The following is a 141215-nucleotide window of genomic DNA, read 5'->3' as shown; positions in this document are numbered from 1 at the left end:
AGAGACAGAGATTGGATTGGTGGTTACCAGAGGGGAAGAGGGGAGGGAGGAGGGTGAGTAATTAGTATTTGGGTGGTGAACATGATGTAATCTATGCAGAAATAGAAGTATAATGATGTACACCTGAAATTTTTACAGTGTTATAAACCAATGTTACTGCAATAAACAAAAAATTAAAAAAAAAAGAGAAGCACATGAAAAGGTGCTCAGCATCCTTAGCCATCAGGGAAAATTCACACCCACTAGGATGGCTAAAATTAAAAAGACTGACCACACTAAGTGCTGGCAAGAATGTGGAGCAACTGGAACTCTCATCCACCGTGGGTGGGAGTGTAAAATGGTGCAGCCGCTCTGGAAGATGGTGTGGCAGGTACTTAAAAAGTTAGATGTGTGCTTACCATACAACCCAGCCAGTCCACTCTTAGGTATCTATCCAAGAGAAATGAAAATATGTGTCTACACAAAGACATGTACACGAATAGCAGCTTTGTAACAGCCTCAAACTGGAAACTACAAACAAGTGTCTATCCAAAGGGGAAGGGATGAATAACCGCTCCACCCAATGGAGCAGTAAAAAGGCACCGACATAGGACCACATGAATGAGCCTCAAATGCAGCACGATGGGTGAAAAAAGCCATGCAAAAAAGAATGCATATGGTGTGATTCCATTTATATAAAATTCTAGAAAAGGCAAATTCATCTGCAGACACGCATCCCTTAGGGACAGGGATACGCTGTGAGAATGCGTCCTTAGGCAATTTTGTCCTTGTGTGAACATCACAGAGTGCACTTACACAAACCCAGACGGTCTAGCCACTACCCACCCAGGCCATGTGGTACCGATCTTATGGCACCACTGTTGTCTATGTGGTCCATCATTGACTGAAATGTCGTACCGGGAATGACTGTATAGTAACAGAAGACTGGTCAGTGGGTGCTCAGGGAGAGAAGGACGGAGGGGTAGGAGGGAGGGATGGCAAAGAAGCACAAGGAAACTTTGGGTGACAGATGTCTTCACCATCCTGATTGTGGCAATGGTTTCACAGGTCTACATACATGTCACAACTTATCAAATTGTATAGTTGAAATATGCACAGCTTACTGTATATCAATTTACCTCAAAGCTGTAAAAAATACTTCAGTAAGACGACAAAAAACAAAAAAATTGGGCAAAAGGTTTGAACAGAGAGTTCACCAAAGAGAATATGTGGAGGCAAGTAATCACATGAAATACAAATTAAAACCACAAGGAAATGCCATTGCATATCTGTTATGGGCTGAATTGTGTTCCCTCCAAAATTCGTATGTTGAAGTCCTAACCCCAAGACCTCAGAGTGTAACTGTATTTGGAGATAGGGCCTTTAAAGAGGTGATTAGGTTAAAATGAGGTCTTTAGGGTGGGCCCAAACCCAACACTTATAAGTGTCCTTATAAGAAGAGGATATGAGGACACAGACACACACAGAGGAAGGACCATGTGAGGACACGGGGAGAAGACGGCCAGCTACACGCCAAGGAGAGAGGCCTCAGAAGGAACCACATGTGGTGCCGACACTTGGGTCTCTGACTTTCAGCCACCAGAACAAAAAGAAAATTAATTCCTGTTGTTTGAGCCACCCAGTTGGTGGTGTTTTGTTATGGTAGCCCTAGCAAACTAATACAATCCTGTTTAGAATGGATAGAACAACAATGTCTAACAATGCTAGTGCTGGTAAGGACTTGGAGCAACTGGAATGCTCGCACAGTGCTGGCAGAAAACATTTGGGCAGTTTCTTACAAAAATTAAACATCACTTACCATACAATGCAGCAATTCCTGTTCCTAAATGAAACACAAACACTTTCACACAAGAAATGTTGAAAGCAGCTGTTTTTGGTAATCAGCAAAACCTGGAAACATCCCAAATGTCCATCAGCTGGTGAGTGGGGGAACGTCACACGATGATCCCTTCATGCAATGGAATACTACCCAGCTGTGAAAAGGAACGAAATTCTAACATGCACAGCACTGAGGATGAACCTCAAATGCCTTTGCTGAGATTCAGGCTACATGCTGTGTGCTTGCGCTGCAGGATGTCTCGGGAAGGCGACATTATAGGCACAGAAAACAGATCAGTGGCTGCCAGGGGCTGGGTGTGGGAGGAGAGATTGTCTTCAAAGGGTGCCATGGGACTTTGGGGGTTGGTGACGGAACTGTTCTGTATCTTGATTGTGGTGGGGAATCCACAACTGTATGTCTTTGTCAAAACTTACAGAACTGTATGCTGAGAATTCTCCCTTCATCTAAAAGAAAAGGAAAGACAGAATGGGCTCTGAAGCTCCTCAGACCTGTTCACAAACTGGCTTTTTAACAGGTGTGTGGTGTTGAGCGATAACTCTTCTCCAAGCCTCAATGTCCTCTGAGGACAACGAGCAGGAGTGTCTGGAGTTGGATTCCAAAAGCCAGCTCTGTGAGGGAGACTGGAGCTGCAGCTCAGGCTCCTCTGGCACCTGGTGGGTGTTGGCGATGAGCCGGCTCCCTGCCTTCCAGCACGAAGGTTCTGGGATCTCATTTGCTGAGAGAACGGACTGCACCAAAATAGCCTCCCAGCCTATTTTTGGAAGGGGGTGGGCAAGTGATGGGCTGGCTGGTTGGGGATAATTGGCAGGGCAGGCTGACCCTGCCGTCCCCTGTAGATGTGAGAACTCTGGGGGCCAGCTCTCAAGGCCAGGCTAATTTTAGCTGCACGAGTCACTCAGTAGCTTCTCTGGTCTTGGGTTGAGAGAAAATTTCTTTTATGATTACAATTATGATTATGATTGTGGTAAAATATACAACATAAGATTTACCATCTTAACCATTTTTAAATGTACTGTTCAGTGGTGTTAGTGCATTCACAGTGTTTTGCAACCATGACCACCATCCATCTCCAGAACTATTTTCCTCCTGCAAAACTAAAACTCTGTACATTAAACACTTAACCCTCACCCCCCTTCCCCAGCCCCTGGCACTCACCATCTACTTTCTGTCTCTATGAATCTGACTACTCTAGGGACCCCATATAAGTGAAATCATACAGTATTTGTCTTTTTGTGACTGGGTTTTTTCACTGAGCATAATGTTCTCAAGGTTCATCCATGCTGTAGCATGTGTCAGAATTTCCTTCCTTTTTAAAGGCTGAATAATATTCCATTGTATGGATGGACCACATTGTGTTTATCTATTCTTCCACCCGTGGACACTTGGGTGGCTTCCACCTTTCAGCTGTTGTGAATAAGCTGCTATAAATATGGGTGTACAAATATCTCTTCAAGACCCTGCTTTCAATTCTTTGGATATATAGAGAAGTGGAATTTCTGGATCATATGGTAATTTATACTTAATTTTTTGAGGAACTACATCCTATCGCTTACATTGTATTTGTGAGAAGCAAACTCCAAGTCCCCTCCACTCAAGGGTAGGGTTACACAAAGATGTCAGTACCAGGGGTGGGGATCCACAGAGGCCCCCTTAGAAGCTGCCTACCACCTCTCGCAAGCAAATCCAGGCCACCATTGCACCTAGAAATTTCTATTAAGCATTCACAATATGCCAAACACATAAGCAGGTATTTTACAAACGGTATGCCTTTTAGGTGGGTTGTCACCCTCATTTTATGGGGAAAATTTAGGATCAGTGGCGAAGTGACTTGACGCCAGTCACCCGGAGCTCACAGTGGGGCAGAATGAACATCCAAGCCCATCTCCTGCCAAAGTCTGTGCTCTTTCCGTTACACTTCACCTCTCTGAGTCTCTTGGGGGAAGTATAAGACCCACACGTGGGGAGAGTTCAGCAGAGTCTCCGAGGCTGAGCAGGTGTGAGGCCACCATCCAGCAGTCACCCTGACATGGGTGCTTCTAACTACGTTCACATTGCACTTTCTGGCTGGTGCCTGCCCGGAGGCACCTGGAACAAGTCCCAGCTCAATTAGTGGAGGAAACAGGCACCTAATTGAGCCCATATAAGCCAGCTGAGAGGTCAGAGGGAGGGCACAAAGCATATTGGCAGGTCTGAGCATGAGTTCTGGTTTTGCTTCTAACTTGATGTGTGATCCTGAGCGAACACCTCCACATTAAATGAAAACGTTGGACTAGGTCAAGGGCAGGTAATCTATGGCCCATGGGCTAAATCCAGCCCGCCACCTGTGTTTGTAAATAAAGTTTTATTGGCACACAGCCACACTCATCTGTTTACATGCAGATTTGAGTCATCACAATAGAGAGTGTCTGGCCCACACAGCTGAAAATATTGACTGGCCTTTTGCAGGAAGAGTTTGCCAACCCCTTGTTACAAGAGGTTCGGGGATTCGATCGGAGACGTAAAAGAAACTTTCCACTCCAAACAGATGGACTGAAGGTATATTTTATTATATAGAGGAGAGTAAAGGTGATAGTCTGCAAACAGATCCGAATAGGTCAAATAATAAGAGGGAAAAACATCAGCTCGACTGGAAAGGGAAAACATCCACATCGGCTGAAGGGAAATCACACAAATCAACCGGAAAGAGAAACACCAGGCTGACCGAAAAGAGAACACGTCAAATCAATTATTCACAGCAAATCAATTACTTCACAAGAAATCAATTACTCACAACATCCACACCCCACTGCCGGGAGAGTCCTTTCAATCGACATGGCTGGGCGGGAATCACATGTCCTGGGCAAGGCGTCCCTTCTACAGGTGGAAGTCTCACCGGGCCTCAGTCTCCAGCAGTTTTTTATAGCATCAATAATTTTCAGAGTAAGCAGTTACAGAGTTTTTTTCAGAGCAAGCATTCAGTGCTCCCAGGCACAAAATGGTTATCAGTGACATACGTGCACTGAGCCTCCTGGCTGTCATCCCAGCCTGGCAGTTGTGTACGTGCATTGTTTACCCTGGTTATTGCCCCAGCCCAGCACAGATGGCCAGTCTGCCCCAGGCTGCGGCGCCCAAAGGGCCTTGCAATTTTTACAGATTGCGACTGTCTCCATGGGAGAAGGGCCAGTTCCCACCACGCAGAAAGCAGGTTTTATATTTCTTTTTGTGTTGGTGGCTGTAGGTCAATGGAGAAGCCAAACATGGCTGTACTCATATCAAGACACCCCTAGACTGGATAATTTTTAAGACTCTTTCCAGCTCTAAAAATCTGATAATTCATAGAAGAAATGAACTGTACAATTAACTAGATAGAACCAAGACAGTGGTATCAAACTCTGTGCCACACCAGAAATGGGCATCTCACCATCCCTCAAGTGTCCACATTTCCTCAATAAAAACAGGCCTTGGGGCTGGCCCCCTGGCCGAGTAGTTAAAGTTCCGCACACTCTGCTTTGGCGGCCTAGGTTCACGGGTTCAGGTCCCAGGTGCGGACCTACTCCACTAATCAGCCATGCTGTGGAGGCATCCCACATACAAAATAGAGGAAGATTGGCATGGATGTTAGCTCAGGGCTAATCTTCCTCACCAAAAAGAAAATAACCCAGACCTTAATCAGGTGTCTTAGTCAGTTTGGGCTGCTGTATCACCATAGACTGGGTGGCTTAAAAAACAGAAACGTATTTCTCACAGTTCTGGAGGCTGGGAGTCTGAGATCAAGGTGCCGGCAGGGCCAGCATCTGGGGAGGCTCTCCTCCTTGATTGTGGGTGGCCATCTGCTCCCTGTATCCTCACATGGCAGAGGGCAGAGAGAGATCCCAGTCTTCTTTCTTTTTTTTTTTTTTTTAATTTTTTTTTTTTTATAATTTTTATTTATTTATTTTCCCCAAAGCCCCAGTAGATAGTTGTATGTCATAGTTGCACATCCTTCTAGTTGCTGTATGTGGGACGCGGCCTCAGCATGGCTGGAGAAGTGGTGCGTCGGTGCGCGCCCGGGATCCGAACCCGGGCCGCCAGCAGCAGAGCGCGCGCACTTAACCGCTAAGCCACGGGGCCGGCCCCCAGTCTTCTTTCTTTTTACAAGGTCATGGAGCCCATCATGAAGAACCCACTCTCATGATCTAATCTAACTCTAATCACCTCCCTAAGGCCCCACTTCCAAATACAATCATATTGGGATGAGGCTTTCAACACATGAATTTGTGAGGACACAAACATTGATTCTATATCATCGGAATAGACAAGAATTCATTCAACAAACACTTGCTGAGGCTTAGTATGTCTGTCCCTGTGCTGCACCCTGGGGGCATAGAGATAAAAAGGCCCGTCCATTGCTCTTAAGCAGTTCCCTGAGAGGGAAGGAAGTGCCATGGGGGCTCAGAGGGATCATGGAGGGTCAAGGAGAGCTTCCTGGAGGACAGGGATTTGTTTGGAGCCTTGAAATACACAGGGAGGATTAGAAGATGTTGGGGAGAGTATTCCAGATGGAAATCACAGCATGGACATAGACTGGGAGGTGGGAACATTTGGAAAACACATAACCAAGGAATCTCTGGTTGGTCTGGTTGAGAAGACATACATCTGCATCCCCCGCCCCCAGGTGCTGCAGATTCCTTCCTGGCTGGCCCCTCCCTCACCATGATTGTCTGGAGTTTCATGCTCATCATCATGTTTGTGGGTTGCACTAGAGTTCTCTAAAATGTGCCTCTGCTGCTGAAAATGGTAAGAAATTGTTACTAAAGACTGTGGAAATAAGGCAAAGAGACTCAGGCCAGGCATCCTGTGAGGGTCTAGACGAGGAGCAGAAAGGTTTAAGTTCTGGCACTGCTCCACTGTATCAGTCAGCTAATGCTGTGTAACAAAAAAAAATTCCCCCCAAATCATAGCAGCATAAAACCACAAACATTTTTTATCTCACATGGTTTCTGAACATCAGGAATCCGAGAGTGGCTTAGCTGGGTGGGTCTGACTCAGAGTCTCTCACAAGGTCGCAGTCAAGGTGTCAGCCAGAGAAGCAGTCACTGGAAAACCTGAGTGCAGCTGGAGAGTCAACTTCCAAGATCACTCCTGTAGCTGTTCCAGGCCTCAGCTTTTCACGGGCTGATGAATGCAGGCTTGGGTCCGTGTTACAGGAGCTTCTCTGCGGGGCTGGTCACAACGTGGCAGCTGCTTCTCCCAGAGCGAGGGATCCGAGAGGGACAGTGAGAGAATAGGCGTTCGAGAGAGTGCCCAAGATGGAAACCACAGTCTTTTATAACCTAATCTGAAAAGTGACAACCCACCACTTCTGCTGTTTTCTTTTGGTCCCCCAGACCAACCCTGGTACAGTGTGGGAGAAAGCCACAAACGGGTGTTCCCCCCTGGGAGGTGGAGACCATCGGGCCATCTTAGAGGCTGCTTACCACACCCATGAAGACTGTGTGGCTGTGGGCATCATATAACTGCTCTCAGCCTCAGTTTCCCCATCTGAAACACAATCTGTTGCTTCTTCTTATAACTGAGGGCTGCCTGGCAAAGAGCTGGGGGGTGGTCCTTTTTCTAATCCATCAGTCTGACCACCTCTAACTTTGACTTCAAACCCCTCCAGAATGTTCTAATGAGAAAACATTAGAAACAATGCAAATGTAAATAAAAAGGAGGATGAACAAATTGGTTTATAGTCAGATGACAGAATTCCATCCAGCATTGAAAATGAACAGACCATAGTATGGACAAATCTCAAGAACACGTCGAGCGTAGAAAGCAAGTTGCATAGGAATACCTACAGCGTGGTCCCTTTGTATAAAAGCCAATAACACACAAACCTAATGATGTCTTATTTCAGGATACATATTTATACAGTAAAACCATCCCACAAACCAAGAGAACGATGAACACAAGATGCAAAATCATGGCTGCCCTTTGTGGGGAGAGAGAGGGAGACACAAATGTGTGGGGTGCAGGGAGCTTTCCAGTGTTGGAAATGTTCTGTTTCTTAAGCAAGGTCAAGGTCGTCATCTGATGTTGTACCACCCGAGAGCTAGGAATGGATTTTACATTTTTTTAATGGTTGGGGAGAAAACATCAAAAGAGGAAGGCTGTTTCATGACATGTGGAAATTATATGAAATTCAAATATCAGTGTCTGGAAATAAAGTCTTACTGGCACACGTTCACGCCGATTCCTTCATGCATTGCTGATGGCTGCTTCCAAGCTACACCGACAGAGCTGAGTGTCGACTCAGAGACCATCTGATCTGTAAAGCTGAGACTGTTTGCTGGGCGGCCCCGGGGCCTAGCGGTTGAGTGCACGCGCTCCGCTGCTGGCGGCCCGGGTTCGGATCCCGGGCGTGCACCAACGCACCGCTTCTCCGGCCATGCTGAGGCCGCGTCCCACATACAGCAACTAGAAGGATGTGCAGCTATGACACACAACTATCTACTGGGGCTTTGGGGGGAAATAAATAAATAAAATAAAAAAAATGTTTACTATCTGGTCCTTTATAGAAAATGTTTGCTAGATGGTAAGCATATGGGTGTCCATTTTGTTATTCCTTATAGCTTATATCTAAATTTTATATCTTATATCTAATAATGAGCCTCACCAAACTATTTGAAGTTCTTAGAACACACCATGTTCTCTCTCATCCCTGGGCATTTGCACGCACCGTCTTCTCTAAGCGAGGATCCTTCTTCAGATCTTCCAGCTTCTGGTGGCTCCAGGGGACCCTCAGCTGGTGGCCGCATCACTCCAATCTCTGCATCCACTGTCACGTGGCCTCTCCTCTGTGTCCATGTCTTCTCCTCTTCTCTCTATTATGAGAACACTTGCCCTTGGATTTAGGGCCCATTTGGGTAATCGAGGATGATCTCATGTTGAGATCCTTAACTACATCAGCAAAGACTCTTTTTCCAAATAAGGTCGCAGTCACAGGGCCCGGGGGTTAGGATGTGGATATATCTTTTTCGGAGCCCCCATTCAACACACTCTGCTTGGTTACGTGAAACCTATTGGTCTGTCTTGCATCCTGAATTGACCTATGATGACTGTAGTGTCACGCATCGGTCATTTGGAAACTATTAGTTTACTGACTTATGCAGAGGCTGCCACGTTTCATTATTCAATACCAGAGAGTCACGCTCACTAATAGTACCCGTCTCGTCAGCCAAGCCTTTAAGCATCAGAAAGCGGTCAAGCTCGCAGTGGCAGATACAGGTTTTCCAAAATTCTGATTTTCCCTTGAAAGCTTGAATTTTATTGTTGGCAGCAAATCCTGACAGTCGTTTTCCTTGAAGTGACAGGCTCATTTTGTTCATTTCTGAGAAAACATCTGCCAGACGGCCAAGTCTGAATCATAGTTTTTCAGACATTTCAAGTAAAAATGGTGTTTCCTGAAAAAAGATGTCAGTTGGACTCTAACACTTGTTCAAATGTTTTCGTAGAGATGGCCTTGAACTCAACGCTCAGGGGGAGGGCTTTATGTATACTTCCCATTTTGTCATGCAAAATATTAAAAAGACATGGACTCGCCTGTTATGGGGTGAATTGTGTCCTCCCAAAAGATATGTTGAAGTCCTCCCCGGCTCCCATGAATATGACCTGATTTAGAGATAGGGTCTTTGCAGATGTGGTCAAGTTAAGACAAGGCCGTTAGGTGCGGCCCTAATGCAACATGACTGATGGCCTTATAGGAAGAGAAAAAGCTGAACTCACACAAAGAGGAGAAGGCCGCGTGACAATGGAGGCAGAGACTGGGGTGATGTGTCCACAAGCTGAAGAACAGCAAAGATGGACAGAAGCTGGAAGAGGCAAGGAAAGATTCTCCTCCTAGAGCCTTCAGAGGAAGCATGGCCCTGCTGACACCTTGATTTTGGACTTCTGGACTCCAGAACCATGAAAGAATAAATTTGTGGGTTTTTTTTTTTTTTTTTGTGAGGAAGATCAGCCCTGAGCTAACATCTGCCAATCCTCCTCTTTTTGCTGAGGAAGACTGGCCCTGGGCTAACATCTGAGCTCATCTTCCTCCACTTTACATGGGATGCCACCACAGCGTGGCCTGACAAAATGGTGCATCGGTGCTCGCCCGGGATCCAAACCGGCAAACCCCGGGCCGCCGCACGGGAGCACGCACTTAACTGCTTGCGCCACCGGGCCGGGCCTGTAAATTTGTGTTGTTTTAAGCCCCCCAGTTTGTAGTACTTTGTTACAGCAGCCCCAGAAAACAAATCCATCCCCCAAATATCCTGACGGACAGAGACTGGTACAGACAATGGACAAGGACACATGTACATCAAATAGATCAATTTACAAACTAAATAACAAAATAGGACACAAAGAGAATCGAGCACAGTGGTAAGCTGAGAGTGACTGGGGATGGGGGTGAGTGGGAGACCCATTTCTAAGGCCTCAGTATAGACCTGAAAGATATAGCATAAGAAGATCTGTGGTAGAGCCAACCAGGCAGATAAGAATGTCATGTGCAAAGGCCCCAGGGAAGCCCATAGTGTGTCTTTTCTTGGAGAATGGAAAGGAAGCTATGCCTGGAGCTGCATGAAGGAGGGGACGGGGCCAAGAGCTGAGCTTGCTGCAGATGGCTTTGTTTGTCAGGGTTAAGCATTTTGGATTCTAACCTAAGAGTAATAGCAAGTGTTTTGAATAGCTTAAAGCAGGGCAGTGACATGACTACGTTGACATTTTTCAAAGCTCCTTCTGGCTGTTCTTTTTTGCCCAACAGACTGGGGCAGGGGGAGGCACAGGAGTTGGCGGTGATGGCGGCAGAGGGGAGGGGACTACAGGAGTGATCAAGGTACGTTTGAAGACAGAGTGGTCTATGCGAACACCTCCTCCATTCTTCCACAGGTACTGTCCTGTCCCCTAACTTGCCAGGACAGTGCATCCTTCGGAGAGCAGCTGCCCACAGGCAATCCATCCCCTCTGTCAGGGCACAGGGGCTGCTTTCCACTCTGGCCTGGAGCAAGTGCCAGCGACAGGCTCGAGGCAGGTGGGACACTCAGGCCACAGAGATGCATCCAGTGGGAGACCAGATCAGCCCACAGGGCCCTCCCTACCACCAGGGAAGACCCAGGCTTAGAAGCAACATTCCGGAAATTTCTGCCATGCCTAGTCCCTCCTTTGGCTAAGGATGCCCGCTTGTTGAATTCTTTGGGTTTCCACGGAGGTGGCGTGTGTCCCTCACTGGGAATCCTAGACCCGGGTGGGATGTGGTGGGCAGTAGTTAAGGTTTTGTTTAATGACATGGAGGCCATAAAGAAATCCCAATGTGGAACCAAAAGGGAAACCATGCTGCCCATAGCCAAGTCCACACTTTAACAACCACCTGTGAGTAACAAGCCCACTGCAATGGGTTGAACTTCGTCCCCCACAAAGTTCATATGTTGAAGTCCTCACCTCCAGGACCTCAGAATGTGACGTCATTTGGAGATGAGGCCTTTAACAAGGTGACCTAGTTAAAATGAAGTCATAGGGTGATCCAGAAGGACTGATGTCCTTATAAAAAATGGGAATTAGGACACAGAGACACACAGAGGGAAGACGACGTGAAGACACAGGGAGAAGACGGCCAGCTACGAGCCAAGGAGAGAGGCCTAAACTGATGCTTCTGTCGTGGCCCTCGGGCGGAACCAGCCCTGCCCACACCTTGACCTTGGACTTCTGGCCTGCAGATGCACGAGACAATACATTTCTGTTGTTTATGCTACCCGGTTTGTGGTACTTTGTTATGGCAGCTTCAGCAAATGAATATGCCCACTAGACAAAGTGCTGGGAGGAACCTCTCCTGGAACCGTGACGCTGAAACGAGACGGCAGCTAGATGAGGGAGCGGGTGACAAGGGCCTGTCTGTGTGGGCACAGAGATGGCACCTGTCAGGGGCGCCACACGACGTTCCTCACGGCACATCCCACACGGGGCCTGAGGGCAAAGACTTACACCCTATAAAGGCAAAGACTTTCGTTTGTGCATCTTTCAGAAGTTTTTTTTAAAATATAAAAACAATACAGTCTGATTGTTAAGAATGCAAACTATAGAGAAGTGCTTAAAGTAAAAACAAGAAGACAGAGAGAGAGACTTACTGCCTCCCACCTACAGTCCCCCTTTCCAGAGGTCACAACTACGAACAGCCCTCTTCTTACGCACATATAAACACACATGCAGAAGAAAGCTTCTGTTTTGACCAGAGTGGAATCATACCACATGCTGCCTTTTGTCACATAGTAACATAACATGGACATCTTTTCAGCAATTCCCTGAAGATCTAGTTCATTCATTTTAACGGCTGCATAGAATTCTATTGAGTGGATGGGCTGTAATGTATTTATCCAATCTCCTATTGATGGACATTTACATGGTTTCTGATTGTCCATATTATGACTGATGTTGGGCTCTGGAACCAGAATACCTGGGTTCAAATCCCATCTCTGCCACTTACAAGTTGAGTGTATTAGTTATCCATTGCTGTGTAACAAATATCCCCCCAAACGTAATGGTTTAAAACAACAAAAACTTACTATGTCACAGTTTTCTGCAGCAGAAATTTGGGAGCTTAGGCTGTGGTTTAGGCTCCGGGTCTCTCATGAGGTGGCAATCAGATGTCGGCCAGGGCTGCAGTTGTCAAAGGCTTGACTGAGACCAGAGGCTCCATTTCCAAAACGGCTCCCTCACGTGGCTGCTGGCTAGAGACCTCAGCTCCTCGCCACTCTTCCATAGGCTGCCTGAGCATCCCCATGACGGGGCAGCTCACTGCCCCCAGAGCAAGTGATCCGACAGAGCAGAGAGGACACAGCGCCTTTTACGACCCAGTCTCTGAAGCCACACACTCACTTCTGCTCTATTCTGTGTGAAGAAGCTGGTCCTTAAGTGTGGCCCACACTCAGGGGAGGGGAATTAGGTTCTACTTTTGAAGGGAGGAGTATCAAGGAATTTAGGGACAGATTTTAAAACCACCACACTGTGCCTCTGGGCAAGTTACTTCACCTCCCCCGCCTCCATTTCTCCAGCTGAAAATGGGGATAAAAGTTAGCACCTGACTATTGCCTGGGTTAGTAAGAGTGATAGGTTAGCCTGAAGCAAGCACTAAGGAAGTGACAGCTGGTATGTGCCTGGCACACATCCTTTTTGCATGCAGATGAGTGTCTCTTTAGTAGCAAATCATGCCGCTGGTTCTTCCTCAAACAGTTGAATCTCAGAGTATTTGGCTGACTTTCAGCTTCTCATTCTGGGCTTCATTGGCGCCTCACAAATCCCGGGACAGGAATCAGAGGTTCCATGGACCCCCTGAGACCGTAGGCAGAATTATGTGCTCATGTCATTTTCTAGGAGAGGGTTCAAGGCTTGTTATTGAGGATGTTAAAGTGTGGTCTGTGACCGCAAAAAGGTTATGAACTACTGGGAAAAAATGAAGCCCATTGTTGATTTCCACTGGGTGGGCATTCTGGACCCTGCTGCGCTGGGTCCTGTGCTCAGCATCGGGAGAGGAACAAACCAGACTTGCAGGCTGGGGCACAGGTGGCTAAACGTGATCACCAGGAGAGGTTGGTGTGAGGCTTAAGTTAAACAAACCACGTAAAGTGATTAAATTGAAATACAGACGATAGAGGACCTGGTTTCAAGTACTATTCTAGCAGTTACTAGCCGTGTGACCAGGGGCCTCAACTTGCCCATCTGTAAACTGGGAATGATAATGGTGGCCACACCCGGAGGGAAGCAGGAGCAGGGCCAGGACTGCAGAGGCACTCAGCTCGGGGCCAACACTTGGTGGTGCCAAAAAGCTAGTGATCAAGATAATTTTTTTCCTATTTAACTCCATTTTTAAAATTGAGGTAAAATGCACATAACACAAAATTGACCATTTTAAAGTGTACAATTCAGGGGCATTTAGTACACTCACACCTCTGTCTAGTTCCAGAACATTCTATCACTCCAAAGGGACACCCAGTACCCATGAGCAGTCCCTCCCCATCCCCCTCCCCCAGCCCCTGGCAACCACTAATCTGCTTTCTGTCTCTATGGATTTGCCTGTTCTGGACATTTCCTGTAAATGGATCATACAACATGTGGTCTTTTGTGTCTGGCTTCTCTCACTCAGCATGATGTTTTCGAGGTTCATCCACGTCCTAGTGTGTGTCACAGCTTCATTCCTGTTTATGGCTGAGTGCTATTCCAGTGTGTGGATGGGCAATCGTTTATCTATTCGTCCACTGGTGGACACTTGGGTTGCTTCTACCTTTCGGCGATTGTGACTAGTGCTGCTGTGAACACGCATGTGCAAGGATTTGTTTGAACACCTGTTTTCAGTTCTCTTGTGTCTTTATCTAGGAGTGAAATTGCTGGGTCATGTGGTAACTCTATGTTTCACTTTTTAAGGAACTACCAAGCTGTCTTCCACAGAGGCCGCACAATTTTACATCCCCACCAGCAGTGTACAAGGGTTCCAATTCCTCCACATCCTCGCCAACACTTGTTATTTTCTACTTTTTTGATTATAGCTGTCCTAGTGGGTGTGAGGTGGTATGTCATTGCAGTTTTGATTTGCATATTAATAATATTTCAAAGCAATATTTTAAAAAATCAAAATCAGTGCAAAAAATCCATGACAAACAAAATATCAAAATCTTAATAAAAACAGGATCCACCCCTGCATTTGCATACTCACCTCACTCACCTCACTGTATTTGAAATTGTGATATTTCATGCGTTGTGGGTCTTTCTGCATTGATTCTGATTTTTTAAAATATTGCATTAAAATATTTATCCTTTTACCACAATAAAAAAGTTGAAAACAATACTATTTCTCTTCATTGCTGGGTTGTTTTTTCCTGGCGGCCCCCCGGAAATACTGGGCCCCCGCCCGCCCTGTCTCGCCTGCGTCCCGCTTCCACCCCGCCCTGGGTTCCAGCGACTTCTGTCCGCTCACGCGGCAACGCCTCCGCTGGCCTCCAGGGGGCGCTGCTTGCCCGCTCATGCTCAGCCCACGCGCCTCCTTCCAGGCTGAGAGTTTGATCCGCTTACTTAACACCCAGCCGGGATTCCTCGTCTGTAAGGTGGGAATGACAAAAGTCAGGAGTGGCGGATGGCAGAGGAGGTATGGAATCCCCCGGCCCAGTGCTCAGCGCCTCCTCAACACTTAAGATAATCATGACTGTTCCCTAAGGGTACAGATGGAAGGATATCTCAGGCTTTTACTACAGAGGATTTCAAACACACAAAAGTAGGCAGAGCGGTATAAAGATTCCCCGGCCCAGCCCTGACCACCATCACTGGCTGGCCAACCCCACCCTGCCCACCTTGCCATCTGGGATTAGTTCAAAGCAAATCCCAGTCCTTCCATAAATCTTCTCCTTCTATAATGATTTTGTATGTCTTTAAATATGTCTCCAAAAGATAAAGGCCCTTTAGAAAACCTAACCACGATGCCATTATCACACTTTAAAAACTTTACTAAGAATTCTTTAATGCCCACAGACTCCAGTGCAGCCGACAGATGTTGGGGTGTGCCTCATTTCCGCCGCTTCCTGGCCGTGGGATGGAACTTGGGCAAATCGGCAACTTCTCTGAAGCTCATTTTCACCATTGGTAAACCAGGGTGGCAAACTGAAGTCCTCAGGTTGCTGGGAGAATTGCAGACAGTGTATATATTAGCACCTGAAGCTTCAGTCTCCCTCAGAATGTAGTAACCTGATTACAGCAACATGGATATGTAACATGATAGAGCAGTGGTTCTTGAGGGGGCGGGGGGGGGGGGGGTGGGCCCGCTCCGCAATGTCGGGAGACATTTTTGGTTGTCAGTGATTGGGAGTGGCGGTCCTACTGGCCTCTGGTGGGTGGAGGCCAGGGATGCTGCTCAACACCCTGCAGTGGTCAGGACAGCCCCCCACAAAGAGTGATCTGGCCCCAGATGTCAGCAGTCCTGAGGGTGGGACACTCGTTCTAGAGACTTAGACGTCATTAGCGCTTGCTGGAATCAGAGGCTTTGCTGATTCGGTCACGTCTTGAGTGAACCTGGTTATCACGTAATTAATCATATTTCATGGGTCCTTCGCATGAGCCAGGCATGGTGCTGGGCTCACTATATACGTGCATTCATTCCCTTACCAACCCAGGAGCTTGTTGAGAAAACTCAAGCCCAGAGAGGCCAAGCGGCCCATGCAAGGAGCTCTGCCTCCCTAGACCTCACTTCCTTCATCCGTGGGACTGGGTCTCAGGGTTGTGTGGAGACTGCCGATGCCAAATGCCACCTGGCCGGCACCTCACGGACCCTCAACAAAGGGCATCTGCTGTGGTGGATGTGTTAGCCTGGCACACAATGGTTGACTGCCAAGTCTGGTGAAGTTCCCAGCTAAGCCAGGGCTGAGAACCAATTTCTTTCATTATCCCAGTTGCTGGGAGAATTGGCAGGAAGGGACCTGCGAAGTACCTAAAACAAAAGTTACTAGGATTGCTGGGGCTTGTCTTCCAGGCAGCACCAGGCCCAGAAAACTCTTCTCCAACCTACTTCCTCAGAGGATTCTAAATTGGCCCTTCCACCACCAGCGGGAGCAAGAGGAAGGCCGGAGCCCCCCAAGGAAAACCAGAAGGTGGGCACTGCAAGGGGCTTCTGTCCCTGGAGAAGTCCAGTCTTGCTTAGTTGTCTGCGGGGACAAACAAGAGTCGAGGAAGATGGATAGTTGTGGGTGAACACGTTGATGTGACACTTAGTTACTGGCACCTGCTATGTGCCAGGCATGCTGACCTTGGCAGACAAGGTCCTCACACTCATGGAAGTTTGTCCTGGGAGAGACAAACAGTAAACAAGCAGAAACAAGAAGAAACAGCTGGTGGTGAGTACCGTGCAGAGAATTAAAATAGTGTGATAGCATTGGGAGTGACTTGGGAGGTCACTGAGTAATGAGACAGTCAGGGAGAGCCTCTCAGGAGGTGGCATTTAGGCTGAAATGTGAATGACATGAAAGGACACAGGATGGAGTGTTCGGGTATGGCATGAGCAAAGACCCGGAGGCAGAAATAAGTTGGCTGTGTTAGACCAGGGCTTCTCAACCAGGCGTGATTCTGCTCCCTGGTGGACATGGGCAATGTCTGGAGATATTTTTAATTGTCACAACTTGGGGGGGTCTGCTACTGGCATCCAGTGGGTTGAGGCCAGGATGCTCCTCAACATCCTACAATGCACAGGACAGCCCCCACCGCAAAGAATAAGCCAGCCCCAAATGTCAGTCATGCTGAAATTGGAAAAGTCTGGGCTGGAGGACTAGAAAGAAACCCTAGTGTGAGTGTCAAGGTCAAAAGTCTCTGATCCTCCTGTGAACATCAGGAGATGGTAACCAAGGGAACATGGCCTTGTGCCGGGGTGGGGTCAGGTCCAAGGGGCCTTTGGGGAGCCAGGGAAATGAGGGAAGGAACAGAGATTTTGTGGGAGACAAATTCAAGTTCAGGAGACTGGTCAGGAGGGGCTGAGAGAAGGCCTAGACCAACGCTGGAGTCCAGAGCTGGTGCCTAAGTGAGGCCAGCAGGGTACGGCTAAGCCAGAGGGTCTGGGCAGATTGGGGGAAGGTGACTGGATGGCCACGCTGGCTTTGGGGGTCCTTGGAGGAGAGGAGGCCAGACCAGCACTTGCTCCCTGACTCTGCCTTTCCAGGCTAGTGAGAAAGTTCTCACCCTGAGCCTCAGTTTCTTCATCCATAAAATGGTGACAGTGAACTCTATGTCACAATACTTGTCAGGTCTGTGCAGGAAAGGATTAGCTCAGCAGGCCTGGGTTGTCCACAAGTGGCACATGAAAGGTCTGACCCTTGCCCAGCTCCCAGGAGTGTCCTTGGAAAGCCCTTGGAATGTCCTGCCTGATAAAAGGCTCTTTGTTTACTTGAGGGCCTTGGGATATACCAGATAGTCTGTGCTAACATTGTGACTTATAGTGGGGGCCTTGGGACATGTGATACCAGCTTGACCTCCGGAGGGACTGGAGACTGAGGTCAGCCATGCAGGAGGTCAGCCATGCCTATGTGACCAACACCTAGTAAAAACCCTGGACACTTAGGCTCTGGTAAGTTTCCCTGGCTGGCAGTATACCATGTGTGTTGTCACACATTGTTGCTGGGAGAATTAAAGGCTGTCCACACGACTCTGCTAGGAGGGGACAACTAGAAGCTCATGCCTGGCCTCTCCTGGATGCTGCCTCATGCACCTCTTCTCTTGGCTGATTTTAATATGTATCTGTTTTTGTATGTGTGGCTTCCTCAAAGAGGCCCTCATTAACTACCCAATCTCAAGCAGAACCTGCTTGTTAATTTTTTCATGGAACCAGTGTTGGGGAATCTTACATTTAAAGCCTTCTTTCAGCTCATTTTGTTTTAGCAATAAAACATTTACAGAAGGAAAGGGCGTCAGAGAGACGTTGAGCGCAGCTGTTTTTCTCTTATTTAGAAGAGGCTCTGAAGGACTACCAGGAATGCATCCTTTCTGTTATTTAGTAGCATTTAAAGTTGAAAATACAATATTTAACATGGTCAACCTTAAGTTGTATAAAATCTTATGTATTGAAAAGGAAGTTTCCCTTCCCATCAATGCCTCTAACCTATCTGCCCAAAGGCAGCCACTGCTAATCTGTGTCCTTTTGCTGTAATAAACCATAACCCTGAGTAGAACAGCTGTTTTGAATTCTGTGAGTTCTTCTAGCAAATCCTCCAAACGTATGGTGGTCCTGGGGACCCCTAAATGGCAGGGTCTTTCCTGGGTGGACAAGGCAGGGAAGGCAAGTAGAGGCAGAGACGGAAAAGGTATGAAAAAGCGCAGACTCTTCAGTAGAACTCACACCACTGTTTATTGAGTGCCCACATGTAGAGTGGGGACTTCATATACTTCTCTCCCAAATCCCTGTTCACGTTTTGTTCATCATGGACACTTTGGCATTCTTTTTGATTTTCAGGCACATCATGCTTCCTTAACATGTTGCTCCCGAGGTGAATGCCTTGTTCTCCTCACCCTAGCCCACCGGCAAGTGGTTCTTACTCTCATTTCGCAGATGATGCAGCTGATGCTGATGTCCCAGAAAAGAGGCCACTTGCTTAAATCCTCCAGGATGACAGTGGAGGAGCCAGCATCCCAGCCAGGCCCATGGATGCCAAGGTATACATTCTTTCTGTCTGTGGTTTGTTAATATTGAGAGGGGATGGGCAGGACTCGGATCACCAGGGCATTTTCAGTAGGGTCAGATCGTGAGACAGTCTTTCCTTGATCATGAAGCCCATGTTTTTCATTATTTTTTCCTAGCATAATGGAGATATAATTGACACTGTGTAAGTTTAAGGTATACAACGTGTTAATTTGATACATTTATGTATTGCAAAATGGTTTCCACCATAGCATAGCTAACACTTCCATCACGTTACATAATTACTATTTCTTTTTTGTGGTGAGAACATTTAAGATCTACTTTCTTGGCAACTTTCACATATATGATACAGTATCATTAGCTATAATCACCATGCTATACATTAGATCCCCAGTACTTGTTAATCTTATAACTGGAAGTTTGTACCCTTTGACCACATCTCCCCATGTCCCCTACCCTCCAGCCCCTGGTAACCACCACCTGACTCTCTGTTTCTCTGAGTTCAGCTTTTTTAGATTCCACATATAAGTGAGAGCATACAGTGTTTGTCTTTCTCTATCTGACTTATTTCACTTAGCATAATGCCCTCAAGGTCCATTCACGTTGTTGAAAGTGGCATTTTTCAATTGCTTCAGTTTGATCTGGGTAGATCCTTAACTGTCCCTGGAGACTTGCTAATCTTCCTTCTTATCAAGGAGAGCTGGCCCCAGGCTCCATGCCTTTTGTTGGCAAGGAGATCTGGCTAGAGCTGATTTAAAGCTGGCTTCTCAGTTTCTCAGCACTGCTGACATTTGGGGATGGATCATTCTCTCTGGTGGGGCCGTCCTGTGCACTGTAGGGTATTGAGCAGCATCCCTGGCCTCCATCCACTAGCTGCCAGTACCTTCCCCCTCCCCCAGTGGTGACAACCAAAATGTCTCCAGACATTGCAAGTGTCTCTTGGGGAGCAGAGTGGCCCCCGGTTGAGAACTGCTGGTTTAAATAGTACACCCGGTGCCTGGACCTCGTTAGTGGGTCAGGATGGGGTAGGGGTTCCACTAAGGGTTCATCTTTCTTGCCTTCCCTGCCGGGGCTGGGCGCAGCTGCCAGCATCCCACAGGCTCCCTTGGTACACCTGGGTCCAGGCTCAACTTTCGAGAAGTCCCAGGGGACGCAGGTGTTCGAGAGGCTGGCTGGTCCCCAGGCCCCAATGCCCACTGCCAGGAAACCACAGTTGCTGTGGCTACCACTGAGCTCTCAGGGCAAGGAGCTGGTTGGTTGAGGGGTAGAAGTTCCCGGTGCCTGTAGAGGCCACCAGCCAGGGGCCTTGGCGGGGAGGCCCCTGTCTGAGACCCGCGTCAGCACTAGCAGACCAGGCAGAGCAGTGGGGAGCAGCTGGCTCGACTCCCCAGGGACACTGGAGGTGACAAGGGCTGCAGCTCACCTTAGGGGCCTTAGAGGGTGAGACAGGTGCCCACTCCAGATGGCCCTACCCAGCTGACCTCCCAGGGAGGCTGCCAGGCCACTGGTGTGAGGTTTCTGAAACCCAGACCCTTTCCGGGGGAAGGATTGTCCAGGTGGGTGGGCAGCATGAGCATGGACACCCTCAGCCCTGGCACCCGCCGGCGGCTTCTCCAGGGTCAGGCAGGCCCCTTCCCAGCGCCTCCGTCCAGCAATGTGGCCATCTTCATCAGCTCCACGGTCTCCGGTAAGGAGCAGGGCAGGGCTTGGGGCAAAGAGGCAAGCAGGCACTCTCAGGGAGTGCCAGGGCAATGGGCATGACTCACAGGGTCCTCTAAGAGACCTGGATGTGAATGCAGCCTGGCCAGTGATCCATGTGGTAACTGGTGAGGGGGGGCTTCCCAGACTCTGGGTTTCTTCTTCAATAGGCCAGGCTGAGAGCCTGACTTCATAGAGTTGCTGTGAGTGGCAAATTATATTGCAGCTAAATTTATGATGAACATACTATGCACTAGGCTTAAAAAGTGCCAGACTCTTCCTGCAGCTGCAAGGCCCTGCGAGACTGGATCCTATCTACCTCCCCAACTTGATCTTCTGTGATCCCCTCCTCACCTGTGTGTTGTAGTCACACCAGCCTCCGGCAGGTTCTGGAGCCCTGGAAGCCCCAGGCCCCATAAGCTGTAGTTATTTAAGTTAAGACATGTCTTTGTTTAATGCCTGGCTCCTCTGACCATGCTGTAAGCTCCGTGAGGGCAAACACGACTCAGAGTGGTGTGCTGGCAAATGTTTAGTAACCTGATCTCCAAAAAACAAAAAACCCCCACACACCTGTTTTGTGCTGTCTGCCAGTTTCTGTGGTGTCAACCCTCCCACCCTGGTCGATTTCGAGCTGCTAACAGGACTTCATGAGCACGAGTCAGGCGGAGCTGTGTGGCGGCTCACCATCTGCTCCTATTTCCCTGACACAAAACCCACAGCCACATACAAACTCCAGAGCAGAGCTCACGGTCAAATGTGGTAAAGAATTTGGAAGTGATGAGTTTTGAGTATTTTCGATCTCTGCTTTTACTATAATGTATTCCGTCGTAAGTTCAGATAATTTTTCATAACGATTGTGTTGATAACCAGCTCACAAAATTCCTGAAGATTTAGCAATCAGCTCTCTGAAGGCGGGGCCGGGGGGGGCCGGCTCTGACATACAGGCACACCTCAGAGGTAGAACGGCTTCAGTTCCACACCACTGCTGTAAAGCAGATATCGCGATAAGGCGAGTCACAGGAATTGTTCAGTTTTCTGGTGCATATAAAACTTATGTTTAGGGCCGGCCCCGTGGCTTAGCAGTTAAGTGCGCGTGCTCCACTACTGGCGGCCCGGGTTCGGATCCCAGGCGCACACCCACGCACCGCTCGTCCAGCCATGCTGAGGCCGCGTCCCACACACAGCAACTAGAACGATGTGCAACTATGACATACAACTATCTACTGGGGCTTTGGGGAAAAAAAGGGAAAAAAAGGAGGAGGATTGGCAATAGATGTTAGCTCAGAGCTGGTCTTCCTCAGCAGAAAAAGAGGAGGATTACCATGGATGTTAGCTCAGGGCTGATCTCCCTCACAGGAAAAAAAAAAAAAAATTTATGTTTACACTATCCTGTAGTCTATTAAGTGTGCAATAGCATTATGTCTAAAAATAACACTGTACATACCTTAACTAAAAAGTACTTTATTGCTAAAAAATGTAACCATCATCTGAGCCTTCAGGGAGTCGTAACCTGTGTGCTGGTGGACGGTCTTGTAAAAACACGATATCTGTGATGTGCAATAAAGTGGTGCGGGCCCAAATGAGGTCTGGCTGTACTGCATCGTCTGTGTCGTGCCCTGATGCTCAGCGGTGTCTGGGCAGAAAGTAACTCTCTAGTAGATATTTTCTGGACAAATGTGAATAGCCTGTGGGATTTCCTAGGCAGGCATGGGAAGAGAAAGGGCGGGAGACAGAACTGAGATTGGTGTCAGGTCCTCCCCTGTGCCGGCCTGGGCAGCTTCTCCACGCCAGTGGCTGTGGGAGCCCTTCCACAGACACTAACGTGAGACGCGTGTTCTCTCAACACCCGCATTGTGCTCGGGGCATTTCCCCGCGAGGTTCAGAGGTTCACCGGACATTTACCGAGCACCTGTGCTGAGTGCTGAGAGATCAGCGACGATGGGCTGGCGGAGGCTCTTGACTCTGGGGGACTTGCAGCCCTGCAAAGTGGAGGCATCCCCCATTTTACAGACAGGGAAACTGAGGATAGCCTGACACTTAGCACAAGGCCACACAGTGAAGTCAGAACTGGAGAAGGTCTTAGAATCCAGGTTTTCCCTGGGTCGGGCTGCCAGATTTAGCAAAACCCAAAAACCAAAACCACAACAACAACAAAACCGGGACATCCAGCTTGATTTGCATCTCAGATAAACAACGAATAATCCTTTAGGATAAGTATATCCCAAATAGTGCATGGGACAGGGCACACTTATGCTGACAAATTATACATTGTCTATCTGAAATGAAAACAGGACTGGGTGTATCGGATATGCACATGTATCCAAATAGTGTGTCGAGTGGGACATATGCTAACCAACTATTTGTTGTGTATCTGAAATGTAAATTTATCTAAATATTGCATGGAATGGGATATACTTATGCTACCAAGTTATTCATTGTTTACCTGAAATGCAAATTCAACTGAGCAGCCTGTATTTTGTCTGGCACTCCTAACCTAGGGCGACCAATGATCCTGGTTAGCTGGGACTGAGGGCTCTCCCAGGATGTGGGATTTTTAGTGCTAAAAATCCGGGAAAATCCCAGACAATCCAGGATGGTTGATCTCCCTAGGTTTACCTCATGCCTTTTGTATCTTTTGACTTGCTGTGAAGGGCCCCAGCCTTGGTGGGGGCGAATGAGGCTAACAACAGAGCCGTGGGGCAGGGAAGAGTTCTGGGTTCTTCCGGCTAACGTCGTCCACGCTGTTCCTTGTAGATATGGATGCAGAGAGAGAAGCTCTGCAGAGCACTGCCTGCCCCGAGGTGCAGACCTTGTGCCAGAAGCATGGCCTGACGTTCGAGGTAATCATCCGCCTGCCCCTCACCGCCTCGGTTTCTTCCACCCCGAAATTAGGGGATAAGGGTGTGCCACCTGGGCGGTCACACAGGGCCCTTTGCTCAGAGGGCTCCGCGCTCGGTTTAACGCTTTGCTGTTGAGTCTTGAAATTCACAACGATTTTTGAACAAGGGTCCCACGTTTTCTTTTTGCATTGGGCCCTGCAAATTCTGTAGCTGGTCCTGGTGATGGGCCATGGAGATAAAAGTCCTCTGAAAGGGCAGGTGGAGGGATGGTGGTCACAAGCATTTCAGTTAGCACAGGTGGCGTGGCCCAGTGCGGGGGTGGATGCCTGGGGCCCGTGCCCCTTGGGCATGCCACTTCACCGCCTTTTATTGCTGTTTTCTCCTGCCCTCCTGTCCCTCCCTGCATTGGGGCAGCTTCAGGGCAAATCTAAGAGGGCTGTGGGATATTTGGGGTGTGTGTGAAAGTGGGACATGCCTTTTTCTGCAGCACCAATGGTGTACCTGCAGGGCACAGTCACCAAAGGCCCCAAACGGGGTCTCCTGTGACTCTCACGCTGATCTGGAGGGGGGATGTTGCTGCTGCACGTTTCCATGCAGAAACCAACAAGCATCTTAGGAGTCTCGGCTTCAGTCAAGGCTGCCTCCTTGCCATTTATGACAGCGACTCGTCACACGGAAGCTCCTTGATGATAAGGCGCACCGTCATTTATCTATTACTAAGAAAGAAGCAGAGCTGGGAATGCGACTCTGCTCACTATTGATCATGAGACACAGCCTAGTGGCACTGGCGCTAAAAAGAAAAACATGTGCTGAGTACCATGGTCTGTTTACCCCATGCTGCAGTTCATTGGGAATTTATGTGTCTTTCCCTGTGGGCAAAGGAACCTAGGGAGGCAGGGACTGTTCTGAGCCCCCTTCTGCCCGCCTCCTCGTCTCCGTCTTCGGTGCGGGGCCAGCTCCGCTACTAGAATGGAACTGTTCTGCCCGCCCCCTCCTCAGGCAAGCAGGCGAAAACGGACCATGGGCATGTGGTGGCCAAGCAGACTTTACCACATCCAATTTTAGCCAAACTTTAAACACCCTCCTTTGCAAACAAGTGTGGACATGTCCTTGCTTAAAAAGGAATAGTTTGAAAATGCCCAAGTTCTTTTAAAAAATTTTTAAATGTTGTTTTTAAGTAAACTTCTGATTTCAGAATTTAGATTTAAAAGAAAGTTGTGTGAGGCACAGGCTCCCCTGTGCCCTGCGCCCAGCTTTTCCCCGGTTGTGAACGTCTTACATTCTCAGGGCGCATCCGTCACAACTAAGAAACTGACATCGGTACACTGTTATTAATGACCTCCTGACATTATTCGAATGTCACCAGTGCTTCCACGTGTGTCCTCTCTCTGCTCGAGGACCCCGTCCTCACAGGGAACCCCACTTCGTTCAGTCGTCACGTCTCCCCAGTCTCCTCTGGTCTGGGACGGCTCCTCTGTCTTTCCTGTTGCTCGTGACCTTGGCAGTCTTGGGGAGGACTGGCTGGGCGTCCTGCGGGATGCCCCCGACCTGGGTCTGTCTGATGGTCTTGTCATGATTAGAACGGGCTTATAGGTTTCATTCAAGTTCTTTTATTTATTTATTTATTTTTTGTGAGGAAGGTCAGCCCTGAGCTAACATCCATGCCAATCCTCCTCTTTTTGCTGAGGAAGACTGGCCCTGAGCTAACATCCGTGCCCATCTTCCTCCACTTTATGTGGGACGCCGCCAGAGCATGGCTTGACAAGCGGTGCATCAGTGCGCACCCGGGATCCAAACCGGCGAACCCAAACCTGGGGACCCCGGGCCGCCGCAGCGGAGCACCCACTTAGCCGCCTGCGCCACCAGGCCGGCCCCTGATTCAAGTTCTTTTAATCCAGAAATCCCCCTGGGGAGAGGCCGTCAAACGTTATTGAAAAGAAGTTAATGCCTTTCCCAAAGGGAGTTGAACAAATCACGCCTCCTGCCAGCTGCCTGACAAACCGACGCTTGTAATCTCCAGGTCGTTGATCTGAGGTGGGGTGTTCGCAACACGGAAGCCACTGAGCACATGACCATGGAACTCTGCTTGGAGGAGCTCGACCGGTGTCTGCAAACATCCGTAGGGCCGGCTTTTGTTGTGAGTCTCTCCGGAGGGGTGTTAGCTCTTACTTCTTGTTCCAGCACCAGGGTATGGCCCCTGTTCCCTAGCCAAACCCGCCAATGGAGGGAGCTGGGTGGCATTTCTGCTGTTGTACCCAATCTCCATAATCACAGCACTCATTTTCTGCAGAGCTAGCTGGGACTCAGACATTAGCAGTCGAGTGCAAGTAGCAGGTGAGTTGGAGAGCGAGTGTTGAAGGCCAAAGAGATCTTAGAATTCGCTCTGGGCCTTCTCCCGGCTTTCCCGCCCATCCACTTTATGTCGTGGAACTTTGGGGTCCTGGAAAACCATAGACCAGGTGGAACCCACAGGGTAATGGGAATTTCTTTTTCCCGTGTGCCTCATGGTTTTGGGAGCAGGCTCTGTGGCTCCCTCTGGAGCCTGCCTCAGGAGCAAACTTCCTTCAACCCTAGGCAAGGCCAATTTTTCCACATTACAGTGTCTCTCTCCTTCCCTTGCAGATGCACTCCTTCTGTCACCAAAACAACCCCCAGCTCACATTGAATGGATTGGGCTGTGAGCAAATGACATTCCAGAGTCTCGATTTATTACACCACCAAGTTCCAGATACATCCAAAAACGATGACATTTTGGCTCATCGATCCTAGAGCAGGGTTTAGCAAACTACAGCCTATGGGCGAATCCGGCCCACTGCCTGTTTTTGTAAATAAAGCTTTATTGGCACTCAGCCATGCCCAGTCATTTACGTATTGCCCAGGGCTGCAGCAGAGCTGAGCAGTTGCAACAGAGACTGTATGGCCTGCAAAGCTGAAAATATTGGCTCTCTGGCCCTTAACAGAAAAAGTTTGCCAACCCCTGTCCTAGAATGTAAAGAGGGAAAAAGTCAAGAAAGTGTCTCTGCCCAACACACCTTAATCACAAAGGAGCTTTGAATGGCTCCAAATAAAAAGAAAAACTCTCCGAACCTTTCCTGGAAATAAAGGAGAATGCAGAAGAGGATGGTCCCCATTATAAAAGCTGTTTTCCGGGGAAATAAAAAGAAAAAGCCTGTTTGGCCTTAGAATTGCACTGCCCAATGCAATAGCCACTAACCCATGTGACGATTTAAATTTCAATTAATTAAAATCAAGTGGAGTTCAAATTCCAGTTCCTCAGAGCCAGCCCTAATGGCCTAGTGGTTAAAGTTAGGTGCTGTTATGGCTTTAGCAGCCCAGGTTCGTTTCCCAGTCTCAGAACCACAGCACCCATCTGTCAGTAGCCACGCTGTGGCAGCAGCTCACTTAGAACTAGAAGGACTTACAACCAGAATACACAACCATGCACTGGGGCTTTGGGGAGGAAAAAAAATCCAGTTCCTTAGTTGCACCAGCCACATTGCTATGGCCCAGTAGCCGTGTGTGGCAAGTGGCCACCGTAGTGGACAGCAGGAGTGTCACTTCTAGTGACTTCTACAGCACTTCCAGTGTGGCCTTAGAGCTTAGGCCTCCCTAAGAGAAGCCAGAACCTGGCAGAGTGTGTGAGAAGCTTTCTTTATTGTGTATTAAGTTTTACACATGCAGTCGCGTTGCATTTTCATTCTTTAGCTCCATGCTTTCCTGCGTATGTTGGCACCACTTTCCTTCTTTTTTGAGTTGTTTTGAGCTATAGCTGACATGCAGCACTGCGTGTGTTTCAGGTGCACAGCATGATGACTTGACACATATGTTGTGAAATGATTATCACAATATGTTTAGTTAACATCCATCATTTCATATAAATACAAAAAAGAAAAAGAAGAAAAATGCGTTTTTCCTTGTGATGAGAACATTTAGGATCTACTCTCTCAGCAACTTTCAAATATACCGCACAGCGGTATTCACGTGGTCCCCGCGCTGTGCCTTACATCCCAGGATTTACTTATCTTATACCTGGAAGTTTGTACCTTTTGAAACACTCTGTGCTAATTATCATTGCTTTGAAATACATCCTAATGTTTGGAAGGCTCTATGCTCCTGCTTGCGTATCTCCTTCACAATGTTTTTTCTCCCTTCTAATTTAGTTTTCCAAATGAGCCTGATGATTGATCATTTTGTTGAGTTTCAAAGAAAAAATATTTTAAAGAAAAAGGGGAGATGGAACGAAAAGGAACTCCAGGATGAATTCGATTTTGCAACCCAAATTGCAGGCAGCGAAACGCACAGGCAGCTTCCGGGTGGTGGGGGTCAGAGCACGCTCTCCCAGCCTCCCCAGGCCCCCCGGCCCGGGGGCCTGCGCCTCCTTCCAGAAGGGCTCCTTGGACACCTGCTCCCTCCTCCCACATGCTGCTGTCTTCCCGAACTGGGCATCTCCCCCTGTCGCCCAAGAGTCACAGCATCATTCTCCTTGAGTGGCTCTGGTTGGGGGCCTTTCCACGGAGCTGCGCCGGGGCCCTTGGAGACGCGTCTCTCCAGTAAATAAGTCGTTAGGCAGTGTGGCAGGGACGGTCCCCACGGCACTTCCTTTTAGAGGCTCTCAGTCTCTCGGGCCACCAGCAGCAGCAGCTCCAGCGTCTCCAGAGCTGCTCCTGGTGCCTCCTTATCTCTTTCTTTCCAGCTCTTCCTGGCCCCTTGCACTGGCCCCATAGACAGGAGGGTTTGTACCACCGGTCTCCTTCCTAAGATCTCTGGTCTGTGGTTAGCTGGGTATGCCTTTTCCATGCTCTCTCGCTCCTCCGAGGCTGTTCCTGTGGGGAAGGCCCCCGGACAGTGATGTCCTCTTCAACATCCTGTCATTACAGATTCCATTTATCCAAGTTTCCTGGAGGCCTGCCCTGGAATATTCTGGGAAAACCCAACGAAAAGGAGAAGGGCGATTGCTTCCATTTTATAATGAGGAAACTCAAGACTTTGGGCCCAATATCCTAGGCCTAATTCTCTTGAGTCCCAGTTTGGACCTTCTCCGAGCATATTGGGGCAGAAAGAGGGCCTCCTAGTGTTCTCGGTATTAAGACCAAAATTTAGGGCCTCACTATGCCCTACAAAATCTTGCCCATGGGGACGGCTTTATCTCCCTCCATTGCCCTCTCTTTGTTGGTGCTTCAGCCCGCACTGGCTTTCCTGCACTGGCCGTTTGCCACACTTCCTGCCACAGGGCTTTTGCATATGCTGTCCCCTCTGCCTGCACATGCCTGTAGTTCCTGCCACAGGGCCTTTGCACATGCTATTTCCTCTGCTTGCTAGGCACTCTGCCTGGTGCACTCCTTCTCATGTCTTATTCTGTAGCTCGATCCTCACTTCCTCAGGGGAATTTCCCCGACTCCACAGCTCACCTGTGACCCACTTTACCCTTTCTTTCTAGCACTATGGCAGCTGCACTTTGACATTGGTGCAAATTCTCAGATTGCTGCCTGCCTTTCCTGTTAAGACTCCAAGGTCCAGGAAGGTAGGGACTGAGACTGTTCTGGTTACTCTCTCAGCAGGGCTGTGCTCCCTCCTAAATTTCTCAGGGAGAATCTTTCCTTGTCTCTTCCAGCTTCTGGGGGCCCCAGGCATTCCTTGGCTTGTGGCTGCATCACTCCAGTCTCTGCCTCTGTTGTCATATCATCTTCTTCTCTTCTGCTTGTGTGAAATCTCTCTCTGCCTGTCTCTTGAGATTGCACTTAGGGCCCCCCATATAATCCAGGATAATCTCCCAGCTCAAGATCCTTAATCCCGTCTGCAAAGACCCTTGTATTAGTCAGGGTTCTTCAGAGAAGCAGAACGAGTGTACATATATATATACGGAGAGAGGAGATCCATTACAGGAAGTTGGCTCACCCTGTTATGGAGGCCGAGAAGTCCCACCATCTGCTGTCTGTAGACTGGAGAACCGGGAAAGCTGGTGGTGTAGTTCAGTCTGAGTTCTGAGGCCTGAGAATTGGAGGCCGGGGGGTGGAGGGGGTGCGTTGCTGATGGTGTAAGTCTCGATCTGAGTCTGAACGCCTGAGAATCAGGACGGCTGATGTCCGAGGGCAGGAGAGGATGGATGTCTCAGCATGAGCAGAGAGGGATTGACGCTTCCTCCTCCTCTTGGTTCTGTTCGGGGCCTTTGGTGGATGTGAGGATGCCCACCTGCACTGGGGGGGCCATTCGCTTCGCGCAGTTCACCAATTCAAGTGCTGACCTCTTCCAGAAACACCCTCACTGACCCCCAGAAATCATGTTGGCTAACTATCTGGGCATCCCTTAGCCCGGTCAATCTGACACATAAAATTAACCATCACGACCCTTTTCCATATAAGGTACATTCACAGGGTCCAGGATTGGGACCTGATATCTTTGGGGAGCATTATTCACCTCCCACAGGGGGGTTCTCAAGCAAAAGATTCTGTGATGCTTGCTGCTCAATGGGATTCAGAGCTGACCTGCCTGGTGTCCCGTGTTCTCAGGTGCCTCCACAGGCAGGTGCTCTAAGGCTCTGCCTGTACTTGTTAATGTCACTGTTGCCGTGGCAGTGCCACCAGACTCATTTTTAGGGGCTCAGCATGCCTCACCGAGGGTCACAGGGCTAAGCGCCCAAGCTGACATTTGAACCTGCGCCCATCTCCACCCCTCTCTCTGCCAGGCCCTCGTAGGTGACCAGTACGGCCCCTGTCTGGTCCCCACGCTGATCGAGGAGAAGGAGTGGGAGGCACTGAAGGCTCAGCTGACCGCCAGGCCACGTGACCTGGAGCTGGTGGCCCGACGCTTCTGGAGGGACGAGAACTCCATGCCTCCGACCTACCTGCTGCAGGGCCCAGGCTCCGGGGAGGCCCGCGGGCCGGAGGAGGCCACCCTGACCTCGGTGCTGCGCTCGGGAGCCCAGGAGGCCCGGAGGCTGGGCCTCATCACTCTGGAGCAGTGGCATCGCTACCACCGGTCAGGTGAGGCTGCCAGCTGTCCCCTCGGTGCCCCCGCCTGCCCCCCCGTTCAAAATACACGTCACGTTTTGTCCAAGTGCCACAATCTGCGTTTCTGTAAATGCCAAGCCCATCTGGCTCCCAGACCCCAGTTCCAAAGGTCATGTAACTGACCCAAGAGAGTTCAGCCACATCCCAGTTAATTCTCCTTCTCCTAGGACCCTCCTCTCCTCCCCCAGCTCCTTCCTCCCTTCTCGCAGGGAGGCTCCCGGCTCTGGGGGAAGTGCTCTAGGATGACCACCTTCCCAGGTCGCCTGGGACGCTTAGGGCTAAATCCAGACAGTCCCAGGAACATTGGAGCAGTGGGTCACTGTGTGTTAGCCAAAGATCCAGCCCCTGCCGAGGGGTCCGAGCCGTCTGGCCTCACCGCGCCTGCCTCAGAGGTGGAAACTGAGGCACAGGAAGGCGTCTCCTTTGCCCAAGGGGCAGATCAGGGGTTGGACCCTGTGACTGTCTGAGTCTGTCACCCAGCTCTCAGCCAGACCCTTCCCTCTCACCTCTGCTGTGGCCTCTGCCCTTCCAGCCTCCACACCCGCCGCCGGGAAGAGTTTTCTAAAGATGCCGCGGGCCCGGTCGTTCCCACTGCCGCTGCTGCGGGACTCAGGTTCCTCTTGTTGTGTGTGGGCTATAACCCTCCGGGTTACGGGGCTTGTCCGCCAGTTTGTACCACCAGAGTGTTAAATAGATGAATTCACATCACCAGAACTATGGATACATGAATTTACGGTACTAAAAATATTAAATATATGGATTCATATGATCAACATATTAAATAAGTGGATTTACATTATGACCATATGAAATATATTGATTTATTTAAAGATACTGAACGTAGTAATTTATATTAATAGTATTTTAATTTTATTAAAACATATTGATTATGTATTACCTATTTTATGTATTATATATTAATATATTATACAGCCATACCTCGTTTTATTTCGTGTCGCTTTGTTGTGCGTCACAGACATCGTGTTTTTACAAGACCCTCCACTAGCACAAAGATTACAACTCACTGAAGGCTCAGATGATGGTTGGTATTTTTTAACAATAAAGTGTTTTTTGATTAAGGTGTGTACATTGTTTTCTAGACATAATGCTATTGCACACTCAATAGACTACAGGATGGTGTCAGCATAACTTTTACGTGCCCTGGGAAACCAGAAGGTTCATGTGCCTCACTTTATTGCGATATTTGCTTTATTGCAGTGGTCTGGAACCGAACCTGCAATGTCTCCGAAGTGTGACTGTATATATATTAGTTCTAGTAATGACATATAAATTTTTAAAAATAAAGTTTTTCTTTGGGGATACTTTTAGGTTAGTAGGAAAGTTACAATGTTATAAAGCTACAAAGATAGGTCAGCGTTCCCGAATGTTCTTCACCCAGCTTCCCCTAATGCTAACATCTTATGTGACCACAGGACATTTGCCAGAACTAAGAAATTAACATCAGTACTTAACATTGGTGCATGATGGTTAAGTGGACTCCAGATTGTATTCAGAGCCCCTCAGTCCCCGTCAGTGTCCTTCTGTCCCAGGACCCCGTCCAGGACCCTGTCCAGGACCAACGTTGTGTCTAGTCGCCACGTCTCCTTAGACTCCTCTGGTTGGCGACAGTTTCTCAGGCTCTCCTTGTTTTTCATGACTTTGACCATTTTTAGGCGTGCTGGCCAGGTCTTTTGTGGAATGTCCCTCAATCTGGGCGTGGCAGGTGCTTTCTCGTGATTAGACTGGGGTTGTAGGTTTCTGGGAGGAAGGCCGTCGTGGCGGGGGTACCTGATGCCCACCTGGCATCGCAGGTGCCGCCACCTCCATGCTTTGGTTGGGCCCAGGAGCGCCATGTCCATTTGGAACACATTGTTTTCGTGAATCATGTTAATGGCTACTGTGTATTGAGCACTTACTATGTCACTATTGCTTGCTCTATGACACGAAGCCAAACATGCCAATGGCTTTCATAGACATGTCTGCCACTGGGGCCGTCATCAGCGTCTGGGGTCTGTGCTTTGGGGTGGGCCTGGGTTTGCAGCTCAGCCTTGCCCTTTCCAGCTGTACTGACTTCTGGCAGGCTCAGGGCCTGTTTCCATGTCTGTAGAAGGGAACTGGTCAGAGATTCCCATCACGGAGTCATCGTGGGGATACAAAGGGTCTTGTCCCCCCATGACCTCATCTGAGCTCTACGCAGCAATAGCAACCAAGCCCATTAAGAAGTCCCACTTGAAAAAACAAACAGAAACTCCTTGAAACCAGCGGAAAGCACGAATGGGTGCTGAGTTCAGGAGCCTGCCAGTGTTGGCAATATCGGAGCATGTTATTTTCCAGGCACCTTGTTTGGCTTTCATTCTTTAAAACTTGGTATTTTGAAATGGAGAGTCACAGGAATTTGCAAAAACAATGGTAGGAAGAGGTTTTGTGTGTCCTTCACTCAATTTCTCCGGAAGGTAACATCTTGCACACCGGAGGACAATGTTACCACTGAGAAGTGGACATTGTCACAATGCAGAGGGAGCAGCACTTCACAGGCACACGTGTGTGTATGTGTGTGTGTGCTGCACACACGTGTGTATTTCACTCTATGCAGTTTTGTCACCTGTGTAGTGTCCAGGAGCCACCACCACCGTGCAGGACTGGTCCCTCACCGTGCTACCCCCTCGAGCTGCCTCTCTAGAGCCACCCTCCCCCCGACAGCCCCAGCCCCTGGCAACCACGGATCCGTCTCCATCCCTGTAACTTTGTCATTTCGACAATGTTATAGAAGATGGAGTCACACGGTGTGTCACCGTCTGAGATTGGCTTTGTGCCTTCAGCACAATGCTCAGCTTTTCACAAGCGTTATTTCATAGAAGATCCTGACAACAGCTCCGTCAAGGTTGGGCTGGTCCACCCATTTACAGGGGAGGAAACAGACCCAGAGAGGTGCAGTGATTGCCCAAGATCACCCAGCCTGCAGACAGCAGAGCAGATGGTCTTGGATGGGTTCCTGCCAAAATGTGTCCAAGAAGGATCTTATTTTAGGACTGTTAGTTGCCTGCATCTCTGACCTCCATTCACGGAGTGGGGGTGTGGGGTCACTCCAAGGAAGACTTTTGAGTGGCTCTTCTCTTTGGTTCTGAGACTGAGTCCTGTCTCCAAGGGCCTGACTTGCTTAGCTGCAGAGAACTGGGAGCTTCTGCTGAGCCCAGGCAGCTTCAAAAACAACTCCTCAGGTCTGATTGCTATTTCAAAATAAAAGCCTCCAAGGAGAAGTCAGTTTGGGCCCTTGATTCTGGAAAATATGGGTCCTCAGGGCAGCTGCTGCATGCTCTGGGACAGGGGTCAGCAAACTATGGCCCACAGGCCAAATCCGGCCCACTGCTTGTTTTTGTAAATAAAGTTTTATTGGAACACACTCAAGTGCATTAGTTTGCGTATTGTCTGTGGTTATGCCAGGTGACTCTGGTGCATGTTAAGCTCGAGAACCAACGCACTCACTCCCTGAATGTGTCTCCCAAGCATCCCCCCTCTGGTCAGCTGATGACACAATGATGACCACACTCTCTTCCCATCTCCTCCACTTTTGCAGTCATCGAGTGGGAGATAGAACGGGGCCTGCTGAGCTCCGTGGATGGGGGCCAGGGGGCCACTGTCTTCCTGAGAGAGATCCAAGACCTCAACAAACACATCCTGGAAGACTGTACCCTCAAGATGGTGGACCGGCGCGCAGATGGCTGCCTGGACACAGACGCCCAGCACCTTCTCAGCAGCCTCAAGGGGCGCATTGCCGACACACAGCCTGAAGTCCTCAAGGCCCACCACCTGCCCTGGAGCCGCGACCTGGTGAACCCCAAAAACAAGGCTCATGCCCGGTACCTGAAGGAGCTGGGCGAACAGTTTGTGGCCAGGGCTAACCACCAGGTCCTCGAACGCCTCCAGGAGCTGGAGGCGGGCAGGCAGGAGTTGGCGTGGCTCTACCAGGAGATCCGCCACCACCTGGGGCTGAGCACCGAGGCCACCCGGACCTTCTGTGGGCGCCAGGAGCTCCTGACCCGGCTAGGACAGCGGCTGCGGCAGAGCGACGGCCACCCCCACACGGCCCTGGTGCTTTTTGGAGCCCCAGGCATCGGGAAGACGGCTCTGATGTGCCAGCTGGCCCAGCAAATGCCGGGGCTGCTTGGCCGCAAGACAGTGACCGTCCTGCGGCTGCTGGGGACATCACAGTTGAGCTCTGATGCCCACGGCCTGCTCCAGAGCATCTGCCTCCAGGTGTGCCTGGCCTATGGGCTGCCCCTGCCCCCTGCCCAGGTCCTGGAGGCCCACTCCAGGGTGGTCCAGTTCTTCCACACCCTCCTCCACACCATCTCCAGCCGAAACTTCGAGTCGCTCGTGATCCTGCTGGATTCTGTGGATGACATGCACTCTGTCCACCGTGCTCGGAGGGTGCCCTGGCTGCCTCCTAACTGCCCCCCCAGGGTCCACCTCGTCTTCTCCGCCTGCTCAGGGCAGCAGGGGGTTTTACACACCATGCGGCAGATGCTCCCAGACCCGGAGGCCTACTGGGAGGTGAAAGCCCTCTCTGGAAACCACGGGCAGGAGATGGTCCGGCTCCTGCTGGCAGCCTCCAGGAGGACCCTGAGCCCGGCACAGAGGGACCTGCTCTGGGCCAGCCTCCCGGAGTGTGGGCACCCGGGGCGGCTGAGGCTGGCCTTCGAGGAGGCCAGGAAATGGGCGTCGTTCACCGTGCCCACGCCTCTGGCCTCCACGGCTAAGGAAGCAGTGCGGCAGCTGTGTGCCCGCCTGGAGCAGACGCACGGGCAGCTCCTGGTGGCCCATGTGCTGGGCTACATCGTGTCTTCCCGGTGAGTCTCTGCGTTTTCACTCTTTTTTATTTATTTTTTTAGTGTGAGGAGATCAGCTCTGTGCTAACATCTGCCAATCCTTCTCTTTTTTTGCTGAGGAAGACGGCCCTGGGCTAACATCCATGCCCATCTTCCTCCACTTTATATGGGACGCTGCCACAGCATGGCTTGACAAGCAGTGCGTAGGTGCGCGTCCGGGATCCGAACCAGCGAACCCGGGGCCGCCACAGCGGAGCGCGAGCACTTAACCGCTTGTGCCACCCGGCTGGCCCCTTCACTCTTTTTTAAACTGAGATAGAACACATGCATTCGTCTCCTGGGGCTGCTGTAACAAGTCACAGACTGGGGGGCTTAAACAACAGGAGCTTATCCTCCCGCGGTTCTGGAAGCCATAAGTCTGAGATCAAGGCGTCAGCAGGGCCGGGGTCCCTCTCAAGGCAGTAGGGGAGGATCTGTTCTAGGCCTTTCCCTTAGTTTCTGGTGTTGCCAACAACCTTTGGCGTTCTGTGGCTTGTGGATGCATCCCTCCAATGTCTGCTTCCAGCGTCTGGTGGCTGCTCCCTGTGAGTCTCTCTGTCGGACTTTCCTTTGGTTGTGAGGACCCTGCTCATTGGATTAGGCCCACCCTGATCCAGTATGGCCTCGTCTTAACTGGATTAATTCCCCAAAGTCTGCTTTCAAATAAGATCACAGTCACAGCTTCCAGGTGGGCGTGAATTTGGGGGGACACTATTCAACCCCGTACGAGTCATGTAACATAAAATGCATCATTTTAAAGTGGACAGTTCAGTAACGTTTAGTACACTCACAGTGTTGTGCAACCACTACTCCAGAACATTCTATCACCCCAACAGGAAACTCTGTCCCCATGAGCAGTCACTCCCCATCCCCCTCCCCCAGACCCTGGCACCTACTAATCTGCTTTCCGTCTCTATGGATTTGCCTATGGTATTCCTTTTATAAAATTTTTACTTTGAAATAATTTGAAATTTATAGACTAGTGGAAGAACTCCCATAGTGCAAAATATGCCAGGAATTCCCAGACACCAGGGGTCCTCAGCCTTGGCACTACTGACGTTTGAGGCAGAATCATTCTTTGCTGTGGGGGCCGCCCTGTGCACGTAGGACGCTGAGCGCATCCACCCACTACATTTTAATAGGACCCCCAGCTGTGACAACCAGAGATGTCTGGGACATTGCCAAGTGTCCCCTGAAGGCAGAATAGGCCTTAGTTGAGAACCGCTGCCTTACGCCCCTCTCCAGAATCACCGATTTGCCACATAGCTCTGTCTCTCCCTTTTTCCGTCCCTTTTCTATCTTTTCCTTCCTCCCTCCCCTCTTCCTCCCTTCCTTCCTTCCTGCCTTCCTTCTATTTTTCTTTCTATCTATCTATCTATCTATCTATCTATCTATCTATCTATGACTCTCTGAATCTATCTATAAATCTATCTATCCATCCCTCTTTCTTTGTATTCTTCTATCTTTCTATTTTTTTCTGTCTCTCTCTCTGTCTGTGTACACACACACACACACACACACACACAAACACACATACAGACACCATTTTTCCCTGAACCATTTGAGAATTCATTACAGGCATCATTCCCCTTTACCCTTAAAGTCCTCACATATTTCCTAAGAGCAGTCAGAACCCCACATCTCCACAGGACAATCATAACACTTGGGAAATGTAACACAGATGCAATAATATTATTTAATGCACAGTTTATAGTCAAAATTTGCCAATTATCTCAAAAATGTCCTTCATAGCTGTGTCTCTTCCCCACCCCTGACTTTGCCCCCAATCCAGGATCGCATGTTGCATTTAATTGTCAAATATCTTTGGTTTCCTTTAATCTGGAACATTCCGCCATCTGTCTATGTCCTCTTGAAGAGTACAGGCCGGTTATTTTGTACATCAGCACTCCTCAACCCTCAATGGGTAGACGTATCTTGGGTCTTGTTTAGAATAAAGACTGAGTCAGCAGGTCTGGGGTAGGGCCTGGGAACCTGTGTTTCTCCCAAGCTCCCTGGTGATACTGATGCTGATGCTGATGCTGCTGGTTCAGGGACCACACCTCAGGGGAGGTGGGAGACTGTGGTGTCTCTCCCTCTGGGCTGGTCTGGTGTTTCCTCATGATTACGCCCAGTTTAAATTTGAGTGATGCTCGGCCCTTCTTGGGCATGGATGTTTTTCCCACTGTAAATTTGCAGTGTTCCCCTTTGTAATTAATATGCAATGTGGGGAGAGCTCAGAAAAATCATTTTAAAGCAAACTTCTCTGAAGAATTGACTGCAAGTACGCGTCTATATGTAATTCCAGGCTTGTAGCATGGGAATCAGCAAAAAGCAGTTAAGAAAATCCAATTCCAATGTGTTTATAGAGTTTAAAGGAATGAATGCTTAAATGTGATTGCTCAGCCCAGAGCAAGTCTCAGGGCTACACAGTCTAATAAACTCTGGTCATGAAGGTTAGGCGTGATTGCTTGGAGATGCCAGGTGTGGATGGCGAGTCAGAAATAATGAGCAGGAGAGAGGAGTGTGTTCATCAGATGTGCACAGCAGCCAAGCCATCCTCCCCCAGGAGGTTGGGATGCAGGCTAATTAGCAGACACACCAAACAACAGAGCTTTGCCTTAATGCAAACGGCCATGGGGGCAGCTCAGAGAACCCAGGGCCACCCCACAGCCAACTCCAGCGGGGCCCGATTTCATGTCGTACCCCAGGTTTTGCGACTGATACCCCTTGAATGGGGGCCTGGCCCAGACTCTACAAGAGAACAAAGACAGACCGGGAATGTTCCAGAATAAAGGGGTGGGCCATCAGGCCACTCTGATGGTGTCCACGCGGGGGAAGCAGAGTTGTCGTGGAAACCAGCAAGCCACGGCAATCAGGGCAGTTTCTCACCCCTCTTGCTCCGGGTCTTCTCCGTGCAGCAGCTTCTGTTCTGGAGGCTCCTGTGTCCCCTTGGGAACCTCAGCTTGCCGCAAGCCTTCGTTGACATTATGAGCTCCCATTTGGGGGACCTGGCACCATCTTACTGGCTCATTCTTGAGTCCTGATTCCAAAATCCAAGGAAACAGAAAACAATTGGCCTTCTTGGCCCCATGTCTGGTCCAATTAGTAAAGCCGAGCGCCTCACGGGGTGTAGGACTGGCCGTCCTCCAGGGACTGGCAGAGAAGGCGGTTTATGGAAGGTGGCTGTAGGGGAGGTGATTTCGGTACCTCCAGGTCCATGAAAGTATGTTAGGTTTACACACGGAGTCAGCGTGGCATGGTGGCCGAGAGCCTGGCTCTCAGTGCAGATCTGAGTTCTGCTAGGCCAGTGGTTCTCGCCTGGGGAGACTTTGCACCCCCCAGGGAACACTTGACAATGGGGACAGTTTTGGTTGTCATGACTGGGGATGGGATGCTACTGGCATCTAGTGGGTGGTGGCCAGGGATAATGTTCAACACCCTACAGTGTACTGGACGGCCTCCCACAGAGGATGATGGCGCCCCAGATGTCGGTAGTGCAGCGGGTGAGAAACCTGCTTTAGTATGAGAGACCGTGTCTCTCTTTCCCTATCTACCTATCTGTCTAGCTATAATCTATCATATCTGTTTATCCATCCATCCATCCATCCATCCATCCATCCCTCTATCTCTCTATCTCTCTATCCATCCATCCATCCATCCATCATCTATAATATCTATTATCTATTTATCTATCTATCATCTATCATGCGACTGACATCTAGTGGGTGGAGGACAGGGATGCTGCTGAACATCCTATAGTGCACAGGACAGTCTCCCCCACAAAGAATGACCCAACCCCCAATGTGGACAGCACAAGGGGGAGAATCGCTACTTTCAGCAGGCATATCTTCCTGGAGCCTCCTCTGTTCAGGGGGGATGACAGGGAGAGCATCCATTCCGTAGAGCTGCTGGAAGGCATAACGAGATCATGCTCGCCTGGCCTGGGATAAGAACTCAGTGAGGGGAACTAGTTTGTATTATTCTTAGCACTCAACAGTTTTGATGTTGGCAGATGAGGAAACTGAGGCAAAGAGAATATACTTTCCTGGCCAGGGTCCCTCAGCCAAGATCAAACGCAGGGTCGTGTGACTACACGCACAGCTGGTCCCACAGTGCAGGCAAGGCTGGTCCCCTGGCGGGGGGGCAGGTTAGGCAAAGGGATGTCTTTAGGGATTGAGAAGGGCTCTCAACCTAGGGGTTTGGCTAAGACCACGGGCACGTCCCCTAGTCTCTCTTTGACACTGTCCAGTAGAACATTTGCACTGGAGCCGTGCTCGTATCTCATTGTCCAGTGTGGCAACCACGAGCCACATGTGGCTATTGAACATTCGAAAGGTGGCTCACGCAACCCAGAAAATGGATTTTAAATTTTATTAATTTTTAAGTTTACCTTTAAATGGCCAAATGTGGCTGGTGGCCATTGTATTGGACATCATAGCTCTAGACGCTGCGAGACACGATGTCTTCAAGAGCAGGAATGGAATTGAATTCAGGGACGTGAATACACAAATCTCAGTTTTTCCATCTGACAAATGGGGGAACGCTTTCTGCCCTGCCTCCCCACCTCCAAGTGAGTTTGGAGATTCAGCCACAAACATGGATAAGGAGGTGCAAAGAGGACCGGGTCCTAAGACCGCGGTCCGCAGATTTCAGCAGCGCAGGAAAATGGTGCCCGCCCAGTGATCGCGTACAGGTCTTCATCTGCTCTTGTACCCCTTCTGAGTCTCCTGCTCCCTGATGTAGGCTCCTACTGTTGAAACCTAGATGGACGAGGTTGGGGCATGCCCCCAGGCAGGAGGTTGTCAGTGTTGAGTGCAGATGGTATGACATTGTATGATCCCATTTATATGAAATGTCCAGAATAGGCAAATCCGCAGAGACGGAAAGTAGAGTGTTGATTGCCAGGGGTGGGGGTGACGGGGGGAGGTATGTGTTCCATACATGTCGGTAGCTCATGACTTTGTCTAGCAGGACTCTTGCTCCCAAATCTGCTCCCATCCAGGGTTCCTAGTCTTAGTAATTGGGTCACTGTCTGCATAGCCAAGAGTCATTCCCGTTTCTTCTCCTTCCACGTCCCTCCTCCCTCCATAATCAGCAAGTCCTCTTGGCTCTGACTCTGAAACATCCTCAACCAACCATTCTTTCCAATTCGACTGCCCCCAGCTCCTCCTAAGCCATCCCTGTCTCCCACCTGAACAACTGCCCTCCCACTCACTTGTCTCCATGTCTCTGCCTGTGTCCCCCAACAAGCCCCTTGCCTAGAGAGACAAAAACAATATTTTAAGTAAACTTTTTATTTGGGAATGATTTTAGATTTATAGAGGAGATGAAGTGTCATATAGAGAGTTCTCACAGACTGTTCCCCTAGCTTCTCCTGATGTTAACATCTGACATAACCACAGCATTGCTACCAAAACCAGAATATTGACACTGGTACATGACTATGAACTCAACTCCAGACTTTATTTGGATTTCACCAGTTTTTCTATTAACGTCATTTTTCTGGTCCTGGAGCCAATTCAGGATTCCTGATTGCATTTAGCAGGAGCAAGATTAATTGATGTAAAATTTGCATAACGTAAAATTAAAAAATTTAAAGTGTACAGTTCAGTGGCATGTAGCACATTCACAATGTTGTGCAACCACCACCTCTGTCTAGTTCCAGAACATTTTATCACTCCTGAAAGGAGACCCCATCCCCATTAGCAGTCACTCCCCATCCCCCTCCCCTAGCCCCTGGCAACCATTAATCTACCTTCTGGCTTATGGATCCTGCTCTGGACATTTCATATAAATGGAATCATACACCCTGTGGTCTCTTGTGACTGATTTCTTTCACTCAGAATAGTGTTTTCAAGGTTATCGGTGTTGTAGTGTGTCAGTACTTTGTTCCTTTTATATGCCCAAATAATATTCCATTGTATGGATACACCACTGTCGTGGTCCATTCAGCCTGCTATAACAAAAATACCCTAGACTGGGTGGCTTATAAACAATTGATTTCTCACAGTTCTGGAGGCTGGGAAGTCCAAGATCAAAGCGCCAGCAGATTTGGTGTCTGGCGAGGACTTCCTAGTTCATAGATGGCATCTTCTCACTGTGTCCTCACATGGCAGAAGGGACAAGGGAGCTCTCTGGGGTCCCTTTTATAAGGGCACTAATCCCATCATAGGGGCTCCACCCTCATGACCTCATCACCTCCCAAAGCCCCCCCACCGACACCATCACATTAGGGGTTCGGATTTCTACACATGAATGTTGGGGAGACACAGATATTCAGTCCATAGCAGCCACAGTGTGTTTATCCATTCGCGTGTGGATGGACACTTGGGTTGTTTCCATCTTTTGGCTGCTGTGAATAGTGCTGCTGTGAATGTGCCTGTACAAGGTTTGGGGTAAATACCTGTCGGGAGTGAGAATTTAAAATCATAAATCAGATTGAATTTCTGCCCTAATTAAACCGTTCCAGTGACTTCCCATTGCTTTTAGGAAAGTATCCAAACTGCTTTCCAAGGCCTGTGGGATCTGGCTGCCTCCCATCATCCTGCTTGGAGCCCCCTCACCCCAGATCTTCTCATGCTGGCTCCTTCATCTCCCGCCCAATCGCAGCTCCAATGGCACCTTCTCAGAGGGACCCACCCACTCTGGGAAGCAAATCTTCCTCCTGTCCCTCATCTTGTCACTCTATTTCACATGACTTTGTTTATCTTCTTCCTTACAATTGGTGTTACCCAACCTCTTTGTGGTTTTTTCCTACTTGGCTCTCTGCACTAGACGACAAGCTTCCTGGGTACCTAGATCTCTGTCCTCCGGGGTTCAGCACAATGCCTCCCACAGAGATGACACTCCATGAGGAGTGGTCGAGCAAACGTGCCAACGCTTTATTGATGAGCCAGTGACCTTTGAGGACATGGTTTTCTGCTTCTCTGAGAACGAATGGACTGGATGGCCCCTGCCCAGAGGGCCCTGTACAGGGACGTGACGCTGGAGAATTCTGGAGCTGTGGCTTCTCTGTGATAGCCATTTTGAAAGCCTGCTGGGATGTCCCATCTTGATCCAGTGGACAAGCCATCCAATCTGAAATTGCAAGGAGAGGATCAAGCCTGAGTTGTCCTGAGGGTGGGCCAAAGAGTGAGAAAGAAGATTCTGTTCTGAAGGAGGAAATTTTTGAGGAGGCACAGGAACACACAGTGGGACATCAAAGGGACCTCAGTGGTGTGGCTCCCAGTAATTCCGGTTTGGAAAAATCTGTCAAGGGGAGAAAAGCAGGTTGGGGAGATGGCCTGGCTGTCTTACGCCCCAGTGGGGGAAGTGTGGAGAACACCACCAATGATATTATAGGAGTTGTCACAGCTGGGATGATCTCAGCAGAAGAGGTGTCAGAGAACACTGATGTCAATACCCACCTTGTTGTACACCAGAAAATTCTAAGTGAGCAGGTCTTCTGTGATGTGAACAATGGGGCAAGAGTTTTGATTAAAATGAAGACCTCGATCAACATCAGAGAATTAAAAAAACACACACACATGAGGTATTTGCACTCTGAGGTGTGTCAACTTAAAAAGCAAATTCTCCTGTTATTTTACCCTCAAAATGAGTTTATTCAGGAAAAGCCAAAAGAATTGCAATTCGGGATGTGCATGCTATAGCAAACCATAGGAAAATCTAACAAACAAGGAAGGGGGAGCTGCTTTTATAGAGAAAAAGGGGGAGTAGAGAGGGGCTGTTCTAAAGGAAAATCCATTGGGAGAAGTAACAGTTCAGGACTGAGCAGCTTCTCATTGGCTGAGCTGCGGCGTTTCTCATTGGCTGAGCTGCGGCGTTTCTCATTGGCTGAGCTGTGGCGTTTCTCATTGGCTGAGGAGAGAAATCTTCCTTCAGTAGAAAAGTAGTTTTACTTCCCGTCCAAGATGGAAGCGTCCTCTCTTGCTGTTTGGTGTAATTGATGATGTGTGATGGGGGTGAGAGCGCCTCCTACAGGCCTTCCCAACCCAGTTTAGTTAAGGTTTGTTTTATTAATTCCCACGGGTGCAAACAGAAGCCAGCCTCCCTCTCTCCCCTTCTCTGAAATGAACTCTGGTTCTCTACCCCTAATGAAATTTGCAGGCGGATCCCTCAGTTTTTCTAGTCTGGTGCTCACAGGTATTAGGAAGTCCGTTCCAGGCCAGCACTGAAACTTCAAGTGCTCATCCTATTTAAAGGCACTTCTTTTCTATCCCTCAGCCCTTTCCCAGGCCAGGAAACATGAGGTGGGCAGGGGTGGGCACCGTTGGTTTCTGCATTATTTTCCTAAGTTATCTCCTTTCTCCCTCTCTATGCTGCCTGACTCACCTGAGGTTGGGGAGGGGCTGGTTCATGGTTCCGTAGGAGTGTGTGCAGGAGGAAAGATCAGGAAAGGTCTTACTTGATGGGCACAGCTGTAACTGGGTGTTGGTACCCGCTGGGCACCATCCAAATGCAGATCCTCATAGGGAACCTGTTACCGAACACAAACACAGGTTCCTTTACCCGGCTTACAACACAAGTCAATCACCGAAACGTCAGGCTTGCAGCAAGGAAAGAGGTTTATTGTGGAAAGGCAGCCAGACGAGGAGATGGGAGTTAAAACTCAGATCCACCTCCTGGAAGGGAACAAGGTAGGGGTTTGTATCTGGGGTTTTAGGTAGGGGAGGGGAAGCATGTGGCCCTGCTGGTTGGTGCCTTCAGCCTGTGTTTGATCTTGAAGACTGAATCTGTTTTTCTTTGACCGTCTGGACTTTTCTGGTTAGTTTTCATCCTCAGCCTGTGTTTGGCCTTGTAAGGCTGAATCTCCTTCCTTCTTGAACATCTGGACCTTGACTTCTTGGGAAAAACCACTCAGACAGAAAGATCTGGTTAGTTTTAGTTGAGTATGCACAGCTGCAGTTAGCAGAGCTTATCTCAAATTTTTTTCTCTAACCCAGGGAAGATTTTAACCCTTTCATCCTCAGTTTCAAGCCCTTTGGTGCCATGCAGCTGGCCACGTCTCTGCCCCCCTTGGCATCTGCGTCCTCCAAATTCAGGAGACACAGTTGTGTTCCAGTGCCCCATCCTTCCTCCCCACAGGCACGGGCTCTCAGAGGCAGAGCTGAAGGACATCCTGTCCTTGGATGACGAGGTCCTGCAGGCCGTGTACCGGGACTGGACCCCACCCAGCAAGGAGCTGCTGCGTTTCCCACCCCTGCTGTGGGTGAGGCTTCGTCGAGATCTGGGCGCCTGCTTGGCCAGGCGGCCGGTGGACGGCTTCACTCTCCTGGCCGTTGCCCACAGGTAGGTCCAGCGTGACAGTGACACTGTCAGGGCGCCCAAGAATGAGGACTCACTGATTGGACTCCTCCTTGTTCCAAATCCTTCTTCGCTCCCCATCCCCATGGAATCAAGTCCACTTAGCATGGCATTCAAGGATCTCCATGCCACTAGCCTTAACACAACTAACTTGTTTTTTAAATTGAGGATAAATTCACATAACATAAAATTCATCATTTTAAAGTGTACAATTCAATGGCATTTAGCACATTCATAATGTTATGCAACCATCACCTCTAAATATTTCCAGAACATTCCCATCACCCCAGAAGGAAACCCTGCCCCCATAAGCAAGTCACTCCCCATCCCCCCACCCCTGGCAACCACTAATCTGCTTTCTGTCTCTATGGATTTGCCTGTTCTAGACATTTCCTGTAAATGGGAACATACACTTTCGTGTCTGGCTTCTTTCACTAAGCATGATGTTTTTGAGGTTCACCCACGTTGTAGCGTGTGTCACAGCTTCATTCCTTTCTATGGCTGGGTAATATTCCATTGTATGGGTGGACCACATTGTGTTTATCCTTCATCAGCTGATAGACATTTGGGTTGTTTTCACCTTTTGGCGATTATGAATAGTGCTGCTATGAAATGCATGTACAAGTTTTTCTTTGAACACCTGTTCTGTTTTTCAATTCTTTGGGACGTATACCCAGGAGAGGAATTGCTGGGTCATACAGAAACTTATTTTATGTTTTCCTGATTGAAGAGCCAAAGGTTCCTTTTTAAAGTGAATTTATTTAAGGAAAACAAGGAAGATGGGCTGATGTGGAGATAACTGTTCAGGTGGTCAGCTGAGCCAGTGAGCGTCCTGAAGGTGATTTAGGATGGCCCTGCATTGAGTGGTTTAGGGAGGCCAGTGGCCACCTCTGAGCTCGCCCAGTCCCCCAGGCCCATCAGCCCGTGTCCCCTCTCTGCAGACAGCTGGCTGAGGTGGTCCAAGAGCGCTACCTGTCCGGCCCCGAGAGAGCCAAGAGACATGGAGTCTTGGCTGACTTCTTCTCAGGGGCCTGGAGCCAGGGCACCAAGAAACTCATCACCCTGCCGCTCGTGGGGAAGCCCTTGAACCTGGACCGCAAGGTGAGGCCTCTGGCCCTGCCCCCACCTGCAGCCTCCACCTTGCCGTGTGGACAAGAGAAGGCTGCCTGGAAGGATGACCCCTCCTTCCCTCCTGCGTTTCCCCTCAGACACCTTCCTGACCTCCTTGCTTTCCCTTCCCACGGAGGGTGAGAGGGCCCCTCAGCCCCTCAGCATAATTTGGGGGCTGGGGAGCTGCAGATGAGGAATATACAACCCCCTCTCCAACTTCCCAGAGGCAAAAACAAAATCACAAAATTCAGAAGCATATTTGAACTGCCTCGAACTCCTGGCACCCCAGAGTTTTAATTCTGAGCTCCAGTTCCTGCTGAGGCATACCAGTTTCCTCCCTGTTTGGGGCGCATTTAACATTTCTCTCTGTGAATTCCCTGGCTCAATCCGATTTCCAGTCTTTGCTTCCCCAGATGCATCCCTCACTTTAAACATAACGCTTATTTTGTTTTCTAGTTAGGAGAGTGGTATGTGATTGTCATGCCTAACACAGAGGAAGAAACAGTAAAATAAAAACTGCCCACAGTTCCCCCACTCAGGAAATTCTGCTCCCACACCCTCTCCCCTGTCACTATTCACACATTTCCTTCCAGTCTTTCTTCTCCTGTGCCCAGGAGCTCTAAGATGTGGCATCCTTAGCTTACATGTCGCCCCCTCGTGTTTGCCTCTCAAACACCTTAAGGCTCAGCTCAAATGCCTCTTCCTTCAGGAAGCCTTCCAGGATTTCCTCCCTTTTCAATTTCAAATTTGTTCTTTTCTCCATGTTCCCTTCACTCTGAGGTGGAACTTATACGTTTTTTTAAAACTTTTGGTTTTGAAGTCATTTTAGATTTACAGAAGTGTTGCACATCGAGTACAGAGTTCTCATGGTCCCTTCCCTCAGTTTCCCCTAATGTTAACATCTTCCATAACCAGAGCACAATGATTGCAACTAGGAAATACACGTTAAGTCTTTAGTTGTAGGTCCATTTTTCTTTTTTCCTTGTCTTGCCTGCTGGACTGGGGAGGCTGGAGGCAGAGCCAGGCCTGATTCTTTCTCAGTGCTGCTCTTTCGCCTCTTCGGTGCCTCAAAGACCCTCTCCTTGTGCTCAGAACTCCTGCAGGCTCAGCCTCATGCTCTCCCTCTGGGACATGGTCTGTCCCTCTTCCTGGTCTTCTAGCATCAGGACCTCCTGCTCCAGTCCGTCCACCCCAGTGCCCTCCCTCTCCAGTCCAACTTCCCCAGCAATGCTTCTGACAATGCAATCTGGTCATGCCTCTCCTCTAACACTTTCCATAGCTCCCCAGTGCCCTCGGTCTCCAGTCCTGCCCCCGCAGCCTGATATTCAGTGCCTTCATGTTCTGCTACCTACAACCTCCCTAGTCTCATTCCCCACCATAATCCCCCACTCTGCCTTGTAAATCAGCCCTTGTCCTGCTCTCTCCCACCTCCAGGCCTTTGCACATGCCATTCCCTTGCCCTAGAATGCCGTCGTTCCCCAACACCTTTCACCAGACAGACTCCTACTTATCCTCTGAGGCCCAGCTCCAATGCCCCTTGGATCCCTGAGCCCCAGGTCCCTCCCTTTGCCCCAGCAGCCCATGGGGGGTGTGGCCCATCTCTGTCTGGAATTGTGTCCTGACCCCCACAGGATCACCTGGTGGCTGGCCTGGGCCATGTGTGTGGAGTGAATGAATGAGCCTGTGTCATAGTGGCCTGGCTGCCAGCCCCTTCCTCCTCCACAGGTGGCCCCTCAGCCCCTGTGGTTCTCAGACACGGCTGCGAACGTGCGCAAGCTGAAGGAGTTGCCCCACCACCTGCTCCACGCGGGCCGCACCGAGGAGCTGAGGCGGGAGGTGCTGGGTAAGGTCTCGGAGGCTCGGTGTGTCTCTGGTCCTCTGGAGCTTGAGAAGGGCAGAAGGCGAAATCCTTGCTCCTCGTAAGGCAGTGGTTCTCATCGGGGGCAGTTCTGCACCCCACAGGGGACATTTGGCAATGTCTGGAGGCGTTTTGGTTGTCACGACGGGGGAGGCGGTGCCACTGGCCTCTGGTGCCAGTTGATAGTGCAGAGGATGAGAAACCCAGCCTCGGAGTGAGAGAGCCAGTCTGTCTGTCTGTCGACATATCGTCTATCTATCATCTCTCTCTCTACCTGCCGCCTATGTCTGTCTGCCTGTCTGTCTATCTATCACCTTTCTATCACTTCTATCTCTCTATCTCTCTATATATCATCTATCTATCTATCATCTATCTTTCCATCTGTCTATCTATCTCTCTATCTACCATCTATGTCTGTTGTATTTATATCTATTCACCCATCACCTATCTATCTATCCATTCATCCATCTTTCTGTCTCTCTCTCTATCCATCTTTCTATCATTTCTCTCTATGTCTATCATCTTTATATCTACCAATGCATCATCTATTTATCTATCCATTTATCTACTTGTCTATCAGTCTGTCTATCCATCTGTCTGTCTGTCTATCTATCTATCCATCCATCCATCCATCCAGCCGTCCGTCCGTCCATCCATCCAGCCATCTATTCATCTGTGTGATTCCCAACCAGGGGTAATTCTGCTCCCCAGGGGACACTTGGCAATGTTTATCTTTTTGATCCTCATGACTAGGGAGGGTGCTACCGGCATCTAGTGGGTGGAGACCAGAGATGCTGCTCCACACCCTGCAGTGCACAGGACGCCCCACCACAGAGGAATACCCGGTCCCAAATGTCAGCGGTGCTGAGAGTGGGAATCCTGGGGGAAGTGGGGAGGCGAACATGCTCTCTTGGGGTGAACTGGAGGGCGGCGTGTGCCCCTCAGCCTGCCTTCTCCCCGCAGGCAGCATGAACTGGATTTCCTGCAGAGTCATCTCCGGGGGCATCGAAGGGCTGTTGGACGACTTTGACCTGTGTGCCCCTCACGTGGAGTGTCCCGAGCTTAGCCTGGTCCGCGAAGCCCTGCAGCTGTGCCGCCCAGCCCTGGAGCTCCGAGGCGTGGGTCAGTCGGGCACGCCTGGCTGGGAGGGTCCCCTCTGCACTGGCTTCTAGAAGCACCCTGAGCCACCAGCTGGATTTCCAGTAACCCACACACCTCTCCTATCTACACCTGTGGGCTTTCTCCCAGCTCCAGCTCCTAGAATTTTGAATTGAATCTGGAAGAGCTTTGGAGTGAAAACTACCAAAAGCCATGTCCGTCCCTTCACCCCAGCCCAACACCTGTTTCCACAAAGGGCCAGATAGGATATATTTCAGGAAAAATCAAGGAAACTCTGTTGATACTTAGTAAAACAAGAGGGAAAACACTTTCCCACAGACTTTTTTATTGATGAAATTCAGAATATGATGATAATAATTGAGCACAACTTTTTGGTAACCCAGGTCTATTACTGAGAAGGAAGAGGAGATTCTCTTTCTGGGGAGAATGTTTTGCTTCATTGGGGTTCAAAGTCGAGGCTTCCATCATCCCCTCGGGTTGCAAACACTGATTTATAAAAACCACTCTTAGCTCTCTGGGCAAGTGCTTGGGCGGGGCTGGCCCGCCCTCTGCCCCTGAGCTTGAAGGGTCTCTGAGTCTTCAGCGGATGCTCTGCCCGGGTCGGAGTTTCATTTGTTTGTTTTGGGTTTTTTAAATTATGGTAAAATACATATAACATAAAATTCACCATCTTAACCATTTTTAAATGTACAGTTCAGTGGTATTAAGTGTATTCACATTGTTGTGCAACCATCACCACCATTCATCCACAGAACTCTTCATCTTCCCAAACCGAAACTCTGTCCCCATTAAACACTAACTCCCCATCCTCCTCCCCCAGCCCCTGGCACCCTCCATCCTACTTTCTGTCTCTATGAATCTGACTCCTCTAGGAACCTCGTATAAGTGGAATCACACAGTATTTGTCATTTTGTGTCTGGCTTATTTCACTCAGTATAATGCCCTCAAGGTTCATCCATGTTGTAGCATGTGTCAGAATGTCCTTCCTTTTTAAGGCTGAATAATATTCCACCATACGTATACACCGCTTTTGTTTATCTATTCGTCCATCAGTGGACACTTGGGCTGTTTCCACCTTTTGGCTGTTGTGAATAGTGCTGTTGTGAACATGGCTGTACAAATATCTTTTCAAGACTCTGCTTTCAATTCTTTTGGGGATATACTCAGAAGTAGGATTGCTGGATCATATGGTGATTCTGTATTTAATTTTTTGAGGAACTGTCAGACTGTTTTCCCCAGTGGCTGCACCACATTCCCACCAGCAGTGCCCAAGTGTTCCAATTTCTCCCCCTCCTCGCCAACACTTATTGTTTTCTGATTTTTAAAAAAATAATAGCCATCCTAATGGGTGTGAGGTGGCCAGGACAGTTTTTATCATATAATTCCCACCTGGTTTTGATTTGAGAGTTTTTATAAGGGTTTTATAAAGGTGCTTAAGTCACTATATCCCATCTGTGCCTCTCTCGGAGCTTAGCCAAGGGCCACTCCTAAGAGAAGCCTGTCCGGCCCCCCTGGCTGGACATCCCCTGGCTCCCCCAGCCCCTGCATTTCTCATCACTGCACCCTGTTTCCACATCTTAACTCTTACTTATGATTTCTGCTGGTTTTCTTTGCTGTCACCTGCCTGCCCCACAAGACTCGGAGCCCTGTGAGGGCAGGGCGTCACCCACTGGCTCCTCGCCACATCTCCCTCCTACCACACAGGCCAGTCATGGCCCAGAGTGCGGACTCGGAGCCCCGCGGTGTGGATGCAGATCTGGGCTCGGCCACTTCCTGGTGCTGTGACCTTGCAAGTCCCTGACCCCTCCCCCACGCTGCCTTGCTGTCTTCAGTTTTCCCATCTGCAAAATGGGGACCCCGGTTGGCCCTCCCACCTAGGGCTGCCGGGAAGGGTGTGCCAGTCAATTCCCGCTGTCCTCCTGGTCCCTGCAAGGGTCCTGTTCCTGTCCCGTGAGCATCGGTGTTGTTGGCGTGGGCGTCCTTCGACGAGCCCTGTCTACGATGAGCCTCAGCCTCGCTCCTCCGCAGGAGGCAGGCTCGAGCTAAAGCGTGCCTAGAATCCGCCCACGTGGACAATGCTGCTGCCCACCACCCTTGACAGCCTCCTTGTACGTTCATGCTCGCCAGGAGCTGTAAACCTCGCAGGGAGTGAGTTCCCAGGAAAACAGCCTTGGGCACAACTGCCCAGCTTGAGGGGAAATTTAAAGCCCCAATCACAGATGTTCCTGGGAGCATCTCTCAATGGACACCACGCGGCGCCCAGGAGAAAAAGGAAGTGTAGGAGCGACTGTCACCACCAGAGGGCGCAGCGGACACCCAGGTGCTCTCAGCGCCTTCCAGCCCTCTCTGCCGGCTCCTCAAAGCGGGTCAGCGTTCTTGATTTCTCCTGCTGCCTCTGGCTCCAGGATGACTCGGCGCGATGCCGTCTCTGACCCTGTTTTTATTTAAAAGGCTGATATTTGGTTCATTGTGGGTTTGGAGGGCATTAGTTTTAATTTTTAAAAATATCTTGAAGGCTGAGCTGATTGGCACCTCCTTAAATTTTGCACCCAGGGTGAGTGGGGCACTTGCCCCTGGGCCTGGCCCCGCCCCATTTCACCCACCAGCAGACCGAGGCACAGGAAGTTATCGCCACTGCCCCAGGCCCCACAGTTGGGACGTGCCAACAACAGGGACAAAATGAACTGTCCTTCAGCATCCCTGGTCTTCACTGGGCATTAGAATCAAATTTTGGGGTCAGTTTCCTGTCTCTTACTGGCTGTGTGACCTTGTGCAAGTTGCTTAGCCTCTCTGTGCCTCAGTTTTCCCCTTTGTAGACTTGGAATAATAAATGATTATACCTCTGTGTGGTAGGCAGAAAAAACTACCCCCTTCCCTCCAAATAGATTCACTTCCTAAAACCTGGAACCTGTGACCGTGACCTTATATGGCAAAAGACGTGATTATGTTAAGGATCTTGAGAGGGAGAGTTTATCCTGGATCATCTGGGTAGGCCCTAAATGCATCACAAGTGGGCATCTAAGAGGGAAGCGGAGGGAGATTTGACCCAGCAAAAGAGAAGACATGGAGACTCACAGAGGAGGAGGCCGTGTGGAGATGGAGGCAGAGACTGGAGTGATGTGGCCACAAGCCAAGGACCATCTGGGCCCCCAGAAACTGGAAGAGGCCAGGCAGCCTCCTCCCCTCAAGCCTCCAGAGGGAGCTCAGCCCCACTGACACCTGGACTTCCCGCTTCAAGGACCATGAGAGAATGAAGTTCTGTTGTTTTAAGCCACGCAGGTGGTTTTGTTATAGCAGCTGCAGGGAACTAACACGCTCAGCAACTGTGAGGTGCCAGGGAAATGATCGTCATTGCTCTAGCAGAACTTGTCGGGTGTCTGTGATGTTCCAGGCACTAGGCGCACAGCAGTGAACAAGGCAGACGCCACTCCTGTTCTCAGGAAACTCCAGGTCTGGGGTAGTGGGGGGAGGCTGGGCCATCGAGTAAACACACAAAATAATGTCAAATTCTAACTGTGATAAGACCTGAGCTCCGGGGGGTGGGAGGAGTGGAAGATTGGGCTGGAGACTGCTTTTAGAGGAAGTGACCTTTGAGCTAAGATGAGGATGAGGAGACGATTGGCTTGAGGACGGGGAAGGGGAGGAGGAGGAAACATTCCAGGCAGAGGGAACAGCACGGGCAAAGGCCCTGAGACTGGAAACTGCCTGGAGCACTTGAAGTAGGGGCGAGTGTGTCTGGAGAGCAGAGGAGGCAGGAGAGGATGGCAGGGGGGTTCGACCCAGGCAGCAGTGACCCCCCATTAACTGGTGTCCCCTCTTTTGCAGAGAAAAGCATCCTGTATACAGAACTCCTGGCAAGACTTCATTTCTTTGCCACCTCGCATCCGGCACTGGTGGGACAGCTGTGCCAACAGGCCCAGAGCTGGTTCCGGGTGTACCCACACCCTGTGCTGGTGCCCCTTGGAGGATTCCTCCAGCCCCCGGGAGGACCCCTCCGGGCGACCCTCACCGGCTGTCACAAAGGTGGGTCTCCCCAGTGTAGCAAAAGTATTGCCAGGCCTCTGCCTGCCTCGGGGAAGAGGATGGCAGGTGTTTGGGGCTACTCTCTGGAGCTCCCCTCTGCCAGTCGGGAGGCCCCGAGGGTGCCTTGAGGGCCTGCCCCTGCTATCTCATGCTGATTTGGCTCTCTCTGCCCCCCAGGGACTGTAGATTACTAGTGTAAATACTGCTAATGAGCCCAGGGCAAGGGGATGCTGACTGCCTCTGGGGTCTCAAGTCTGCGTTCAATGCCCATCTTACAGATAGTTTCTGCAACTTACATGCTCATGCTAGTCAGTCTGGAAGCCTGGCTGGCCCCTGAGAGGCTGATGAAACTTGCAGATTCTCCCTTGAACACCAGAATGTCAGAGGGACAAGAGGATTTAGTTCTCTCCATTTGTTTGTCATCCATCTTTCCATCCATCTTCCTTCCTTTCTTCCATCTATCTGCCCTTCCATCCACCCATCTTTCCATCAGTCATCCATCCATCCTTCCTCCCTCCCTCCCTTCCTTCCTTCCATCCATCTATCCATCTGTCCAACTAACCTTCCATCCACCCTTCCTCCGTCCCTCCCTCCCTCCTTTCCTTCCATCCATCTATCCATCTGTCTGTCCTTCTCCCCATCCATCCGTGCATCCATCCATGCATCCATGCACCCTTCCTTCCCTCCTTCCATCCGTGCGCCCGTCAGCCATCCATCCATCCTTCCTCCCTCCCTCCCTTCCTTCCATCCATCCATGCATCCATCCATACGTCCACGCACACTTCCTTCCCTCCTTCCATCCGTGCACCTGTCAGCCATCCATACTCCATTAGTCATTCTTCTTTCCACCCTGTCCACATGACTTATCCTTCCGTTTCCTTCATCTGGCCGTCTCCCATCCACTCACTTACCCCTCCATCCATCCACACACTCAGCCGTTCATCGGCTCACCCACCCATCTATCAGTTGATTCATCCATCTACCCATCTAATGCCTATTTATGCACTCACCCACTCATCCAACCAGCCATCTGTCTATCCACTTATCAACCAATCCACCTCCATTCATCCATCCCTTTATCTGTCCACCCACAATCTCCCACATTAATCATGGGGCCACTGAATACAATAAACTTGTGGTTCAAATGTCAGTTATTGTGACTCAGGCAGTTTCTGTGCTACATGGCATTGGAGGGAAAGCTACACTCCTAAGATACAGTGCTTCCAAAATAGAAATTCTAAGAGACACTAAGTACAATGCATAGAAGAACTGATTTAGGGGCAACCACTAGAATGCTGTGTTGAGACGATTCTGAGACTAAATCTGGTTTAATGGGAAAGACTATATATTTGTTAGGATACAGGTTCAGATTCTGTAATGAAGGCCAAAATAGCAGTGGTTTAAATAAAATAGGAGTTCATTTCTCTCTCATGTAACAGTCCAAGCATTGGCAGAGGTAGTACAGTGTTGTCAATTTAAAAAGCAAATTCACCAGTTATTTTATCCTCAAAACAAGTTTATTCGAGAATAGCCAAAAGAATTGCAATTTGGGACGTGCATGCTGTGGTGAACCATAGACAATCCCAGGAACAAAGGAGAGGAGCTGCTTTTATAGAGAAAAAGAGGGAGTAGGGAGGGGCTGTTCTAAAGGAAAGTCCATTGGGGGAAAGTGACAGTTCAGGGTGGCAATGGCTTCTCATTGGCTGGGCTGTGGCGTTTCTCATTGGCTGAGCTGTGGCGTTTCTCATTGGCTGGGCTGTGGCGTTTCTTGTTGGCTGAGCTGTGGCATTTCTCATTGGCTGGGCTGTGGCATTTCTCATTGCCTGAGCTGCGGCGTTTCTCATTGGCTGGGCTGTGGTGTTTCTCATTGGCTGGGCTGCGGTGTTTCTCATTGGCTGGGCTGCGGCGTTTCTCATTGGCTGGACTGTTGCCAGGTGGGGAGAGAAAACTTCCTTAGTTAGTAAAGTAGTTCTACTTCGTGTGGAAGATGCAAGCAACCTCTCTTTGTGTTTGGTGTAATTGACAGTGTGTGATGGGGGAGTGAGAGCGCCCCCTACAGGCCCTCCTGACCCAGTTTAGTTGAGGTTTCTCTTATTTCACAGTGTCTCCAGGATGTCAGGAACCTAGAGTCTCAATCTTGTTGGTCTGCCATTTTCAATATAAGCCTTCCATTTAATGGCCTAAGATGGCTGCTTCAGCTCTTACCATCATGATGGCACTCCAGCCAGTGTGAAGTGGGAAGTGGGGAAGTGGATGGCATGCCCCTTCCCTTTAAGCAGATCTAGAAGCAGAACTTACCACTTTTGCTCCTGTCTCATTTGCAAGAACTTGGCCCTCTCCAACTGCAGGGGAGCCTGGGAGATATGGTCTTAGGGTGAACATGTACTCAGCTAAAACCTGTGGGCTGTGATTTTTATTACTAAAGGAAGAATGATAGAATGGCTGTGGGGGTACAAATCACAGATAGTGCGGTGATCAATTGGTAATGTCTGCCATGGCATAGGCATAGAAAGTTACAGTTCCCAGTAAAGTTTTTCTTTTTTGTTGTTTCTGGGGTAGGGAAATATTTTTTGTTTCAGACCCACTGTGCAAGCCCTACTCATGCTGAAGTTGAGAAAGCTCCTACCCACTCTGGGCTTCAGTTTCTTCATTTTTAAAATGATAAGTTTGAGTTCACATTTCCATGGTCACGCAGGGAGTGAGTGACCAAAAAAAAAGGAAAAAGAAAAGAAAAGAAAGGAAAAACAAATCCCATGTCCTCACTCCTTGTCCCAGTGAGGGACAAAATCCTGGATTCTCAGACCTGGACTGCCTCTGATTTCAACACCTCCACCACCATTTTACATATGGGGAAACTGAGGCACAGAGCATGAAAAGGACTTAGCTGAGGGCATTCAGTCTGGTCTCCAGATAGCTGGGCCAGTGTTTCCTCCAGTGTAACTCGGTGCCTCTCTCCTCAGCGATGTCCCAATCAGGAGCCACCCTGCAGACAGCCTTGGCCTGTGTTTGCCCAAACTATTGGCAAATATTTTTTTCTTTGAGGTCTCAGCCTTTATTTTTTCACATAGGTCGAACTCAAAGAGAAGTCAAAGGAAGGGTCCTCATTCTCAGCCAATGTAATTCCATTTCTGAGTCTTATCCAGCTAGGGCAGGGTTTCTCAACCACGCACTGTTGACACTTGGGGTGCCATCATCCCCTGTGGGGGCCGTCCTGTGCACTGTGGGGTGTTGAGCAGCATCCCTGGCCTCCACCCACCAGTTGCCAGTAGCACCCTGGTCCCCAGTTGTGACAACCAAAAATGTCTCCAGACAGTGCTCAGTGTCCCCTGGGGAGCAGAATTGCCCCTGAGTGAGAACTGCTGAATGAGAGAGACACCGACGGTCGGGATGTGGTCCAGTCCCTAAGAGCAACATAAAAATTACAGCCCAGAGTCTGAATCTGATGTCTGACAGCACTGGCTTCAAAATCCTGGCTCTGCCACTTCCTGGGTGTGTGGCTTTGGACCAGGGACTGAATATGTCCATGTCTCGGTTTCCCTATCTGTGAAGTGGGGGACCCCATGGCTGGGCACTCAGGCATGGGAGCCGACGTTGCGCTGTTGTCTCTGTGGCTGCAGGCATCACTGCCATGGCGTGGAGCCTGGAGGAGAAGCTGCTGCTGGTTGGCACCCAGGATGGCGTGGTGGCTGTGTGGGACATGGAACAGCAGCAGGTGACCCACGTCCTACCTGGACACACAGGTGAGGCTCGGGAAGTGGGGCATGGTCAGCCTCTTCCCAGTGCTGCACAGCAAACAGTCAGTTCCCAGAGCCCCTCACCACTGAGGCCCTTCTCTGTAGCAAAGTGATACATCAGTCAGCTATAACCGTGTCACACAACACCCCAGACGTAGTAGCTTCAGACAGTAGCTGTGTGTGTAGCTCCCCTTCCGTGGCCGGCAGTTCAGGCCGGGATCAGCTGGGCAGCTCTTCTGGTGGCGGCTGGGCTTGCTCACGTATCTGGCCAGTCAGCAGGCGACTGGGAGCTGGCTGGTTCAGGATGTTCTCAGCTGAGAGGACTTCACTCTGCTCCGCGTGGTCTCTGTTCTCCAGCAGGCTACCCGGACAGAGGCAGGGGCTCAGGAGGGCAAGCAGGAACCTACAGTTTAAGGACTGAAACCGGCTTTGGAACTGGCACCCAGTCACATTCTATTGGCCAGAGGAAGTCACAAGAACAGTCCAGAATTAATAGGTAGGGGAGTAGGCTTTATCTCTTGATGGGAGGAACAAAGTCACATTGCAAAAGGTATAGATCAGGGAGGGTAAAGAATTGTGATAAGGGGCCGGCCCGGTGGCGTAGCAGTTAAGTGCGCGCGCTCTGCTGCGGTGGCCCGGGGTGCGGATCCCGGGCGTGCACTGACACACCGCTTATCAAGCCATGCTGTGGCGGCATCCCACATATAAAGTAGAGAAAGATGGGCACAGATGTTAGCCCAAGGCCAATCTTCCTCAGCAAAAAGAGGAGGATTGGCGACAGATGTGAGCTCAGGGCTAATCTTCCTCACAAAACAAAAAAAGAATTGTGATCATTTACGCAATTTGTCTACCACAGTCCCTCAGAGCCTAAGTAAGGCTTTCATTTCTGTGAAGTCCCATCCCAGTTATGGTTTATTTGTTCAATCAATTATTGAGTGCCTACTGTGTATCAGGCCCTGTTCTAGATGTTGAAGAGAGACCCACCAGAGCTGAGACTAGGATGAGGTGAGTGAGGCACACACCTTGGGTGTGAAATTTAGTGGTGCCCCCAAAGTTAAAGAAACTCAGTCAGCAAGATAAATAATATTTCAATGCAATGTTTTAAAAAATCAAGAAATCAACGCAAAAAATCCATGCTGAATAAATACCACGCACCTCAAGGACGGGGTGAGGAACAGCACTGGGCCAGCCACACCGGAGCCAGAGGCAAAAGGGGAATTTGGTCTTTTGGCGCCTCCTTAAATTTTGCACCTGGGTAAATGCCTCACTCGCCTCACCCCAGTTCCACCCGGAGTCAGACTCAGGGATTTGGGAAGGTGAGCCCACAGCACTGCAGTTACAAATTGTGATAAGTGATGGGGACAACAGGGTGTCCTGAGCTACAACAGCCAAAGTGCTCACCGAGGGCAGTTAGGAAGGCTTTTCTCTGAGCAGGGACATTTCAGCCAAGACACAAAAGGTGTGAAGGAAGAAGCTTGCAGAGGGCAGGCGGGTGGGAAGAGCATCCCAGACGCAGGAGCAGCCAGTGCAAAGGCCTTGAGAGAGGAACGAGGTTGGCGTGTTTGCAGAACAGTAGGGAAGCCGTGAGGCTGGGGCTCAGGACGTTACATCCAGTGAAAGAAGCAGGTCACAACAGCCCGCATCGTGCCTGATTCGTTGGTGTGAAACATCCAGAACAGGCTCTTCCAGAGAGACAGAAAGCAGATTAGTGGTTCCTTGTGGGAGAGGGAGGGATGGGGAGTGACTGCTCATGGGGACTGGATTTCCTTTTGTGGTGACAAAAATGTTCTGGAATTAGATAGGGGTGATGGCTGCACAACGTTGTGAATGTACTAGATGTGACTGAATTATACACTTTAAAATGGGTTAAATGATAAGGAGAGAAAAGGGAAAGGAGCAACAGCTTTTTGAGGTTATGAAAATATTCTAAGCCCAGCCTGTGGTGATGGCTGCCCAACTCTGGGAACATACACACCCAGCGAATTGTACTACTGTACATGAATGGGTGAATTTTATGCTTGTGAATTGTATCTCAATTAAAATGTTAAAAATGTTATGTTATTGCATTCTAAGTGTGTACACTGTTTTATTTTTTTCTTCAACATTTTGCCGTAAATATTTTGTTGCCATTGAATCTTTTTTTGTGTGTGTGTGAGGAAGATTAGCCCTGAGCTAACATCTGTTGCCAATCCTCCTCTTTTTGCTGGGGAAGATTGGCCCCGAGCTACCATCCATTCCCATCTTCCTCTACCTTACATAGGACACCGGCACAGCATGGCTTGGTAACTGGTGGGCAGGTCTGCACCGACATCCAAACCCGTGAATCCTGGGCCACCGAAGCGGAGCGCACAAACCCACCACTGCACCACCAGGCTGGCCCCTGTTGAATCTTTTTTAAACAGCTTTATTGAGGTGTAATTTATACACCATTTCACCTGTTTTAAATGTACAATTCAATGATTTTTATTCAATTTGCCATGTTGTGAAACCATCACCATAATCCCACTGCAGAACTTTCCATAACCTCCCTCTTGCCGCCTCTGCAGCCCATCTGCACTCCCACCTCCAGCCCTAGGCAACCACGCGTGTGCTTTCTGAGTGTACAGATTTGCCTTTTCTGGACATTTCCTACAAACGGAATCGTACGCTGTGTGATCTTTTGCATCTGGCTTCTTTCACTCAGCATGATGGGCTCGAGGTGCATCCGTATTCTCGCACGTTTCAATAGCTTGTTCCTTTGCATCGCTGAGTCCTGTTCCATTGTATGGAAGACCACAGTTTGTCTATCCATTCATCACCTGAAGGACACTGACCTGCCATGTGAATGTAAAATGCAATGTTATTTGAAGGACATTTACGCTGTTTCCAATTTGGGGCTATTATGAATAATGCTGCTATGATCCATTGAATCTTCATCTTTATAATGTTTAAAGGCAGCAAAAATATTTCATTTTTCTTGATAGGTCATGTTCCAGAATTTATTTATTTAGGTTATTTCTAGTTATTTGCTATCATGGATAACGCTGGGATGAATCTCTTTTTACTCATCAATAATTTTTCGTTCTGTTGAATATTTCCAGAGAGTAGAATTCTTGAATTGGAGGGTATGAACATTTCTCTGGGTTTTGAGAAGTGTCACCTTATTGTTTTCCAAACAGGCTGTAGCAGAATAAAATACCCCTCAGCCCCAAAGCTCTCAACATTCAATGTTTTCATTTTACTCTTTTTTCTGGGAGTGGGAGCGAGGTGGGTACTGATAGAGATTTTCCCATAGGTCTGTTCAATATTTGTATTTTCCTGTGTGTGAGCCGTCTAAGACCTGAGCCCATTTACCAATGGTGACGTTGATTTGTTTTTTTAAAGTCATCAAGCTCTTATTATTTGTAATCAGAAAAACTCAGTAATCAATTTATTGAAAAAAACTGAAAGCATTATAGGCATTCTAATATGGAAAGTGAATGTTTCCAATCTCATGGTAGCATGCTGGAGGGGTTCATACTGGCTTGTGAGAGCCGATGGTGAAGTTTTCAGGGATGTTGTGAGGCAGTTGTCAAATGCAGCCATTATTAAACATTAAATTATAGAAACTTATGGGGCCGGCCCAGTGGCATAGCAGTTAAGTGCGCACGCTCTGCTTTGGCGGCCCAAGGTTTGGAGGTTTGGATCCCAGGCACGGACCTAGGCCGCTTATCAAGCCATGCTGTGGCGGTGTCCCATATAAAACAGAGGAAGATGGGCACGGATGTTAACCCAGGGCCAAGCTTCCTCAACGAAAAGAGGAGGATTGGCATTGGATGTTAGCTCAGGGTTGATGTCCCTCACAAAAAAAAAAAAAAAAAAAAAATTATAGAAACTTACAGTTAAATCAATTATATTAAAACAAGGTAATAAATACTCAAAACTCGTCATTTCCTATTTATTCTACAATACTCTACTGCTGTCTGTGTTCTTGACTGTGGTGTCCAGAGGGTGGAAATCTGTGCTACTGAGTATCTCTCCCCAGCTCCACGTTCAGTGGCATCACGTTAGTGGTTTGAAATCAGCCACAGTGGGAGTATCTATGCCATGGAAGTTGGCAAATGCCACAAAGCAGGGCTTTCTCCCACCCCCTTGGAGAGCCAGTTGTTAAACACTTACCAGCATATTGTTCTAATCCCTTCTCCCAGGGGGTGTTTAGTTATATAGATAAAGATATAGATGATATAGATATAGATAGTCATATAAGCCTTGGCAACCTTGTTTTTTTTTTCAGTTAATATCGCATATTTTCTCTCTTTCCATGTCATGTATGTATATCTCTAATTCATTTAACAGTAATACAGTGCTCTATGTATGGGGATGTATTGTAAAGCATTACTATTTACAAAAATTTTGGTTGAAAATACCCATATCGCAACAAATAAAAATCACCCACAATCCTGCTGGCATTCAAATTATGAAGAAATGAAACTCCCTTCTTTAGTCTCTCTCTTCCTTCAGTCTCTCCTCCAGAAGTGATCGTGTTATATGCCAGCAGCAACTTCTCTCTGGGCTTCTGCAGACACAGCTTGTACAGGCTTGTGTACTTTGAGTTCTTGTCAAAGTTGGATTGTGCTATTTTATATACTGGGCTGCAATGTACTTTTGTCACAACACTTCGTAACAATATTTTGTAGTGGTCAAGAGTTTGGGCTCCAGGCTTAAATCATGGCTTTATAACCATGTGGCTCTGGAATGTCACTGTACTTAGCTGTGCCCAGTTTCCACATTGGTATAATAGGATAATAATAGTACCTCACAGGGTTGTGACAAGGATTCAAGGAGTTTAATGCATGTAAACCACTTACGGCTATGCTCAGCACATAGAAAGCCCAAAGCAAGTATTGGCCATTATAATAATAATGATGATCACGATCAAGTCACTATATATATATACATCCATCTTATTATTTTTAATGCCTGCATAATATTATTTATATGGATGCGCCGTATTATTTAACCAACTCCCTTTTCATAGACAGGTTGTTTGCAGTTTTCTTTTTATACAAACAACGCTGCAATTAACGTCCTTCTGCATCTTCACACACTTATGCTATTATTTCTGTAAGACTCATTCCTACAAGTGGGATTTTTTAGTCAAATGGTATGCACACTTTTCCTTTTTTCCTCTTTTTCTTAGCTTTTTATTTTGAAATAATTATAGGCTCACTAGAAGTTGCTAAAATAGTACAGAGAGTTCTGCGTACCCTTTTCCAACTTCCCCGAATGGCAATGTCTTACATAACTATAGTATATTCTCAAAACAAAGAGATCGTACATTTTAACTTTTAATAAATGTAACCAAATTACCCTTTTACAAATTCATATCAATTTACACTGCCATCAGCAAGGTACGAGAGTAACTGATTTCTTGTATCTTTGCCAGCAGTCCAGCGAGCAATCTATACAACTTTTTGCCAATATGGTGGTGGGAATGGCAGTGGTATTTCGTCTTGCAGTTTTGTGATTGCTAGTGAGACCGAGCATCATTGTCTAATGCTTATTGTCTACTTCTACTGTTTCTGTAAATTTCCTGTTTATATTCTTCGCCCAATTTGTGAGTAGCTTATTTGCATGTTTCTGGCTTATTTGTAAGAACTTTGTGTTTATTAAGGAGAGTCTCCAATTATCTGTTATATACAGCAAATATTTTCTCCCCATCTGTCATATGCCTTTCAACTACATTTTATCCTCCTGAAGTTTTACAATTTTATGTGATTCAGTTGGTCAATTTTTCCCCTTTATATCTTCCAAATTTCTTGTTTTGCTTAGAAAATATCTGTCCAAGATTATACAATCTTCTCTCATAATTTTTTTTACGTTTATTAATTTTAAACACTCCCTAGATGATGGTGAACTTTTATAAATTTCCATGATCTCTGTTTATTACAGATTTAACACCTGGGAAATTGATTTAATTCTAACAGGTTACTTCACTCAATTTAGCTTTGCCACATTCCATTATTTGTAAATCAGATATGTTTGAATCCATCCATCTTTTCTTTGGCAAACCAGGGAATTTCCTAGCCAGTGGGCGTTTTGGTAGTTGGCAGGTGAAAATGTTCCCAGCTAATCTCCTCTCCCCCACCTGGCCTGCAGGAGAGGTGAGGTGCGTGCAAGTGTTGGCCGAAGGGACGTTCGCCATCTCCACCTCGAAGGACCACACGCTGCGCTTGTGGAATTTACTCTCTGGCAGGGAGAAATTCACCATTTGGGATGGAGGCTCAAAAGATCCCACTGAACACCAGATCTGGAGACTTCATGTGGATGAAGTAAAGAAGGTTGTGTATTCTGCATCTGGCTCAAAGGTAACAAACACCTGCCCTGTTTCCAAAGGAAAGCTGATATCAGAGCATTCAAAGATGAAATATGCTGTTTATATAAGGAGGGGCTTCCTGATACTGAAGTAGGTTGGTAAACAGAGGTACACAACCACTTGAGTGGGTGCTATAAGGTGTTTCAAACTTCATAGTTGCATTAGATGATCTTGATAGTACTTTCTGACCCTAAGATTTGAGACTGTTCATCTTTTTTTGCTATAGTCATTTAGTGCTATACATTTCCCATAAGTACTGCTTTACCTACATCCCACGAACTTTGATATGTTATGGTATTACTTACGTTCAGTTCAAAATATTTTCAAATTCCCCTTTTGATTTCTTCTGTGATCCATGGGCTATTTAGAAGTGCGCTGTTAGTTTTCAAATATTTCTGAGGGTCCCAGAAAGCTTTCTGTTATTTTTTTCCCCTTAATTCCATTTGTATCATGTGAATCCTTTCAAATGTATTGAGACTTGTTTTATGGTCTCTCTTTGTAAATGTTCCACATGCATCTGAAAACAATACTTATTCTGCTGTGTTATTCCATTATATCAATCATAACCCTATGATCAGATTGTTTTATCAATAAAGACACAGAATAGAATAATGGGTTAAAGCTTAGTCACTAAAAGCACAGGGGAAAATCTATATCTAACTCCCAGTTGACTCCCTTACGAGCTGAATGATCTTGGTCATGTCACCTCACCTCCCTGAGCCTCAGTTCTTCATCTACCTCGTGAGATAATGACTGTGAAACACCTAGCATAGTGCTTGGCTAGGTGTTATACTTATAGTTATCACAAATAATTAGTAGCTATTAATTATCATATTTCATTAGTAATTGGTGGTTGTTAACATAAGTAATATTGGTAGCTTATAAGCTATGCTGTCCAGTACCGGGGCGGGGGTTGGGGTGGGCACCAGCTACACGTGGCTATTGAGCACTTGAAGTGTGGCTATTCTGAATTGAGATGTGCTGTAAGTATAAAATACACACTAGATTTCAAAGACTTAGTGTCATAAAAATAATGCAAAACCTTTCAATAATAATTTTATGTTGATTACATGTTGAAATGCTAACATTTGGACATATTGAGTTAAATAAGATATATTATTGAAATTGCACTTGTTTCTTTTTACCTTTTTAAAGGTGGCTAATAAAAAATTCAAAGTCACATGTGGCTTGCATTGTATTTTTATTGGACTGTGCAGGCTTAAATATGAGGGAGGTGTTGATTGATTTCAAAACTGAGGATAGAAATTATCTTTGTTATCAGCAAAAGTTTGGAAAGTACAGTAAAGAAATAATAAGCAATAGTAAATAATCCCAGAAGTCACATTGTTACGATTTATGTGATTTTGCTTTATGTGGTGTGTGTGCACGTGTGCAGGTGTGTGTGCATGTGTGTGTGCAGGTGTGCACGTGTGCAGGTGCATGCGCAGGTGTGTGTGTACGTGTGCAGGTGTGTGCGCACGTGTGCAGGTACATGTGCGTGTGTGCAGGTATGTGCACGTGTGCAGGTGTGTATGCGTGTGTCTAAAACAAAACAGGGATGAAACCATATATGCAGTTTATAAAACTATCTTCATTTGCCCGTAACCTTAAACGTTCTTCAAATGCAGCATGCTTAGTGACTTCAGAAGACCCCTGCACAGCTCCACTCGAGTTGATTTAACCAATCCTTTCTAACTGGAAACAAACAATAGAGGTTGTTTCCAGTTCTCTGCACTTTCAAGTAACTGAGATAACTTTCCTTATACATATATCTTGTGTGTATCTCTCCTTATTTCTTTAGAGTAAACCCCAGAAGTAGAATTAATGAGCAAATGTTTACTGTTTAAATGGTAACTGCTGATAAAAAGATACTTTTTTTGGTGAGGCTAAACATGAAACTTGCTTTAATCAATAATTATTTGTCATGAACACAGATGTGAATGCACATGGCATAGCTGGGTTTTTTTCTATTTTTAAAACTTTTTATTTTGGAGCAATTTTAGATTTATGGAAAAGTTTTAAAGATTTAAAGAGTTCCTATATGCCCCTGATCCAGCCTTCTCTAATGTCAACACCTTATATAACCAGGGTACATTTGTCAAAACTAAGACATTAATATTGATAATTACTATCAACCTGACTCCAGACTTTAGTTGGATTTCATCCGTTTTTCCACAAATGTCCTTTTGCTGTTTCAGGATCCAGTCCAGAATACCTCCTCCCCTGCCTTCACTTGGAACTGACGCCATGTTGAAAATAAAATGCACGAACTATAAAAAAGAACAGGTCTTGCATTCAATGCTGGAAAACCTGCCCACTGACGTGGCTCTTCCTTCTCCTCATTCCGTCAGGTCACTGCTTGGAACCTGGACACTGCAGAGCCAGTCTTCCGTATCCCAGGCGATGTCTCCGACCCCTGGGTGTGCACGGCATCACTGGCTGCCCAGGCCACACTGCTGACGGTGTCCAAGGCCGGCGTGGTCAGTGTGTGGAGCTCAGCCACGGGAAAGCTGCAGAGGAAACAATATTTGTCCAGCATCAGAGAGGAAACAGCCACCTGTGGGGTGTCGGTCCAGAAGCAAGGGAAGATGGTAACTGGATTCAGCAAGGGCTCCCTCTCTTTGGTAAGCAACCTTATGGAATAGGATGCCAACATTAACTGGGCTCAGAAGTGCTCAGATGTCTGAGAAGTTGGGAGAAACCATCTCACCTTCGATCTTTTAATAAATGGCACTGGCTTCAAGATTTGCAATTCAGTGCAGTTCAGGAAACCTCTATTGGTGTCTCCTGGGGGTTGGCCAGTGTGGGCAGTTGTTGGCACTCAGTCCTGTTGGGGATGCTCTGGGAGAGCATGTAGAACATGCTTCAGAGCTGTCCCCACAGAGGGGCCAGGAGCTGGGTACTATCCACCAGCTCCACCAGTGTTGGGTGATGCTGCTCCCAGGAGCATTACCACAGGGGCCGAGCGTGCTGGCGAGATGAGAGAGGGCAATCGAGAAAACCACAGCCCGGTGCAAAGTTGCACGTGTACAGTAAGCACACTGTTCAGGAATCGTGGAGAATGTTGAGGGGATATGGAGGGCACAGCAACAGCAAGTTATATAAGGAGTTGTAGGTTCAGAAATAAGGGCACCACGCCGGGCACTGGAGGGGCTGAAGAAGTATAAGAATCCAACCACACCCTCAAGGAACTCAGCCCAGGGAGGGAGATGGGCTTGCCCATAACTTACAGTCATACTAAAAGGAACAGAGTCTGTTTTCAGTAGAGGTAGAAGTAGTGTGTTCTAAGTTGAGGGAAGAAGAAGATACTCCTGAAAGAGGCAATCTGGGAAAGCTCCTTCAAGGAGGCAGCCTTAGAACAAGAAGGATTTCCAAGATGGAAAAGGGAAGATGGAGGGAATAGTGGGTATGATCGTGGGGAGGTAGAAGCATGCCTGGCATTTTAGGGAAAAGAGAGGCGGAATGGAAACGGGTCACAGAGGGTCTTCCATGCCCTACTGAGAAGGCGAAGTTTGAGGGGTGGGGAATACGGCCTCCCTTACCATCCCACAGCTCCACATTTCTGGATCTCATAGCCCCACGGCCTCCCTGAGCAGTCAAGACCCCAAACACACCAATGGAAGACCACCCAGCCCTTTTACCTGGTCTCTCAGTTGTTTAGCTTTGCTCCTTCATTCATGGATCATCTTCAGTAATATCCTTCTGCCTAGAAAGGAACCTGGACTTGGGGGTCAGACACACTTGAGTTTCAAAACCTCACTCCTGCCTTTAACTCATTGTATTCTTGGGCTGGCTCAACCTCTTCTTTGAGCCTCAGTTTCCTCATATGTAAAATAGAGGAAAAATGGCACCTACATCCAGAGCCAGGACACGGGATGGACACATGGGCACCAGCTCAGGCTTCCAACCAGTGGGGGTTGGGGACTGAGTTTGAAATATGGCGCTAGTTAAACTTAAGATTTCCCCCTGCATACCTCACTATTGGTGCCCCATCCCATGCCCTCAATTCTGAAGGGGCTAATCTTCTATTCCTGAAGGCTGCTGTTCTGTTGGTCCCAAGCCTATTGATGGTAGTGCCCTCGATTAGGAACGCCTATGGTGCTCACCCAGGCACACATCACCCATAGGGAGCTCCAAAGACGTTTCCACCACTGGGGTCCCGATTTGTGGCTGAGCCGGCCCTGTGGTTCTTATGATGATGGCAGGATACACTTCAGCAAAAGCCACCAGGGAACTTTGAGGAACAAGGTTTATCACTCACAGGTCCTGGAGGGTTCACGGCATGCCCAAGGGCTACTCAGTGAGCTTGCGAGTAGAGAGAGAGGGAGAAAGCATGGACCTGGGGCTCCGTCTTTATTAGGATCTGAGGGTGAGGTGTCTAGGGCTTCCCAGGTTCATTCTTTATTGGCTAATTTAAAGCTTAAGAGCAGAAATTAGGGCACAAGGAGGGAGAAGCGGGGTCATGCAAGCAGTGAGTTACCCCGGCTTTCCGAAAAAGGGACCTATGTGGGTGGGGGCAGCCTAATGCCTCATCTGGTTGTTTTGCTAGTAGCTGTGTCCCACAGCTGGCCAGATGTTTGTTCAAGATGGATGTCTCTGACCTGGATGCCTTGGCAATCGACAGCTGAACATCAGGCACGCAGGCTACAGCTGAGTACTGCACACCTGCAGCTCTGCCCTGGGCTGTGTTTCTCCTGATTCTACCCCCACCTCAGCACGCTTGGCCCCTGTGGTAATGCTCCTGGGAGCAGCCTCACCCAACACTGGTGGAGCTGGTAGACACTACCCAGCTCCTGGCCCCTCTGTGGGAACAGCTCTGAAGCACCTTCTACACTCTCTCCCAGAGCACCTCCAGCAGGACGGAGCTCTCTTTGTCCACAATGGTAACTGGCTTGATGAACCACACTGATTGGCTGCCTTCCCTTCCCTGTCTCCACTCTCCACTCTCTGTTGGTGTTTCCTGGGTCAACAACCAAATGAACTCCTTGCACTCAAGTACAATCCTCAGTATCTGTTTCTGGCAGGAACTCAAATCAGAGTCCTGGTGAAATGTAAATGGGGCAGAAATCTGCAGGCAGGACTGGAGGACAACCTCCAGCACCCCAAAAACTGGTGGTCAGGCTGTAGAGAGAGCTATCTCATGATCTGGAAAACTGGTAGCTGGGTTGTAAGGAAGAAGGGGTCTCTGGAATCTCACTAGTGCTCAGATCCCAGCTCTTCTGGAGGGAAAGGTTTGATAACCCATAACATTTGAAGACATTGGTAAACGAATTCAACTAAAGATGGAATCAAGCCCAGGCCCAGCTGAAGTACAGATTAAATGGATTTGGACCCCTCCACACTAGAAGCCCAATGGAAGGAGCATGTAAATTCAATGTCTACTATATTACAAAAATTATGACACACACAAAGAAGCAAGAAAATGGGACCATAATTAAGAGCAAAAACAATCAGTAGAAATAGACACACAAATGACTCAAATCTTTAAACGATCAGACAAGAACTTTAAAATATTTATGGTAAATAGTGGAAAAGGTGGATAACGTGTGAACACATGGGGAATTTCAAAAATTTTAAATCAAAACTATAAAAAAAGATGAAATAAAAATGCTAGAAACAAAAAAGACAATGTCAGAAATGAAGAATTCATTTGATGGGCTTAAGAACAGATTAGTCACAGCAGAGAAAGGTCAGTGAATTAAAGACAATGGAAATTACCCAAACGTAAATATAAGGAAAGAAAAACAATGAGGGGAAGAGGCACAAAGCATCTGAGAATTGGGGGACAATGCCAGGTGTTTAGACATTAGTCTTTAGAGGACAATCCAAGTCTCTGAAGGAGAGGAGAGAAAGAGAGAACGTGGCAGAAGAAATATTTCAAGAGATAATGGTTGAGAATTTTCCAAAATTTACGCAAGACATCAGCCCAAAGATCCAACAGCTCACAGAGCCCCAAACAGGGCCAAAAGAAAGAAAACTATATTTTGGCAATCATAAACAAACTGCTGAAAACTGAAGATAAAGAGAAAAATCTGAAAAGCAGCCAGAAGAAAAGAGACCCATTATGTACAGTGGGTGTCCATGATCAGAATTACAGCCGATTCCTCATCAGAAATGAGGACGGAAGACAATGGAATGACATCTGCAACTTGAAAGAAAAAATCAAAACCTGTCAGCTGAGACTTCTGTATCCAGTGAAAATGTCCTTCAAGATTGAAGGCAAAATAAGAACGTTTTCAGGCAAACAAAAGCTGAGAAAATTTGTCTCCAGCAAATCTGTATACAAAAAATGCTGGAAAGCAGTTCTTCAGGCTGAAGGGATATCATACGAGACAGAAGCCCAGTGAATGAAAGAGGAGCATCAGAAGAGGCGACTGGAAGACGAAGCTGAGCTCCAAGCTGTCTGTGTCCTATGAAAGTCAGAGCAAAGGGGGAGGAGGCTGAGCAAGCAAGTACCCAGAGACTGGAAACATCTGATCCCAGGAAAACCAGTCCCCCTGCACCAAAGTTCCTGAGTGGCACCCAGCCATCTCTCTTATCCAAGCCGACCCTGAAATATTCAAGCTCAAGTGGAACTCAAGATGGAGAGCCGCTAGATCTGCATGCACCTGTGAAAGGAAGGTCACACACAAGTCAACCAAGAGTCTGGTGTTGAAATAACATGAAACTTACAAGAAGGATTTTTAAAATGCAAATAGGATCCCATCCTGCTCTAATAGAAATAAACACACACACACACATGCACACACTTCTTATGAGCACAACTGTAAGGTCGCATGTGCCAGCTGCAAGGGGCAACTCCAGACAGAGGCACTAACTCTGAGCCCAGACAGCCGATTGTGACCTGCCTTCCATCGTTGCAATTCACCGAAACTTTGGAACTGATTTATGCATGAAGTGATGCTCTTACCAGGAACGGGAGCTTTATTTTATTACCTAAATGTTGATTTTTTATAAACCTCTCAAGAATTATCTGGTTCAACAAAGTGCATGTAATGGAGCTCTTATTTTGAACATAAAAGTATATTTTTATAAAAAGAAAATCCATTCCTTGGGCACTGTTTTACCTTCTTTGTGGGAGTGTAAATTGGTGAAGCCCTTGGGAGAGCAATCTTGCAGTGTCTGTCAAGATTTAAGGTCACATTCCCACGGAATCCAGCAATTCTGCTTCCGGAAACCTATCCTGAATACTTGCACGTGTGCACACAGATGTAAGCACAGCGTGGCTATGTTTTATGTGAATTTGACTTGGGTAAATTTGAAATAAGATAAAAGTATTCAGTCTCATTTTATGTGCAAATTTGAAATAGGGAGAATGCAAAAATGTTGTCACGTGTTCAGTGTCTCATGAATGGTGGCTGTGTTTACACTGGTGTCGCTGGTGGCAGCACTGTAGCTGGCAGGACCCACTGCCCTTCATCAGTCCTGGGGGAAAACTTCTCTCAGATGTGGCATGTTTTGTGTTATCTGAGATCTTCAGGAATATACCCGTCACTTAAAATGAGACCAGCCTAGATGATAGTATTTCCTGCAGCACTCTGCGTAATGACAAAATACCTGCTGCTCTCGATGTCTGCACCTAGGAAAGTAGTTCAGTGGGAATTCTGTACTATGGGACATTGCGTAGCTATAAAAAAACCAGATAGGCTTGAGCAGTGGTCGCCCAACTCTGGCCCACTACCTGTTTTTGTACGGCCCGCAAGCTGAAAGAACAGTTGTATGATTTTAAATGGTTGAAAAAAATTTTTAAAAAGAATAATATCTTCTGACATGTAAAAATCCTATGGATTCCAAATTTCAGTGTCCATAAATGAAGTTTATTGGCACACAACCACACCCATTTGTTTACATACTGTCTATGGCTGTGTTTGCGTGATAATGGCAAAGTTGAGACCCTATAGCCGCAAAGCCTAAGATATTTACTATCTGGCCCACTCCAGGAAGAGTTTGCTGACCCCTGGGCTAGAGGTACTTTTAGGCCAATAACAATTTTCACACAGTGCTTACTGTGTCCTACGTTGTTTTCCAGGGACCTTATATCTGTTAACTTACTTAACCCACAAGGCAATGCTAAAATCTAGCTGCTGCCTTTATTTCTATGTTCCAGGTGAGTAAACTGAGGCACAGAGAGGGGAAGTTGTTTGTCAAAAGTCACACAGCTGAGGAGTGTCACAGATGGGATCTGAACTCAAGCAGTCTGGCTGTAGGACCGATGCCTAAACAGCTACGAGAGGCCTGGGCACTGTTGGCATTTGGGGCTGGGTCCTTCTCTGCTGTGGGGGCCTGTCCTGAGCATTGTAGGATGTCTAGCAGCATCTCTGGCCTCCACCCACTTGATGCAGAGTATCTCCCCAATCTTGACAACCAAAAATGTCTCTAGACACTGCCCAGTGTCCTCTGGGGGGAAAAATCCCCCCCGGTCGAGAACCACTCCCCTGGACACATTAAGTGGAAACAATAACTTGCAGAGCAATGTCTGTGATGGATTACGCCAAGAAGGATGTTCATGTAAACGTGCGTCTATGCAAACGTAGACAACCGTCCCTTCTGGGGTGAAGGAAGAGCGGCAGAGAAGGTGAAAAGATGTCCATGGTGGGCTCTGGATATTTCTTTTCTTCTTTTTTTTTATAATTTTATTTATTTATTTATTTTCCCCCCAAAGCCCCAGTAGATAGTTGTATGTCATAGCTGCACATCCTTCTAGTTGCTGTATGTGGGACGCGGCCTCAGCATGGCCGGAGAAGCGGTGCGTCGGTGTGCGCCCGGGATCCGAACCCGGGCCGCCAGCAGTGGAGTGCACGCACTTAACCGCTAAGCCACGGGGCTGGCCTCTTCTTTTTTTTTTAATCATATAGAGTATCACTGTTTAATGTTTTTAAGTTTTAAAAGAATCACATTTTTAAAAAATCAGCAGTAACAGCCATGAAAACTTTCACTTTCTCCTGCCCCTGCTAAATAAATGTTGAACAAATATTTTTTAAATATTGGCTTGAAGTGGTGCAAATGACTCACTTTCCTGGGCTACCCACGTGTCCTGCCTGCTCCTCCTCAGCGAGACAATGAACATAAAGCGTCTGATGCAGGGCCTGGTGGCAGGCAGGCACTCAAAAATCAGTAGATAAACTGAGGCTGAGAATCAGGATTCATGAACGAACCTTCCTCTTAGAAATGAACAAAAATTGGTTCATTTCTGCAACTCGGGAATGGAGAGACCAGTGCTGCCTTCCTCTGGCTCCAACCTGTGTTTTGATTTTATTTGAGATCTTCAGAGCTGCTAGAATGTTCTCTGGGTCCCTGAGTGGTTATGATGACACCAACATCAACAGTAATAATAATAGCTGCTGCTTTAGGAGGGCTGAGTGTGTGCCGGGGGAACCATTCTGTGCACTTAGCCCATGATAGCCCTGGGGGGTGGTCCTCGTATCACCTCCCATTTTACAGATGAGGAGACTGAAGCACCGAGGGGTTAAGGAATTTGCTTAGAGTCACAGAACTGGTGAGTGGCAGAACCCTGCATCAGATCCAAGCTTTGGACCGTGAACCCTGAACCCTGTGGAAGTACTTGATGGGCATCCTTGACTCTGCACAGGTTTCCTCCGAAGGAGACATTCTGTTGGAGAAGCTTCCAGATGCGGTGGGGTTCCTGGTGGTCTCTGAAGACGAGTCCCTTCTTGCAGCAGGTAGCGTTTGGCTCTCACTGGGGAGGGATGAGGAGGCAGCCCGGATTTGGGTGGAAGTGAAGAGGGGTCTGGGAAATGGAGGAGTCCTAGACCAGTGGCTGGCAAACTTTCTCTGCCGAGGGCCCCATAGCACCCATCACTGGCTTTGTGGACCACCAGTCTCTGTAGAAAGTCCACCCTGCCCTTGTAATGCAAAAGCCACCATGGATGAGATTTCCAGTGGGTGTGGCTGTGTCCCAATAAAACTTTGTGGACACTGAAATTTGAATTTCATATCACTTTCACGTGTCATGAAATAGTAATCTCATTTTGAGTTTTTCAACCATTGGAAAATGTAATCACTCTTCTTAGCTCATCGGCCATATAAAAATAGGTGGTGGGTCAAGTTGGGCTCATGGGCTGTAGTGTGCCAACCCCTGTTCTGGGCGAATCTCCTAACCTTTCTGGGCTTCTGGTTTGTTATCTCTGAAATGGAAATGTTTCTCTCTGCTGGACAGTCACAGGGATAGAGGCGGGCTGGGTTAGAGAATGGGGTACACTCAGTGGTGAGCCAGCCCACACAACCCCTGCTTTTAGGGGCTTCTAGGCTAGCAGGAAAGGTGGGGACAATTAGGTAGCCACAAGAAAGAGTGGTTGGTGTTATGACAAGACAAGAATCAGGGTCTCTAGGAGCATGTGACAGGGTTCCCTTCCTTAATCTAAAGCAATCAGGGAAGGCTTCCCAGCAGAGGTAACCAACAGATGCTCCACAGACTGATATGTTTTAAAAAATACTTTTTTAGAAATCAGTTTTAGGCTCACAGCCAAATTGAGCAGAAGGTATAGAAAATTCCAGGTACCGCCCCTGCTCCCACATATGCACAGCCTCCCCCATTATCAACATCTCCCACCAGAGTGGTGTATTTGTTACAATCAATGAACCTACATTGACACATTATCATCACCCAAAGTCCATAGTTTCCATTATGGTTCACTCTTGGTGTTGTACATTCTATGGGTTTGGACAAATGTATAATGACATGTATCCATCATTACAGTCTCATACAGAGTATTTTCACTGCCCTAAAATCAGCCTGATTTTTGCAAAGACATTTCCAGGGGTGGAAGACACTCTAGACCAGTGCTGTTCAGTAATACAAGCCACAAATGTGAGCCACGTTTACAATTGTGAATGTTGTCATGACCTATTTAAACAGGTAAAAAGAAACAGGTGGCATTCACGTTAATAATGTATCTTATTTAACCCAATATATCCAAAAATTCAACATGAAATCAATATAAATATTATACAAATTTAATTTTTAAAATTCTTGTGTGAAAATTTTGAAATCTGGCATGTATTTTACACTTACAGTTGTCAACTTAAAAGGTAAATTTGCCTATTTTACCCTCAAAACCAGTTTATTCGGGAATAGCCAAAAGAATTGCGATTTGGGACGTGCATGCTTTGGCAAACCATAGGCAAATCCAGAAAACAATGGAGAGGAGCTGGTTTCACAGAGAAAAAGGGGGAGTAGGGCGGGGTTGTTCTAAAGGTAAGTCCATTGGGGGAAAGTGACAGCTCAGGGCAGCAATGGCTTCTCATTGGCTGAGCTGTGGTGTTTCTCATTGGCTGGGCTGCAGCGTTTCTCATTGGCTGAGCTGTGGCATTTCTCATTGGCTGGGCTGCAGTGTTTCTTATTGGCTGAGCTGTGGTGTTTCTCATTGGCTGAGCTGTGGCATTTGTCATTGTCTGGGCTGCTGCCAGGTAAGGAGAGAAATCTTCCTTCAGTGGTTAAGTAGTTTTACTTTCTGTCTGAGATGCAGGCATCTGTCTCTTCCTGTGTGGTGTAATTGATGGTGTGTGATGGGGGTGAGAGCGCCTCCTACAGGCCTTCCAAGCTCCAATTTCTTTTATTAATTTCCACATAGCTCGCTTCAATTCAGACCAGCCACATTAATAGCCACATGTGGCTTGTGGTGACCATATTGGAGAATGCAGATCTGGTAGATAAACACTTATCCTCCAAGACTGACTGATAAATGATTGATGGATATATACCCTCCATCCTGCTTCCAAAAGAATTTTAGGTGGCTTAAGTATGTGTAAAATGACGCATGAGAAATACGATGAAAGAAGAAAAAAAACAAGGGTAGAGGCACAAAATGCCATCTGAGGCCAAAAGCACTGAGGACCTCAGTGACCTAGAGACTTGTTACAGTTGGGTTTCAACTGTGGCTCTTTCTAGCATCCAGTAAGAAGGAGCCTGGACAGTTTCCCTATCCACAGTTTTGGGAACAAACCTGTTGCTTAAGAGATGTACCCTGATCCTGACTTAGCTAAGATCAGGCAAGGATTTCTTTCAAGTGTCATAAAGAGAATTCATAAATAGGTTCAGGGGTCCCCAAGATCACCTTCAGGTTTGAGGATTCGGCAGGGCTCACAGAACTCAGAAAAGCTCTCATGCTCACAGTCTCAGTTCATTACAGTTCATTTTAGCAAAAGGATACAGATTAAAATCAGCTGAGGGAAGAGACACACAGGGCAGAGCCCAGAAGAGACCAGGCAGGAGCTTCCAGGTGCCCTCTCCCAGTGGAGTCGTGCAGACAGCACTTACTTCTCCCAGCAACTGTATGTGACAACACACATGGTGTACTGCCAATCAGGGACGCTCACCCCAGCCTTAGCGTCCAGGATTTTTACTGGGGGTTGGTTGTGTAGACTTGGCTGACCACCTGCACAGCTGACCTTAGTCTCCAGCCCCCCTTGAGGTCAAGCTGACACTGCATGTCCCAAAACCTCCCCCCTAAATCACACTGTGAGCACAGACCATCCAGTGTGGCCTGAGGCCTCAGGTAAACAAAGACACTCTTCTCAGGCAGGACATTCCAACGGCTTAGAGGGCCCCTCCCAGGAGCTGGGCTAGGGCCAAATTTCTTCCATGTGCAGGGTGAGGACAACTCAGGCCTGCTGAGTTAATCCTTTGCTGCATAAGAATGTAATGGAGATATCCATGGACAGTAGATAATTTGGTGCATTTCATCAGTTTTCTATAACATCCTTCCATGTGAGCCTCATAGTCAAGTACAATTCAATAAAAGCAGTTCCATGGAGGGTGTGGAGAGGCAATAAGACAGACTCTCAGCCCCCAGCTTCCCACTGGCCAGACTTGACCCAGGGGTTGTCAGGAGGCTAAATGGAGATGATGCATGCGAGGTGCAGAGCACAGAGACTCACACCATAACCCTTCAGTGTGAGACTTAACCTATAACAGTAGCTAATACTTGGGTGCTGACAATGTGTCAGAACCTGTCCTAAGCAATGTACGTGTGTTAACTCCTTTACACCCTGATGGCCCTGGGAGGCAGGTGCTTTCATTATTCTCATTTATAGATGGGGAAACAGAGGCACAAAGAAATTACGTTGCTTGAGGTTACAGAGCTATAAGTGGAGGGGCTAGGATTTGAATCCGCAGTCAGGCTCAACTCTGACCCTCAGATATGATGGTGAATGCCTGTTTACTTACCAATAGTAACTTATTTCTGAACATCGAGAAGAATTGATGGCCTGTCTATCTTGTAAGCAATAATTTCTGTGCAAGCATAGGGTGTCCACTTGAGTGGGGTCCATGCAAACCCATGACTCACTGAGCAGAGTTGTCCCTCTCTAACCAGCTGAAATGTCCTGGGGCTGCTGTAACAAACTACCACCCAGACGTGGTGGCTTCAAACAGCAGAAATTTCTTCTCTCACAGTTCTAGAGGCCAGAAGCCCAAAATCGTGCTGTTGGCAGAGCTGTGTTCCCTCCACAGGCTCCAGAGAAGAATCCTTTTTTTTTTTTTGCCTCCTCCAGCTTCTGCCGTATGATTCCTTGAGTGGCCACATTTCTCCAGTCTCTGCCTCTGTCTTCACAGGGCCTTCTCCATTGTGTGTGTCTCTGTCTGCAGCCAGTCCCAAGGCTTCATTGCCCTTATTACAAATTATAACCACTTTTCTGCCTCACTCATTGACGTCACCTGCCTGTTCCCTAAGGAGTTCGCAGCTCTGCAGCCTAAAATGGGTCTGTCGTACCTCTCTGGTTGTGAAGTAGGAGGACCCTTGTAAGCCCCAGGGGGAGCAGAACAGGCCTGGGACCCTCCCTTCACTTTTCTACCCCAAATTAAAAAGACTGCCGTGCCTCAAAAAAACTTGTAACCATTTTATTTTCCTTCCTTCCTTCCTCCCCTCCTTCCTTCCTTCCTTCCATCTTCAAAACATATTTAGAGGGTGGCCTGGTGGCACAGTGGTTCAGTTCGGTGCGCTCTGCTTTGGTGGCCCAGGTTCGTGGGTTTGGATCCCGGGCACAGACCTACACCACTCGTCAGCCATGCTGTGGCAGCGACCCACATACAAAGTGGAGGAAGATGGGCACAGATGTTGGCTCAGGGCTAATCTTCCTCACCAAAACAAAATAAAAAAACATATTCACTCTGTCTCCAGCGTGGTGCTGAGTTCTGGGATACCATGATACGCCCGAACAGGCTGTCTCAGTTCTTTGGAAACTCACAGTCTTGTGACAATAAAAAACTTCACTGTTGTCTTTGAGAGTCTTGACCGCTGTTGTCACACCCCTGTAACTGTCAGCCGTGTGAGGATAGGGGCCGTATCGGGCTTGTTCACCATGTGTTCCTTCCGCTCGCTCATGGTGGCTGCTCAATAAAGAATCTGTGTTAATTGAATTGGATTCCTCTCGAGGTCTTCAGAAAATGAAAGGTGTTAATACCAGGCCCTGCCGTTTCAGGCTTTGGGAGATCCGTGCGGGTATTCTTGGCCGACTCAAGGGGCTTTCACCGGTTCATGGCCACTGACCTCGAACACGAGGACACAGTGGAGACAGCCGTTTTTGGTCCTGAGAACAATCTGATTGTCACCGGGTCCCGGGACGCACTCATTCAGGTGAGGGGGAGATTCAGGGCCCATCACCCTTACCTCTGCCTCCGCAATAGAGAGTATGATTCTTTAGGGATCTTCTGGCTTCAAAATACAGAAATCCACAAAAAGTAGTGCAGGCAAAGCAGGCAGGGAGGATGGGGGGAGGTGTCCTGGGACTCGGGGGCAGACCTGGGGGGGAATTACCAAAATATTCAATGGAAGAGATAGCATTCTCACTGAACTTGAACAGCTGGGAGGATTGTGGCCTTCAGGGTGGAGCAGGGTTGGGAAGAGAGGAGGAAAATTCCCATTAAGCTCAGAGTTCTCAAAGCTGGCAAGAAAAGTGTACAATAAGGTAGCGGCTGTCCAACGTTCTGGTCTGAGGACCTCTGCATTCTCAAAGATCGCTGAGGACCCCAAAGAGCTTTTGTGTATGTGGGTTATATCATTTTGCTTTACATATTTTTAGCAAATGATTTACTTTGGAATAATTTTAGGATTTACAGAAGAGTTGCAAAGACAGCCTAGAGTCCCCCACATGTGTATATCTACTCTGCACCAAGCTTGCCCCAACGTTAACACCTCACCATACCTGCATCCCTTTATTAAACCAAGAAATTAACTTGGGGACAATAGTATTAGCTGATCTGCAGATTCTGTTCCCATTTCACCAGCTTTCCTACAAATGTCCTTTTTATTTGATTCCAGGATCCAATCCAGAATCCTGCATTGCATTTAGTATCTATTGATAATAATTTTGTTGTTAGTGGCATTGAGTCACTTCTGACTCCTAGTGCCTCTGTGGACAGCAGAGCAGGACCCTGCCCGGTCTTTTTCCACCATCCTCTCACCTTCCAGTGCTCTACCAGACAATGCTCTACTGCTATTCATAGGGTTTTCATGGCTAATTTTTAAAAGTGGCTGGCCAGGTCCTTCTTCCTAGTCTGTCTTATTCTGGAAGCTCTGCTGAAACCTGTCCACCATGGGGGACCCTGCTGGTGTTTGAACTACTGGTGGCAGAGCTTTCAGCATCCCAGCAACACGCAGCTGCCACAATATGACAACCGACAGAGGGTGGTGTGGTTCCCTGACTGGGAAACAAACCCAGGCCGTGGGGGTGAGGGCACCGAATCTTAACCACTAGACCTTGAGAATTACCATATTAAAAATTAAAAATGAGGAAATCCAAAAACACTTATCCATTAATTCATTAACATGACATATCAACATCATAGCATACTTGTATGAAAACAACTGTATTTTCTGAAACAAACAAAAAAGCTCATGAGAAGAGGTCATTGTTTCACATTTCTGCAAACCTCTTTCCTGTCTGGCTTAAGAAGACAATTAGATTTGCATATTTGATTCTCCTATCTGTTGTGATACCACATGTCCCATAGCTTTCGGAAAACTCCACTGCTCACTTGTGAGAGGAAGAGAGAGTGGAAAAGGCAAATGCCATCTTAGAATTATTATGAAAATAGGTTTGCTCTTGTAGACCCTGAAAAGGCCTGGGGGTACCCTCCAGGGGCTCCCTGGGACACACTTTGAGAACTGCTGTGGTAGCGGATGGTGAGACGTGGGGAAGTTTGAAGGAGTGGGGAGATGTGAAGGAATTCACCGCAGGCAGACAAATGGGCTGAAGCATATTTCTGAGCTACAGCAGCATGAGGAAGAAGTAAGCTCTGCCCCTCTGCTCTCCATCCTCAGGTGTGGAGTCTGTCAGAGCAGGGGACCCTGTTGGACATCCTGGAAGGTGTCGGGGCCCCCGTGAGCCTGCTGGCCCGGGGTGGGGCCTTGGTGGCATCTGCTTCCCAGCAGTCCTCGTCTTTTAAAGTCTGGGATCTCAGCTACACTCAGAAGCCGCGGGTCTCTACCCCATTTCTGGACCGCACCGGCCTCACTGCGGTGTCACACAATGGAGGCTACGTTTACTTCCCCAAAATTGGGGACAAAAACAAAGTCACCATTTGGGACTTGGCAGAAGGTTTGTAAGATATAAGCGTGGTCATTTGTGTGGGTCAGAATTGAAGCCTCTGTCTTGGTCTGTTTGGGAGTTATAATAAAACACCATAGACTGGGGGGCATGGGGCTTAAGCAACAGACGTTTATTTCTCACGGTTCTGGAGGCTGGATGTCCAGGATCAGGGCACTGGCAGATCAGTATCTGGTGAGAGCCGACTAGACGGCATCTTCTCATGGGATCCTCAGATGGCCAACAGCAGAGAGGGAAACAAGCTCATGTACCTTTTATGAGGGCACTCATCCCATCTTGGGGCTCCACCCTTGTGACCTCATCACCCCACAAAGGCCCACCTCCTAACACATCACACTAAGGGTTAGGATTTTAACATATGAATCGGGGGGGAGGGGGGCACAAACCATCAGTGGCTAATAGAAAACAGGATTTGATTTTATAAATTTCTAGCTGAAGGCAATTGATAATCTGGTTGTCAATCCCTGTTTTAGTGCAGGTTCCCTGAAGCAGGGCACGTGATGGGGCTATTTGCACAAGTGGTGTGTAGGGGGAGCTCCCAGCAGAAGGTGAGGGGGTGGGGAAGCAGGCTGGGCAGGGGAAGGACTGAGCAAGAAGGTGGGCTCAGCCTGATCCCACAGGGAGCCTGGGAGCATGAACTCCACCTCAGAATTGTCCCATCTGAAAGCCAGGAGATCAGCCTTTTGTACCCCCTTATTGGCCTAGTGCCATCCTTGTGGGGGGCGGGCATAGCCCTCCAGGCATTTCCAGTTAAGGGGTTCCCTTCACCCAAAGGCAATTCTCAAGGAATTGAGAGAGAAGAATACGGCAGTGGGCAGCCTTGGGTCTCGGTGTGTCACCAACAGTATCTGCTGCCATCCTCAGTAGGGAGATGGAGATATAGAAATTCCATATTAATGATAAAATAATAGGAGAAAAGAATTCACTCTCAAGTTCATGGGTTCATGGATTTGGCAGACATCTATTTAGGGCCAGCCACGGGGCGGGGCTCTGGGGGTCGGCACAGAGCAAGTCAGACAAAGTTACAATTAGATTCTCAAGGCGCTTGCCTGATAGCTGTGGGCGAGGCAGGACACAGAGAAGTGGAGCGTGGTGCAGGATGAGACAGGAGTCTGCAAACTCAGGCCGGAGGGCCAAATCCAGACACATCCATTCACTTACATCTGGTCTGGGGCTGCTTTGGGGGCTACAACGGCAGGGTTGAATGGTGGCAACACAGAGCATACAGCCTGCAAGGCAAAAATATTTGCTCTCTGGCCTTTTACAGAAGTTCGTAAAGCAAACTTTGGGATGAGGCCTGGGAGGTCACCTGAGGCCTCGGAGACTGTGCAAAGGCATGCACATTTTTTTGAGGGAGTGAAAAGTCATCGGAGGGTGTTAGGCAGGGCAGTGAGATGATGTGATTTTCATTTTTAAAAGCTTAGATGGTTGGGAGGCAGGAGTGGGAGCAGGGAAACTTGCAAAAGCCACGTCGAAGATTATGGATAATGAAACATTTAAAAAATGCTTAAAAATAAGAAACCGTGGAACGAGCGTTCCTGTGATCTGTTCTTGGTGTGGTCTTCTCCCCGTGGCAGGTGAGGAACAAGATGCCCTGGACACGTCCAGTGAGGTCAGGTGTCTGGAGGTCGCCGAGCAAGCCAAGCTCCTTTTCACCGGCCTCAGTTCCGGGACCGTCCTGGTGTTCCCCCTGGATTCCAGGCGGGATGTGATGTGCATCCCCCCTCCAGAGGCCCAGAGAGCCGTCAACTGCATGGCCCTGAGTAAGGGTGAGGAGCGCCTGGCCATCGCCTATGACAGCATCGTCCTGGTGCTGGACCTCAGCCCTGGGGACCCCTGTCCCGTCATCGACGGGCCAACCTACACCTTCCATGCCCAGCTGCCTGAGACCATATCCAGCGTGGCCGTGCTGGCCGACTCCCGCGTGATCTACGGCACGACCAGCGGCGGCCTCTTCCTTTACGAGTGTGCGAATTCCCAAGTGTTCCCTCTGGAGGCCCACGGGAGCCAGGTCACCTGCGTGGAGGTCAGCCATCACGGGCAGCTGGCGGTCAGCGGCTCCGAGGAAGCCCTGCTGTGTCTCTGGGACCTGCAGGCCTGCAAGTGGAAATTCGAGCTGAGCGACACGGTGCGTGACCGGCCATTACCACACACGTGCTAGGTCCTGGCATCAGGAACCCGAGGACAGGCGTCATTTATTAAGTGCACACCACGTGCCATCGGCCTGGGTCAGGCCTGGGGTGAAGCAAGTGAGAGGCACTCGCCTCGGGAGCAGAGTTTCAGGGGCTGCCAAAAAACTCGGCAATCAGGAGAAAGATATTTTAATGTGATGTTTAAAAAAATCAAAACAACTACAAAAATCCATGAAGAACAAAATATCAACATTTTAAAAAAAGACAGGATCAATCCTGTGCTGGCACAGCCCTGCCTCACTCTCCTCACCCTAATCCTGACTGCGCCATTCTTTCACCCAAAAGTTTTCCTTTTTCTTTTTGAGGAATATTGGCCCTGAGCTAACATCCTCCTCTTTTTGCTGAGGAAGGTTAGCCCTGAGCTAACCATCTGTGCCCATCTTCATCTATTTTGTATGTGGGTCGCCACCACAGTATGGCTTGATGAGCAGTGCATAGGTCCACGCCTGGGATCCGAACCCACGAAGCCCAGGCCACTGAAGCGGAGTGCGTGAACTTAACCACTATGCCACCAGGCCGGCCCCCACCCAAAAGTTTTGAGTGCATATTCCTATGCCAGGCCCCTTTCTAGCTCTGAGGAAGCAGCTGCAACCAGGACAGACACCATCCCACCTCTTGGAGCCACGTTCTAGGTGGGGAGATGCTGTGAGCCCTGTGAGGACAGGGTCCTTTCTGCTTTGCTCAGTGGGGTGGTCCCGTCCCCAGGAGAGCTCCTCATCTACCCTCCATGCTCAACAAGCGTGAAGTAAAAATAAAACAGCCAATACATGATGGGCTGGTGAGCAACAGGGCTTTGAAGAAAGACATAGGGCAAGGGCAAGAGGGTAGAGAGTGACAAGGGCTGCTATTTAAGGTCAAATAAGTCTGGTGGAACAGCATTCTAGGCAGAGGAACAGCAACTTCGAAGGGTCTGAAGAGGGAAACTGGTGATTGCTTTACATACGAAATGTCTAATAGTTTGCACTGTCCATCTCTTAAGGAACAATTATAATTTTTGTATTAATATTAAGAGCTATATTGTATATTTTAATGTAATATATTCACATTACATTAAAATATACATATTAAAATATCATTCTATAATTTGATCCTCACAATAATCTTGTGAGGTTGGTGTTATTATCCCAGTTTTTCAGATGGAGAAGGAAGGTGGTACTGTAGGTTGCAAGATGTAAAAATTGTTAATAAACACAAGGAGAGGATCTTGTAACTAAGAGAACAGACTAGGTATAGTTTCATCTTAAAAGGCCTTTGTCCCACCTGACTGACTGACTTTTGTGAAGACACTGTGAGCCTGGGGTGTAAGTAATCTTTTGCCTTGTTGAGATGGGGAGTGTCAGCACAGCAGTTAAATACACCTGGATTTTTGTCTTTGTCTTTAAATAAACTTAATTTCGGAAATAGTTTAGATTTACAGATAAGTTGTGAAGATAGTACAAAGGTTCCCATCTACCTACCCCCCACCTGGCTTCCCCTGTGTTAACAATCTTATGTGACTAGAGTACCTTTGTCAAAACTAAGAAATTAACATGGGAACAAAATTATTAAGTAAACTATCAACTTTATTGGGATCATAGATTTTTCAATGAATTCCATTTTTCTGTTCTAGGATTCAATCCAGGATCCCATATTGCATTTAGCACACAGTAATGCAAACACAATTATAGCTAATATTTGTGTATCTGAGGTCCTTTAAGAAATTAAATCCTATAATTCCCACTCTCCAATGCAAAACCTCTCAATCTAATCTCTCTGAAGATGTGTTTTGGTCCTGGGAATACTGACGCTACCCATCTCTCCAGGTTCTCGCTGGATCCACCCCTGTGGGGTGCTTTCAAGCCGGGCTTTCTACACACCTGCCTCGAGGTTGGTCTCCTGGGTGCCTTTCAGTCTGAAATCAAGATCACGTTGTCTTTTCAACAGAATTCTTACTGTCGAGGAGTCCAGTGCGCTTGCTTCTCCAAGGACGACAAGTCTGTGTATGCCGGCCTGAAGGACCGCTCCATAATCGTCTGGAGTGTGCTGGACGGTGAGTCGTGGGCTTGGACAGCAGGACTGAGCTTTGTACCAGGAGAAGGGCCCTGTCCTGGGTCCTGAGCATTAGAAGGCCCCGCTCTGGCCTCCCCTAGCTGGGTCCCTCCGCTTAGGGAGGCGTCTGCAGGCCAAGGGGACAGGCTCACCTGGAGCTACACCTTCTCGTCTAGACCCGCGATCTGGGTACTCAGAACTGCAGCACTCCCTCCCCAGCTGGCCTCGCACCCGCTTTAGGGCCAGTGTGGACCACCTCCCGAGGTCCATCCTTCCAAGGCTGGACTGCACCCCCAGTATGTGCGCCCCTAGGCTCAGGGGGTGGCCATGGGGTGGTGTGCGTGCAGTCTGGATGTGTGAGCTGGGTGGGGGTTCACACGTCTCTGTGTGAGGTCCTGAGGGCTGTAAGACGGAGCTCGTGTGGGAAGAGAAGCACAAGCCACAAACAGCTGGGGGCTGGCTCTCCCACACCGTTACACTCCAGCATGGAACTGAAGCCCGAGAATTCCCAAGCCAAACCTGACCTTCCAGGTGGTTCCGAAGGTACCTCCATCAATGTAGGAGGATAGAGCATATTTCACATATCGTGTCTTAATGCACGTGGCCTTGACTCATTCTCTTGCCCCAGGCCCTGTAAATGTTAGGGGCAGCCTGTTTAGGACAAATGCTTTCAAAACCCCATGGCTCTTGGTCTGTTCGATATTACGCTAAGTGCATATTAACAAGAGTTAACATTTGTTTTTATGTGTGTGTGTGTGTGAGGAAGATCAGCCCTGAGCTAACATCCATGCCAATCCTCATCTTGTTGCTGAGGAAGACCGGCCCTGAGCTAACATCTATTGCCAATCCTCCTCCTTTTTTTCCCTTTTTCTCCCCAAAGCCCCAGTAGATAGTTGTGTGTCATAGTTGCACATCCTTCTAGTTGCTGTATGTGGGACGCGGCCTCAGCATGGCCGGAGAAGCGGTGCTTTGGTGCGTGCCCGGGATCCGAACCCGGGCCGCCAGTAGCAGAGCACGCACCCAACCACTAAGCCACGGGGCCGGCCCCAAAGAGTTAACATTTCTTGTGTACAGGGTACTGTCACTGAGCCATTTAGTTCTCTCAACAGCCACCCCATTTTGCAGAGCAAAAACTGCGGCTCTGAAAGACAGAGTGACTTGCCCAAGGTCACACAGTGAGTAACTGATAGGCTGTGATTTGAAGCAGGTCTACCTGGTCCCCATGCTCACCTTTGTCACCTTCCTACATTGTCTCCTATAGAGAAGGGAACCCTTATGCCACAGGTAGGGAGGTAGAGGCCATTGCTATCCCCGTTTGACAAATGAAGAAGCAGAAGTTCAGAGAGGTTAAGGGACTTTCCCAAGGTCACAAAGCAAGTAAGTGGCTGAATGAATATCTGGTAGAGTTGAACACATTGTAATCCAACACATTGCAGTCTAAGACAGTGTAGCAAAGATACCTGGCAAAAGTCACAGACGGCTCAGAAGCTGAGGTCTGTGGATCATGGCCTTAAAAGCCTATCCTGAGGGCTGGCCCAGAGGTGTAGTGGTTAAGTTCACGCGCTCTGCTTTGGTGGCCTGGGGTTCATGGATTTGGATCCTGGGCATGGACCTACACACTGCTCATCAAGCCATGCTGTGGCAGCGTCCCATATACAAAACAGAGGGAGATGGGCACAGATGTTAGCTCAGGGACAATCTTCCTCAAGCAAAAAGAGGAGGATTGACGACAGATGTTAGCTCAGGGCCAATCTTCCTCACCAAAAAAAAAAAAAAAAAGCCCCTCCTGGGCAGGTTCACAACCTCTCCTCCTATTTCTCCTCCAATAATAATAATATTTCCTGAGTTCACTCTGGGCTGAAACCAATACTAAGAACCTGACACGCATGACATCTTCAAATCTTCAGAATTCCCCTCGACAGGTAGGTTCAGTTAGCATTCTCATATTGCGGATGAAGCAAGAGGGACTCCGAAAGGTTGGATGTACTAAGCTAGTAAGGGGCATGACAGGGATTTTACTCTGTGCAGCCAACTCTTGAATGTGTGAGATTGGATCTCTGTGGCCCGTCTCCTCATTTGTGCCCTGCCCTCCACCCGACAGGCACTCTGCTGGCTGCCCAGTTTGTCCACGCTGTGGTAAACAGAATCATCCCAACTCCCAATGGCTTCATTGCCCCCACCAGGCATGGCTATCTTATCCGTGAGCGATTCCAGTGCCCTTCGGCAAGAGCCTCGCAGCAGGACCCTCCCAAGAACGTCAAGAAGGCAGTGTGGGTGGCCAGATCCAGGCAGAGAGAAGAGCTGGCGGCTGCTGCAGGAGCACTCCAGGACTCGGGACCAGGCAGAGCCCCGGGAAATGAATCCAAATCAAACAAACGCTCACAAGTCTGCCTGATAGTGTAGAAATCCCCCATGGGGCAGGGGCTCCGGGGAGTTACCCCATTCAATCTGGCTGAAGCAAGACACTGTACATGCTGATGTGTATCTGGACCCAAGGCCTCAGGTTATGTGACCCAGACCTCGCTTCTCACCATCTTTCTATTCCTTTCTCCTCCTCGTGGGCTCCATTCACAGACCTGCCAACCCCAGGGTAGCGACATGGTGGCCAATATGCTCCACCTCCAAGTTCAGTAGAAAAGAGAGCTTCCCTTTCCCAACAGTCTGAACCCAAGTCCTGGCCCGGAGTCTCTTGGCCCCAGTTGGCTCATACACCCATCCCAGAACCACTCTCTCTCTCTGGGAGAATGCAGTGCTCTGATTGGCTGGCCTGACCCAGTGCCCACCAGGGCTGAGGATGAAGTCAGTACCACTGGGCTATGTGGACTGGGAACAGGAGAGGCTATTCGTGGGAGGGAAGCTGGCATGTTGGCACCAGGTGAAGGGATGGATGGATATGAGACCAACCAAACCACAGATGTGGACCACAGAGCTTTACATTTTATAACACACCAGGTACTGTGGTCTGATCCTTATCACTGCCCATACTTCAGGGAGGGCAGGAGCTTCTGCTCCATCTTACAGATGAGGAAACTGAGCCTTGCAGAGGTAGCTATTATTTGTTCACGGTCACAAGCCCCAAGGTTCAAGAGTTCTGAGAAGTGAGAACCTCGAGCCTTCTTGTCCCAATCCTTGTTGGACCACCTCACTCCAATTTTAGTCTCAGAAGCGTGACCCTCTGTTCTACGGGGGGCACACTCAAATGCCCACAGTGGCCAGCAAGTAACCTAGACGGTTGCTGTGCACTTGGTGAGCAAAATCCCTTCACCTTTGCCATGTGGCACGCCCTAATCTCAGTCCAGAGTCGGGGATCAGATGGGGCATGCACACCAGGGGTGGGACTCTCTGGGCCCATCTTAGAATTCTGCCACAACACGTGATTCTGGGCTTTAGAGATTTTTGTCATAAAGCTTACCACCTGAGAAGACTTAGATTAGTTCAAAATAGGATCTTTTGATCTTGTCCTCTCAACCTTGCTAAAATACCGTCCAACGAAAGACCTACTTGCGAGTCTTATCTTAATGCCATTAAATCTGTGAAATGGTAAGGAAATTTGTGTTCCAGTTTGGTCTATCCAAACTGTCAACTCTAAGGTGTTCAATTTAATCTGTGTAGATGAGAATAGTAAAGGAAAAAATTCAACTTAGCAACTTTTTATGCTTTATAAAAATAAGAATGAAAAATGTATGTGTACCATTGTCCACATGTTAAACACACACTCACACACACACGTGCATACACACGTGCCCACAGGGAACTGGCTTGTGGTTTCCTGTTCTCCGAATGACTGAGGGCTTCCTCTGACCATATGAGATCTATGGAAAGTATGAAAAACTGACAGTGGTCCTTGAAATTTGAACAGAATCCACTCCTTGGGGAAGGGGGGCACTGTTGTGAGGACCCTGTTGGCATGTCAGATGCCCACACAGGCCTTTGGTCCTCCAGGACAATGACTGATAGGTTGCCAGGCAGAGTTAGTGTGAAAAGGACTGTCCAGACATCTGGTGGCCTCAAAGGGTTTGGGCCACCTTAGCTGCTGTTCATATGGGAATGCGCTGAAACTAGGGAGGATTCCTCCCTGGGCTGGGAGCCAGTATCATGGATGCTTCCTTCCCCTCACCCCGCACATTCACCCAGCACCACATCATTTCTGCTTTACCTTCTAAATATCTCTCTCTTCCATCCCCTCCTCTCCACCTCCACTGCTCCCTTCCCGGTCTAAGCCACCAGCATCCTTTGCCTAAAGGATGAAACAGCCTTCCTGCACCCTCCCTGGCGCCCCTCCCATCACTTCCCTGCAGAGCAGCTGGAGCATTCGCTTCTACATTCAAAGCTGCTCTCACAGCTCCTTGCATTAAACCCATGCGGTTTCTACCAGCGCTAAATGCCAAGACCAAAAGCCTTCACTCGTCCCAGAAGGATGAGTGGACTACCCTCGCTGGCCCCTCCACGCTTATCCTGCACCCTCTCTCTCCCCCTCCCATTCCTCTGCAGTCTGAGAACACTGGTCTTTTTTTTTTTTTTTTTTTTAAGTTATTCACATGTGCCAAACTCCCTCCCACCTGAGGGCCTCTGCACAGCTGTTCTCTCTGACTTTTCTCATGGTGAATGCATATGCATCCTTTAGATCTCACTTAGAATGCCACCTCCTCTGGGAAGGCTTCCTCATCCCCTGCTAGACTGGCTCAAGTCCCCCGGGTGGCAGGTGCTATTTTCCAAAAATGGTCATGGCAATATTTCTTGTCTCCCATACTATTCCAGAACCTGGCCACTCCCCAGGTTCTAGAGTCTGTTTGCCCTCCTCTTGAATTTGGGAGGGACTTTGTAATGGTCATTATGCAAAGATTGCAATGGAGATGATTCTGCGTGACTTCCGAGGCTGGATCAGAAAAGGCAACGTGGCTTCCACCTGGCTCACTCCCTCCTCGCAGATGACTGTTCTTGGAACCCAGCTGCCACGTTTTGAGGACGCTGGGGCTGCGTGAGGAGGCCACATGTAGGTGTTCCTGGCAACAGCACCAGCATGGGTCTCAGCCTACAGCCAGCAGCAACTGACAGAAAGATGGAGTGAATAAACCTTCAGAAGGCTCCAGTCCCAGCCACCCAGCTGACACCAAGGGGCCAGTGATGAACTATTCCTGCCAACCCCGCCCAAATTGCAGATTGGAGTGCAAAATGAACGTTGTTGTCATTCTAAGGCTCTAAATCTGGGGTGGTTTGTTATACAGCCATAGTAACTGGAACGTGGTAACTGTTATACTTGTACTTTCTCTTTGAAGTGTCTGTTACAGTTGAAACTTTACATTTGTGTGTGTGATTATTTGATTCTTCTCCTTCTTGAAACACTGAAAACTCTATGAGGGCAAAAGCCTTGTCAGTTTTGGTTGCCATTCTATTCCTGACAGCCCAGCACAGCGCCTGGCAGATGATGCACTCATTGCCAGTGTACACTCAGCTTTCCTGCACCTCTTCACATACAAAAAGAGATGCCATTTTGTCATTGATTGAATGTTCATTCCTTTAATAAATGCTCACTGATGTGGCTCTGTATCAGGAATTTGTGTTAGAGATGAAGCACAAAATGCAGGTGATGTACAAGGAACTGTGGGAGGGCAAAGGGGGGCTGGGGTAGCTTCCTGAAGGTGGGGACATTTGGGTTGTGTTTTGAAGGATGTTTAGGTATTTTCTGGGTGATGAAGAGATAGAAGAGGGCAAAGGAAATGGTATGTGCTGATGCATGGGGCCAGGGAGTAGCCAGGCTGGGCAGGCATTGGCAGGAGGTTCTGCACAGATAGGGAGGGCAGCTTGCTTGGGTGGGAAATTCTGCAAGAAAAAATTCACAAGGGTCAGGTTCTTATGGCCTTCAGTGCTGTGTGTAGGTGCTTAGATTTCTCTCACAAGAAAAAGGAAGACCTTGGAGGTTTGGAAGCAGTTGTGGAACGATCTCAGTTCTTGATAGCACTGGGGCTGGGAAAACTGGTGAAGAGGCTCCTGAACTGGTCTAGTGGGGAAGCGATGGGGTCAGGACTAGGGAAGTGAAGATAGGAGGAGCCAGACTAAGTCAAGAGCCATTCAGCAAAACTTCACCGCGCAGGACCCTGTGTTAGGGTGCTGTGTGCTCATACCCCATTGTCACATCAACCCTATAAAGCACAGGGTTTTTCCACGCACTGCATAAAAAAGTCCACAAACGTTTTTTAGTAAATATATCAGGCTCTGCAGATCTTAGGATTTGTCACAGCTCTTCACCCTGCTGTTGTAGCGCAAAAGCAGCCAGAGATGATAGCACGTAAACGAGTGGGCGTGCCTTGTGCCAATAAAACTATATTATACAGACACTGAAATTTGAATGTCATAGAACTTCCAAGTGTCACGAAATAATGTCTTCTGGATTTTTTCCAACTTAAAAAAAAAAGTAAAAACCATTCTAAGCTTGCTTGCGGGGCCGGACAAATGCAGGCAGCAGGTCTTGCTTTGCCCAACCGTGCTGTATAAACTGTATACCGCATTAATCAGTATTTCGGTTTTAGGGGCAAGATCCCACAGCGAAGTCCTCAGGAGCCCCGCCCCTCCTTAAAGTCATCAAGCCCCGCCTCCGGGGCAGAGCCTGCGCATGCGCAGCCGGCCCTGGGGGGGGGAGCGCGGAGCGAGCCGCGGCTCCGACTTCCAACATGGCGCACACTGGTGGCGGCGGCGGTGGCCCCGCGGGCCGGGGGCTGAGCGGCGCCCGCTGGGGTCGCTCGGGCTCCGCGGGCCACGAGAAGCTGCCGGTGCACGTGAGTGGCGCCCCTGCCCTCCCGGGGGGGGATCCCGTTGTCCGGCCCCCCCAGGCCGGCGCTCCTCACCCGGGCCCCGCCCGGCCCCGCCTCGGCCTCCCCTCTGGGCAGCCCAGGACCCCGGACCCCCGGACCCCTCACCTCGGGCCTTCGGAGGCCCGGCCTGACCCCCTCCCCCCCAGGGACCCTCGTCCCTTCCTCCGCCGACCGGGACCCACTGGGACCCTCCCTCTCCCCGCAGGTTGAGGACGCCCTCACCTACCTGGACCAGGTGAAGATCCGCTTCGGCAGCGACCCTGCCACTTACAACGGCTTCCTGGAGATCATGAAGGAGTTCAAAAGCCAGAGGTACCGGCGGGCCCCTCCCTGCCTGGGGGGCCGCCCTGGGCCGCAGTCGGATCGAGCCGGCTGGGAGCCCCCAGCCCCGCTCCCCCCAGCCCGGTGACCTTGCGCAGGTCGTCGAACCTCTCGGAGCCTCCGTTCCTTCTAGAAAAGGAGATTGGAGAGGCCCCTCCCTCCCTCGTGGAGCTGCTGTGGGGCTTCCTGGAAGAAGGGCAGGGGTCGGGGAGAGGCGACGGAGGCGGGTCCAGCAAGCACAGGGTCGGATCCCATCTGTAACTCAAAATGTTGATTTTTAAATGAATTTTGTTCATCGAGAATTTTTAAAATTAATTTTGATTTTTTTCCACGCACTGCATTAAAATGTCATTCATCTTGATTATTGAATGTTTTGGCTCCCTCTCCCCCTTAAATCTTATCCCCAAGATGAGTGCCTCCCTTGCCTCACCCTAGTATCAGGCCTGCTGGAAATAATGTGCATAAAACGCCGGGTAAGAGACCTGGCACGTAGAAAGGATCAAAAGTACATTAGCTGTGTTTTGTAGGTGAAGAATCGGGAGGTTTAGAGATAGACGGGGGACCTCATGATCACCCCCTTGTTTGACAGAAGGCTCACTGAGGCTTAGAGTGGGCCAGGGGCTTGCCCTGACCCTCCTTAGGGGCAGAGGTGGCACTGGAACTTGGGTCCTCTGGCTCTCAGCTTCTCGACTGTCATGTCCTCACCATGCTGCTGCCCTCTCTGAGGAAATGTGGCAGGGGTGGCTAGGGTTCCTTCCGCAAGTGGGATGCTAAGGCCTTGGGTCTTGACTGCAGCCATGAAGGCGACCCCTCTCTCCCCTCGCATTCTTAGCAGACTCCACGCTTGCAGGCTGTTTGGTATTTATGTGTTGCGTTCAGTTGTTGGGATCTACTCCTGTGTCATTGTTGATCCCTAATTCGTACGAAATGAAGGAATTTATCACATCACTTAGAAGGCTTTGGCCTCCTGCCACTTCTTGGAGTCCAGGACTGGCAGTTGCACTCCTGACATTTTCAGAACCAAGCTCATGTGCTTGGAGTGTTTGGGGAAGCTGTGTGGTGTAGATATTCTGTGGTTCTCGCCAGGAGGGCACAGGGAGCCCAGGCCTGGCTGCTCTCATGTTAGATCACTGCCCACAGAATCCTACCAGTCACGTTTTAGGGTGCGTCGTGCCCAGTCCAGAAGGTGGTTACGTGGCACTGTCAAAGGAGTCGGGAGTAGATTTCGCTTGTAATTTGCTCCGCAAGACACTTTTGCCCACTGCTGTTCTTTGTTCCAGCATCGATACTCCTGGAGTCATCCGCCGCGTCTCACAGCTCTTCCAGGAACACCCTGACCTCATTGTCGGATTCAACGCCTTCCTTCCCCTCGGGTACAGAATTGACATTCCGAAGAACGGCAAGTTAAACGTACAGCCGCCTCTGTCGAGCCAGGTATGCAGCGGCAGTGGTTTGAGTGACCTTGGCCCTCACGCGGCCCATGCTGGTACTCAAGTCAGGCAGTGGACCTCATGTGTTTCCTTGCCGGAAAGCTGGTGAAGAGCTGATGTTTTTCTAGGCGTGCTAATCGCTTCTAGCACAAATAGATCAATAGATCAAAATAGATCAAATAGATCAAAACACCTTCACAGGCAGCCTCTGCATCCCAAATTGATCCTTTTGGAGGGTTTAAATGTAGAGTGGATGTGTTTGTGTGTGTCAGGGAGGCATTCTCCTCGCACAGTTTTATGTCCAGTCAAAATAACGGTATCCACAGTCGTCAAGGGCTTGGCTTGAGGCTTTCCTTGTGAGGGCGCTAGGCAGGCCACTCTTGTGCTTGGGCATGTGGTCCCTCTAGTCACCCTCCATGCCACGCAAAGAAATAAAGCGGTTGAGATGCGTGTATAAATGACCCTTTTCTATTTTTGCTGTGCTGCCGGCCCCGTGGCTTAGCGGTTAGGTGCGTGCGCTCTGCTACTGGCGGCCCGGGTTCGGATCCCGGGCGCACACTGACGTACCGCTTCTCCGGCCATGCTGAGGCCGTGTCCCACATACAGCAACTGGAAGAATGTGCAACTATGACATACAACTATCTACTGGGGCTTTGGGGGAAAATAAGTAAATAAATAATTACCAACAGGGCGTTTGGCTCAGCTCAGGTTTGTAGCTTTGGTCCTTCTCTCTTGGGTGACAGCTAACCTCTGTAGTCCCTTCTTGCTTGATCTCACCAGACCCCCTGAGAAAAAGAACGCCTATTTGAGCTTTACTTTTCTAGGGTAACCATTATCTTTTTCTCCACCTCGGCCCTGTTGCCATTTCAGGCATAATGTTTTGCGGCAGTGGGGTGGGGTGGGGGTGAGGGTGGTGCGGGCTGTCTGTTGCCGTAGGGATGTTTAGCAGCATTCCTGAGTCCACACACTAGGCCCTCACCCAGTGGAGACAGCCAAAAATGTCCCCAGACATTGCCAAGTGTCTGCTGGGGGCAAAATCCTCCCCCCACCCCCAGGGGTTTTAGCAGAGAAGGTAAAAATCTATGCAGGAAGCATTTTGCAGGTTTCTCCTCTGCTGAGGAAGGTTGCAGTGTGTATCAATGAGGGAGTCAGGATTTGGAAAGAGAACGGTGAGAGGCTACTGGTGCCTCTTTGAGAGGGACTTGCATGTAAATTCTGCCTTTTCTCTACGCAAGGCAGGCGCCACCATCAGCATGCTGTGTCATTAAAGCAGAGGAACGCATCTCGGTTTTAAAAGGAACTTTGAAGCGTGCAGCCACTGAATTCCAAAGAGCTTCCATTTCACGTTTGCAAATGGAGCCCCAGGATCCAGATGTAGGGACAAAGCCTTAGCAGGATTAGTCTTCGGCATCATCACGGCTGGGGGAGGAAACCAAGCTGATGTGCAGCAGCGTGCCGGGCACACTGGGGGGCCTGAGGCGCCCGTAAACGCTGGGTGTCCTTACTGTCACTCGCTGAGAAGGGGCCGGAGTGGAAGACCGAACCTGCGCTCTGCCTGTGGAAGTCAGCTTTCTCGATCCCTGACTGGTGGGCTAACTCCGCTCTCAGGGCTGCATCTAACGGGAGCTGCACCGCGGTTCCGTTCAGAGGTGGCCCTCCCCCAGAACAGCCTCAGGGCCCTTGCTGTCCTGCACACACGTGGAGCGCTGTTGTAGAGATAACCAGTCTTGTCTCCCTTGGCTGGCTTAGGTGACGAAGGTCCTTGACTTGAAGAAAGGCTTGACGAGAACTTTCCGTAACAGCTCCCTAACAGTGCTCGTGAGTCTTGCTGTGGCTGGGAGCAGCCATATCCAGGCCCCTTCCTCAGCTGCCCGCTTGGTTTCAGTCAGCATCCACGGACCTGCCAGGTGTCCAGCCCCGCTTTTCAGCAGTCCTCACGCCAGGTGCAGACGAGATGTTCTCCTAGCTTTCTGGAGTCCTTTGCGAGGCCACGGTGGCCTGAGAACTGTCCAGGGCTCCCTACACGCCAATGCCTTAGTGATTTTTCTCTATTGGTTTTTCTAGCTTCACTATTTTGAAATACAGTTCGTTTGTTTCATTTTTTTATCTCATCATGAATCCTGTCAACTACAGACAAGGAGGGCGTAGCTCCTTAGTGCTGAGGAAGAGAAGTAGGAGAGTTCTAGCCTTTGGGGAGCCCTTTGTGCAGGGTTTCTTAGCCTTGGCGCTCTTACCATTGGGACCAGATCGTTCTTTCTCGTGGGGGCCATCCTGCATGCTATGGGGTGCTGAGAAACATCCCTGGCCTCCACCCCCCACCCCCCGATGCCGGTAGCACCCCCTCCCCCAGTGTGGTGATCTAAAATGTCTGCAGACGTTGCCAGGTGTCCCCTGGGGAGCAGAATCGCCCCCGTTCAGAGCACTAGTCTAAAGGAGGAGGCAGACATGTGCGCCGTGAGGCAGGAAGCGTGGCCAGCAGAGAGCCAGAGGACCGTGGCAGGAAGAAGGTTCCTTTGCTGGGGCTTCAGCCTCCTGAGTAAGTGTCATTTTGGTTCTGGTCATCCAGCCCTCAGCTGTAACGTCACCTCAGAGAGCCCCCACTTCCATGACATTCTCACACCACCTTGTTTTGTATATTTCAAAATAGCAAAACTAGGAAAAAAAATGAAAAATCCACTGTTTCTTGTTGGTTTGCCTTCCTTGGCAGACTGAGTCTTCTAGATTAGGGAGGACCCTTGTCTGTCTTGTTCACAGCTGTGTCCCCGTTCTGGAACAGTGCCAGGAACATGACAGAGGAACAAGACACTGGATGTGGGTAGGAAAGTGATGACTCGTGGCTCCGGGTCCTGTTGAGGGCAGACCCTGCCTCCTGGGAGCCAGCCCTTTTATGCTTGGCTGGCACAGCAGTTGGCTTGGACAGGTAAAGAGAGAAACCTAGGTGCAGCTTGTAGTGTAAATAACCCCTTAACGCTCAAAGGGAGTCTCACCGGCTCCTCTCTGGGGAGGGTCATTTGGAAAGTCAGGCAGTTCCTGGCAGGTCGCCTCTTGTGTTTGTGTCTTAGTCATTCACTGAGCAGGTGTAGACCACCTCCTCTGTGCCAGGCTCTGGGGTTTATTCAGAGTCCTAGCCCTCGGGGTGCTTGGTGGTTGAGGTGGGGACTCATGAGATACAGATGAATTTGTGAGGGGGTTCAGTGCTTTGAACAAAAGACAACAGGGCGGGGCTTGAGGAGGTGCTGCGAGCAGATGCTGAGTGAGGAGATCGGGAGCCGTGCTGGGTCTTGGAGGGAGTCTTCCTGGTGGGGGTGTGAAGGCCTGAGGTGGAATGGGTGGGTGTGCTTGAGAAACAGCTAGGAAGCCAGTGGGGTTGGGACGTGAAGTGGAGAGGGTGGGAGAGAGCCAGGAGAGAGGGAAGCTAGTGGAGAGCTCTGGAAAGGCCACTCTGGCTGCTGTGCTGGAAATGGACTGAGGAGGCAAGAGAGGATGGGGGAGGGGAGGGAGGTGTCCCGTGTGAACCAGGCAGAGTGGATGGTGCTGTTGACCAAGGGTAGGGTGTCAGTGAAAATGAGAATTGCGGGTGATTCCAGAATGCCTGAGCCTCTGGGTAGAGTTGGCAGCACCCGCTGAGATGAGCAAGGCCTGGGAACAGTGGGGGCGGCAGGGGTGGGGGGCAGCTCTGCGGAATGTGCTATTTGAGGCCTCTTTTAAATGTCCAGGGGGGCTGTGTGGGCACACTCAGATGGATGCGTTGGCTGTGCGAGATGGCTCATCAGTGTCTGGGAGGCGTTTCTAACTGTGCTTGGACCAGGCCACCCAGGGCAGCAGAGAAGAGAGAAGACTGGATTGTTCCAGAAGGTTTACAGCAGGGTGTCAGCAAACCATGCCCCGTTGGCCAAAGCCAGCTTGTTTCTGTATGGCCAGTGGTTTTTATGTTTTCTAAAGATTACGTTAAAGAAAAATTTAAAATTTTTTAAATGTGGTATTATTCACATAACATAAAATTCATCGTTATAACCATTTTAAAGTGTCCAATTCAGTGGTTTTTAGTATATTCACAGTATTGGGCAACCACCACCACTAATTCCAAAACATTTCTATCACCCCAGAAAGAAACTACCTCCCAATTCTCCTCTGCCAACTGCTAGTCCACTTTCTGTCTCTTCAGATTTGCCTGGTTTGGGCATTCCATATAAATGGAATCACACACTATGTGGCCTTTTGTGTCTGGCCTTCATTCAGCATGATGTTTTTGAGGTTCATCCGTGTTGTATCAGAGCTTCGTTCCTTTTTATGGCTGAGTAATATTCCACTGTATGGATGGACCACATTTTGTTCATCCATCATCAGTTGATGGACACTTGGGTTGTTTCCCCCTTTTACTGTACTGTGACTAGTGCTGCTGTGAACATGCCTGTGCAAGGATTTGTTTGAGCACCTGTTTTGGACTCTTTGGGTAGAGACCTAGGAGTGGAATCGCTGGGTCATGTGGTGACTGTATTTAACTTACTGAAGAACCGCCAGACTGTTTGCCACAGTGGCTGTGCCATTACTATCTGGCCCTTTTTGCTGAGCCCTGGTCTCCAGGGGTGGGTCTCCGACTTGTCACAGTAACTCACTGCAGGGGTTTGGAAGAGGCCCGTGGCACTTGAGAAGGCCCCCTCGCAGTGGTGGGGAGCTCCCGGTGAGCACCTCCTCTGAAGCAAACACTGGCTCCAAGGCTGCTCCCTCTGCCCCTCCTTCCAGCTCTTTCCAGCTCCTTCCACTGCCAAGCCTGTGAACCCTGAAGGAACACGAATGCAGACTGCTTATGAGCTTAAGCAAAGGTAATCAGCAAGTGTCCCCAGAGTGTCTTAGAATGAATTCCACTGCCAGGGAGAAATGATATTTAGAATTTGGAATGCTCTGGATCTTTTGGATCTTTGCTTTCCATAGCTCAGACTTTCTAGAGTTGCCTCTACACCTACTGTTAGGAGCTGAATTGTGTGTCCTACCCCCCAAATTCATATGTTGAGGTCCTAACCTTCAGTACCTCAGAATGTGACTGTATTTGGAGATAGGGTCTTTACAGAGATAATTAAGGTAAAATGAGGCTCTGAGGGTGGGCCCTAATCCAATCTGATGGATGTCCGTAGAAGAAGAGCAGATTAAGGACATACGGAGAGACCCCAGGGATGTGGGTGCACAGAGGGACGACCTTATGAGGACTCAGTGAGAAGACAGCCAGCCCTCTGCTAGCCAAGAGGCCTCGGGAGATACCCACCCTGCTGGCGCCTTGATCTTGGCCTTCCAGCCTCCAGGCCTGTGAGGAAATAAATTTCTGTTGTATAAGCCGCCCACTCGTGGTGTTTTGTTGTGGCAGCCCGAGCAGACTAGTGCATGCACCCCAGTGAGGGTGAGAGTGCCCAGCAGAGGTGTGTGTCGTGCTGACGGCTGGACAACAGTTGGCAGTGGTGAGCCCGGTGTACCCCATCCTGTTGGAGTCTGCAGGTCAGCAGTTGGTGCCAGGTGCGGTGCCGGCTGCCGCGGGGGTGGAAACAGTAGACTCGGTTTGTCCCTCATCCGATCATCCCCAATGGTGGATGAAGCCCAGTCTCTTCCCGGCCCTGGGGTGAGCAGTGAGCAAAACAGATTCTCTGCCCTCATGGCATTGGCCATGGTCAGGAGTGAACGGACAATAAAATAAGTAAAATATGTTACATGTAAGAAGGTGATACCTGCTGTGGAGAAAAACAGAGCAGGAGAGAGGCTTGGAGGGCTGGGAGATGGGTAATTTTAGTTTGGCTCAGGATGGTTCCAGAAGACTCACTGAGAAGGTGATGTCCTAACAGAGACCTAAACCTGAGCTGGAGGGATCCCGACCTGCTCCAGAACCAGCCCCCATGGCTGGGGACCTGCAGGATGCTGAGGGTCACTCCTGACGGCCCAGCCATGGTCTGTGGGGAGGAGGCCGTCATCAGCACCATGCGTAAAATTCCAGTTTAGAGACGTAAGCTTCAGCTCCTTCACGGATGTGGTCCTGACCCCCACGAATTAGGATTCCGAGTGCACCAGGGAGAGACGTGTGTGTTTTCTATGTGTATTTGTGTTCACAGAAAAGCACACAAATGGAGGGCATGCTTTATGACTGGTCAGGGCCTTGCCCCTGACTTAGCAGCGGAAGTCTGACAGTCCCAGGCAAGCTGGCCCTGGCCCCTTCCCCTCCAGGGTCCCAGTTTGATCCCTCCCGACTTTCCCCTTGCTGCTGACAGCACGTGCTTTCACATGTGAAAACACTGTCTGAAATGGGCTGGCAAAAGGTGTGGGCAGGCTTCTTTTATAAACAGCCCAAAACTCCACTCTGAAAAGGATTAAACAATCCACTTTTTGTAAATTTCTCCCGAATGCTCATTTTTCCAAAGGTAGAGTGTGTCAAACCTTCATGTTCTTAGAATCGATGTAGAAGGATGAGGCGGAGGTGAGGTCAGGAGACCCGCCCAGGAGCACGCAGACGTGCCGAATGCCGAGGGAGGCGCTGTCTGCACGCTCTGTGTGCCCCCCGCTTCCCTCCCTCCAGGCCCCCAGAGGTAACCTTCTCTTGCATCTAATTAAAACACTTGGCTCTGTGCTTGGTTTCGCTTGTGCTCATACGTACAGTGGCTGTCTTGCGTTTCTCACAATCTGTTCCCGGTGTGGGCCCCGACACTAAGTCACTGTCGTGTTGTTGTCAGGAGAGTTCACACAGCCACAGCGACTGTGCAGAGAACTTCAAGCAGCAGATGCTGGATAAGGAGGACAAACACCAGGTGCCCTTGGAGTCGGATTCGGTGGAATTCAACAACGCCATCAGCTACGTGAACAAGATTAAGACCCGCTTTCTGGACCACCCAGAGATCTACAGGTCCTTCCTGGAGATACTGCACACTTACCAGGTCAGAGGCCTCAAGTCACACTTCTCTGGGGAGTTCGTGGCGTCATCCAATATCGGGTGCATTGGAAGCATTCATATTTTCTTGTCTGAATTCATGAAATCCTGTGAAATTCTGACTAGCTTTTTTTTTTTTTTTACTGTGGTAGAATATACAAAACATAAAACTTACCATTTTAACCATTTTGAAGTGTACAGTTCAGTGGCATTAAGCACATCCACATTGTTGTGCAGCCATCCCCACCACCCATCTCCAGAACTGTTTCATCTTGTGAAACTGAAACTCCGTCCCCATTAAACACTAATTCCCTATTCCTCCCTCCCCCAGCCACTGGCACCCACTGTTCTACTTTCTGTCTCTATGAGTCTGACTTCTCTAGGGCCCTCATATAAGTGGAATCATTCAGTATTTGTCTTTTCGTGTGTGACTTATTTCATTGAGCATAATGTGCTCAAGGTTCATCCGTGTTGTAGCATGTGTCAATTTCCTTCCTTTTTAAGGCTGCATAATATTCCATTGTATGGATGGACCACCTTTTGTTTTTCCATTCATCTATCGATGGACACTTGGGTTGCTTCCATATCTGGGCTATTGTGGGTAGTGCTGCTGTGAACATGAGTGTACAAATACTGTTGGAATTCTGTTTAGTTTTGATTTTAATTTGCTCCTTAAGGCACCTCTGCACCCAAGAAGTACTAGGAAATAAATAGACATTAGAGAGATTAAAAAAGAACCTAAGCAGACAGTCTTCTTTAATTTTTTTATTCATGTCATAATAGTTTATAACATTGTGAGATTCCAGTTGCACATTATTATTTGTCGGTCACCACATAAATGGGCCCCTTCACCCCTTGTGCCCACCCCCCAACTCTCTTCCCCCTGGTAACCACCAAACTGTTCTCTCTGTCCGTGTTTTAGTTTATATTCCAACAGTCGTCTTTTTGTAAGATGACTTTGTTATTATTTAGGCAACACAGCTATCCTTTATTAGCATAAATAAAGTTGTAATCAGCATAGATTACAACTGGGCCCCGTGCCAGGTTCTGGGCAGACAGAGATGAATGGTGGCTGCTGCCTAGGAGTTCAGTCCAGAGGCGAAAGAAACTTAGAGATGGATTGGGGTGGAAAAGATGGGGTCTGTGTAGGAGAGGTCGCCAGGGAGTTGACCCCACTGGGAGTTGTCAGGGGTCAGGGAGGGGATATTCAGGTTTAATCTTGACAAATCGGTCAGAACCATCAGGCAGAAGATTAAGGACGAAGAGTAGATGCTCCCTGCTGGGAATGGCCTGTGCAAAGGCCCAGGGGTCAGAGCAGACAGCTGGCTCCAGGGGACTTGGCAGGAAGTGCAGGCAGGCCAGTGGCTGTGTGTGTCATGCAAGGAGCTCAGACATCATCCTCCAGTGCCTTTTATTTTTCTAAAAAGCAGAACCCACTTTTAAAAATGAAATCTGCACAACCTAGTTAAGTGAAATAAAGAAGTAGGATTCTTTTTAACATAAGTGTTTAAGATCAGGTCGATGGCGTTTGCTCCCCGTAAACTCAGTAGAGCTGTTGTGATGCAACAGACATGTGCCATCAGCAGTGCTGGCAATGAGCATGCACCATCGGCCTCACGGCCAGCATCTGCCTGGGTCTTGTGCAGCATTAAGAGCTTCTTGCTTCTCACAGAGAAGTGGTTGCATGTGGCAGCTGTGAATATCCGATCTGTGTGGGGGTGATGTTTGTGGTCCTAGGGCTTTGTGGGTCCTTCACAGGTTCCACGGGGTCATCACATCTTAAGGGCTGGGAGGATCCTCAGAGAAAAGGCTGGGAGGTATCTGTTCTGTCAGTGGGAGTTGGGGGCCAGAGAAGTTAGACTTACTTATCCAAGGTCATGGTGATGGGCCACAGACTCATGCAGAGAGAGCGTGAGGGGAAAGCACAGCTCGACGTCCTCCAACCAGAGCCACTGGGAGTTGGTTGAAAATGCAGATGCCTGGGCCTCACTTCAGACTTATGATTCATCAGGTCCAGCCTGGCATCTGCATTTTAAACAAGCTCCCTGGCGACTCCAACCTCAGATCATCCGTTTCTTCAAGAGGAGCTGAAAGTCTAAATTTTTGTGTGAATTATCCTGATTCTAGAACATTGGCTTGGATTTTTAAAAGACACCGTGAGGGCCAAAGCAAGGAGCTCTAGGGTGAATTTGGCCACATGTTACTGTGTTTCCATCTCTCTTGGGCCTGGTTCAGACCTTAGCTCTGCCACCTGCCCCCACAGAGCCCTTGCCCTCACCACCCGGGGCCTCCAGGTTCTAATCCCCGGGACGGCCTCATGCTGGTGCTGAAATATGGTTAACTGAGGTCATTGCTTCAAGCACAGTGCTTACCTCAGGCCAGCTGTGGGCAGCTGCTCCCCATTATCCAACTTCTTACATATGTCCTGTGTGTGTCAGTTCTGCCCTGGCATGACATGTGTGTCCCTAAAAATGACTGTGCTCTGCAAATTTGCACCAGCCACAGGGCTTATGGGAAAACAGAGTCAGGGTACATAAAAAAAAAAAGATGGCACCTACTTAAAAGGGTAGCATCGTTGTGCACATGTTAAATGGCTAAGAATGGCATGAATCCTACAGCATGTCCAGCACTTGACCTTGGAAAAGACCTGAGGTTCACACTTGCACGTGGGCGTGGGAAGGTTGCAGCCTGCGGTCACTGGGAGGTACTGGGAAGACCAGAACTTTGTCACCCCAGACGGGCGGGCAGGCAGGGTGGCTCCTGCCAACTGAGGGAGCAGTAGACGTTGAGGGCTGGGTGTGCAGGGGTTGTGTATGCCACGTGGCCCCGGTGAGCTGGGTGTAGTTTTCCACACTGGCCTGCGGTTGTTCCTGGACAGAAGCCCGCATAGGCAGACGGGAGGCCCCCTGTGCTCCGGTCGTTCCCAGCACGGCTGTCATGCCAGGCAGGTTTGTGTGCTCAGAACAAGCCGTGGAGCAGCACTCTCTCGGGGGACATTCCCAGCACGTGCCCTCCTGAGTCACGCCCTGAGGGATGGTGGGCGGCGCCGAGCTTCCCCACCAGCTTGCCGCTCTCCCTCTCCGCCTGTGGTTGGAGAGCCGCTTCCCCCGCCTCATGGAAATCACCAGTCCATTTCGTCTTTGTCAATCTGGTGAGCAGGAGGTGCTGCGGTGCCATTTCCACTTGTACTTGTTGCCTGTCTCTCGGTTTGATCGTTGTGTCATATGTATAGAGAGGATTTGTATTTATTCTCTGAACCGAGTGGCCTGGGCCCATTTTCTCTCTGGCTTTCACGTGTCCTAGTAGCTTTGAGGAGAGGTTGGGAAGGAGGCAGTTGTGTTTTCCTCCTAAGCGGGAGCTCTGCTCAGGGTGCAGCGGGCCGGGAGACATGAGGGCACTCTGGGATGTCGTGCCGTGCACTCTGTTACACTCTTGGGTATAAAGTTGACGGGGACTTATTTCTAACGGCTGACTTGAGTTCTGCTCGCAGCTTCCTGCCCTCCTGACCCGGGTCCCCTCTGTCCTCATCTTGTGCTTTAGGCTCTAGGTCAGGTCGTCTTCCACCCTCCGGGCAAATAGGTCCCTTGACCTGGAAGTCCCTTCCCTTCCCTCTTCACTCCCTTGCCTTCAAGGCCCAGCACCAGTTCTGCTCTCCCTCGTGCAGCAAGACGTGCCCCCTTGCCCTTGGGAGGGCTTCAGATTCGCTGCTCACATTGCACTTCCCCACTCGAAGGACACTTGCAGGCTGGGACCTGGTCCCTCCACGACCGTGCTCCTCCCCGACGACGCCTCCACACTCCTAGCACGAGCCCCACCTGTGGCCGGGGTTAAGGCTGTGTTGTGGAGCAAGCTCGAGATGCAAGTGCACAGAACTGTGCTCTGGCGCACGAGGACCCGGCTCAGGCGCCCTGAGTTGTCGCCAGGGAGGCAGGCAGGGCTGCTCTCTGCTGGCGGCCCTCGTGGGCTCCGCCGGCCGAGTCTCTCTTTTGTGAGCCGTCCCTCTGTCTCCTCCACAGTGGGATGCCTGTATGTCACGGCCTGGGTGCCTCGTTCTTGGTAATGACTTGTTTTCTCTTTCCTGACAATCGGCAGAAGGAGCAGCTGAGCACGAAGGGCCGGCCGTTCCGAGGCATGTCTGAAGAGGAGGTGTTCACCGAGGTGGCCAACCTCTTCCGGGGCCAGGAGGACCTGCTCTCTGAGTTTGGACAGTTCCTGCCTGAAGCCAAGCGGTCCCTGGTGAGTACAGGTCGCCCATCCGGCCGAGGTGCCACGTTCTCAGCCAAGACCCGGTGCCTCAGTGCAGCCCCCTGGGCCAGGCCAGGTTTGTCCACTGCCTAGGACATGCTGGGTTCCCCCAGAAGCCACACGGGGTGCAGACATCCATGGGCCCCCAGTGCAGGCTCCTCCTCCACATCAAGCTGAAACAGATCCTGGAGAGGCCTTCTCTGCACAGACGGTGCCCAAGCCACCAGGGCTGGTTTCGGAGGTGGAGGGTGTCCTCCCATGTCTGGTATTCCTCCCCGACCTGCCGCCCAGGACTACAGAGCCCTCACCTGCCTGGTGAGGGGCCCTGTGGGAAGGTGCAGGAAGGGTCGGGCCCACCACTGCCTCCTCTGGAGGGCCTGGGTAGTGGGGGCTGAGGCTTGGCAGTGACTGAGGGGCAGAGAGCAACGAGGGGCCTGGGACAGTGATGTTGAGGGCACAGACTGCCGTGCTAGTCTTTTGCCACCTACTGTGGCCTGAGGCCTGCCAGGCTGCCCTTCCCATTTCCTCTTTTTCTTTTATTTTCCGTGAACTTAAGGCTTTTTTAAAAAATTGAAGTAAAATTCCCATAACATAAAATTCACTATTTTAAAGTGAACAATTCAGTGGCATTTAATGCGTTCACAATGTTGTGCAATCATCACTTCTGTCTAGTTCCAGAACATGTCCATCACCCCAAAAGGATACCCCATCCCCATTAGCAATCACTCCCCATCCCCCTCCCCCAGCCCCTGGCACCCTGTAATCTGCTGTCTGTTCTATAGATTTCCCTGTTCTGGACGTTTCATATAAATAGAATCACACACTATGCAGCCTTTTGTGTCTGGCTTCTCTCACTCAGCATGATGTTTTTGAGGTTCATCCATGTTGTAGTGTGTGTCAGAGCTTCATTCCTATTTATGGCTGAGTAATATTCCATTGTGTGGATGGACTGAGTTTTGTTTATCCATTAACCCTTTGGTGGAATTTGGGTCATTCCCACTTTTTGGCAATTGTAAAGAGTGCTGCTATGCCCATGCGTGTACAAGGATTGGTTTGAGTCTTTATTTTCAGTTCTTTTGGGTCTCTACCTAGGAGTGGAATTACTGGGTCATATGGTAACGGTAAGTTTAACTTTTTGAGGAGCCACCGAACTCATTTCCACAGCAGTTGTGCCATGTTATGTTCTCACTAGCAATATACTAGTGTTTCAGTTTCTCCACATCATCGCCAACACTGGTGTTTTCCTCTTTTTTTAATTCTAGCCTTCATAGTCAGAGTGAAGTGATGTCTCATGGTGGTTTTGATTTGCATTTCCCTGATGACTAATGATATTGAGCATCTCATATGCTTATTGGCCATTTGTATAGCTTCTTGGGAGAAATGTCTATTCAAGTCCTTCACCCATTTTTTAGTTTCTCTCTTTGTTGTTGGAGTTCTTTATATTTTGAATTGTAGGAGTTCTTTCTATATTCTGGACACTAGATCCTTATCAGGTATTTTCCTTTGTTAGGTAGGTTGTCTTTTCACTTTCTTGTTAATGTCTTTTGCACTTATGTTTTTAGTTTTGATTAAATCCAATTATCTATTTTTTCTCTCGTTGCTCATGCTTTTAATGTGAAATCTAAGAATCCATTGCCAAATCTGGGCTCAGGAAGGTTTCTCCCTATATTTTCTTCTAATAGTTTTATAGTTTTAGGTCTTGTACTTAGGTTTTTGATCCATTTTGAGTTAATTTTTGCATATGGTGTGAGGTAGGGGTCCAGCTTCGCTCTTTTGCACGTGGAGATCCAGTTGTCCCAATACCATTTGTTGAAGAGACTATTCTGTTCCCATTGAAGCGTCTTGGCACTGTTGTTAAAAATCAATTGTCCATATTTGTATGAGTTTATTTCTGGACTCTCAGTTCTAATCTGTTGATCTCTCTGTCTGTCCTTATGCCAGTAATGCAGTCTTGGTTACTGTAACTTTGTAGTAAGTTTAAAATCAGGAAGTGTGAGTCCCCCAACTTTGTTCTTCTTCAAGATTGTTTTGGCTTTTCGGGGTCTCTTGCAATTCTATATGAATTTGAAGGTCAGCTTTTCCATTTCTGCAAAAAAGGCCATTGGGATTTTGATAGGGATCACATTGAATCTTTAGATCACTTTGGGGAATATTGCCATCTCAACAATATTAAGTCTTCTGATCCATGAACACGGGGCATCTTTCTATTTATTTAAATCTTGTTTAATTTCTTTCAGGAATGTTTTATAGTTTTCCATGTACATGTCTTGCACCTCCTTTTTTACCTTTGTTCCCAAATACCTTTTTCTTTTTGATGCCATAGTAAATGGAATTGTTTTCCTAATTTCATTTTTGGATTATTCATTGCAAGTGTATGTACAGATACCACTGCTTTTTGTGTGTTGATTTTGTATCTTGCAACTTTGCTGAATCTGTTTATTAGCTTTAACAGTTTTTGTGGATTCTTTAGGATTTTCTACATATCACATCATACCATCTGCTAACAGAGTTTCCCTCCTTCCTTTCCAATTTCAATACATTTTCTTTCTTTTCTCTTTGGCCTGGTTGCTCTGGTGGAACCTCCAGTGCTGTGTTGAGTGGACATGGTGAGAGCTGGCCCCTGTTCTTGTTCCTGATCGTAGAGGCCCAGTGGGTGTGCTGCGAGCTGTGCGTTCTTCATCCACGCCCTTGATCGGGTTGGGGAAGTGCCCTTCTGTTCCCAGTGTGTTGACTGTTCTGTTTCCTCTTTTCGTCCTTCCTCTCTGCCCTTGCTGATGACTTGGAGTGTGAGCACGTGAGAGCCTCCCCACACCCCCGATGCATCCCCACCAGCTCTCCCGGGTCCTGCTTCTGAATGGAGATGTAGCGGGGGGGGGGCAGTTCTAGGGGCAGTGGGTCTTGGAGGGAGGGGCTCGGGAGCAACAGGAGTCTGAGTTTGGATGCTGTCAGGAATCCTGGTTGAGTCAGCAGACTTCCAGTGCATGGCTGGGGCTTGTCCTTGCCTTACTGTTTCCAGGACAAGGAGCGCTGTACCGGAGCCTCCTGGAAACACTTCTTGACTCCCAGTCAGAGACGCTCGGTGCCCGTCTGTGGGGCTGGCACCAAGTCCCGGAGCTGTAGCTTCTCCTTCCCACCCGCCTGGAGCCTTGGGCATCCTCGGGGGGCTGGGCTAAGCCCCGTGACCACGCAGCCTGGGCCTCCACCCTCACTCAGCCTCCTTGGGCACTGCAGGCAGGCATCACCTCCTGGGCCTCGTTTCCTTCTCTGTCAGCACGGGGACGACCGGCTCTCTTGCTCAGGGAGGGGGACTCGAGAGCTGTTGTCCTTCATGTGCTTCACACAGGGCCCAACGCGTGCTCAGTGCTCTGGACAGAGCAGCTGTGATTGTTGAGGAAAAGCAGGTGCAGAATCCAGCTGGTCGCCTCATCCCTCCTCCTGGTGTCAGCATCCCTGCCGGATGTCTGCAGGGCCTCCTTCTGCATCCCCAGGACCAGCTTGCTGCCTGGCCTGTGGGAGGCCTTTGGGGAGTACCTGGGGCAGGTTGAATGAAGCCCTTGTCTGAAATCCCTCCTGAGATGGAGAGCTCACCCCACCAAAGGTGTCTGTACTGGGCCTCTCAGCCGAGCCCACCTCCACATGGCCTTACCCTTGCATCCAACTTTCTCCTCCGAGTCCTCTGTCGGCCCCATATGTCTCTGTGAAGTTCAGAAGCCCTCCTGGGTTTTCTTCTCCCTTCTCCCAAATGACGTCCTTTGCTGTCCCGGCATCACTCCTGTCTTCCTCCTCTGTACACGCTCCTGCTCATCAAAGGCTCTCCTGACTGGCTCTGGGGGCCGCATGGCTGAGAAGTGGATGGGTCTCACCTCCTCCCTTCTACTTCACGCCCTTCTTGTGTTGGTGCAGCCTGAGGCACTCAGGCCTCTGCCTCCCCAGGAGCTCGCGCTGGGTCCAGTCACCCGCTGCAAGGTCCTGTCTGGCCCCCTTGTGTGCTTGGTGGCTTGTCTTTGGGTCTCATCCTCTTGGATGTGGATCTCGCATCTCAGCTCTTCTGAGCCTGGTCCCCCAGGAGATGGGCACACGCGATGCTTTGTCGCCTCCTCGCTGCGGGAGCCTGGCCGACCACTCCTGGAGCCACCACTCCATGTCGCAGTGGCCCTGAGGACGTCTTTCCCCAGGCCCGGTGGAGGAGTCCTCAGCAGGCGCCTGGCTGGGGTGAGCCCAGGGCTGTGTGAGGGCCCTGCCTTTGCTGGGCTGAGCGCCTCTGCAGGAGGTTGGTAGAGCACGTGGGGAGCCCTGTGTGCTGCAGTTGTGGGGTACAGCGCAGACATTCGGTAACTGATGGAAGAGGCAGTCCGTACTGCGCGCCCCGACTCAGCAGTGTTTTGGCAAGGGCGGCCTTGGCTCCTTGCGTCTTCATCTTCTCAGTGCTTCTTCAGATGCTGGTTGGGTAGGGGCACGTGGAGCCTCTCCTCCCCTGGCTGTGGTCTCAGCGCCCCCAGTGGGCCTCACTCTGAATTTACAAAGTTGGACACTGACAGCGCCTGCCCTAAACAAAGAAGCATTTCCCTCAGGAAACTGCCTGCCCACACAGTTTTTTTTTTTTTTTTTTTTTTTGAGGAAGATCAGCCCTGAGCTAACATCCGTGCCAATCCTCCTCTTTTTGCTGAGGAAGACCGACCCTGGGCTAACATCTGTGCCCATCTTCCTCCACTTTATATGGGACCCCGCCACAGCATGGCCTGACAAGCGGCGCGTCGGTGCACGCCTGGGATCCAAACCCGGGCCGCCAGCAGCAGAGCGCACGCACTCAACCACTACGCCACGGGGCTGGCCCCCACACGGTTTCTTTAAATAGCATTTGTTAGCAATTCAGCAAAGTTTTTTAGTGTATATTGGGCAATTGGAACTATCTTGTACATTTAAAAAGATTGAGTCAATTTTTTAAATTACTAAAAACACCTATATGTAATCTGTTGCATAAACTGATCTTACATTGGTGATCCTTTATATAATTTTTGGGTTTCTATTAAAACTGCAGGAAAAAGAAACTAAAGATGAAATTTGATATTTTCCTAATTACACTTGACTGTTTGGCCTCCATCAGGGTCTGCAAACCTTTTCTATAAAGGGCTGGATAGTAAGTGTCTCAGGCTTTGCAGGCCACATGGCCTCTGCGGCAAAGACCCGCCTCTCCTGTTGTCATCGAGCAAGCAGCCCTGAGCCCTACGTCAGCGAATGGTCGTGGCTGTGTGCCAATAAATCTTTATTTACAAACACACGCCAGGCGTGGTGAATATGCCAGCCCCTAGCCAAGGTCTTTGGGGGTCCATCTAGCTCAAGTGTTCACAAATTGGGGCATTTAATGAAAAAATAAGAACCGTCTGAACTGTTAGGGAAGATTGGTGTTGAGCTTGCCTTCCAGCTTGCGAGCTTGGCTGGGCGAGCAGCGGCTTTTCCCGTCAGGTCCCCCCGTCCCAATCAGCGCGCGTCACTCCATCCCCCTCCGGCTCCTTTAGGCGATGGTGTTTGCACTTCACCTGGGATCAGACACGGAAACGCCAGTGGAGCGTTGCTCTGTGCATGTGAGCTTCTCCACTTCAGGTTCTTGGAGTAGCTTTGGATCTTTGAATAAATATTCTCCAAAACAGTTTAATCCCCTAAGGGACAGGTTTTGCCTGTAGTTGAAAGATAGGTTTTTATTATTGTCATTATAATTATTACTATAAAAATAGTATGTACTCATGAGAAAAATCCAGCGTTAGTAAGATTATCAAGTATGAGAAGTAAACTTCCCAGTTTCTCAGTCGCTGTCCTCAGAGTTAAGCACTTACAAGTGTCTTATATTATGTATCTTTCCAGAAATTGCCTCTGCATGTGCAAACAAATGTTCATCCTCAAAAAAGACTAAATGGCATCTTGTTTGTTCTGGCCCCAGGGTGTTTTTCTGTTTTATGTAACAATGTATGAGGTACGCCTGTCCCCAACGGGGACACAGAGACACAGAGCTAACTTGTAGTGATAGTTGCTGGCTGTTTGGTTTGGAGGCTCCCTGGCCCATTTACCCAGCCATGCTCTGGGCCGACAGCACGCCCTTTTGTGGTGTTTCCGCTTCCAGGTCCTCTGGTGGGGTGGGAACTGGGAACACGGTGGAGGTGATTACGATGCGCCTCCGGCCCTGCCCACATCCCTCAGAAAAGCGGAAGTCTGTCTGCCTTTCCTCTGCCCACTCTAGCTTTCCGGCACATTCACATAGATGGAAATCCTGAATAGATTCTTCAGAACCATTCTTCATAAAAATTGCCAACATCCTGTAGATGCCACACTTGGGATGAGCGTCCCTGATCTGTTAATCATTGGCTGGCGTAGAGCCTGGGAGGACCAGCAACAAGCCCCGCACCGAGTAATGACACTGCCCCCGAGACGCGTTTTCTCATTCATAGAAAAGAATACAGACTTGGCTGGAAGGCCCTGAGTGACCTGCTGGCTGTCCGCTGCATCCTCTTGCTGCCAGGGCTTGGCACATGCCAGTGCCTGCTTGATGTTCTTTCCCTTTCTGTGGTGCAGTCAAACATGCAATCAGACCCCCATGCCAGTGGTCTGCTGGATGAGCCTCCGCAGGCCCAGGCCCAACTGCAGCGTCTCCTCCCGAGCCTGCCGAGCCCATGAGGACCCTCGTCCATCTCGGCCTTCCGTGAGCCTTCTCTCAGCTTCACAGTGTTAGGCTGCAATGATCGGGCTGCACAAGTCTCTCCACCAGTAAACGTGAACGCCTTGAGACGAGTCACCTCACATGCGGACAGGGCCCCCAGCCCGTGGCACACAGCACTCGCTGGGGCTGTGGGCAGAGCCGAAGGCAGTTCCGTGCGCTCAGACGCATCGAGAACCAGCACTGCTGGGCCTCGCCTTGTCTCTCCAGCACTCACCACCTCCCATGTCTGTGTTCTCAGTTCACAGGAAACGGGCCATGCGAAGTGAACAGTGTCCAGAAGAGCGAGCACGAGAAGAATCTGGAGCACAGCAAAAAGCGCTCTCGGCCCTCGCTCCTCCGTCCCGTGTCTGCACCAGCCAAGGTGACCATCAGCTGTGAGCATAGATGTCCACGTATGTGGACTCTTAGTGGCCTGGTCTTCTCTGTAGGTGACCTGGGAAGCACTGTGCAGAGGCCCCAAGCAGCAGGCCTGGGGCAGGAGGCCAAATCTGGATCCTGGTCTGACTTGAAATGCACCAGCTGTGGGACCTTGGGAAGTTGGCTCGCCTCTAAGGTGGCCATTCACGCATTCCCCCTGGCTCATGGGATTGTTGTGAGAAGGAGTGTTACCTTCTCCCACAGTAATGGGGTGTGCCGGTCAGTCTGCTCCTTTGCACCATCAGAGTGTTTCACGAGCAGGCCTGCCCTGTACACTTGTGCAGGTTGGTCACTGCACAAGGCACCCCACCGAGGGGTGAAAGGAGCTGAGATCCAGTTCCTGTGGCACTCGTCGTGATAGTGATCTTCTAATTCCATCATTCCTTGTGCATTTACTGGTTGGCTTTCTACTATAAGGAAGAGCTTTTCCTTCCTCCCCGTTTATTTAGTTACGTATGTCAGTATGGACTATCATTGTTTATCTTGATGCCTGAACTTGATGTCTCAGTTTGGGCCAATGGGGCCCTTTCGGGCTGGCTCCTCTGTCCTTTTGACATGTCACCATCGTTCTTTAGATGCTTGAGAGATGATTTTGTAGCGTCCTCAATGCCTCAGGAGTACAGCTAAGTTCAGGTCCAAGTCCAGCTTAGAGACAAAATTGTTTGCCGAGATTTAAAACCTAGGCTTCTGCAGAATCATCCTGTCCTCTTTCTGTCCCTGCCCATCACCATACTGGCCCACAGGACAAAACAGGCAGAAGAAGAGGTTTCTGATATTGTATCCAGGGACACCTTTCCCTTGTTTTTCTGACTTGATGATGCTCCCATCTGTTATCAAAAGCCCTAAACAGCCAAGATTTAGATCCCAGAGTGTGGGGAGAGCGATGGTGTGACCTTCCCCTTTCACTGGCTCACAGAGGCGGAGGTGGGTGGTCCTCAAAAGACTAGGCCACTGTCATGGCCGCCCTTCCCTGAGAAGTCTGTGCTGGGGTCCCGGACAGACCTGATCGAGCGCCCCATGACGGTTCCCGTCAGGAGGGCTCAGGGTGGCCGTGGTACGACTCTCATGAAGACGGGTGGAGGGGCTGCCCACGGGATCTCAGAGCATTGACGGCATGGGATTTCTGTCCACAGAAGAAAATGAAGCTCCGTGGCACCAAAGACTTGTCCATCGCCGCTGTGGGCAAGTATGGGACTCTGCAGGAGTTCTCCTTCTTTGACAAGGTAGGTGGGTGGGCTGCTGGGGCAGGAGTCCTGGGAAGGGACCAGATAGTGCTGGAGCTCTGGGCTGGGTCTGGGAGGAGGGGCTGCCCCACTGCTGTTCCCAGGGGAGGGAGTGGGAAAGCTGTCAGCCAGCAGGGGCAAGTGGCGGGCGGGGGACACCCAGGCCAAGGGAGAAGGCAGAGCTGAGGATACGCACCTGCCGCTCCTCAGTCAGGCAGCGTCTCTAAAGCAGGGACAGTCCTGGGCTCCCCGCCAGGGTTGGTGCACAGAGCCAGCGAGATGGCTGAGCTGCGAGTTGCTGCCCGGAGAGCAGCGCCCGCAGACCGCAGCCGGTCACTTACAAGCATGCCGGTGTTGTGACCTAGTGACAGCTGAGCCGAGCCGGCGCAGGGGCGCTTGGGCCTCACCCGCTCTCCCCGCAGGTCCGCAGGGTGCTGAAGAGCCAGGAGGTCTATGAGAACTTCCTGCGCTGCATCGCACTCTTCAACCAGGAGCTCGTGTCTGGCTCTGAGCTCCTGCAGCTCGTCAGCCCATTTCTAGGGTGAGTGGCACTTCCCCTAGAAGTTGATACTTCTGCAAACGCCGTCCACCCTGCTTTTCATTGTTGTTTTCGTAAAACGACGCATGCGTTTTTCGATTTTGTCTTTAAACTGAAATGGGTATCGTTATGGCTTCAGCTGCAGCTGTAAGCAAGCATGCAGAAAGATCCTGGGAACCGTCCCCCAAGGTGACAGCTGTAGTTAGTGTCACAGCGTGGATGTTGACATGCACGTAACCCACCCATCTCTCCAGGTTTCCCATTTCCCCAGCACCTGTGTGTGTGTGTGCATGCGCGCATGTGATTACACAACTCGGTCACCTGGGACGGTTCAGTGTCACCACCACAGTCAAGATACCGAGCGGCTTCAGAACACAAGGGTTCTTGCGTTGACCTTTAATACCCACATCCATGTGCCCACACCCCCGCCCCAGTCCCGTCCCCAGAGCCCTGGCGACCACAGACCTGTGCTTCATGTCTGCAACCTCTGTAGCAAGAGAGCTAACGAAGCAGAATCATACAGTGTGTGATCTTCAGGTTCGGCTGTTTTCACCCAGCGTAATCTCCTGAGGATTTGGTTGATGTATGCTTTTTAAAATTCTAACCATCAGAAATTGGAGGAAGAATGAAACGACCACTTAGCATCCCTGCCAACCAGGGAGAAGCCCTGTTAGCAGGTCAGCGACTCACTTCCAGCAAGTCCTGCTGCAGTGGGGGCACACCCTGGGCCGGGGCACCGCAGGGAGGCCGGTGGTGTTGGAGCAGGCGAATTTGCGTGCACAGGTTGCGCACTGCGTGCTTTAGGAAGGGAGTTGACCTGTCCCACCAACGTTGCTCCCGCTCACCAGCCCTGTTACGTTGGGCGAGGTTCTTAGCCAGCATGAGCCTGTTTGCTTGCTGTCAAATGGGGGTCATAAACATACACATGCAGGGTTGCTCCAGGTGGGCTCTGCGCATAAGCCCCTTAAACCAGCACCTTGGACATGGTGAGCATTCCTTGTATGTGACTGGATGTAGTGTCCTATTGAGCCCTAAAGGCAGCTCCAGGGGCAGGTGCTATCTGAGCCCCTTTCTAGTAATTAAAACAAAAATTTTTAAGGTTTTTAACATAAGATACAGATCCAGGAAAACACACAATGGAAGAATGGCTTGATGACTCATTATTAGGCAAACTCCCTTGTGCCCACCACCCAGGCCACAAGTAGACCTTCACCAGCCCCCAGGAGCCCCTGCACGCACCACCCTAGTCGTGCTCCCTCCCCCCCTGAAAGTGCCCACCTCGCTGTGCTAGTTATGATGCGGCCTCACTGGCAGGCACCCCAGACCCACCACCCAGTGTCACCTGGTTGCCTGGGGTCTATTTTCTTGTATGTCTTACAAGTCTCTCCTGCCCTGTTTTATTCCTTACTGTCTCTATGTGGGCGCCGCCAAGCCGGGGCAGGTCCCACTGCCTGCACCTCCACGCTCCCGTCTCCCACGTCCTCTGTGCGTCAGGAGGTGGTGCTGTCCGCCAAGCTCTCCCTGTGGTTCATTCATTCGCTCGGGGCGGCAAAGAGAGGATCTCGGCAGTGTTTTGTCCCCTTTTGGTGGCCCAGGGAGATGCTTGCTTTCTCCCTTTATCACAGTGTCAGGGTGACAAGTCACTCTCCTGTCTCACAGGGACCAATTAGGAACAAAAAAGGGGACCAGTTGGGTTCTTTCCCTTTCTTTTTTTGGCATCGTATGAACTCACAGACTTGAACACGTTTGCCGTGTTTTGATACCTTTTCAAGCTGAGGAAGCTGAGACCCAAAGCACGTGCCTGGCACTTCCCCAGGACAAGATCTCTCCAGGGAGCTGCGTGTGGTGATGCGGGGGCGCCGGGGCGGTCCGGCCCGAAGCCTAGCCCTTTGCTCACCCTCTGCCCTCTGGACACGTGTGTCCCTGTCGAGTTTCAGGTACATGGCCTCACGCAGTCAGGGTGGCCTGCAGCAACCTCTCTTTTTTTTTTTTTCAGCTTAGCATCTCTCAATGTCTTTGAGGGTCAGATGTAAATGCATGTGATCATTTTCAGTGACTGCTTAGTATCCTCTTCCTTGTCTGTCCAGTGGTTTTCTCAGCAGGATCTGTAACGATGCAGACCTGTCTCCCATTTCTCCTGGTAATCAGTGCTCAGAGGTCAAGGTAGGGTTGTCAGGAGCTGCTTCCTTCGTGGTCCTGAGAGTGTCCACACGTCATGGTGACCTTTACACTTGGGTAACTTTGCCAGACTGCTAGAGATCTATTAATGCTTTGAACAGTGGCGCAGCGCAGGATGGTGGTGTTAAGCAGTCCCCGCTAAAATATGACTGGCTTTCTATCCGGACCTGGAATGCGCACGCACTCGCTCACTCCCATCGAGGTGTGTCTTCTGAGCCCGGAAGCCAGTGCTCTGAGCCTGGTTCCTGGCCGGGCACAGTCACTGTAGTTGGGAAGATGAACAACTGTGGGGTGAGAGCCCCAGGAGGCCGGGGCAGGGTGTGTGGGTGGCATGTGGGCCTTGGTGGGCTGGGCGCATGACCAGCCCCGAGTCCGAATCAGGACTCTGCTTCCTACCAGCAAAGCGCGACTTTCTTCCTTTGTAAAATGGCCAAACCCCCGTCCTGGGGTTGTCGGGGTGGAGGGAGAAGAATGAAGGAGCAGGAGACGCCAGGTGCCGAGCCGTGGGCGGTGCATGGCCAGTGTCAGCAGTTCTCTTTGGACGCGTGGGCGGCAGGGAGAGATTCGTGTGGTTGGGTGGGGACCGGGGCTGTGCAGCAAAGTCCAGAGATGAAGGGGCCTCTGCTCGCTCATCTCAGTGTGATGAGCCCGGCTAGGCTAGCGTCCACCTCCGCAAGGTCCCTCCTTGATGTGCAAGCTTCAGTCTGGCTGTGCAGACCCGAGGGCAGCCCCTTGGTGACGGCACAGCCGCAGTCGGGGATGGAGTGCGGCGTGTCAGGGTAACCGTCCCCTTCAGAGTGTGCCATTTGTGTTTATCCAAGCTGTAACATAGGGCATCCTCATTTGGCACTTATTTCGTTGACGTCTTCCTTCCCTGTGGTCCTGTTTGTGGTTTTCCTGGTGAGCCAAGTCAGCACGCAGTCCTGATAGGTGGGATACAGCGGGTCAGCAGACTTTATCTGTCAAGGGCTGAGGGTTGAGACTTTGGCATTGTCCTTTGCAAGCAGCCACAGGCAATATTAAGCAAATGGACATGACTGTGTGCCAATAAAACTTTATGTACAAAGACAGACGTGGGCAGGTTGGTCATAGTTTACTGAGCCCTGGCCTAATGGCCAGCCTCTTCCAGTCAAGGAACATTGCTGACCCCACCTTCTGCCAGTCTAGGTCGTGTTTTCCAGAGTGTTTGGAAAACACATCCTGTGAGTGACAGGGCCTGGTTGGTGACAAAGTGGTGGGGGGCATTGTCACTCGAGTATGTGAAGACATTATGCATATCTGACACTTGGGTCTGCCTTTTGCCCCTCCTCCCTCACGTTGAATTCTGACCGTCTTGAACCACAGGCATCTCCATGAAGCCATTTTAAAATCTCTAGATCATTCCCAGAAACCCCCAGGGATGCCAACTTACTGTTTATCTTTATTTCTGAAGGAAATTTCCAGAACTCTTTGCACAGTTCAAGTCCTTCCTGGGGGTGAAAGAGCTGTCATTCGCCCCGCCCATGAGCGACAGATCCGGGGATGGAATAAGCCGGGAAATTGACTACGCATCTTGCAAGCGCATCGGATCCAGCTACCGGGCGCTCCCCAAAACCTACCAGCAGCCTAAGTGCAGTGGAAGGACGGCTATCTGCAAGGAGGTAGCGCTCCCCAGGGGCTCACATCAGCTTATGTGGTGCATGCTCCCCTCTCTGCAAAACACCGTCCCCCCCGTGCTTCAGCTGAAAGACTGGAGTGTCGACCCCCTCAAATGCTGAATAATGGATGGTGCTGGGAGGTGGCGAAACAGAATGCCTAAGCAGAGATGACAGCGCAGCCGGAGTGGTAGTTTTGGCAAGCTGCAAAGCACACGGCGCCGGCACAGGGTTTGGCATATTCCTTCCTTAGACTTAGATTGATTTCTGCCATAGTTGTGCTGTGTCCCAGCTTCACTGGCCCTCGGTGTGTTTCTGTGTAGCTTGACCAGTGAATACTTTTTCAGGATTGGGGGACAGACTATTACTGCATTTCCAGAATTCAAGAATGCCTCCTAGATTCCAGGATATAGTCCAGGGGTCAGCAAACTGCAGCCTGTGGGCCAGACCTTGCCCACCACCTGTGTTTGTAAATAAAGTTTTATTGGCACACAGCCACGCCCATTCATTTACAAATTGCCTGGGGCTGCTTTCCCAGGACAAAGGCAGAGCTGAGTAGTCCTGATAGACCAGATAACCCACAAAACCTAAAATATTATCTGACTCTTACAGAGAAAGTTTGCCAACCCCTGAAGTAGTGTGATTTGATCACTTGAAAGTCATGCTTGCTCTTCAGATCACCTTAAAGTTAATTTTACTGTTGGTATGTTAAGGTAATTTCCTATAAAATCAGAATGCTATTGCTTATCCTCGTATCTTCTACACTGGACGACACAGTAAACAATTGTGGCTGCTGGAGCCTGCCGCACTGTTGACAGCGTTTCTTCTTGGCACAGGTGCTGAATGACACCTGGGTCTCCTTCCCCTCCTGGTCAGAGGACTCCACCTTTGTCAGCTCCAAGAAGACGCCCTACGAGGAGCAGCTGCACCGCTGTGAGGACGAGCGTTTTGAGGTGTGTGCCGGCGGTGCGGGGCCCTCCTAGCTGGCCCTTGGTCCTAGCCAAGATCAGGGAGTCCTGGAGTGCGTGCCTGTCCCCCCTTCTCCACAGCGCCACCCTCTCACTTTCCCCTGTTCACCTCCATCCCTCCCCTGGGATGTACCCTGATCCTCCTTAACCCTCTTCCCCTCCCCTTTTGAGTATCAGGGATTCCAGCGCTTTCCAGCAGGGGGCAGGTCCTGAAAGCCTCCCTTTTCTGCCTTGCTGGCCTCTGGGCTAGCTAGCGATGATGCTTTTCCCTTTTGTTTTTAAAATATATATATTTATGGGCCGGCCCCGTGGCTTCGTGGTTAAGTGCGCGTGCTCCGGTGATGGCGGCCCGGGTTCGGATCCCAGGCGCGCACCGACCCACTGCTTCTCCGGCCATGCTGCGGCCACGTCCCACATACAGCAACTAGAAGGTTGTGCAACTATGACATACAACTATCTACTGGGGCTTTGGGGGAAAAATAAATAAATAAAATTATAAAATAAAATATATATATTTAAATTTGATTAATTAAAATTTAGTTAAATTTTTTTCAGTGCAATTTTTACTGAAATCATTTTACATTCACGTGCAGCGTGAGAAATAACAGCGTGACCCCGGGTTCCCTTCCCCCAGTGGTAACAATGTGTAAATCTCGGGTGCAGTGTCACAGCCAGGATATTGACCTTGACGCGACCCACGATCCCATCCCCATCTCTCCAGGTGGACTTGTATTCGTGTGTGTGCACATGTATGTGCGTGTGTGTTTGGTGGCGTGCATGTGTCCACTGGTGTGTTTAGCTCTGGCGGGTCGCTCACCTGTGGAGGTCCGGGTATCCACCATCACAGCCAAGATCCTACACAGCCTTCCTCCACTAGGAGCCCTCATGCCGTGCTTTACAGCCGAGTGCCTCCCTCCCCGCCCTCCTGTGCCTGACCCCTGGCCGCCACTGTCCTGTCCTCCATTTCTGTCACTGTCATTTCAGGAAGGTTGTAGAAATGGAATCACACGGTATGTACCCTTTGGGGGTTGGCTCCCCCCTTGGCACATGCCCTGGAGAGTCATTCTGGGGGCTGTGTGTACCGCGAGTCCCTTCCTTCTTATTGCCAGCTGAAATGTGCTTTTGATGCCTGTGAGCGGGTCAGCCCAGGGACCTTTTCCCTCCTCAGATGGGTCACCCAGTGGTGAGCGGCCCACAGGTCTCGGTCTGTAAGCGCCGAATCCTGCGTTTGTGCCTCGCCTGGCTGTCACCACTGCTGTGGTCTGGACCCCACCCCTCTAATCAGCTATGCTCTCTCCGGGCCCCTGAACCCTCATTAGAACCGCCACTTTCTTTTTTTTTTTCTTTAGTGAGGTCATGATAGTTTATAACATTGTGAAATTTCAGCTGTACGTTATCTTTTGTTAGTCACCATATATATGCCCACCCCCCTTATGCCCACCCCCCCATCTGCCTTCCCCCTGGTAACCGCTAATCTGTTTTCTTTGTCCATGTGTTAGTTTATCTTCCACATGAGTGAAATTGTGCAGGACCACTGCTTTCTGATGTCCATCTTCCCCTCCCCAGAGGTGTGGGATTTCTTAGCTCTGTCTGCGTGACTCTTCTGCCCTCCCAGGCCCCTCTGGGGGCCCAGCTGAACCCCAACAGCTGACGCCTTCCTGCCTTCCTTTCCATAGTTAGACGTCGTCCTGGAGACCAACCTGGCCACGATCCGGGTGTTGGAAAGCGTGCAGAAGAAGCTTTCTCGGATGGCGCCGGAAGACCAGGAGAAGTTCCGGCTGGATGACTGTCTGGGGGGCACGTCAGAGGTGATCCAGCGCCGGGCCATCCACCGTATTTACGGCGACAAGGCTCCAGAGATCATCGAGAGCCTCAAGAAAAACCCCGTCACCGCCGTCCCTGTCGTCCTGAAAAGGTATCCCCTGGCTTCTGGCTGCCATGCCCTGCCGAAGGGAGCCCCCGCCTCCTCAAGTGCATTAGTGCTGTTTGTCACAGGGGTAATTGTGAGGAGTGTCCTGGGGCCTCAGGCTGGATTACTATGTTTTCTAGTCTTCTTTCATCTTCCTGTTCCACTCCTGAGAGGAAAGCACAACTGTTCACGGTTGTCCATCTTTCTAGAACCTTCTGCCGTGCACATAATCATATCTGAACATGAGAAGTAACTATTTTAAAGCACAAATGAAATCATCCTGTACCATGGCTTGCCTCTTATCTAGTAATACATTTTGGGAATGTTTGCATACTAGTGAACAGGCATTGATTAAGTGGCTGGCCTTGACCAGGTAGTGTGCTCGGCCCTGGGGTTGCAGAGCTGAGCGAGGCCCACACAGTCCTTTCCCTCGTGGGACTCACAGTCGAGCCAGGGAGCCCTACAGTCGAGCCAACAGCTACACAGAGTGTGGTCGGTGCTATGGGCCAGGACAGGGAGGAGGTTCCGGGACAGCGATGTTTGAGAAACCATAAAACCGGCCATGTTGGTTCTACGGGGCCGTCGCTCTTTCCCTCCCTCCTTTATTCACCACAGAACCCGCTACACACCCAGGAGCTGGCTGTGCCGAGTTTGGAACGCGCTCACCTGGGTCTGGCCTGGGCAGACAGCCCGGCCCCGGGCAGGGAGGGCTTGGGCTGGCGCCCCGGGCTGTCCCCATGTTGAGCCCTGTGCTGAGCCCCTTTGGCCCCCCCAGGCTGAAAGCCAAGGAGGAGGAGTGGCGGGAGGCCCAGCAGGGCTTCAACAAGATCTGGCGGGAGCAGTACGAGAAGGCATACCTCAAGTCCCTGGACCATCAGGCCGTGAACTTCAAGCAGAACGATACCAAGGCCCTTCGCTCCAAGAGTTTGCTCAACGAGATCGAGAGCGTCTACGACGAGGTGAGGCCAGGGCTGAGCAGGCTGGCTGTGTCCTGGCTCTGGCTCTCCCAGCCTTGGGCAGGCTGCTGGGTCTCTGTGCCTCTGTTTTCCCAGCATCACCCTTGCAGGGCTGTTTAGGGGTGAGCTGTGGCATGCAGCCTAGGGCCAGCACGGGAGAGGGATTGCAGCAGCTCTGCTGTTGTCAGCGGAGGGCTTCCCCTGCCCCCACCATGGCCTTGAGGGACCTGCCTTTAGGTGACCCAGCAGCTTTCCTTCCTTTACTGCTGACCGTGTGCTAGACGCCGTTAGAACCCTCAGAAGGAGCATCCCATCTTACCCTTGCTCACAGGCCTTACTACGCGATACTGTTACTGTCCCAATTTTAGCAATGAGGAAACTTAGACACGAGAGGTGGCCGCTCACCAGGGCCGGTTGCAGGAGACCAGGGCTCCGGGCCCTCGGGCTGTGCCTCCAGCTGCAGCACTGCGCCCTCTTGGCAGCTTTGGCATGTTCAGGTTCCTGGGGCCTGAACCACAGAACTGAGGCAGGGCTGGGCTCTCGGGCTTCGAGGATTTGGGCTTGGAAACATGCGTGCGGGGAGTGAGTTACTCGCAGGAGCCCATGGTGGGAAGCGTGAGAGCCCTGTGGACCTGGGCCCCCGTCTTGGAGTTCTTCCAGCCGGTTGCTTCCCCTAATGGCCGCCCTGTCTCCCAGCACCAGGAGCAGCATTCGGAGGGCCGCAGCGCCCCCTCCAGCGAGCCGCACCTCATCTTCGTGTATGAGGACAGGCAGATCCTGGAGGACGCAGCCGCCCTCATTAGCTACTACGTGAAGCGGCAGCCAGCCATCCAGAAGGAGGACCAGGGCACGATCCACCAGCTGGTGCACCAGTTCGTGCCCAGCCTCTTCTTCTCCCAGCAGCTGGAGCTGGGGGCCTCTGAGGACTCCGCTGATGAGGGCCGGGGGAGCCCCCAGGGGCAGGGCGCGGAGCCTGGCGACCGAAAGAAGCCGGCCCCTGGGCCACAGAGCAGCCCCGTGGAGGAGAAGGGGCCCGCAGGCACAGCCCCGACCTTGGAGCAGCTGCCGCTGCAGCACAAGCCCCTGGACGACGTCTACAGCCTCTTCTTTGCCAACAACAACTGGTACTTTTTCCTGCGCCTCCACCAGACCCTGTGCTCCAGGCTCCTGAAGATATACCGCCAGGCGCAGAAGCAGCTCCTGGAGTATCGGACCGAGAAGGAGAGGGAGAAACTGCTCTGCGAGGGCCGCCGGGAGAAGGGCAACGACCCTGCCATGGAGCTGCGGCTGAAACAACCAAGTAAGCCCCTGAGACCCCCCGGGGCCCCTGTGAGACGGGACGAGGAAACGGCAGCCAGCCCCATGGACCCCAGTACATAGCTTATGATCGGATGTATCCATTGTGTTTTTTCTGACTTTTCATTTTGAAATAATTATGTTATCTCAGACGAGAAATTTCAAATGGAAAGTTGTGAAAATAACACAGACTAGCCTTCCTCAGCCTCTTAAGGGTGGCACCACTTCTGGCTGGAGTGTCCTGACAGGACCAGGAAACTGGTATCGCAGGCTACGCCAGCCAGACCACAGCCGCAGCTGCTTCTCACTTGCACTCCCTGGCGTGAAGCTCTCGGCAGCTTTCCCCCCATGCCTAGCCGCGTGGAACCACTGCCCAGCTGAGCTGCCGTCCTGGAGCTGCGGGCCGACATTAGGAAGTCTCCGTGACAGGAGGTGGTGAACGTGGCCTCCTTGTGTTCTGTGGAGATTGCGGATTCATCCCCGTGGGGGCCTGTTGGGCCCTTGGTGACTGCGTCCCCGCCCTCCCTCAGGTGAGGTGGAGCTGGAGGAGTACTACCCGGCCTTCCTAGACATGGTGCGGAGCCTGCTGGAGGGCAGCATCGACCCCACACAGTACGAGGACACCCTGCGCGAGATGTTCACCATCCACGCCTATGTCGGCTTCACCATGGACAAGCTGGTGCAGAGCATCGCGCGGCAGGTGGGCAGGCGCAGGCCCGGTGGGTGAGCGGGGTGGCAGGAGGCCTGAAACGGGCAGCAGCACCTCCCTGAGGGTCCCTGCCCGTTGCCACCTTTGAAAACCAGCCCTTCCATCACTCCCATGCTTTGTCCTTGTCCTGTATGACGCCTTTTGCTTTTTAGTTAAGGTAGAATGCACATCACATAAAACTTCTCGTTTAAAGTGTACAGTTCATTGGCATTCAGTACTTTCACAATATTGTACAACCATCACATCTAATTCCAGAACATTCCATCACCACAAAAGGAGACCCTGTCCCCGTGAGCAGTCACTCCCCTTCCCCCACCCCCAGCCCCTGGCACCCACCGATCCGCTTTCTGTCTCTGGATTTGCCTGTTCCGGCCATTTTGCATGAATGGAATCATCCACTATGTGGCCTTTTGTGTCTGGCTTCTCTCTCTCAGCATGATGTTTTCGAGGTTCATCCATGTTGTAGCGTGTGTCAGGGCTTCCTCATTCCTTTCTATGCCTGAGTGCTGTTCCACTCTGTGGACAGACCACATTCGGTTCATCCGTTCACCTATCGGTGGACACTTGGGTTGCCCCACCGTGTGGTGATTGTGAGCAGTGCTGCTGTGAACACACATGTACAAGGGTTTGCTTGAGGACCTGTCGACAGACCTTTCGTGAGGCTGGTTTGGCACCATGTAGAGAACCTCAGCCCACTTCTCTGGGGGTCGATATCAGTGACGTTCATCAGCATCGTTTATAGTATCGGAAGAGCCTGCGCAGCTGACTGTCAAGGAGAGGAAATTGGTCGCGTAAACGTCAACAGCAAGGCCCCCGACGAGGCGGGTGCGGGTGCTCCTCAGTTCCCTCTGGAGGCGCTGTTTCCTGACTGTCCGGTACGGCTGCTCGCTGTAAAGCGGGAAAGGAGCTGGGGAAGGAGTAATGGCGTTACTCTTCCGCCCAGAGGGGTCACTAGGAACGTTGTAGAAGTGGCATTTCCTTCCAGGTGTTAAAAGCTTGTATTGAAGTAAAACACGCAGAAAAGTGCCGCTGTGCTGTGTGTGCAGCTCATGTGCTCAGCAGAGCCCCACCATGGGCACCCGATGCCTTGATCTCTGACGCCGAAATCAACTCCCTGGTTTTGAGCTGTGAGTGAATGGAAGCATGCGGCGTGTCTGACTGCATCCAGGCAGTGTGATGCTTCGAGGTGCCTCTCTGTTGAGATGTCCAGGGCTCCCTCATCCTCACCTGCAGAGGATTCTGGGGAACAAGCTCCCATTTGGGCCCTTGGAGCAGCGCTGTGTGTCTCCTGGCAGCCGTCTGCACGTTTCCTCTGTTGCCCTTGCGTGGGGCACAGGCAGGCTCTGCCAGCCTTGTTAGAAGCTTCCGGCTTCCTGGCACGCTCTGCGTCTGGCCCAGTGCTCAGGATTGGCGGTCCCTTTCGTCTCTCCTGGGCCGAGGGGACAGTGGGATTGAGTTGTGGCTTACATTGCATTTCCCTGGTGGGTCGTGGGGTCAGTGCCATGTCACCCCTCTGAGGCCGTTTGGACTTCCTGGCTGTGGAGAGCCTGACGTGCCCACTGCTGCTTTTCCTCATTGATGAGTGGAGAGCTTCACATCTTCTGGCTGCAAGGACACGTCAACACCAACAGCTGTGGTCTGGTACCCTAACCCTTCTGTCTTTGGCAACCTCCCCATTTACCTCTGCGGGTCAGGCTGGGCCTCTGTCCCTGCCCGTCACCGTCTGCAGTCGTGGCCACTGTGGCTGGGTAACGGGGAGGCAGGCATGGGGCAGCATGGAGAGAGGACGCCTGAGGCCCTGCACACAGCTCCGGGGGGCGACAAGGCTGAGCGCTGTACCTGCAGGCCGGGGGTTGGGTCTGGGCCCTCCAATGGGCCACAGCTCTGGGGACAGTGGCCTCATCTGCAGCACCAGGAGGGTCGCACTAGGTCAGGCGCTTTGATTAATGCTTTTAAAAAAATCCCATTTCTCAAATGTCTCCTGCAGAACCTATTTTTAAAAATGGAGAGAGTGGTGCTAAAAATGGAGCTAGTCAGCTGGAACGCTGCGGGGGCTGGGCCCCAGTCCCCGACACAGGTGCCCCGGGCCGGGTGCTCACAGAGCCGTCACGCCCACGTCTGCAACCGGCCTTGGCCGGGCCGTGTCCACACTCTTTGCAGTGTTTTCTTTTTTAATTAGCATTTCTTGTTTTCAGTAACAGCAGCCAGTGTTTGTTGGGAACCTGCTGTGTGCCAGGCCCCGTATGAGACCCGTGCATCTGCGTGTGGTCGTGTTCACTCAGTACAGTGACGTGCAGGAGGAGCCCAAGGCCCCGAGTCTGCGGTAGCCCGTCTGGGCTGCAGCGAGTGCTGGTGGGGCCGACCTTGCAGCCCCGGCTGTGTGCCTTATTCATTTCTTCCTAAACCTGAAAGTTTTAAATATAGGAATTAAAGGAATTAATTGTGTTTATAGCTGAACGTTTAGGGAAAATAACCACTTGTCATCAAATCACCTTTAGATAATTACTGTCTCCCTTTTGGCACATTTTTTTCTGTATTTTTTCTGTGCCTTTCTTACACCCAGGCAGGTGTTGCAGGTCGGCTCTGGTGTGGTTTGGTCTGGTTTGCTCTGCTCTAGTCTAGTCTGGTCTGGTCTGGTCTGGTCTGCTCTACTCTAGTCTGGTCTTGTGTGGTCTGGTTAGCTCTACTGTAGTCTGGTCTGGTCTGGTTTGCTCTGGTCTGGTCTGGTTTGCTCTATTCTAGTCTTATTGGTCTGGTCTGGTTTGCTCTGCTCTAGTCTAGTCTGGTCTGGTCTGGTTTTCTCTGCTCTAGTCTGGTCTGGTCTGGTCTGGTTTGCTCTGCTCTAGTCTGGTCTGGTCTGGTCTGGTTTGCTCTGCTCTAGTCTGGTCTGGTCTGGTCTGGTTTGCTCTGCTCTAGTCTGGTCTCGTCAGGTCTGGTTTGCTCTGCTCTAGTCTGGTCTGGCCTTGTCTGCTCTGGTTTGCTATACTCTGGTCTGGTCTGGTCTGGTTTGCTTTACTCTCGTCTGGTCTGGTCTGACTTGCACCTGGCACGGAAATTGCCCTGTGCAGTCCACTGGATCCTGGCCTTCATCCCCACCTCCTGGACTTGGCCACATCCTTTCTGGGTGAGGTCAGGGTCTAGCAGGAGGTGGAAGGGGCTGCTGTGCATCCCTCTACCTGGGGAGCGCCTACACCAGGCGCCCACTGGTTCCTCTGCCCCACCAGCTGCACCACCTTGTGAGTGACGACGTCTGTCTGAAGGTGGTGGAGCTCTACCTAAATGAGAAGAAGCGGGGTGCCACCGGTGGGAACCTGTCCTCTCGCTGTGTCCGGGCTGCCAGGGAGACCAGCTACCAGTGGAAGGCCGAGCGGTGCATGGCTGACGAGAACTGCTTCAAGGTGAGAGGCCAGCCACACTCATACTCACGCAGGGCTAGAGGTACGAAGGGGGCGCCCACAACAGGAGAGGGCCAGCAGCTGTGCCTGGGCTGGACCATGACTTGGTTGCCTGCCGGCCCCAGTACCCTGCACTTCTTTTACTGGGCCTCTGGATGCTGCCCCCAGCCTCATAGGGCGCTGCAGGGCTGGAAGGTGGGCGTTCAGCACGTGGTCCCTCAAGGAAGGATCAGGGCCTGGAGGCTGGCGAAGGGGGGGGGGTCACCTTTCGACCTTGTTCTGTGCCAGCCCGGGCTGTTCCCGTGCCTTAAGGCTGTTTGTCTCCTGCCTTCCCCAGGTGATGTTCCTCCAGCGCAAAGGGCAGGTGATCATGACCATCGAACTCTTGGACACCGAGGAGGCCCAGACGGAGGACCCCGTGGAGGTCCAGGTGAGGACCCTGGTCCCGTGCACTGCCTGACGCACACCGTGGGGCCTGAGAGCAGCCACAGGCAGCGTCCTGGGGCTCCCGCCCCTCAAGCTCCGTGCACCTGCTGGCCAAGCGCAGGTCGCACAACACCTGCCCAGAGAAGCCTCGCTGTGCGGGCTGCATGCTCTTCTTGGAAGCTGAGAGAGGGCGGGAGTTGCAGACTATCCCTCAAGAGCCAGCGGGTATGTCCCAGGGCCATGTGACAGCCAGGCCACCCTTCCCCCAGAACCCTGGCTCCTGGCTCCTCCCACCGGCTGCAGATGCCCTGACATCCCTGTTGCACCTTTGGACTGTGCGGTCACTCAGACCCTGACACGTGTGACCTCTGCCCTCCCCGTGTCTCAAGTTCAAGGCTCCAGGTCCCAATCCCTGAGCACCAGGAGAAACTGCCTGGCCCACACTGGAGCTGCACGTTCCACTGGAGCAGACTTTTTCCCATTCGCCTCCCCCTGTCAGGTGACAGTTAAATGCAGACCTGCATGTGTCCCAGGACAGTCACAGAGGCAGCTGGGGGGGTCCTCATTCCCCCTCATTGTCCTCCTTCCCTTCATTCTCTCTGTGGCTCATGCATGCCTTTCTCTTCCATCACCTTCCAGCGGGTCTAGCTTGTGTGCGTGTCACTTGGCCAGAGCAACTGTATTCATTCCTAGGGGTGTCGTAGCAACACCACCACAAGCCAGGGGCTTAGAGCAATAGCAGCTTATTCTCTCACACTCTGGAGGCCGCAAGTCTGAAATCCAGGTGTCAGCAGGGCCCGCACTCCTTCCAAAGGCTCTAGGGGAGGATCTTCCCTTCCTCCTCCAGCTCCTGGGGGCCCCCGGCATTCCTCGGCTTGTGGCCGCATCACCCCAATCTCTGTCTCCATCTCCACACAGCCTTCTTCCCTGTGTGTCGCTCTTCTCTTCCTGTGAGGACAGCAGGCGTTTGCGTGTAGGGCCCACCTTACTGCAGTGTGACCTCACTTGATTGCATCTTAACTTGATTGTGTCTACAAAGACCTCATTTCCAGATGAGGTCACGTTTACAGGTACCGGGGTTAGAACTTGGACATGTCTTTTTGGGAGACACAATTCAACCCCCAATAATAATCAGTTCCCCCCAGTTTGCCTGGGACATTCCTGGTTTTAGCACCCAAAGCCCCACGTCCCGGGAACTGGTCGGTCCTGGACAAACCAGATTGGTTGGCCTCCCAACATGCAGCTGCCTCAAAACGTTTTCTGGAGTCAAACGGTATATAAGTGAATAGTGCAGTACATCAAAAATAGGATTTCTGTTGTTGCCTTTTTGACCTTAAGTCAAGCAGCTGAAGATCTGTGGGCCAGGAGCTGGGACACCGTGTCTGCTCAGGAGCTTTCTGTCTGGAGAAACTGAAAGGTGCATGAGACTTGGTGCCCGCGCACTGCCGCAAGCAGGACCCATGAGCCCCAAGCCCCCTCACAGGGCCAGGGCTCACCCCGCTGCCCGCCACGGGCTCCCCCCACAGCGTCCTCACTCCCTGCCTGCTTCAGCCCTCCCCACGTGGGAAACACTTTCCAAGACAAGTGAGGGTGGGGGCCTGCACAACCTGCCCCTTCTGGAAGTTTCCTTCCACTGTGGTTTTGTTAAGCTCATGTCTGGAGGAGCCTCTGGCTTTAACCAGGTGGTGAGCGGATGACTTGGACACTCTAGGCCATGCCCACCCTGGACCTGGGTGGCCCATACACGCCCTGCTTTTTACTCACCCCCCACTCTAACCTGGTCTTTCCCTATCCACACCTGCTGTTCGTGTCCTGATGTCCGTTCCTGGCCCCCTGGCCCGCAGACCCCATTGTGGTCTGTGTGAGGGGCCCCCCGTGTGAACTTACCACGTGGTGAATACAGAACAGTTGTCCCACAGTAGGGATTCCTCCACTTAAGCACAAAGCTTACGTTTCTGTAAATTTATCTAAATCGTGGCCTAGGTGTGCTTGGTCCTGCTCTAGCTGAGTCCTCTATCACAGGCTGCACTCTGGAGCTTTGCATTACACGTCACGGTCCTCCTAAAGCTTCAAGAGGGGTTGGGTCAGAATCCCCAGGAGCCCCTGGGCTCAGGGTCCTGGGGAGGGGCCCATGCCCCCCGATGCACAGGGACTCATGGCTGTGTCTCCCTGTCCCCCAGCACCTGGCTCGGTACGTGGAGCAGTATGTGGGGACCGAGGGTGCGTCCAGCTCGCCCACCGAGGGCTTCCTCCTGAAGCCCGTGTTCCTGCAGAGGTGAGAGGACGAGATTCCTTCCTGTGGGCCCAGGGAGGCCCCTCTGTCCTCCGTTGAGGCGAAATGACTGTTTTCTGCGTCTGGGAGCATTTACGGGGTACCTGGTGTGTACTGAGGTGTGGCCCTGCCCTCCTGAGGCTCATAGTCTAGGGGTGAACTGAGCAATAATCCCATGACGATGGGGGCACCACGAAGGCTCCCCCCACCTGAGGGAGCTGAAGGGCCGAGCCGAGACCCGGGATGAGCACGTCAGAGGAGTGACTGAGGGCCCGGAGGGAGAAGTTATCAGAAATGGCAGCCATCAGGCCAGAGGCAGGAGTGGCCGCCTCATCTGATTGTGGACTGCGGCCAGGCGGGGCCCGATCTCATCTCTGGCCAGGTTAAGACAGTGGACTTGAAGATCATTGGGAGCCATTGTGGATGTTTAGATTCCAGTGGGGACCATCCTGGGGGGAGGAGGTCCCGAGGGTCCCAGGCCCACTGGTGACAAGAGGTGAGGGTCCCCGAGACGGGAGATGTGTCAGCGAAGAGGGAGGGACGTGGGCACAGAGAGGGAATGAGGAGGGAGGTGTGATCAAATTTGAGGCGAGAGTGAGGGTAGGAGGAGGGGCCCCTGGAGGAGGTGCTCCGCCTGCTGGAGGGACCAGAGAAGGAGGAACAGGGCGGCCGGGGGCCCTCTCCCCCCTCCCACCGAGGCCAGCACCGAGGGTGGCTGGTTTTAGTATTCCCTGGATTGAAGGGGGGTGGGTGGTGGCTTTCCTTGCTTCAATTTGCATTTCTCCGACCCCTGGGAAGTCAGACATCTTCCCCAAGTTTATGGGCCTCCAGGATTTCCAAGTCTGCACATCCTTCTCTGGTTCCCACCGCCACCACCTCGGCGTGCGAGGCTGGAGCAGGCGTCCAGCAGGCCTCCTCTCGCCCCCAGGAACCTCAAGAAGTTCCGAAGGTGGCAGTGTGAGCAGGCGCGCGCCCTGCGCGGTGAGGCCAAGAGCTCCTGGAAGAGGCTGGTGGGCGTGGAGAGCGCCTGCAACGTGGACTGCCGCTTCAGGCTCAGCACGCACAAGATGACCTTCATCGTGAGCTCCGAGGACTACATGTACCGCCGCGGGACCCTCTGCCGGGCCAAGCAGGTGCCCGCCTCGCCCAACCTGGGGACCTGGCTTCTGGCCCACGGCCGCTTGGGGAGCTTGGGCCGAGAGACCCAGCCTGGGTTGTCTGGGGTCCCGAGGTCCAGCCCGTGACCATTTTCGGCTGCCTGGGCTGCCCTGACTCCCGGCCCTCTCCCCCTGCCCCTGCCCCTGCCCCGCAGGTACAGCCCCTGGTCCTACTGCGCCACCACCAGCACTTTGAGGAGTGGCACAGCCGCTGGCTGGAGGACAACGTGACGGTGGAGGCGGCCAGCCTGGTACAGGACTGGCTGATGGGCGAGGAGGAGGAGGACATGGTGCCCTGCAAGACGCTCTGCGAGACGGCACACGTGCATGGCCTGCCTGTGACCCGCTACCGAGTGCAGTACAGCCGCCGCCCAGCCTCGCCCTGACGCCACCACCTGGGCACCACGACACACGGCTCGGCACGGCCACTTCCTCGGCCTAGATGTCCACCAGGTGCGTTTCCATGAACAGCCTGAGGGGAGCAGAGCGTCTTCAGCACTGCTGCCATGGGCTCGAGGCTATGTTGGCCCGTGGCCTCACACTGCCATCCCCCTCGGCTTTCTGATTTCCTTTGGGCCCGTCCTGTGCCAAACCCAGACCCCCCCCTGCACTTGAACTCGGGGGGCTCGTTTCCTGCTGGAAAGCAGGGGGTCGACGCGCTGGCTGAGCAACAAGCAACTGCATTCACACACCTGCCAGGCAGCTTCCGACACACGCCAAATCCCTGGGCAGGGGCGCCGCTGGTCCTTCTGCGCATACGGGGTCTGGAACAGTCAGTGGTGAGCCAGGTGAGGACACACCAGGGAGGAGGCAGTGTTCAGAGCCCAACATCAAAGAGGTCAGGCCCGGGAGGACCTGCTTGAAAAGCACGTCTTTCCCAAGTGGTTCCGAGAGCTTCCGGAAACATTTCCCAAGCTGGACAACCCCTGCATGTGACGGTAGGGGCGTCGGCCTGGCCCGGCCGGTGCTCAGGGTCCTCTGTCACTTTGAAAGAGGGAAGAGCCCTTTCAGCCAGACTGTTGGGATTCCGCTTTGAGTCAGATGTGGAGTTGGCAGGCAGCCCCAAACTGCCGGAAGACCCTGCTCTGGAAAGAGAGACCCCAGACCCCGGCTTGATCTGGCAGCTGGACTCTGAGCCAACGCTCCTGCCAAGCTCGAGTGTCCCATGCTGCGAGGGCCCTGCGTGCGGTCTTGTACCTAAGATGGACATTCTAGAAGTACGTATCTGCACACCCCACACGTATTTATTCCTTTACACTCTCTTAGTGGTTGTAACTTCTGCCACAGCAAAATCCTGTGGCTTCCTAGGGGGTGAGAGCCCCCTTCATGGAACTCCTCATGCCCGCCTGAGGGCCAGGGAGGCTGTGGATGTGAGGGGCCGAGGCAGCCAAGCTTTCTGTGCCAAGAATGCCAAGGAATTTGGGCTGGTGGCCAGCTCTTCAAACTTCTCGCACCATGAGAACCCCTGGCCGGGCCCCTGGCACCATCAGACTGAGAGCAGGATCCACCAACAAAAACAGGTGGGCCCAGAGTAGTCCCCACGCTGCCACCTCTGCCTGGCCGCAGCCCTCATCCTCCTGCAGCTGAGCTGTGCCAAGCATGTGATTCCGGGCAGTGGAGGCGTGTTTCTAGGAGTTACCTATGGAACTCGAGGTCTGCGGAGCCTTTGACTCTGGGCCTGGGCAGTTCCAAGGCGGACGTGCCCTTCGGGGTCTGCTCGCCCGCGTTTTCTCAAGTGTAATCCAGGCACTTTGTGCGCACCCTTGTTTTGTAAGAAGGGAATTTATCATTGGAATTCTCGAACCAGATCCTGCTGGCAGCCAGCCACCCTCGGGAGCCCATGGCCCCTTCTATGCCTCCGCGTGGGCCTGGGGTGTAGCAAGCCCCCACCCTGCATGCTTCTAGGGAGCATCTCTTCTGTTTTTGCAGAATTTACGTTCTGGGGCTTGTACTTCCTTTGCAGCTGTTTTGAATGTAGTTTTCCTTTTCTATTTATTTGCACATTCAAGTTAAAAATTAAATATTGGCCTAAAGCTGTAGGGTTCCCTCAGTCATTTCCTGTGAGAGAATGGGGGGGCAGCCTCTCCCTGCCAGGTGGGTCAGAGGACCAGTAGGGAGTGTCTGCGCGTGTGTGCCCAGCCGTTCCCAAATCCATGTGGACCTCTCGGGCCTCCCAGGCTTGGCCTGCGCAGCAGGCTCCTGTTTCCCCTGGGCATCGCCCCCTTCTCCCGAGGGTTTTCTAGGATATTCATTCCCAACCCAGTTTTTAGAAATGAGAGGTGTTTCATTTGAGTGTTGTGCGTGCAAAACCCAATTTACAGACTCAGCTTCCTTCGCCCGCCCGCCCACTTCTAACGCCAGGTCCCACAGAACCCCCGCCCCCACCGTTCCTCTTAGCTCCTGCATCTTCGCCATCACCGTGTTCCCTGAACAGCTCCAGGATCCCCTCCAGCCGGCTGCACACCCATCTCCAGCTAAGTGGGAGCCCACGATCTTGCTTAGCGTCCTCTTAGCTGACACGCCTTGAGGCTTCCGCGGTGGAACTGCCCGGCCCCACCCTCACCCCGCAGCCAGGCCTCCTGCCAGGTCCCTGAGCTCCGTCTGCGCTGCCCTCTGCCCTGCCCACCCAGCCTGTCCTTCCCCAGGAGTTGTCTCCAACCTTCCCGAGTGGCCGTAGCTGCCTCTCAGGGACTTTCTCCACCCGTGACTTCCCCCACACATGCGATGCCGCTGGCGGTGCCCACCTCCCCCTCCATCCAGAGGGTCAGGGCTCCTGGGAAGTTGGGTGGAGGAGGCTCAGTGCTGCCCCAGATTCCTCTGCCCTGATTGCGTGTCGGGGCGTGCTGTGGCCCCTCTGTGCCCACGCGCTGGCCTTCCTCGGTCGGAAGCGGAAGCGCTGGGTGGGGAGTCCTGGGGTGCAGGCAGTGGTGCCCAGTCCCAAGAGAACAGAGGGGAGCAGGTCCCGAGGGACTGCAGTGCTGGGGAGAGCTCTGATATAGCCCCGGGATTTCCCCCAGGGGGCACCCCAGAATAATCCCTGCCCTCGAGCGGGCAGGACCTGTGACCCTGATGAGGATCAGGGACATGATCTTGGTGGAAGGGTCTCCCGTGAAAGACGTTGGCTCCGTGTTGAGGAGGGGCCTCCGAGCGGCGGGCGGGACCTCAGTCCTCCCACCGCACATGGGGACCTGGCCCTGCAGACACCAGGCTGCAGCCTGGTGAGGCCCTGGACAAGGACCAGCCTGCCGGGCCAGGCTCCTCGCCCACAGAGGTGCCAGATCACAGGGCCTGTTCCAAGCTGCTGCGTCTGCGGCGCTGGGCCGTGCAGCAGTAAGGGCAGCCGCCGTGCACACAGCAGCCTGTACCCACATGCCCCGCACTGCCCCTTCCCACCTCCCTCAAGTTTGTGGAGGTGCCAGCTGCGGGATCCGGTGGGCCACCCTCCGCCTCCCTCAGTGGGGGAAGGGCGGCCCGTGGTGCCTGTGGAGGCGGTGGGAGGGTTCGGGGGGACCTGTTGAACGTTTATGCTGTTATGAGTGAGCGTGTCTTGCTGGCTATTTTTGAGGTTTAACTAGCACTTTACTCCTGATGTCCTGGCTGAGAAGGAAGCTGATTGTTCTAAAGAGAAGTTGACCTAAAGTCAGTCTCAGGAGGCCTGTGGTCGGGGGAGGACATGCCCAGCAGGAGCCTCCAGGGACGGGCTGTGAGATGCAGGGACTGGCGTGCAGGGTGAGGTCTTCTGAATGCACCCAGCGCCTCCGTGAGGGCGGCTTTTGGAATCCCGACTCCGCCCCTGCCCCAGTTTCTGTGGCACGTTCTCCAGAGCAGGGCTGTGTGCACTTGCTCAGCCCCACAACCCAAGCGACAGCTGAGCAAACAGACTCGGATTTGGGGTCCCAGGGAGGAAGTGCAGGACACCTAGGGTTGGGAGGGCTGGACCTCAAACCCTGGGCCTGACCTTGGCCCCCGGTGGTCAGGGTGGTCAGGGTCGCAGCAGCTCCTCCAGGCCGGCCTGGTGGGTTGCTGTCCCCGCCCACAGGCCGAGGCCCAGCCAGGAGCGAGGGAGGTAGCGCACGTGTGGGTGCCCATCCGGCTTCAAAGGACGACATCGTGAAAATACGATTTCCGCACATACGATTACGCCAAGAAGCGTCGCGTTGGAAGGACTTGAGGGGCTCTGCGTCTGGTCTGCCGACCTCCCCCCCACCATAACCCCAGGGGTCCAGGTGGGGGCTGGAGGGGGAGGAAACACAGGACTAGCTGCTGGCTCTGGTCTGTTCGCCATTTTTTTTCTCCGTTTGAAAAGTTTTAAATTGTGGTAAAATACACATGAAATAAAATTTACCACTTTAATCATTTTAAGTGTCCAGCTCAGGGGCATTAAGCACATTCACGTGGTTGTGCAGCCGTCCCCACCATCCGTCTCCAGGACTCTTCATCTTCCCCAGCTGAAACTCTATCCCATTAAACACTGACTCCCCTCCCCTCCCCCAGCCCCTGGCACCCTCCATCCTACCTTCTGTCCCTGTGAATGTGACTCCTCTAGGGCCCTCATATAAAAGTGGGATCAGGCAGTATTTGTCCTTTTTGTGTCTGGCTTCTTTCACTGAGCGTAATGCCCTCAAGGTTCATCCATGTTGTAGCAGGTGTCAGAACTTCCTTCCTTTTTAAAGCTACTATTCTGCCTTTTTTTAAACGTGAGTTTTTATGGCAAGTGACATACACAGAAAATTCCAATAGTACAAAAAAATCACTAAAGAAAAGCAGGCGCCGAGTCCCTCTCCTCAAAAACAGCCGTCCCCAGCGTCCCCTAGGAGGTGCCTCACACGGCTTGTCGCCTGACGGGGACGGCAGCCCTGCACCTCCACCTGCCATGTCTGGGGCCCCCTCCCGTTGGCACAGGGTCATTTCCGTGGGGGAGGCTGTTGATGCACACCCGCTCTCTGTGCTGCCGAGAATAGCCCTGTACAGACACTTTCCTGCACGTGTGTGTCTGTGAATTCCTAGACACGCAACGCCTGAGTCAAACCGCCCTCCACGGGCCTCCAGCTTCCCCTGCCGGGTTTCCTGCTCTGCCCCTGGAGGGCAGCAGGGGTCCTCGTCCCGGTTTTCCTATGACGTCATCGGTCACACGTTGGCAAGAGATGCAGGTGCGGGGCTGAATCTGTCACTGGTGCCAGTGGAAACGGCTCAGAATATAGGGGAGGCTCCTGGCAGAGGCCCTGCCCCAGCCGGAGCTCCCTTGGCCTTGGCACCCTCCACCCAGGGCTGGGGCAGGGGCCTCGGCACCGCAGCCTCCAGCTGCACTGACTCTGTCCAGGACTGCTCAGTCACTTCCTGGCTGGTCCCCGTGTCCCCAGCTGTGTGACTAGATTAGGGCTCGCCACTCCAGGACGCGGCTGCTTGAGATCTGCTCTCCCACCACCCTCTTGGGGTCCTTCTGCTCCCAGACCTCCTGCCACTGTGGCCCAGGCCTGACCACACAGGAGCTCCCTAACCATCTAGAACCTCCAGTGCAGGGCTCCCCCAGGACAGGAGGGCTCGAGGCCTCTCTGAGGCCCAGAGGGGCACGCGAGGGTGGGGACTGTGTGCAGGAGACAGAAGGGACACTCTCCCCTCTGAGCCTCAGTTTCTTCATCCGCACAGTAGGCCCCCCATCTGAGTGTATGTGGCATCCCCACGGGGCGCCTGGGAGCAGGGACATGGAGGGGCCAGAGGAGGGAGGACCCCCCAGGAGGGTGGCTCAGGGAGCCCTCTGGCCTGGGCTGGCCTGGCCACCTCCCTCGGGCTCAATTGTGGCTGTGACCTCCCTCCCTGGTCACACCTGGGGCCCCAAATTGAGGGTGGGGCCAGGACAGGAATAGAAGAGGCTTCAAGAGCTGGGGATGGGCACCTCCCAGAGGGAGCTGCAGCCAGGCTCCCCTCAGACCCCTAAGGCAGCACGAGGCCAGCACTGGGGGCTCTGGCTGAGGACTGAGACCCCTCAGATACCCTCAGCAGACTGGAAAGTTACCTTCCCCTCTCGGCACCTCATTTTGCGCCTCCGTGGGGGACCATGCTGGGACATGGGTGAGGCAGCAATAAGACGGGGCAGCCCCCCAGAGGGCCCAGGGTGCTTGGGTCGCGGTGGGAGGGGTCACTCACCTGCTCTGACCTCTGACCTGGGGTGGCAGGGTTCTCGTCCTGCCCGCCAGAAAGGAGATGGGCAGAGGCTTCAGGAGGGGCTGTGAGCCCCAGAGAGGCGGGACCTGGAGGCCAGGCTGTCATGAGAATGGGGGCTGCAGATGTGACTGGCCAGTGGGAAGCGACCACTCGGCCCACAGAGGCTTCCTGGACTGGACAGGGGCTGGTGGAAGGGGCTGCAGCCTGGGACCTCATACCTGGTCTGGCTGGCCCAGCGCTTGGACCCATGAGGCACTCCTCCAGCCTGAGGGATCCCAGCCGCCAGGCCTCCCATAGGCTCGCTGGGGACAGCAGCTGGTTTATCTCACCAGGCCTTGTCCACTCCTCCACCGGCACTCAGGAAGCTGGGGGTGGGGGGGGTCCAACCAGGCAGGAAGCCCGAGGTCAGCCGGCCGCAGCCTAGAGCAGCTGGCGCCTAGCCCAGGCGGCATGCGGGCGCTCCTGCTGCTGTGGCCCCTGGCGTTGGGGCTCAGCCTGGACAATGACACCCAGACCCCCAATATCTACGATGAGGGCGGGAGTGTGGGGGAAAGTGATGGTGAGTGACCTCAGGCCCTGCTTTGGGACGGGGTGGGGGTGCCCAGAGCTGGTGAGGGTGAGACAGGGAACTGAGGGGCCCTCCAGCCCAGACCTGAGCCCACGGAGCTGGGGGCATCCATGTCCAGCTCTGCCCCACCAACTGGGGGGGGGGGGCTCCTGACAGCTGGGGCGGGACTGCAGCCCCTCAGGGGCGCCACCACCCACCTGGAGGGACCGGCTGAGGGCGGTGGGTACTCCTGGGCTCTGAGCACTTCCACCCCCTCCATCCCCCAGATGGCACAGTGGGGCCCTGGATGAAGCCCCAGGCGGCGACCCCTCACCTGCCCCACCCTCGCAGCTTCCCCGGCCAGCCCTGCGCCAACGACAGCGACACTCTGGAACTCCCGGACAGCTCTCGGGCGCTGCTGCTGGGCTGGGTGCCCACACGATTGGTGCCCACACTCTACGTGCTGGCCCTGGCGGTGGGGCTGCCCGCCAACGGGCTGGCGCTGTGGGTGCTGGCCACCCGGGTGCCTCGGCTGCCCTCCACCGTGCTGCTGATGAACCTGGCGGCTGCTGACCTGCTGCTGGGCCTAGTGCTGCCGCCTCGTGTCGCCTACTACCTGCGCGGCCAGCGCTGGCCCTTCGGCGAGGCCGCCTGCCGCCTGGCCACGGCAGCGCTCTACGGCCACATGTACGGCTCCGTGCTGCTGCTGGCCGCCGTCAGCCTGGACCGCTACCTGGCCGTCGTGCACCCGCTGCGGGCCCGCGCCCTGCGAGGCCGGGGCCTGGCCACCGGGCTCTGCGCGGCAGCCTGGCTGGTGGCGGCCAGCCTGGCACTGCCCCTGGCACTGCAGCAGCAGACCTTCCGGCTGTTGCACTCGGGCCACGTGCTCTGCCACGACGCACTGCCCGTCGGCGCCCAGGCCTCCTACTGGCGGCCCGCCTTCATCTGCCTAGCGGTGCTCGGCTGCTTCCTGCCCCTGACGGCCATGCTGCTGAGCTACGGGGCCACCCTGCACACGCTGGCCACCGGGGGCCGGCGCTACGGCCACGCGCTGAGGCTGACCGCGCTGGTGCTGGCCTCGGCCGTGGCCTTCTTCGCGCCCAGCAACGTGCTGCTGCTGCTGCACTACTCGGACCCGGGCCCCGAGGCCTGGGGGGACCTGTACGCCGCCTACATGCCCAGCCTGGCTCTCAGCACCCTCAACAGCTGCGTGGACCCCTTCATCTACTACTACGTGTCGGCAGAGTTCAGGGACAAGGTGCGGCAGGGGCTGCTCCGCCGAGCGCCAGGGCCCGCGACAGCCTCCAAGGAGAGGGGCGGCCCGGGGACGGGCACCCGGTCCTCCTCGCTCGTGTGATGGCCCCTTAGAAGGGGGAGCAAACGGGGAGGGAATCGTGCTGGGTTGGATAGGGTCCCCTCCCAATTCATGTCCACCGGGGACCTCCGAATGTGAGCTTGCTTGGAAATACGGTCTTTGCAGGTACTATTAGTTAAGACGAGGTCACACTGGAGGAGGGTGGGCCCCTAAATCCGCTATGACTGGTGTCCTTATAAGAAGAGGACACCGAGACACACACATGAAGACAGAGATCAAGTCAGGTACCACAAGCCAAGGAACCCCACAGACCACCAACAGCCCCCAGGAGCCAGGAGCGAGGCCTGGACGGACTTCCCCTCAGGGCCTTCAGAAGGAGCCAACCCTGCCCATAACTTGATCTGGATTTCTGGCCTCCAGAACTGTGAGACAATAAATTTCTGTTGTGTTAAGCCCCTGTATGTGGTACTTGGTTACGGCAGCCCCAGCAGACGAAGACAAGGGTTAAACAAGCAGATTCCCAGGCCCGGCCAACTGGAGGCAGGCGGACGGAGGCTCCCCCAGCCCTGCCTTGGGCCGGAGCCCGTGACGCTGCAGTTGACCAGCTCCCTCATGTCCAAGAGGGGACAAGGTGAGGCTGATACTGCCCTAGACCCGCCACAGGATTCCCCCAGGGGGATGCTCCAGCCCCCACCCCCAAGCGCCTGATGCTGGTTCCATGTGGCCCAGACAGCCTGGGGCCTGGTTCGTGGTCCTCGCTCCCAGAAGTCCAGATGACAGCTTTGGGCTGGGCTCCAGGGTTCGGGACATCTCCTGAGCAGCCACAGTGGAGACCCCCACTCTGCGCTCCAGTGCCTGCTGCAACGCATTGCTGGGAGCCACGGGGCTCAGCCTCCTACTGTCCCCCTGGCTGCAAGACATCACCTCCGCCCCCAAACCTGTGGTCTGACTCCTTTTCTCACTTGAATTAACATCCCCGCGGACCAGGAGGGTGGGCAACAAGAGGCTGGATAGTGCACCCAGGGTCGGGGGTGCAGCCTTGCGACCCCCAGCCCCAGCCGCCTGCAGCCTGCTCTGAACGAGTCAGGCGGCACCACATGGGGAAGGGCAGCTGCGGCCCCCAGCTCAACAGCCCTGCTGCTCCCCACCCTGGCCAGCAGGGAGGGCGGCGGTGTAGGGAGCCGCCGAGGCATCCCCTGTGGAGGGAGCCAGCCCCCCCAGAGGCAGAGGAGAGTGGGGGACATTCCTGAGCTCCCCACTGAGTTCGTGTCTCTGGTCTGGGGAAGAGCGAGTGGGCAGCCCCAGGACAGACACAGACACACACACGTACACGTGACCCTGGAGAGTGTGAATAAGATCAGTGGAGTGTGTCGATGTCAACAGCCTGGTGTGATGATGTACTCGAGTTTCTCCAAGATGCTACCCCAGGGGGAGGCCGGGTGAAGGGTACTGGGGCCTCTCTGTATGAGTATGATTTCTTACAAAAGCACGGGCATCTAGGATTATCCCAGGATGCTCCTCCCCGCTCCGCTCTGAAAGGCTGGGCTGTAGATGAAGGAACGGTGGTACGGGCGCCAGATGAGAGCTGGGGCTCCAGCCCTCCGCGCTGACCTTGGGCTCCCTGCCCACAGGAAGCCAAAGCCCTTCCTTGACGCTTGGAAACAAGCTTTTATTGTTTTATTACACCAGCGGCCGCTAGGGCGGTGAGCGGGCAGCAGGCCTCGGCAGAGGGAACTGTACCCCGTGGGCTGGCACAGGGCGCGGGAAGTGGCTAGAGCTGCACGCTGAGGATCCGCAGGCCGGGCAGCCCCCTCAGGGTCTCTGTGCTGTCCCCAGCGGAGGTCAGAGATGAGCAGCGCTGGCTGAAATCAATACCACCTTGGAGGGAGACGACAGGCAAGAGCAGGAGAGGGAACGGAAACAGGTGTCCTCCGAGGCTTACAAAAAGGAATCGGAGGACAGCTGGGAGGGTCCTCAGCAGGCAGGTCTGAGGCGGCACCTCTGCTGGGTCCTGGAGCTGGGGCGCCCTCCCAGGCTGCTGGGAGGAGGACGGTCCTCCGGGTGGGGCGCCAGGAGCTCAGGGGTCTAGGGGGTGAGGCCCGGGGGTCAGCCCAGATCGCAAGGCAGGAAGCTGAAGACTCGTGTGCCCGGAGCCCAGGGCTTCCCTGCAGGGCCTGGGCCATCAGGACCAAATGTTCAGGGATGCCTGGGGCGAGACAGGGGTGCAGGGACTGTAACAGTCCTGGGACAATTCGGGGTCCAGTTCGGGGGCTCAGTGGCCCACGTGCCTAAAGGGAGGCCAGGGCTCTGTATTTGGACAAAGGTGGCCTGTGTGGTTTGGAAGTTGTTGACAAGGCGATGGATGCTATGTCCTTATTCGGCCAGACGTTGTGTCCACTCAGCAAGAGGCCTTCCCAGAAATGTCCCTTTTCCGAGGAGCAGAATGTCAGGCTGTGGGGGTTGCTCTGGCCCAAGGAGGGATCGCCCGGCCCAGGGCTGGGGGTGGGGTGCCTGGAGCCCCAGCTGCAGCTGGGGAGGTGAGAGGAGGTGAGGGGCCCCCAGCCACCCCCATGCCCGCTGTCTCCCCAGGAGGCCCATCATCTGTCCAGGCAGGGCTCTGCCTTTCTGTTTATTGGGCTCATTTGGAGGCAGGGGTCACCTGCGGGGGGTCTGCTAGTCCAGCAGGCAGTCTAGGGAGCTCTCCCATCAGTGGCCCCCTTCCGGCCAGGTAGACAGGGACAGGACGCAGCCAGATCATGTCCTCCTGCTCAGAGCGTTAGGAAGAGAAGCCGCTCTGACTGATGGGGAGAGAAGAAAGGTGCCTGTGGGCTGCCCAGCCTGTGGGGGGGCCTGTGTGCCCTTCCCTGAATCACCTCCAGGTGGCTCAGCCTGCCTGCCTCCTCCCATGGAGACAGCAGAGCCCCACCCAGGGGTGGGGAGGGGGGGACACAACCCTGCCCTGCCCCTCAGGACCCTACCCACCCCAGCAAGGCCACAGAGACAGGATGGGGTGTTCACTTCTGGTAAGAAAGGAGCAGCTTGCGTGGGACCTCCAACCAAATGGAAAACCTATCTGTGAGCCTCAACCCAGCTGTAAAAAAGAAGGATCTGTGAAAATTAATAAAAGAAACCTTAATGAAATTGGGTCGAGAGGGCCTGTAGGGGGCGCTCTCACCACCATCACACACCATCAATTACACCAAACAGGAAGAGAGAACGCTTCCATCTTGAGCAGGAAGTAAAACTACTTAACTACTGAAGGAAGATTTCTCTCCCCACCCAGCAACAGCCCAGCCAATGGGAAACATCACAGCTCAGCCAATGAGAAATGCCGCAGCTCAGCCAATGAGACATGCCACAGCTCAGCCAGTGAGAAAGGCTGCAGCACAGCCAATGAGCAGTCATTGCCACCCTGAACTGTTACTTCCCCCCAATGGACTTTCCTTTAGAATAGCCCCTCCCTACTCCTTTTTTCTCTATAAAAGCAGCTCCCCTCATTTGTTATTCCAGACTTGCCTATGATTTGCCACAGCACACACATCCTGAATTGTAATTCTTTTGGCTATTCCCGAATAAACTCATTTTGAGATAAAATAACAGGTAAATTTGCTTTTTAAGTTGACAGAACTATCGACACACGCAACCACACAGATGGATTGAAAGAGAACGCAACTGAGAAAAAAGCCAATCTGAAGAGCTCACATACTATACGATTCCATTTACTTAGCATTCCTGAAATGACAAAGTTATAGAGAGGGAGAGCAGATGAGCAGTGGCCCAGGGCAGGGAGGTGGGGGAGCGATGTGGGTGTATAAAACGGCACCTTGAGGGATCCTTGAGTGACAGGCTGTTCTGTATCTTGACTATGGTTGTGTTACACAAATTTACATGAGGAGGAAAATGGCAGACTCAATTGCAAATGAGGCCATGTGAAAGTGGAGAAATATGAGGTGGATTGTAGCAGTCAATTTCCTCGTGTGACACTGTATTCCAAGTCTATAAGATGTTACCACTGGGGGAACTGGCTGAGGGGCACTTAAGATCTCT

At 51.1% G+C, this 141215-nt stretch overlaps 3 protein-coding genes and 1 long non-coding RNA gene across 11 annotated transcripts; 3 read left to right on the top strand and 1 right to left on the bottom strand.

The window, feature by feature from the left end:
* Positions 1-20543: 20543 nt before the first annotated feature.
* NWD1 (NACHT and WD repeat domain containing 1) lies at positions 20544-86127 on the top strand. The gene is made up of 19 exons (XM_004422992.3): positions 20544-20661; positions 23427-23512; positions 25533-25649; positions 30195-30492; positions 34094-35366; positions 44469-44672; positions 45629-45788; positions 47523-47640; positions 48619-48777; positions 52600-52797; positions 56415-56537; positions 62649-62857; positions 65217-65489; positions 72455-72545; positions 77305-77459; positions 79146-79422; positions 81009-81559; positions 83547-83652; positions 85753-86127. The coding sequence occupies exons 1-19, from the start codon at positions 20544-20546 to the stop codon at positions 86052-86054; spliced, it is 4818 nt and encodes a 1605-aa protein (XP_004423049.2). The 3' UTR covers positions 86055-86127.
* On the bottom strand, positions 64050-90828 carry LOC147914658 (uncharacterized). 2 transcript variants are annotated; one of them, XR_015555145.1, is made up of 3 exons: positions 90687-90825; positions 66507-66571; positions 64050-65375 (listed from the first exon to the last, which is right to left on the bottom strand). It is a non-coding gene; the product is annotated as an uncharacterized LOC147914658 (long non-coding RNA). The 2 variants fall into 2 exon arrangements; XR_015555146.1 differs by lacking the exon at positions 66507-66571 and having other exon boundaries at positions 90687-90828.
* On the top strand, positions 90301-133721 carry SIN3B (SIN3 transcription regulator family member B). Of its 6 annotated transcripts, none has more exons than XM_087443630.1 (19): positions 90301-90424; positions 90666-90772; positions 92062-92215; positions 98919-99119; positions 103205-103348; positions 110305-110427; positions 111617-111706; positions 112129-112247; positions 115855-116062; positions 116893-117009; positions 118701-118939; positions 119709-119892; positions 120586-121189; positions 121716-121885; positions 125155-125292; positions 125627-125719; positions 127896-127990; positions 128916-129120; positions 129300-133721. In XM_087443630.1, the coding sequence occupies exons 1-19, from the start codon at positions 90320-90322 to the stop codon at positions 129528-129530; spliced, it is 3327 nt and encodes a 1108-aa protein (XP_087299756.1). In that variant the 5' UTR covers positions 90301-90319; the 3' UTR covers positions 129531-133721. The 6 variants fall into 6 exon arrangements, with proteins under 6 accessions (XP_087299756.1, XP_014637250.1, XP_087299760.1 ...); XM_014781764.2 differs by having other exon boundaries at positions 125119-125292; XM_087443632.1 differs by lacking the exons at positions 90301-90424; positions 90666-90772; positions 92062-92215 and adding exons at positions 93600-94747; positions 96955-97034 and having other exon boundaries at positions 125119-125292.
* Positions 133722-135660: 1939 nt separating this feature from the next.
* F2RL3 (F2R like thrombin or trypsin receptor 3) lies at positions 135661-137690 on the top strand. Of its 2 annotated transcripts, none has more exons than XM_087443636.1 (2): positions 135661-135859; positions 136141-137690. In XM_087443636.1, the coding sequence occupies exons 1-2, from the start codon at positions 135757-135759 to the stop codon at positions 137208-137210; spliced, it is 1173 nt and encodes a 390-aa protein (XP_087299762.1). In that variant the 5' UTR covers positions 135661-135756; the 3' UTR covers positions 137211-137690. The 2 variants fall into 2 exon arrangements, with proteins under 2 accessions (XP_087299762.1, XP_087299761.1); XM_087443635.1 differs by having other exon boundaries at positions 135661-135865.
* Positions 137691-141215: the final 3525 nt, after the last annotated feature.

The sequence above is a fragment of the Ceratotherium simum genome, chromosome 18 (assembly GCF_057802395.1).
Source record: "Ceratotherium simum simum isolate JZ-2026a chromosome 18, ASM5780239v1, whole genome shotgun sequence".
NCBI lineage: Eukaryota > Metazoa > Chordata > Mammalia > Perissodactyla > Rhinocerotidae > Ceratotherium > Ceratotherium simum.
This window is presented reverse-complemented; position numbering and strand designations above follow the sequence as displayed.

What these genes read in the sequence shown, in the direction of transcription:
- F2RL3 (XM_087443635.1), top strand. Translation starts at nt 135,757, where the DNA reads ATGCGGGCGCTCCTGCTGCTGTGGCCCCTGGCGTTGGGGCTCAGCCTG. An exon ending in GAGTGTGGGGGAAAGTGATG is followed by an intron (nt 135,866 to 136,140) that starts GTGAGTGACCTC and finishes TCCATCCCCCAG; the next exon opens with ATGGCACAGTGGGGCCCTGG.
- SIN3B (XM_014781764.2), top strand. Translation starts at nt 90,320, where the DNA reads ATGGCGCACACTGGTGGCGGCGGCGGTGGCCCCGCGGGCCGGGGGCTG. An exon ending in AGCCGCCTCTGTCGAGCCAG is followed by an intron (nt 92,216 to 98,918) that starts GTATGCAGCGGC and finishes TGTTGTTGTCAG; the next exon opens with GAGAGTTCACACAGCCACAG. An exon ending in AGTTCTCCTTCTTTGACAAG is followed by an intron (nt 111,707 to 112,128) that starts GTAGGTGGGTGG and finishes CTCTCCCCGCAG; the next exon opens with GTCCGCAGGGTGCTGAAGAG.
- NWD1 (XM_004422992.3), top strand. Translation starts at nt 20,544, where the DNA reads ATGAGCATGGACACCCTCAGCCCTGGCACCCGCCGGCGGCTTCTCCAG. An exon ending in CCGTAGGGCCGGCTTTTGTT is followed by an intron (nt 25,650 to 30,194) that starts GTGAGTCTCTCC and finishes TCTCTCTGCCAG; the next exon opens with GCCCTCGTAGGTGACCAGTA. An exon ending in CCTGGAGCTCCGAGGCGTGG is followed by an intron (nt 48,778 to 52,599) that starts GTCAGTCGGGCA and finishes CCTCTTTTGCAG; the next exon opens with AGAAAAGCATCCTGTATACA.